The following is a 137,516-nucleotide window of genomic DNA, read 5'->3' as shown; positions in this document are numbered from 1 at the left end:
CACTGTCAATTAGGAATGAGACTGTAATAGATGGCAAGAAGCAAATTGTGCAGTGTAGCAGCAGCAGCAGCAGATGTCGCTAGTGAGCAATGAATGAATTATCAAGTAATGAACCTTCAGGCAAAGCAATGGCCTGGGAAGCCTTACTGCTTCACCAGGCTTCATTTGGTCATCACTAGCATGATGCATGTTGCTGTGGTGAGGGCTATCTCCTACACAAGTAAACAAAACATCAGTAAAAATGGAGAAAACAACTTAAAATGGGACCTTGCAGTTGAAACACAGGCAGCAGACAGACAGGGCAACGGAAGGATGCTTTGACCAACAATGAAAATCCAGCAGCCTTGATACTGTGATTTCTGAAAGGATGCAGGTGGTTAATTATAAATAAGGTGCAGCTGGGAGAGAAGACAAACAGGTAAACTCAGAGAAGATGAATAATAAAACAGAAGGAGCTGAAAAAAGACTGAAAGGATCTACAACAGGAGAGTCCAAGTTTAGTCCTCAAGAGCAACTTTTAGAAGGATTCCTTTTTTAACACTTGAATCAAATGGCACAATTCCCTCATTGGCATGTCATTCAGCTCTGCTGAAGCAACGTAATGAGTCATTCATTTATTTCAGGTGTGATGGAGCTGAATATACCATTTTAAAGGTATATTCAAAGACTGATTCAGAACCAATAGAGAAAATAACACTGATAATGAATACAAATTCACAAGAATAAACCAAGAAACTAATCATAAAGGCTTAAACATATATGGCAACATTTTTACACCAAGATCTTTTGCACATATTTAGGCTACAAGGAAAAGATGAAGGTACAAACACCCCAGAATCGTGACGACTTCATGTTGTCAGGCTGGTTCTGTTTAGGTGGTTTGCTGATTCTACGTGCGTGGCAGCTATCATGTGTGTTACAACCCTTAGATTAAGTCTCAGATGGAGCACAAATTGTAAATGAAACGTGAAGGCAAGAACTGAAAACATCTCAACTGAGTATCTCAATTATTTCCCCATCTGCTCTGGGCTTTACAAATAGAATGAAAGCAGAAAACAATCTTCAAGGTTTCCAAAGCCAAATAACAAAAATACACTCCTTCTGGCTGGAAAAGAAAGTCAACTCATATCTAAATAAAAACAAAAGTTACAGTTCCTGAGCTCCCTGGATGGCCAGAGAACAGTGTTAGTTAAAAGAACCCCAATCAAACTTCCCATCTAAACACGCTTTCTGACCAGGACGCCTGGAGGTCCGTAAGGTCAGGAAAACTGATCTCAGCTTTACAAAATATGTGTTTAATTAAGGTTACTGCATGACTCAACAACAGGGCAACTCTGTCTGACTCAGTACCAGTTGAATTTAAAGAGTATTTTCTTCTTGTTTTAAAAAAAAACAACTTTATTTTGTTTGCTGTTTGTTCCACGTTGAAAAATACATTCCAACAAGTCATTAAAACATATTATGGCAGACGTGCCCATTTGCAGTTGTCTAACCAGATATATGAATTATTGTGGGGATTCTACTAATGTTCTCTTTTTACAGTGTCTTATGCATTCACTGTAGAGGAGTCAGTGAAAACTTTAAAATAAAAACCAAAGATGCAAGGTTTTATTCCCTCTTGACATGAATCAAATGGATGAAAATCAAAAGAAGAAAAAAAAAATTTAATTTTCTTAAAGGAACCGCTATGGTAACAGACAGCAGAATGTGCATATGAGTGAGATTATCACACAGCTACTAACTTGTAGCCCGAGCACTTTAAATCTCCATCATAGCTTGCATGTCACATAGCTTCACATCTTAAATCAATATACGACCACAATGTATTTTGAATTGCAATTTCCCTGTGGCACAGTTATGTCAGGAGTAAATATGGAACATTGTTAACTATATATTACATGTAGAGCAGAAAATGTCATGTCAACATTGTCTCCATGGCTTTAATATAGGCCGCCAGACGCTCCTCTGGGAAATCTGTGTTCAACAGAAGTGAGCAACCATTTTTATTATATTTCAACATGCATTGGAAACAGAAGTGTCAGGCGAGTCTTGGTCCCATGTGAGAGAAAAATTTGTCCCCCTTTACCTCTGATGTCCTGAACTGTTTGAGCGGCCAAGCAACTTGATTTCGGTGGAGAGAAATTAAATTGAATGACATTAAAAGCAGCCTGGATATTGATAACAGGGTTAGGGGTTAATTTGGGGCTCAAAAAGTTGGTTTGATCCAGAACTGAGAAGGAGAATAGTCTGAATAAATCAGTAACTTTTAAAAGCTGTCAAATTGTCATGTTTGAAGTTTGCCATAAGGCATGCAGGGGGCAGCAAACCTGTAGATGCTCTGGTTGGAAGAAGCCATAATTCAAATTTTTGGTTTTCTTGTGAGAAACCAATGCAGAATAGTCACACCCTGAAAACAACAAACATGGTGATGGCAGAATCATGCTGCGGGGAGGGAAGATAAAGTGGCCATAATAATGACAGTAAACATACAGCCACAGCTACAGAGGAATGCTTTAGGGTAGGCTCAATGATACAAGGTAAATATGAAATTGCAATATTATTTTGACCCTAACCCTCATTTCCCTGCCAACAAAAGTTCCCCTCTGTGGTCAATTAGCTTCAGCGTCTTAGTCCCCAAATTCTGTGGAGGCTGTAAAAGACTTGATACTGGGGTGGAGGTTCACTTTCTAAAACAACAAACTTATAGTAGGTCTGCTCGATTATGAACAAAATTATCATCAAATTCACTTTGATCAACTTAGATTATTAATTTCTGTAAATGGTTAATAATGAGCTTTGTAGGTCATTACTATTTTTCCTGATATATTTTTGTTTAATCTTCCCTTGAAGTAACTGAAAAAACGTGAAAAATTTAATAAAAATAAGCACAATAATATCATCCATATGCTGTACTTTGGCAAATTGTATTCAGAAAATATTACACGAGCAAAATATAACTTGAATTACAGTATTTAACTCCGTTATTTATTAAAATGCTTAATTATGAACAAAATGAAACTGATTTGTAATAACTACATGGTGGCAGTTCTGACCAAAGGAGTGAGTCGGAACACCAGCAAGCAATTGTGAGAAACTTGTGCACAAAAAACAAAAAAAACTAAATTTGACTCATTACAAATTTTGAGTCAGTATCAGTATCAGTCCCCGATACTGATACTGCATGTAAGCTTCAAAATTCAAAAGTTATTGAAAAAACAATGTCTAAAACCTTTTCTGGCCTCTAGTAAATAGAAATCAATTTGTTGATTCTAACTTATCTAAAGCAAGAGAAGTTTAGTCTGATTTAACTTCAAACATTGAGAAGAAAATGTTTTTATTTTGTGCATGTAAACGTCTGGTTCCAGCTGTACTGTCAAAATGTGCTTTCTCCCCTCTGATTTATAAATTCTGTAACTTGGTCATGAAAAGTGAGTAAATGCTGCTTTAATGAGACATTTCAATCATATCCACCTATAAGTGTATTGTATATCTCCGTCTAAAGCTTTTTGTTTGTCTTTTGGCACTCAATAACTGAGTGTATATCCCTTTGTTAATTATTCTAAGAACAAGTTATGCTTATTGACAAATGCACCATTATGTCATTGTCGATAACTCATTATCTTTCCACACACATCCATTAGACATAGAAGAATCCGTCGACGTTGATGAATGGCAGTAGAATTTTTAATGTCTGTGTAATTGCTTGCAGCTACACCGCACCGAATTATAAATCATTCATGTCTCTTTATAAGCTGCTTATTATTGTTACAGATACAATACCGCTGTACGATGAAGCTGATTTTATGTTGTCGTCATGTTGTGATGTAAAAACTGGAACTCCTATTTATTTTAAAACTGATTGATGCTAAAAACGGTACTACTGAGTCCACCCAGGTGGAATTTACACTCAATATAAATCTAGCTGTTCTAAAGCAAGGAATATGTTAGAAAACAGTAAACCGTACTAGAAAATAGCTTTAAATTGCTGTGCATGGCAGAAAACAAACACATTGCAGAGAACAGTGAAACATGGAGGAAGCAGCTTCGTGGTTTATTCAGAAGGAAAATGGAAGCTCTTTAAAATCAGTGGGCTGATGGATAAAGGACAATCCTAGAAGAAAACCTGTTAATAAAATTGGGGTTGAATAATTGGAAAACATGAAATTGCTATGTTATTGTTAAAAACTGAGATATTTTTGCAATTAAGATAGACATTTATGTGGGCCATAAATGTCTATCTGTCTGGACAAACACGTTTTTGGCACGCAGAGTTTCATTCTGTGCTACCTGAAATGTTGTAACCTTCTACAACAACTGCACCTAAGCTGTATTTTGTGAGGAAGATATGAAAAACCTTGAAAGGTAATGACAACTGCAATTCAGTGCTTTCATTGAGATCAGTCAAAATGGCCCTGTCAAAGTTCAGACCTCGAAAAACTGTGGCAAGGCTCGAACATTGCTGTTCACGGTTGCTCCATGTCCGATTGGTTTTAGTTGGAGCTGTTTTGCAAACATGAATAGGGAAAGCTGTTTTTAAAATGTATTTACTCAGGTGAGCATACTAAATCTACATGACACACTCTTCTGAATTTTTTATATTGAAAACCTCACAGGGATGCACTGTGTTGTGTTGCTCAATCACGAAAATTCATCCTTTGAGGAGGCTGTAACTTGATACATTGTAAAAAAATAAAATAAAAATAAATCATCAACGCTCCATGAATACATTTGCAAAATACAATAACTTTGAGAATTTGTGTGGAAATCTTCGACTTGAGTTGCATGTACAATAGAAATCTCTGGCATCTGTTCTGAAAGTTGGGGCAAAAGTAAAACTGCAACTATTAATTGCAACTATTACTGTCTCTGTTAGAGAATTATCCTCATATTGCACATTAGAAGATGAAATGTAACTAACATTTTGCCATCTTAAAACCCTCTTGAGCAACATGAGCACAGAATCCTTTTACACCCCATCCTGCTGTTTGAAAGGCAGCAATGTAAGCATGTTCTGAGGCACGTCGCCCCCGCAGCCTTTTACCTGACCTCCTGCTGTTATTTTTATTGTTGGTGCTGCTATCTCTGATTGTTTATCTTGTTTTATTTACAACTGCAGCTGTTTTCTCATCTCTCACCTCCATCTTCTCTCCCTGTTGTGGCCAAAGTCAATTGTTCATTGAGGGGTTACCAGGAAGAAATGTAATGATTTAATAGATGTCATGAGTGATCTCAAGTGTTTGACCGGTGTTTTATAGGATAGGAAATGTGTTTGCGAAGGACACTGAGAAAACACTCAAGAGCATCATTAGAACAGTAAAGCATACAACAATATAACTTGAAACGCTGGCTGCAGGAAAATTTAGTTTCCGAACCATTACTGACCTCTAGTGGTTGGTTTGGAATGTGAAATGAATAAAATCAAGCAACGAAAGTTTTTTGTGAGAATAGGTAGAATTCAATGTCATATTATTACCCTCTAAATACAGATTTTTTAAAAAAACAAGCCTTTTCAATCAAACTGACATCATTTTAATTCTCAAAAATTAGTCTTGGAGAGATTTCAGAAGGTAAGGGCTAAGATTAAGCAATGGAGGTGATTGCTGATTAAAGGTTTTATTGTCAAAGCAAAGTGAAACATGGTTAGTCAGCAACAAAAAAATTGATCAAATACAAGATACAACCATCTTCTTCTTTAATCAAAATATTTGATAGACACAAAACAGAGAGGCAATCAAATTTAATGCAAGGTTGATAAAATGATATGATTGGGCAAAATATGCAACCAACAAATCACACCAAGCTTTCAGATTTAGACAATCAGGAATGATTGTGGTTTAGTAACTTAATTTAGACATGTAGAAAACGTACTTTTCTGTTGTCTCATTTTTCAGTCCATATGCAAATTCAGAGCAGCCAACCTTTAAAGATCTTCTCACTTTTTCTCAATTGGTGCGTCATCCCTCGTTGAGGGGAATATTTCAATTTCCTTGATGATCCGTTTGGCAATGACATCGTTGTTTGCTGAGACCATCCTTCGAGACATCAAGTCAAATGGCCCGCCTAAGTTTAAAACAAAGCTTTTGTTAAGAAGTGCAACGCTGATATTTACAGTGATGAATCCCCAGGATTAAAAACTAATGTTTTGTAGCACGATTTTAAAAGTGAATATACCATCAACATCCAGAAGGATTCCTCCAGCTTCTTGGACTATAACTGCTCCAGCGGCGATATCCCAGCAGTGGATCCCGATCTCAAAGAAGGCCTCCACCGCCCCGGTTGCCACTAGACACATGTTGGTAGCAGCTGTTCCTGACCCTCGGAGCCTTGAAAAAAACAGAAAATAGAAAACGTTAACTCAGGCGGGTAACAATCAACAATCAACAACAGGCAAAGATGTCCAGGAAAGAAACATATTCCATCTATGCTAAGAGGAATTGTTGAACCCAGAGGAATTAAATTTTTATTTCTGTGTTTTTTGTCAAATTTTTCGGTTTTTTATATAATTTTTTTCAGGTTAGTAGGTTTCATTTCAAGATGGAAGCACAAAGCAAAATTAAGACTAATGTAATATCTGGCTTTACCACAGCTAGAGGTAGCTATGTATGTAGCCTTAGCGCACCAGTTGCTCCAAGTAGTTTTTGTTAGTGTAACTTTAATACTTTTACTTATTCATGTGAATCTCTATTTTGAACCATATATTAAAAGATAAGCTTGCTTTGTATGACCTTTTAGACAGCTAAAAGAGAAAAGAAAAAATATTTAACACAGTTTGATGATCGCCCAATCAATTCACTAATTGATGTTTTTGCATTTTTATTGGCAAAGGAGATTTTTCAAACCGCAGTTAAAAATACTTAAGAGTAAAAGCAGAGTGACAAATGTCATTTTGTCAACAATTGTTGCATAAACAAATGATTATTACTGTCTGTGTGATTACTACTGACTTGCTAGCAAAAAACTTGATTTAGCAACGCTAGCAGTTGGGTGAAGTTTTTTTCACACTGATACAGTTTAATGCCTCTGATTGTGCTTTATTTCAGATGTAAAAATAATGTCATTAGTAACATATACTTATCCTTAAAAATAATACATCTGGATTTAAGGAGTTAATTTTATGTTCTTACTGTTGACTCTTCTAAAACGAAAAGTCAAATCTAAATGTGTTTTTAGATCCATTGTGAGAGGTTTTTATTGTTTACCTAATTTTAAAATGACAAAATTTGGTCTTTAACCCATCGGTGTTTCAGGATTAAATTGCAGACATGTCATTCAATTTACCCATGAACTGGGATGCACAGAATCTTTTGCATGGTGGAGAAGATTTTGGTCACTTTCTCTGGACTCCTATCAATTCCATGTTCAGAAATGATAATGGACTTGTGGATATCTACAACAACAGAAGGTCAGAGAGATTTAACACTTTCGCTTGATATATACATGGCAATTTTAATCTAAATATTAAAGTGTGAATTCTAGTTTTACCTGTTACATCAGAAACTTGAATGGGTTCGTCATTGCAGAATGCACCTTTCCCTTTTCTTGCTTTATACATCTTGTCCTCCAAGCAGCTGTACACCACACCAAACTCCAACTATAAGCAGAAATCATTTATTAAAGTGTCACATCAAGCGGTGAGAATGAAATGTGAATTTTTGTGTCTTTTCACCTACCTGTTTATTGACAGCAAAGGCAATAGAAACTGCCACGAATGGGAACCTGGAAATAAATAGTAGCATTTAGATACAAATAATGGGTCATTGCATTGCTGTACAAAGTTAATGAGACGCTGATTGGCTTTTTAGTTAAAAGATTTTACCTCAAGCACACACTGCACATGTTCATTATCTGCTTGTCTAAATATTGTTGGTCTTTTAATTTAATCTGTTTAGGGATAATTTTTTTTTTTAATTTGGGCTCATTTCTTGAGATTTTTCCTAGTAAATTTTTCTTCATGTTTGTTTTTTCCCTCAAAAAATACAATCAAACTGCAAGAAAACTGACTTCCTGGTTACTTGAGATTCTTGTACATCATGGATTTTTGCCAAATTTGTATATTACATAACATGGTTGCCAAACATCAGCATCTCTGTTGCACAAAATGTGTCACCATACCCATGCACAAAGTTTGTGGTGCCGTCTACTGGGTCAATGATCCACGTAGGTTGGTCGGTCAAGATGCACGGCTCACCGTTTGCAACAGACTCTTCCCCAATGAAACTACAGCACAGAGGAGGAAGAGGAACAAAATTAAATGAAGGATATCATAGTTAAGCCTTTGTGATTCTCACATACAGTATGTCTTTATGCATTGCTCACCAGTGTGTTCCTTCTCCAAATTCCTGCTTCAGAGACCCAATGATGATTTTCTCCACCCTCTCGTCAGTCTTGGTGACAAGATCCACAGTAGAGCTCTTGGTCATCACTCTTATTTCACTCTCGCCAGCTTTTCGAATTTCCTTATTGTTCAGATTGTAAGTAGAACAGAATTACTCTCAATGTCACCCACACTTCAGCTATTTGGTGATTTATTGTTGCTATGTCGAAAAAAGAAAAACAAAGTTACAAACTGTACCTCTCCAGCCTTTTTTGCAACAGCAACTGCAAAGTCATAAGCCTTTTGCCAAGGGTCCTCCATTTTATTTCTGCTACAAGGTTGTTTGGAAGAGTCTGTAAAATAAAACAAAGACTGTAAAATTGCAACAACATCCCATAAAACGTGGGTCATTATTCGGACAACATGCAAATACGGCTTAATGTATGGAAAAATATGCCTGTAAAAAGGATTATTAGCGACTGGAGCCTCAGTGACTCTGAGGTGAGCAAAAGAATACAACATCACCACCACAGACCTGCCTCACAATTAGTACACTTTCATTTCAGCAAGATAAAATCCTTACATACATTATGTAAGACTTCTTCTGCATTAAAGTCTGCCAGCATTGCTCCGAACCACCACCACAAACCAGGATTGCAACACACTGTGTTGGAATGTGTCCTTATATTGCTTGTTAATTAGAGATAGAGACAAAAAAAAGGCTTAGTTTGAGTTAGGACATGGTTTTTGTGACTGTATCCAACAATATCTGCAACAATATTATGGAAGAAAACTGGCTTAAGTGACAACTTTCATGTGAAGGAAACTCCTTAAGTTAGATTTTAATGCTACGTCTGCTATGAGGTAGATTGGTTTGTTTACATTATCTCAAAAGAACTGGATACGTATAGCATTAGATTTTAATAAATATTGAGTTGTTTTTAAGAAATATGCAGCTTCAGGGAAGGAATGTTGTTCTGTGACGCTCATATGAAGTCAGTTTCTGTGATTAATAATATCTCATGTCCGTCTATCAAGTACCATTTCCCATCCTCTCTTCTTTCATCTGAGATCTGACAACTGGTGAGTAAGATGACACTGATAATTCTATTAAAAATATTATAGGCAATAATTATTAATGAAAATTCCATGATGATTTCATTATAAAGATTAAGTCACCAACTAAAAGTTGAGGTAAATGGCAGCAAGACAGCATTTAAGACCGAGTGGAACCCTAACAGGAGAGCTCATCATTTTGTGTCCAGTTTGATAAGAAACAGTAGAAATAGTGAAAGAAAAACTCACCTTGAGGAGAAGATGTGCAGCCAGGTAAGCCTTCAGGTGCTACCGATGCTTGTTTGAAAGGCCCAAACCTTTAAATTGACTCACTGTGGAGGCGAGGCACCTTACAAAGTTGGCATGACGACATGGGGAAAAGTACTAGATGCCCCCAGGAGTTTCATTCTCATCAGCGCAAAGGAAAAAAACAGCTTCCTGTCTTTCAAAAAGGCAGACCTGAAACATCATGATGTCCCATTTGCTCTCAGCTGAGAGCAGCTAGGGTTGAGTAAAAAAGTGGAAAATTTTAAGGGAGCCTTCCTCTCACTCTGGTGGAGGTGAAACAGAAACACACACCCGCCCTCACATGATTCAACGCAACAACTGACATGAGAGGTTTTTAAATAATGGCTGAATTTCTGAAGGTTGATGTCACAACATGTTTCAGGGAAGCTGGTCAGAGTTGACACGTGAGGAAGAAAACCTGTTGCTCTAGATTATTCCATAACTTAAATTTCAACATATAAAGGGGGTTTAAAGGTCTAGTCAAAGATTTACTAATACAAAATTTAGGTACAAAGAATGTACAAGTTTCAAACAAAGTATTCGTTAGCAAAATTAAATCGGTAAACAATCTTTCTCTTTCCACTCCTATTCAGGTTTCTGTGCATCACCCTGAATACACCATCTTCACTTTGAAGCACGGTGATGGCAACATAATGCTGTGGCGATGCAAAGTATCCCAGAATACAATCATAGAAGGCAAACATGTTTAATACGACAGAAGATATGGAAGAAAAATAGATTAGTGGTCCAAACAAGTGAAGATCTAACCTCTTTCTATATCTCTGCCCCGATTCAGATTATTTTTATTATTACTTTTCGGATAGTTTCTTGACGCAGTAGATGTTATCATTTAAGATAGTGTATTAATACACAATGACAAAAAAAAAAAAGAAGATTATGTATGTATGTGTGTGGTTAATGCATCCGCTCCCCTGCGTGTGTGTGTGTGTGCGTGCGTGTGCGTGTGTGTGTGTGTGTGTGTCTGTTATCAGAGAAGCCACAGAGCCTCCTCAGCCTTGGGGGTGACCGATGAAGTGCCTCCGCATATCAGTTTTTTGTCAAATACCATCTCATACAATGCAGCTGGCCCCTGCTTTTTACCCTTGGGGTGGGGGATGAGGATCATTTCTACTTCCACTTCACAATTGTGCAGTATTTCTGTTGGATTGTCACATAAACTCTTGATACAGTACACCGAAGCTTATGTATAGATGCTAAAAAGGTTTAAAACAAAAGGGTTTGGGGGTTTTGAATACTGTTGCAAGGCGCTGTGTCATAGCAAACAAAGCTGCTTGACAGTTTTAGATTTCCTGACAGCTTTCCTGCTTCATTCTCTTTTATTGTTTTCCAGTGGTGGAAAGATCCCCTGGTGAGCCCATGTAGAACAAGTATCTGTTTCTCAGAGAGCCTGCCGGAAGCTGGATAAAGTCTTGACAACACATTCACAAACCATGCGAATTTCCACACAGATAGTGTGAATAGAGCCCATATCTGTGTCTTTAAGTCAGAGTCTGCATTTCTTAGTATCCCTGTTGCTTGAAAAAGAAAATCAGCCATCGCAATCATTCAACCCTCGAAGCTAAACAATAGATTGTGTTGACTCTTCGTCCAGGATGGTATTTACTTGAGGTTTTTTGCCCGCGGGTGACATAGTTTGCATTTTATTATTCAAATGCATGCAGCAGTTAAGTCCTAAGGGACCAGAGGATATTTTCTGGATCGTCAAGCTTCTCCTGAAACTGTTGACAGTTATATAAAGTCACACCTTGCTGCAGGAAAAGTCGTTCAATTGGTGCTAAATGTTGCATGACTCAAGAAAATGACGTTGCATCTTTCTTTTTGCTTCTATTACTGCAAGATATATTATTCTGTGCTTGTGCTCAGACACAGGAAAGATGGCATCACTGTCTAATATTCTGTGCCTGTGTCAGAAAAAGGAGAGACGAACACGTTCTGACATGAAGCTGAATGCGACCACACCTTGCATAGCTTCGCTTCATGTGTGTCGCAACATGTTAGACTCATGTTTGTTGTGTAGCCATAAATGTTGAGCTGGTAACGGCAGCGCGGGGCCGCATCAGAGCCCTCCCAGAGGAAGTTCTACGTCTGATCTCAAATTTCATTGGCGACAGCTTTGTTAAACAGCAGCAAAGCCGGCAGAAACCGCAGATCCATTCCAGTAAACAAGTTGCAGATCTACAGGAAATCCTAATGCACCGGCTGCAGCTGAAATAAACAAACTGGCGTTAGATTTAGACAGATCAGTGCGGGTTATCATGTTGAAAGTTTTGTTTGAGAGTGAAGGAGGAGAGCAGCAGGAGAGGCGTTGTCACCCTGTTGTCCCCGTTGTGCACCGAACATAAGAGTCTCTGAGATGTTGAGAGACAAGTGGAGAGGAAGTGATGGGACAAGCAAAACAAATGCATCAGTCCTGCCGTCTCTGTGGCAGCTCTGTTATGAATAATTTATCCGGGATGACGGATGTTTTGGATGTTTGGTTCCCCGGGATCACAGCTGCAAAATTGAGGCACTGATGTGGTGGTGGGAAACTGCTGAAGGTCAGCGGTTCACTCTGAATGATAGTCTTTGAAACCCTGATGAGTTATTTAACACAAAGTTCTAGTTCTGGTAGGACTTTCTAGAGGTTCTTCTAGGGCATAATGTGAACTTCAGTTTGCTGACGTGAAGAAAGCGAGGCCTTTTTTATCTGCAGCCAATTATGTGAGCTACAACAGGATAATGAAGCACTTCAAGGTGTCCTGAACACACCATTGTCGGGCAGTGGCTTCTTTAAGTTACATGATGAAGCAATGTTGCCAACCATATGTTTTGTACTGTGTCTGAGTTTTGTAGTGTTTTATCTAAATTACTCAACAGGATTCTTGAGTAAAACCACCTTTGTGCAACACTTTTGTGAAACTTACAGTTTTAGATTCCTAAACTTGGGGATGAAGTCAGAATCACTAAACTTATGATGTACCTGGTCTCACTGCTCTCACCATCGTAAATTTGTCGCTTGGAGATGCAGAGTTGTTTGATTTGTGAGAAGATCAGTAATAATGCGCTACTTGAAGGGTGCAGCAGCCCAGGCAGGCAGACAGTAGGCACCCCGACAGCAGTGACACACCCGATACCTCCCGGCACTTCTGCTAGACCCATTAGTGAAGGCCCAGCCTGGACCAGCCTGTCGCCATGGCTGAAACCCATAATAACAAAAGGACAGAATGCGCAGCATCATCCTGCCTAGGGGCGAACTAGAGAAAAAACATCCATCCATCCATTCCTGGTTACTTGCTAAGACTGGTTTTAGAGTTCTACTATGCTTAAAATTGATAGGAAGTATTGATAGCACTGGACACATGTATTTGTAAGAACCAATGGCAGATTGTGAAGGGTACTTTTGTTGTAACCTTTGTGAGGAGAACTCAAAACTTACATGCAAATTACATGACAGTCACCAACTATAAACGCACACTTCTTTCATACAAATATTTGGCCTTACTTTACCTCCAGCATCACTATTACTTCAATTTGGTAACCATGAAAAATTGTATTACCGTCTTCTTAACACTCCTCAGGCTCCTCAAAAGACCCTTTGGTCCCATCGGAGTGTGAGCCTGATAAGACTTTATTGGTATTTCCCGTTTTTCCTGAAATTCAGAATATATGGAATTTCACTAAAACCCCTAACAAGTATTTGCCTCCAAGTGCAGAATAATACATGAGGTTGAGAGTGAAGGAGGAGTTTACCTCCAGGAAATGACACGTTTCAGAAAACATTTGGGGACTCAGACAGGAAAGCTGAATTCTGGACACATGATGAAAACGTATGGATATTAAAAGCTATTAAAAAAGAAAAAAAAAATTGAGAGTGTATGTGTAGAATGAGTAAATAATTGACCTGATAAGATGTTTTCATCCACCTATATAACTATTATAACTAAGTGTTGAAAACCTTTCTGAATTAGACAGATAAAATTCAAAAGATAGAAATAAAATAGATTAATTGTTCTTGACTATGACTTGTCCAGTCACTACAGAAAAGAAACAGAATAGTATTTTGTTGTTCTCCTATACTTACAATACCCTTAAAAGCATTTTTATACACTTTGAAGTTTTTTTTCCCAATTTGCTTTGATGCATCCAGACACTTGAATGTATTTTATTAGGATTTTATGTGATAGAGCAACACAAAGTATTGTATAATTTTGAGATAGAAGGAGAAGGATGTTCTAGTTTTAACACACTTGCTTTTTCTCAAATTTCCTGCCAAGAAACCAAATTTCCTTGTGTGATTCTCAAAGCGGTCTTGTTTTTCTTTGGACGTTGGTTAAATTTTTCCGTTCAGTTTCAGTTTACCAAACCATAACAGTGGATTGTGTACCTTGTTCTTTAAAAAAGTACCAGTATCAATTTGTCATCTCTCCTTTTTTTAAGTGCTAGGCCTAAAAAAAAGCACACAAAAAAGTATCTGAAAATCATGTTTTTCCAGAATATAGTAAAGAAAAATCCAGCAAAGACCTGAAATAAGATGTGGAAGGTGAGTCATCCTCCAATCGATGATCTACTATCCCAGCAGCATTTACATATGGTACACCCTGTTTTAGCAAGCTAAGTGAGTATTCTTCTAAAAATAGTCATGGACATGACTGAAACTGAATGAATAAACATTCAGGTTGGAATCTAAAAATACTTTTTAAGGTTAAATTCATCTATCACGTGTTGTGTTTTAATCTGCAACAGATCTCAATTTAAACTGCTGTGTGAATTCAGAGACCGTTTCTTCTTTCTATCATGCCCCTAAAGTTTCTACCAAATACTATCCTCATCTTGATTGAGTCTTCCAAACCTGTGTGGCCTCGCAAAGCCTGAAGTTATAAATTTCTTGGGAAACTGCGTAGAATTCTGCATATCTCATTTTGCTCTCGGGGGGTTTTACTGGTGACATGGTTGACATTTTGATTTTCTGGTGAAGCAGGAAAAGCGAGCAGAGTTTGCTCAGGCTAACAGCCAGAGCAAGATGGGGATTTTTTTAGGGAAGAAGGGAAGAAGACAACAGCAATGCCACCTTTACAGTCTTAGCCTGGTCCCACACATAGCCTACCAAGCACTGTTATAAATTAGTAGATCAAAGTAAGAAACAAAACAGAAGCTTTTTCTGAAACGATTTTGCCTGGAAAATTTATCCTTGAAAAGAACAAAACATTTTTTAAAGTTTATGAAATTAAACAATCTTGTTATTTAATAAATTCTTGACTCATTTCTATTTCTTATTAATCTCATGTGCTAAGAGGTATTCATAGTGGATACAGCACCATGAAGAAGTTAAAGCTAAGGACAGAAAGATGTAGATAAACCTCAGAGTAAACACATACAACAAAGAACAACTAAAATGAGTTATTATGACTAAAAGTACAGAAGATGAAATGGGGATAAAAAGCACAAAAGAACTCCACTGGGCCAGTGTAGTGACATAAATAGGAACCAAACAGAGCGTGGTAAAAGCAAGTGGTACAGCACAAATCTTACTTGTCCAACTCTTTACAAAATAATAAATCTACAATCTATCCTACAATCTACAGCTGTAGAATCACCAAGAAGTAAATTTGTCTCCCTTATATAATAAAAATGTATCAAACATAATAGTTTTGACTCTGCAAATTGATACCTACATTTTAGCTTCTGTTTCTTTAAGAAGCTCCTGCTCTTTATGACACTGATCACAACAATGCTTCTCATTATGCCATTTACACACGTTCTCAGGAGTGTTGGACTGAGTAATAATTTGTAGGACAACCTCAGTGGACTTGAAGTTCCAGCAGGTGCTTGCTAATCGCTGCTGCCGCTAGTCTGGAGGAGTTGTTTGGGGGAGCGATGCTCTGTAAGGCAGAAGCTCACGACGAGTTTTGTGGAAAAGGCGACACTTTGTCAGAACTATTGATTAAGCACCCCTGAATGGTTGCCGTGGGAGATTCAAGGATTCCTCAAACATGCAAAAATAATCCAAACACCACTCTGGGTATGTTTTTTTTTAATTAATTAATTTTTTTTATGAGGGGGTAACATAACGTAATATAAAGCTCAAAAAACTTGATTTTACGTAATACCCCCTTTGAGAACTCACCTTGCTGTCACTATGGATTTGCTTGATCTTTTTGTCCAATTCTACTGCATATCATACTGTGACATTGAATTACAGTATTACAGTATTTATTTGAAAGCCTCATCTCAATGCCAAAAGATCACAAATTAATAGGCTCGTGCTGAATGTGTGTTAACATTGCATAACTATATTTAGTACACCACTCTCAAAAGCACTTGGGGTAAATTTGTTGGGATAAGCCAGGAAATCATAGCTTCGGCAGAGAACAATGCCTGCCACTTGTTGGAGGTTACCGGGTCATAAAGTTGGAGAATGAGGACGTGGTTGGTTGAGGTATTAATGACTCCGTAAACAATAAGAGAGCATGAAAATTTAAAGACGCAGGGATCTGGCAGGATTGCTGCAGAGCCGCTGGAGAAAAACCGGTGATAACGACTCCGCCAAACTCCCCGCCTGCATACGAGCATGCACCACTGGCTTCCAGAACACATAAAGTCTGGGTTTGCTCGAGTAAAGTGTTTTAAAACCATTTGTTAGTCATCAGCAAACACAAGCTGGAGGGGAGAAGAAAAAAAAAGAGCCCATGGAGGCTTATTTTATAGAGCATATCAGCCGAGGATGGGGGGTGAACCGTTTGCAGCTCTGACTGAAAGGGCAGGGGAAACGCAGCACACAACTTTACATGCTGTAATGGCTTTTATCTCTTTCCTAAATCACAACAGTAGCTGTGACTGTTTTTACTGCGTGTCCAGAGGCCTGTTTTCAGTTAGTCACCAGAGACATTTTTTTCTTGTTCGTGCCTTCACTTTATAGATTTATCCCTTTTCTAGGTCAAAGCCACACTTTGTGGATTCAAGTTACTGCGCCTGGGTGTTGGGAAGCTGGGATACAGAACAAATTTTTCACACAGACGCTTAACTCAACAGTTCTCTGCAAAACTGGTGATAAATCTTCCAACATTTCATTTTTGGGGATGTTACATTGCATTTTAATGGGTTAGTCTAGCATGTAATTGTAGTTAGATCCTCTGCAAAAGTACAAATAAAATGCTATGTGTGTTCAGGAAATTAACAGAAGACCCCCTTAATGCACCATCCCAGCTGGTAGTGGCAGCAGCATGCTGTGGGGAAGCTCTTTTTAAGCATAATGAAGCGAGTCAAACCTGGTAATATGGTTGGAGTGTACATGTTCAGCCACAATACAATTAAAACCATCTCTTACGGTAACTGCAGCAAGACAAAATATAAATTTTTAAGTCTTGAAGTAGATTCTGAATTTGATTTATAACGAGGCCGCGCATGCCAACGGATATGATTCGATCCAAACCATTTTGTCGTTGCTCTGGTTGGATCTCTGCAGCTCCTTCAGTTACCAAAGCTCTCTTGGCTGCTTATCCAATCAATGCTTTTCTTGCAAAGTCTGTCGGTTCATTTGGTTGCCCTGGATTTATGTAGGCATATCAAATGCACGCCACACTTTCAAGATTACATTTGTTAAAAAAAAAAAGTGAGTCGATTATACGTTCCCTTTCTTCTCACCATTTTGCATTATTTTGAGTTGGTTTTGCACAGAAAACCTGAGTAAAACATACCAAGGTTCCCAGCAATATGATGAAATTGAAGAGGTGTGAATAACTTTATTTACACAAAGGAAGCAAGAATTTAACGGGAATGTCTAAATGATGCAAAACAGAAATGAGAGGCATCTTGACAGATTTGATCTCTTTTTTTTTCCCCTTCCACTAACTGTTCATTTCTATTTTCCTGCAGGGATGAGTCATGACACTGAGCTCCCATATTTAGTCATGAAGCTTGCCATCTGCTCAGTCAGCATATTTCCTGTAGAAATGTTCATACACAGGCTCTTATTTCTGCTGCCAGTTGTCTATTACATCTGTGGATTACAACAATGGCGTGTCTGTGCAGGTCGACACCAGCCTCAGCTGCAGCTAAACGAGTCAATCTATGAAACTGAAATACAGAGGCAAGGATGCAGAAACTATATTTAAGGGGATTTTTTTAAAACTTTAAAAAAAACACATTAAAGATACACATGTCACTTTTTTTTTTATTCTAGACTTGATAAGGAGCCATACAGTACAGAAAAAATAGATATACAGTACAGGAGTTAGTCATGTGGTGAATTGTGGAAAGTGCAAACTAAATTCACTCTTAAAACAGGTACAGCGCTTTCTGGAGAAGATGTCTAAAAACCCTTAAATTACATAGAAATGAAATTATTGAGATCAAATAATCTCAGACTGAACAATTTCAATAAAACCCAAAATTATATTTCTTCCAAGGAGGGAAAAAATAGAATCCAACATTTAGAAATAATTGCGTCCTGTGAACCGTTTCTGTGTTGGTTTGGTCACGTTTAGAAATCCTGATCCTCTTGAGAGAATTTGACATACATTTTCGAGGCTTTTCAAAGACTTAACAATACCGACCACTCCAACAACGACTCAGAGGCATTGGAAAGGAAAACAGCCCCCAGAATCACACATCTTCCACCATACCCACCAATAGGTTTCAGTTGTCTTTCTACTTAATAATGCTTTATGTCACACCAATCCTACTCTCAGTGGTTGATACTGAAAAGCTAACGCTTTGTTTCATGTAGCCAAAGCACCACTTCCAGTTAAAGAATAATGAAATAATTTACATTTAGGAAGACTTTCTATGGTGCCACTGTCAAAATAAGGGTTTCTACAAGTTTCAGTAAGTTACATATAAGACTTTTTAGGAGCAGAAATAGTTTAATACAGGAGCGACATGAATTACAAAAAAGAAAAAGAGAGACTTAGCTTAATTGATTTATAACTTTACTTACCAAGCTAAATATGAATGCCAAATTAAGTTGATGAATTTTGGCTCTCAAATTCAGTAATTGATGATGAATTAAGCAGTAAATAAATAATCTAAGACATACCGTCTCCTACTAGATTTCAGACCTAGAACAAGAAATCACAAGACTTTTTAAGGCCATAAAATGGAGGTTATTACAAATAGGACATCTTTTTCAGGGACCTGCAAAAACTGGTTAGCATGTAGATAGCATGTGCTCGCTGCAAAGAAGACATACTGAGCCCAAGACGCCGCTCTTTTCTGCAGAGTGTTTGTAGATTTTGGGGGTTTTATGGCTCTGACTGCAGATATGGGCAAGTTTAGACTCAGCACATCTTCTCTTGTAGCCATTCCTAACCAACCAGTCAACCAATATGGATTGAATTCAGAGCTCTGCTGTCTTTCCCATTTTTAAATTGGGAAAGACAGACCAAGACAGACCAGAATGATGATAAATATCTTTTGAAGTTTAAAAAGATATTGTGAATTACTTGTATGAGTATATGTCTAAAAAAAAAATTGTTACATTTTTTTACATGTGACTTTTTTCCCCCAACTGATAAATATTCTTAGTTTAAACATCTTTAGAAATAAGCATGAACCTTGATGTTAATATTTCTATGCCTGTAATGATGCTGTTTTGAGTTACCTATTAATAAAAATTTATTTTTTGTGTTTGAATAATAAAAAAAAATGCCTGAGTGATTCAATAAAATACAACACAGTGCAAACAACTCAACAACACAAAAGTATGTGTGTATGACTAAGTACTGATATGCAGGAGAATAAAATGCTTAACGAATCCGCCTGCTGTTGTTCAGAGGTAACTATCGTTTTGGTTCTTAAGGCAAAAACAGGCTCAACACTTGTTACACAGAAAGCAGCTGTGTGTTTTTACTCGGCTTCAGCTGGCTGTGGAGGTTTAGAGGCCTTCTGCGTCGTCCCTGCCAACGGGGAACTCTGTTATCTCCTTGGTAATTCGTTCAGCTATCGTCCTGCTGCTGGCAACAATCAGCCTGCGAGACATCAGATCAAACGGCCCGCCTGGTTAAAGGAGAGACGTAAAAATAAGAACTTTTTTTTCTCAATATGATAAGAAAAGAAATGATTAACAGAGAAGTGTGTGTGTGAAAACAAATGAATGATTCAATAACATGTTGCCTTTAGAAGTCCACAGATCACATTTCTACAAAAGTATATTTTTTAAAGTTTTATGAATGATCAGGGGTACCTGAAGCACTTGAAAGCTGAATGAGTATAATAATCTATACCAAATAGTTGAAGAACCTAAAGGACATATTAGAAACAATAAATTTCTTTATTCAATAACAAAGGACTTTATATTTGGCTTAGCAGCAAAGTTTTTGAACAGAAAATATTGCTTGTTTTGCCAATATATAGTTTTGATTAAAATGAGAATAAAATGCAGACCTAGAAAAGGGAAAAATAAAAACTCCACACTTTTCCAGACTGCAAGAAAGACCAGATTATTTTTATTTTGTCCCTAGATGTAAAACTCTTGACCTGAAACCAGGTGCACTTTCGATTTACCTTGACTATCTTTTGCGGCTCATAGGAAATGTGGCCCAAACGAGAGACGAGAATAGAAGAAGACGGTGAAAAACTTTGACAGAAAAAGAAGATCAAGTACTCTAAGGTGACATTTTCTATTCTGCAGAAACCACGAACACAGCTGTGCTCAGCCAGGGGGGGGGCTTGTGAATATCTCGACACATGCTGCTGCCTCACATCTTGACATTTCTGTTTACATGGAAGGAAACCAAGGTGTTTACATAATGGGGTGACACTTGGATAATGTTCAGTAAAAATCATCAAAAACATCCCTAAAATTGTTTGGGAAGCATACAGTAACCATTATGTGTCTAATTTGTCTACGATGAATGTTTATTAAGTCCTATAGCAGATCTGTCAGACCAGAAATAACATTTTGCTGAGCTTGTTTCTTGATGCAACAGTGACCCCTACACTCCAAATCTGGAAAAGTGAAGCATAAGTTGCATTTTTTAAATAACTTAAGTTCTCGCTAGTAAGATGAACAGCAAGTAAAAAAAAAAGTGAAAAAGTCGTGAAGCTATGATTCACAGAGCTGGTGCTGGAGACAGAGCTCCGTTTCCACAGTGACCGGCTACTTTTGGCTTAGAGAAGAGCAGCGAGAGATTTCCTGCCTCTACGTGTCTCGCTGTACATCGCAGCATGCTCGGCACAGCGCAAAGGTTGCTTTCACTTTCCTAAGAGCAAACCCCTTGATGCACAGCACATGCAGCGTAGGTGAGGGTTCAGAGAGAAGAGGGGCCTTTACCTCAAAGAAACCACCTGCAGAATCTGCCCCTGTGGGCGGTGAGCTATCAGGGAATCAGCTCCATGTCCAAACACCTCCCTCACCTGATTGGACAAACTGGTTTCAGTTTTTAAGCAAGGATGTGTCGATTGTTCTCAGGCTGAGCCCCTTCTTGAGTTTGCCATGACGATCCCAAAAGCTGGGAGAAAAGGAGTGAAACCGGGGAGAGGGGAAGCAGTTTGTCTAGGAAGTGTGTAAGCTTCGATGAGGCCAGGCTCCCTTTGGAGATTTTCCAGAAGAGCAAACTGCAGCAGTCATCCAGCTCACTGGCCAGATTGCAAATATTGATCGCAAGGAGAAGTTTTGAGTATCTACCAGACAAATCAGTTAATGCATTGTTAAAGAAGTTGAAATGAATGACAGGGTTACGGGTGTTTTAGGGGATAAGCTTTGTAGGGAGCATCAATATGTCACTGGACTGGACAAGGCCTATTAGCCGCTGTAGCTAGTGACACACACCTGAGGCGCCATTACTGTGCACTGAATAATATCCACAGAGACTATAGTGGTCCAAAGTGGGATGAGTGTGAATCTGTCAAAAGAAATAGTTGACGCACTCTTATTTATTATCTGATTTCTTTAAAATATGGTTTAATTAAAACATGAGAAAATTGCATCTGTTTTAAGATGTAAAATAACTATTCTCCCTAAATATAAATCTATAAACAGTTTGGTTTCAGTCAGTTCTGTCAAGATGCAAGAGACGACTAATCAAATACAATAATTTAATTTTAGTAGCCATAGTCTGTTAAGGTAAAAAAAAAAAAAAACTGCGGCTACTATACTTTATAAAATATTTCATCCTTTTTGATGACTGTTATGTATAACAAACCCGTTGTCATGGCAACCGACTGACAGCAGCTCCGCAGACCGAAATGCATCAGGAAGTAACATCAAAAAACAGGCAAACATTCACCCCACAAAAAGAAAGATACATACAAACAAAAACTAACTTATTTTCTCTCAGGTTTTTCTCTCCATAGAAGCCACACCTGGCCTGGAAGAGGGCACCGCTTGAGATATCCTGCAGTCAACTCATCATTCTTCCTATCCTGCTATTAACGTTTCCCTTTCATTACTACAGAAAGATAAAATAATAAACTAAACTTAATGCACTGCTTGATAACTAGGCTCAATTGGCCAATCTCTTAAAGTGTCTCAAGATGACATTTGTTGTGAACTGACACTAAATTAGTAGAAAAGTCCCTAAAGTACACATTTAATTGGTCTCTTTGACAGATACTTCAGTACGTTTTCAGCAGAATCCCTGTTTGAAGACGTCCAGTTATCTCTGTGACTCACCTGAAATGTCCATGATGACTCCTCCAGCTTCAGTCACGATGGCCGCCCCTCCAGCCATATCCCAGCAATGGATCCCCATGTGATAGTAAGCGTCGGCCGAACCGGACGCCACTAGGCACATGTTGATGGCTGCGCTGCCTGGGGAGCGGATCCTGGAAACAGGACATTTAGTTTCAGTTTGCAGTGGGAATAAATGAGCAGCAATCATCCCCTGCTTAACAGTTCATTACGTTACTGTGCATATTGTTGCTTTTTCAACTTTTCCTTTTTTTCTGAAGAGAAAAAAGCACAACTTACTTTAATTTTGAGAAAACACTAACAAGAGGCGGCTTTTATTGTTAGAAAAGACAGATAAAAAAAGGTTGCTGTGTACACAACAACAAGGGAGAAGAAGGTGGAGGGCAGCAGCAGCTTCCATATGATTTATTAATAGACAACGTTTTGATCTAATTCAGGTCAAAAGATTAAAACTGAAGAGGGTAAGACCATTTATACAAACCTCCCACTGGGAGGGTTCAGGCACTTTGAGGTTATTTAAAAAATGCATCACAGAATACTAAAGAGGGATGGGTCTATGAAAAAAAGAGCTTTTAGGTAAATTCCTATTTTTGAGTCTTCACTCTAAACAAAACAAAAAATAAAAGCTAATCAGTGTTTGTTTTACAAGATGTACAATATCATACTGCTGAATGAGACCTTGAAGGGGTAAAGATATGGAGTGTGAAGGTGTAGAAGTTTCCATTTCAATGTTTTTTATTTTATTTTGAGAGGTATTTTGTGCTAAATGCAGAATAAAATAACTACTCAAAAGTAAATAAAAAATTTTAAACAGTTGGAGCACAATAACAAATTTTGCTGGACGATAAATTGTTCCAGAAGTTATTGCGATAAATGATAAAATTGTTGTTTTGAGACCATTTTCAAGTAACATAATGGAAATGCCTTGAAGTCGGCAAGTTTCCAGCTAAACCGTTACTGCAGCCACCTGTTCCTGACTCATGCCAGAAAAGAAAAACCTTTCCCGTTTTTCTATCACAAACCTAAACATGTGAAGTTTGCTAAGCTTGACTCAGCTGGAACCATTTTTTTAATAAAAAAGGTCAATAATTTTTGTCACTCATTGGAGAAACTGAACCTTAGACATTATATGGAATCATCTCACATACAGTGAAAAACAATATGCCATATTTTTTCTAATTTTGACAATTATGGCTTACAGACAATGAAAACAACAAAAGAAAGAGTTTAAGAAGATACAAAAATGACATTTTATACTGAAATGTCAGGCTTCTGAGAAGTATGTCGGTTTTGCCTTCTCCTACATTAATTGCTGCAACACTCCATAGGTTAATATTTACCCATGAACAGGTATGGTGAGGATAGTCTTGATGTTGGCCAACATAATGTTGAAGTGCTCAGCTTCCTCCTTAAAGCCCATTTCAGTCAGCACCAAAGACTTGCTAATGTCTTCAAAAAAGGAAACAAAAAGAAATCCATTCATTCCTGAAACAAACGGGATCAACAGCGGACGTCCAGCTCCACCTAGTGGATTGATTTGCAACTACAGTACCAATCATGTGTAGTACAGAATCACCTTTCTGCCCGGACACTTTGATGAGGTTTCCGTTGCAAAATGCCCCCTTGCCCTTCCGCGCCGTGTACATTTTGTCCTCAATGCAGCTGTAGACAATCCCAAACTCTATCTGAGAGCAAAAGGCAGTGCAGAAAACACGCTGATGATTGAAGCTGTGTGGGAGGAGGGCTAAAAACAGAGCAGCAGCTGCATAACAAGGAGGATTTTTCAGCATCACTATTCAGAGATTCACAAGGCGACAATGGAGTTAATGTCTATTATAATCAAGAAATCACAGCAGGGGAATAAACATGAGATTTGCATACATTAAGACCTACCTCTTTCTTCACTGTGAAGCCGATTGATACAGACACAAAGGGGAACCTACCCAACAGAAATGTACAATATAAAACATCCGTTTAATCAACTCCCAGTAGGAGTCAGGCTCTAAGAAGCGAGCTTCTATCATCAGTTCATTTTCATCTAATTATCCCTGAAGACAATCCAAGAGAGGACAATCCAAGAAAGGGAAGCTAATTAAAAGATAAAAATAGTTAAGGAGGGACTGAGATGAAACGGATTCAGAGCAGTTTCAGGCTTCCAGGGAGAGCCTTACATCCTGGTTAAGAGTACCTGTGCACAAAGTTGGTGGTGCCGTCAATGGGGTCGATGATCCAAGTGGGATCGTCGGTGAGGATGCTGGGAGCACCAGCGGCTACCGACTCCTCACCGATGAAGCTTAGAGATAAAAAACAAAAGAAAACAGATAAAACGGCAGCGGTTTTTAATTACTAAATTGATTTGATATGAAGATCTTTGACAAAAATTGTATTATGAAGCATGTCTAAGTAAAATAACAAAAACCTAACACACCTGCTTTAAGCTTTCGATTTTTGTAACACTTAAAGGGGCGGTGTTATGCATTTTCCAGGAAAACAGCTATTTTATGGCGCAATCAAGTAACTATGTTACCTTCAGTTGTTATTAAGATATATATATATGTATATATATATACATATATATCTTAATAACAACTGATATATATATGATATATATATATATATATATATATATATATATATATATATATATATATATATATATATATATATCAAACATGACACAAAATAAATGTGACTTTGTAATTTGACTACTTGAAATCGTCCCGTCTCTTTTAGGAGCATATGAATTATTATTCATATGTTTAACACACACATTAATAAATAGTTTACAGAGCTTGACAGGGTCTGAAATGACCAACACTTTATATGTGTAATTATATAAGCATGGTCTGCTGGCATTAGCCTTTAGCATAAAGCATATTTAGCGGGTACAGAGGTTCTCAACCTTGTTAAACAGAGAGCCGCCTGCTTGCATTGACACAAATTCTCCATTCTCGCTCTACTGTAGCATGGGAGCACAAAAAAACTTTTAAAAAATGTGTAAGTTCAGATTTTTTTCCTCCTTTAAATTTGTAACATAATGCTTAATCCTTGAAAATTACAAATTACCTGAGACTTTATGCTAGTGTGTTTTCAGAAAATAGAAAAAAAGAGAGTTACTCTTAGTGAGCGAAAAAGGTGACATGGTTAACTACAAAGGTTTAATCTGTTGTGCATGTACAAACAACAAACATAATTTTGGTCATAATTTGCTCCACGTGCAGACCGGCGATGTGTGTGCAAGTGATCTGGTTTACAAGCAGCCGGCACATCTAGAACAGGCGCCTAATGGCACAACAGCAGGCAACTCGAGTTGAGCAACACATTATTGGCAGCTGCCAAATCACTTGACAACGGCAAAACCAGCTGAAAATACCCAAAACACTGGGTGAAAAACTTTTGCATCAGGAAAAAGCTGTAAATAGACAAAATACTGCAATCACAGAAAACAGCGGCTACCGCAGACACAATGCTGCAACCACAGGAAATACTGTAGAAGCAAGAGGGAAAATGCCACGAATAGCAAAAGCAACTGCAGATTTGAAACCCTGCAAACTTGCAAAATAATTCATCGCTCCATTCCTCTTATGTCCTCTGGAAGCGGTTGTTCTTCAGATGGGTTAAAAAACAACTCATGCATCGCAGATTTTCCATAACAGCAGCGCACCTGTGTGTGGGATACTTCTTTTTTAAGGAAGATATAATGAGCTGCTCCACTTTTTGGTCCGTCTCGGTCACCAGGTCAACCGGAGAGCTCTTCTGCATGATGGTGATGTCCTTCTGCAGCGCCTCGCGGATCATCTGTCAGAAACATGGCAACGACTGAACACATCTGCTGCTCTAATTAGCCCCATGTGATGAGCGTCATGGTGACAGATTGTTGGCAAGGGTTGGCCACAGACGACAATGTGTCTGAGCTCTGTAGGTTCATAAATTTATTCCGCCTGGGGTTTCCTTTAGTGCAACATTATGTTCATTCTGTAACATGTTAGTACCGAGGAACGAATTCCATAATGAGCACTTTGGGAGCAGAAAAAATGCAAATGACAACTTGCATACAAAAAGCAGGACTATCTGCACCTTTTAAAGAGAAAGCCTTAAATAAATTGAATTTTATTGCAGAACTTCACTAAATTCTCTAGAAGAAAACCAGGCCCACAGCATCACAGATCCTTTACAATACAAAACATAGGGAATTGGGGCTGGAGGTGTGTTTGTTACTGAAAAATTTAATCTTAGTCTCAAGTAACTCCAGAGCTCTTCAGCAAACTACACATGTTTACATTTGAGATGATGAGACAGAAAAGCCTTTTTCCCGTCATGCTTCCCAAACAACTGGTTGCTATGGAGACTTAGTGACCCCAGGAAGCCACTCTTTACAACAGTTCTCCAACATCAACACTGCCTTCACTAAATCTAACTGATAATATTTCTCCAAAGAAGCACAGTTTTGTTTTTGCTTTGCTTTTCGATGTGCGATGAAACAATGAACTGGTTTAATATTATGTATTTCCAATCAGTGGTTTTATATTTAATTATCTTTTTCTTTTGTTTTTTACTTCTATGAAATAGACATGTAGAGACACATAACAAAGAGACATACTCTGTTTTTTCCTCCCTAGAATTAAACTAATCTAAACTTTTCACGCTTTATGTCAAATAGTATTGATCAGATAATTTCTATCAGCTGAATGTCAGAATTATAAGAGGTAATTTTATGTTATTTTCTTATAAATTTGAAAGGTTTGCACACATTAGTAAATGGAAGAACTGCCTTTTAAACTGTATTACTTGGGTTAAATGTTTGGGTTTTCCTTCACCAAGCTTATCACAATAATTTCATGGGGTTCTGACCCAATCCTCCTGACAGAACTGGTATGTTTGAGGCAGATTTGTCTTCTGATTTGCTCTTAAATACAAAAGTGTCTAAAATAAAGTAAAATACAAATAACAAGTTTCTGATGGCTACTCCAAAATATTGACTTTGCTGTCCTGAAGCCACTTTCTTAGTGAAAGAAACTGATTAGACCTTACTGCAGAGGCATTATGTTGGAAAGCTTTCTGGTAAAATCAATAAACCTGGTTATGTGTTAATTAAATTATTATCCTCATAAATACTTTGCTTACCTTTCCTGCCTGTTTGGTGACATCTAAACAGAAGTCCATACATTCCTGCCAAGGATCGCTCATGTTGATGAAGAGGAGCGAAGAATAAAGATTAAGATACCTGGAAGATAAAGGGAGGCTTTACTAAAACACAGCAACATCCAGTCCGTCTAGTTAACAGTCCTTTAAGACAGCAACCGTAATATAAAATATTTTAAATTGGTTAACAACATGTTTTGAATAAAAAAAGAGGGAAATATTAGTTTTAGCATAGGTTAGATTTCTAAGGTAGTTTGTAGCTTCACAGATTTAGTGCAGGACGATTAGATGTCATGTACCAAAACACCGTCAGATAATTTCTCAAACAATTGTGGATTTGATTTAATTTCCGCCTTTGAGTGCACACTTTGAGGGATCTCAAGCTAATTTAACCAACCTGCAGAATGAGACACCGCCACAACATTGACGTTTAGCCGTGGGAGACTGAAGCTTCCGCTTCGTTTTCTTCTTCCTGGCGGATTGAAAACAACTTCAGAGGTGCATACCGCCCCCTAGTGTACATGACTGTGACCTCATCATCTCCACTCACTGTATTCTTACTTTGTCTAATGTAAAAATAATGAATAATTCTTTATTCATCACTTATAATATTTCCTATTGTTATATTTCTTTTAGCTGCATATTTAATATGCTTCATCAAAACATGATCAGCACTTTCTTTCTCCCCGCAAACGTCACATTTGTTGTTTTTCTTTGTCCCTATTATAAATAATTATTCTCATTATTACATCTTCCCTTCTCTTTTCTTCTCAGCCAATTATTTTTTTTTCCAAATTCTGGTATTCTACACAATGTTTTTCCTTTCTTATTTTCCTTCCAATTTTTTACCATATTTCTATTTATTTTCCTTTACTAAAAGTGTTCAAATGCAGAAAACTCCTGATTTAAACCAACAGGTGGCAGCAGCATCACTGGTAAAAACAACAAACGTATGTCTAAAAGTTATGCTGGGCTTTGAAGATATGCAAACTGATGTTGAGAACTTTAATTGCATAGAACTGATTTTGTCAGCAGAGAAAAACTAGCAAAATTTAACTGATTGGATATTTTACTCAAAAACATTCTTGAGGACTTAATATATATTATCTCCCAGATTATGGTGCACATTTTCAGAGTACAGCAGACACTTTGTTTGGGACATTCCTACCAGCATCCTAATAGGAGTCATGTGGATCTTCTTTTGGAAAATGGGGGTGGAAAAAAAAACGTTTTTCAAGAATGCCTTGGTCATAGTAAGGAGACATGGTTGTTGACCAGTGAAAACAACCTCAACAACTCTTAGTCCCATAAGGAAATTGTTGGATGCATGGACCTATTGGACATACCAATAAGCTGGAAATCAAGAATCAACTGCTTCCCACTGCAACTGTGGGAGCATTTTGCAGGCCATTACTAGAAAATGGAAGGTGGTAAGCTTGACACTTTTCCAGAAATTTGTACACAATATTTTTAACTTCATGTACTTTAAGGAAGAAAAAAGTTTAAAAAAATGTATTTCTGTAACCGACTCTTACATTCATTTGAAGTCTTTTTATTGAGTGCTTGACACGCTGGTGACTTTGTTAGAGCTGCACTAACAAAACTTACTTTTTGCACTTATTGCATGAGTGCAAAAAGTAAAATAAAGCAGTTGAAAGCTGTTAGCTGTTCAAAAATAATAAATATATGTCAGCCAATGACAGACATCTTTTGAGTCTTCAGAATTAAATGTTGTACTTTGCAGCTACATTCTGTAATACCTTCCTTTTCAGGGAGCCTTATCATCACAATGGCAAGTTGAAACATGTCTCTTTTAAAGAACTACGGTGCGATCAAGGTTTCCACGATTATGCCTTCTGTTAAATCAGCTTGCTCCTTAATAGTCACAATATGTAAGTAATTCTCTCCTATGTTCTCGTGACATTCTTTCACAAAGTGAACCACTCCTAAATGTATCAAATACTGTCTTTTTTTTTTCTTTTTTTTTCTTTGACCTCTGTGCCTGACTCAAAGGGATTATTGTGCCTCAGCTCTGCCTCTGTCCCGTACAAGCCATGTTTGGGACAACTCCAAACATTAAGCACATTGTGATAGGAAGATGCTTCACTTACACCACACTGGTTCAGCCTGGCTTATGGTAATGTACCATTAACAAATAGCACAATGTGTTAATAGACACATTATGCACCTTGACTAAGAGTAAAACATCTTTCCTGACTTAATTATGTTCTGAAGCCTAGGGAGCAGTCACATCTGCTGTTTGGCATCAGCAGATGTGACTTATTAAATAAGTCAATGCACGTGAAGGTGGCTTTAAGATTTGATGGGTTAATATGTGAGCTTAGCTCCTGTATGAAGAATGAAAGAGCTTGAAAAGAAAGCAGTGATTAACGTTGATGGATTTGTAGTAAGTCATTTACATGTCAGAAATCAACCAGCTTGTGTTTACAGACTTTTTATGAGGTTGCTTTTATTGTTGCATTTAAATGTCTCAAATTGTAAATCATTTCATCACAAGATAATCTCTGGAATTGCAAAATACATGTCTCAATAAATGATTTTATTTAATATTGAAAAAAACAAACGAAAAAATAAAGAAATCAACCTGATTATATGTAAAATAATATATATTTTTTTAAAGTAACTGCTTCCTATGAGTTTAACAACTGTTTTTGCCACTCTTGGTAAAATGGCGATAAACTGCCATCTAGCATTTGCCATGACTATCAATGAGTCTTTCTTATTACTGTATTTGAATTTCAGTCCACTCTTTTTGCACAATTGTTTCAATGCAGCACCATTGACACAAACTGGCCATTTCATACCACAGCATCTCAATGGGATTATAGTCCAAACTTTGACTAAGCCACTCTAAAACCAGAAATATTGATTTTACTTAGATTAACTGCTGGAGTTATTTGGTTCATTCTCCCAAATGTTCTAGAGTGTAAAGTCACCTTCCACTTGCATCAAGAACCAAAAAATAAGTGATTGGTTCTCACACTCTGTGACCCAAAGATGACACAGTTTCCTGTATTTCTCTAACAGTAAGCTTTGGAAAAGCTATGTTATGCCTCCTTTGTCATCCTCTTAACTGTGACTTGTTTGTCATAACGCCAGTTGTTTTTAATTATTGCTCAGACACATTTAAGCGGGTAGTTATTATTTTTCTTGTATCCATGTCCTTACACGTAAAGATAAAGAAGTCAGTGCCCTGCCTAAATGACATGTTCCTTTGTTCAGCTGACAAGCCATCAGCCACCCACACTCACTTTAAGCCCAGGAAGGTACGGCTCTAAACCTCACTGCTGCCAAAGCTGGCTGCTCACAGAGAAATGGAAAGTTAGGTGGAAGGAAAAACTCAGAAAAATTTCCACAAGCAATGTGATATTTTAAGCTTCTTATAAACTGAATTTTGGGTATTTCTGAGGAACAAGTACATTAAACTTAATAGTTGCTAAAATTGCTCAAATAAATTACCCTTTTGGTCAATTTCTAACATTTTACTGAACAATTGCAAGTCTTTCATCAGCAGTTATTTTTGTGATCAATTGTTTTATATTCAGGTATGACTGTGAGGAAATCTGGAGGCAGTTTGAGAAGGCTGTTGTCCAGCATGCCTCTTGTAATGTGACAGAAGAGCATTATTGTGAGATGTTTAACATGATGCCACAGGTCTGGCCATGTGATAGGGTGAGTGTTGAAACTGGAGTTTTAATAAATGAGTTCTTAAATCATTTGGCAAACAGCGGTTTCCTTTTATCTGTTCAGTTTCTTTTTTGGAGCAAAACCAGGATGTTGGTGCACAGCTATGCGGCTGTTTTTCGGCATTTCTGGACACTGGAAGACACGTTGGTTGGTTTCCTGTTCAATGACCTGATCTGGTGTGGCCAGGAGGAAGACTCTGGTTGGTTGATCTTTATCTCCTATAAAGAAGAGCTTTTAAAAAGAATTATGAATACAGTGACTTATAATTTTGTTCAAACTCAATCACAGCCTAACCTTGAACATCAATGCATTTTATTATGATTTTATAGGGTAAGCTGACACAATAATGTGCATATTTGGGCCGTGAAAAGAAAAGAAAAGGATGCATGTTTTTCAGATATTTCAGAAATGAAAATCTGTAAACAATGGATTCATTTTTACCACATAGACATTTAAAAACCGCCATAAGTTTATGGTCATTTCCCTGCTAGAAGTTGAGTCATTTTCTCTGTTTTCTATAGTCAAAAACTGTTTTCCTATAGAAAACAGTTTTTGTTTTCTATAGGATTATGTATCTACTACCATTTATCATTTAACATGCTGTTACTGCTGTGCTTCACAACACTTTCTTTCACATGGTTTCAGTGTCTGCTACGTGACAAACTACAAACAGAACTTCTCATGGCTTTGCTAAGTCTCACTCCAGGATTTCAAAATATTTAAAGCATTAATTTCAGCATTAGGTCTGGTCAAACTGGACAATTTAGCTTGTTTGGTTTTTGTGTGGTATTTCTTCTACCACACTTTCCATAATCTACTGCTGAACTGTAAAAATACTGGTGTACACCTATTTAGACTAATATTCCAAAGTGATTCATGTGTACTTTGTTGAAAAGTAACATAAATATAATTTGTTTAATGCAGACTTTGATTTCAACTCTTGTCCAGCGTGGTCAACATGCAGAACCCATCCAGTTTACTCTTTATGGAAGCGAGCCTCACAAAACGTAAAGTTTCTTTGTTCTTCAGCATGCAACTTTTCCTTCAGAATCTCGCGTGTCAATTTGCTCTCACTGGGTTCTCATTTGTTAGTTTGCAGAGATGGCATGTGGGAACATTACCGTGTTGCTGAATGGGTCTATTACAAATGCATTCAACAGGAAGAGGTAAGATGACAGGAGTAAGTTACTGAAAACGTGTTCAAAACTAAACTGTTTGACTTTTTATTTCATAGCATGTTTGGAAGCATTGAACTGGACAGCCTGAATCCTCAGAGAGTGAACTATGTCAACATAAAGGTGGTGACAAATCCAGAAGGACCTCACATGTAAGCACAAACACTAACTTTTTTTCTTTTCTTTTTAAATATTGCCTCAAGCACATTGCTATGATAAAGAGCTTTTTTGGCTGCAACATGCATCAATTGACCACGTCCAGAGGTGATGATTTAGTGCAGAAGGTGTTGCAGCAGAAATAAAACAGAAGTTATTGGCAAACGCCTGTATTCCAGCAGTGATGTATGTTGTTTCAGTTTCTATGTGCTCTGTGGATCAGAAAGTAATCTTCAACAAACAGGATGTCCACCACAAAACCAGGAATCAGGCAGACTTTATCCGGCAGGTGATTTATTGTCATAATGGTCATGAAGCTGCTCAACGGGAGATCACTAGTTTCCTTTATTTCTATGAATTATTTAACATTTTGTCACGTGACAAGCATCAAATGGAAATTAATGTATTGGGATTGTACCTCTGGTTAGCTCAACACAAAGTGTAACTGAGAAAGGGAGAGCAAAAGTTACCTATTTAAAAAAATTATCTAATGAAAAATCAAAGAGAAGTGCCTTGGATTAGCTTCTAAAACAGGACCTCTAGCTGAATTGAACAAATTCACAACAAGCATTATTACAATTACTACAAAACAGAAGGAGGTAAAAGGAGTTAAACACAGGATAGTCCTGACAGAAAACCTGTTAGATGCTGAAAAAGACTCCAACATGGGACAGAGGATAACCTTCCAGACACCAGAGCTATTATGCAATGGTTTGGATCAAAACATGTTCATGTTTTCAAATGGTTCAGTCAAAGTCCAGTCAAATTGGTTGAGATAAGACTTAAAAATGTGCTGGTAGTAGATGGTATCTATTTTGTATGAAAACCAGAATAGATCATGCTCACTTTTCACCGACAAAAGTAAAAAGCAAAAAGACAAAGAAAGTAAATTGAGACAGTTTAGGTGACTCACTCTTTGTTTTTTAATGGTTTGCCAGAAGAGGTGAGTAAAGGGCAATGAAAGATGAATTTCTTCACGTCATGCTTCAGTTGCAGATTTCCATGAAGTTCATCTCCTTTGTAACACTCTGAGTTTCAGGGTCTGTTAATCTGATTTAATTGATGTGACTGTCTGATAAGATCACACATTATGATCACTTTTTGTTCAGACATGTCAGAAAGAGAAGTTCACTTTGTTTAAAAAAAATTCATAAAATAAAATGGGTTCATACTCACTATAGAGTTGTTGCTTTTGTTTCAGTGTTTTGTTGGGATTGTACTATGATATAAAAAATCATCCAGTCCAAGTGGATTTAAAATCTGGAGCATTAGAGCACTTTTATAGTACCAACATATTATAATCAGGTGCTGTAATGGAAAAAATTAATTCTGTTTTAGTTTGAATCATTAAAATTTAGATTTTCTTCCTATTTCATTTTTTAAAAATGTCACTGTCTAGTTCCAGCTGAACAGTTTAAAACTACCTAGAGTCATTTATTTCTTTTTTATAATTAGTTACTAAAATATTTCAAACTGTTATGTTATTTGACTTTCCTGCAGAGAATCATGCAGTCAAGGATCTATCGTAGAGCTCATCCAAATACTCTGGTCACGAGGTTTCCGATGGACCTGTACCGATAGTGACCTGTAAGTGACATTTGAAGACTTTTCATCCTTGCACAATTTTGGAAGATTGTTTGGGAGGAACTGATTAAAAAAAATCTTTATGGTGAATATTATGAAACATTCACTTTATTTATAGTGCATATGTGTTGCAATAAAGTCGTAGCTTCCTAAAAGGTGAGTTTAGGGATACGTTTTGCCTTTTCACTTTTTATGCCAATAATTTGGCATATAAGGTCTGTTCTTGGGACCATTTGGACTTGGTGGCTACATGGTGGAAATATCTTTTTCTAAGGATTTTGAGCCCAACTGTCAGCTGTGAGAAACCAACTTAACCAATTTTTTATTTTTTTTTCACAGGACCTTGGTGATTCTTCAGTGTATCCAGGACCTAAATCAGCCCAGTTGCCAGATGTTGGCAAGCAGCATGTTGCAGCAAAAGAACTAAACATCCACATGAATCATATTTTGAAACCATGTGTTAAGCTTTAAAATATGTCTGCCTGGCAGTGAAACTAATTTAATGGTTAACATTTTCTTTCCAAACCTTCTAGAGATGGAAAAGGGGCAGGATTAAAAAGGTTTAAACTTCTGCCTACCTCTTTTTCAAACAAATACTTATCAAAATATGTTTTGTTAGTATTATAGATTTTTGTATCAATGTTTGGTGTTTAACCTCTCTCTCTTTCTTAGCTAACACATGCACACAGCTGCAGCTTACAGACATAACTGCCGAACATCACAGAGGATTCAGGTTTTAGGTGCAACAATATTGTGGTAATTAAATTGTGAATGTGAATATGTTTGAAATAAATAAACTAAACTAAAACAAACAAAACATTTGATGAGCATTCATAACAATCAGTACATGATTTAGGGGGTAATCAGAGTCAGATGGCTAATTTAATTAGCCTGATTTCAAAATGGTTCGGCAGACCTACTAACATTTAATACTTATATATTTCCACAGTGCTTATCATTCTTATGTACACTTTTTAAAAATAAAGTCTTGAGCTTTAACACACCTACGCAAACACGATACTTGCATGGGTGTGTGAACAATGTACATCTGAGCTGTTCTCCTGGAGTTCTAGCTTGAATTGAAACCACAACTAGAAGTTCAATATTTAACTTGCAACCACCATTGTACTTGTGAACATGTTCTCCATTTTAAGCTTCCAATGAATTACGTAAGAAAACAGCAGTTTCGCCTTTCATCGTTAAGAGGCCTGTCTCCTACACAAGCTGTTGTTTTTAAGAAATTCCTGTTTATTTTGTCATATATTTTATCACATTGTGTCATTTTCAAAGCACAGCTTAAGAGGTTCACATCCTTCTGTTTGATTCTAACGTTTAAGAATAAACAAGTTTGGGCTTGAACATCTGGAGACATCATTCTTTTTTATGCAAAACTCCACAATTGTGAGGATACCAGATGTGCGTGCAATCATCCCCAGTGGAGCGACGGTGTTATCAGGTTGATGCTTTGTAGCCTTAAGCAGCATTATCTGTCAGGATCTTAGGGTTCATTCTTTTGATTATTTGTTATTCTGTATTCCTCAGTTTCTTTTTCTTTATTTATTTTCAGACAGCTCTTAGGTATTTTAGATTATGTTTATCATTCATTGTGTTACTCTTAGATTCATTTTCCTAGTTCCTCTGTTTGTTTGCTCACCCTGGCCTTCTTGTGTTCCTCAGTCTGCCATCTGTTCTCTCCCATCACACCTGTTACCTGTTAGCCAATCATTCTGGTTTATTCTTCCAGTTCACTCTCAGTATTTAACTACTTCTCTTTCACTCATTCCTTGCTGGTTCCTCCTGTTATATCGCCATTTTATTTCTTCCATATACCTAGTTAATTTTTGTTCCTGTCCTTTCTTTGTGTCCTTATGATAGTTTTGCAAGTTCTTGTTAATAAATCCTTCACTAAATATTCAAATTTCTGGATTTCCATGGCATTATCGACACTTGATGGATCATGAAATTGGGGCTTTTGAAAGGCTAGCAGTTGCAATTCCATATAACTTCTGGATATGCTGGGAATATGACGCAGGTTACTGTAGATACTTTCATCTATTGCTTTCTCATTCAATTGCACTATGCTGCACTACCACCCAGCTTTATTCCTTCCATGACGTGCAACCCAACCCAACCCTCTGTCTAAGTCGCCAAGCTGAATGTTTAACCTCCTGTGGCAAATTAAATCTTGTGCACATCCATTTTTGCATGAGTTTGTATTTACACCAGTATTGAATTATTTACTTTGTTAGTTATATATTTAGTATTTAAATTACATGACGACATAAAAACAAACGACTGTTCTGAAGTGCAAAATATTTGGATTTTTGTTCAACCTTTATGTATCTTGCAGTGCAGTTGTGAAGATATTCAGAAATGCTTAGTGAAAAACAGCTTAATTTGACACAACAATCAATAAATATAATTCCTGAGAGATGTATCGCATCATGAACAACAGCATCCTGCAAAAACTAAAATGCATTTGTTGTAGATATAAAATTTTGTGAAATGTTTGCTAAAAGTTATAACTAACTTTCACATGCTTCAGGACGACTTCCCATAATTAATGAACCAATGATTTCTTCAGCAAAAGAATTCTGAGGAATAAAGTTGTACTGTCAGTTCATAATCATATGATCAAGTACAAGGCTTAAGACTGGTCTAGTCAAAGTCCAGACTAAATTTTACTGACAGATTATACCCCTAGGTCAGGTTGCTGTTGCTCAAAAGTCTCACTACCCTTGGAGATAGTTTATGAGTCTTGGTGATGGGGGACAAAATGACTATCTGCATGTTGCTGCAAACGACATGCAGGAACAAGATGATTTTTTCTCCCTTTTATGAATGAAATCAAATTTTAAAGCTGTGTTATGTATTTAGTCACTTTATATTTGCCTTCCCTGATCTCTGTTGGTAATTTAGAACTTATTTCCCACAAATTTAACTCGGAGTGAATGAATTTGTACATGGATAAAGTAATTTCTAGAATACCATATGCTAGAACCAAGCCGGTGGCTTGGGGTCCCCCCTAGTGCACCTGCAAAGTCCTCATACTGCGAGAAGCTGCTCTGGTAAATCCCACAGTCCTAAAAATTCTCTTCACTCGCGTCACGTCACTGTTGTTCACGCGCGGCGCGCCTATAAAAAGACATCCTGACCGCGAGTCAAGTAGAAGTGAGAATACACAAGCTGAGAAGTGACCCCTGCGCTAATTTGTGACGCTCCCACGGGGTCAAAGATATGGAGAGCGGGGAGATCCGCGACTCGGAAAAGAAGCGCAGAAGACGCTGCTTCATTCTGGCTGTGACCGCGGTGGTCCTTCTTGTGATTATCCTCGCTGTTGTGTTAGGAGTGACCCTAAGTCGGGGAAGAGAAGAGTTTAAAGACACGTTCATGGAGAGATGTCAGAAGTTCAAAGGGTAAGTGTTGCTATTTTTAAGCGCTGGCGGACTTCAAGATGCTGATCTCAGTGGAAGAAATCAGCAACAACTTAAGACGCTGAAAAAACCTGCCAATATTGCTTCAAATCGTTCAACAGGGGACCAGCTGTTGAGCAATAAATAATCACTTTACATGAAATCGCTTAACATACTGTGTCAAAACAGTGATCAATAAATACTGATTAAACACTAAGTTGATGCACTGATCAGGCTTTTCCTGTTTGCTATTGATTTTGTGTTTTCTGATGTTCTGATTCCAGCTTTTACTGAAGGACAGTAAGACTTAAAGTAAAACAACGGATTGCCTGATAGGAAAAGTAGTTTGGATCCAAAAGAAAAATGCTAAAACTTGCAAGATTTTCAATAATTTTGTACCAAAATGTATGTGCAAAATAGATGACCTCAGTTCTTGCATTAATACACAGAAAATGTTGAGTGTTCCTAGTTTTGATGCAAAATCGCCTGTCTAAAACAAGTTGGTCCAGAAAGTTGTAGAGAGATTTAACGGATTAGGTTTTAAATGCTGAAGGGCGCGGAGGTGGGTAGACCGGCCTTGATGCAGCCGTTGACTTTGCCATTTGTCTTCCCCCTCTGTCACAACCCACTTTCCAATAGATCTACTACAAAATAAATGTCACTAGAAAATAAAGGCCACTATCAGAGTGAAATGAAATTTGTGATATTGGCATTGTTATTGCACCAGTGATGACTTTCACCTGTCGCTGTTATTCTCCGCTCCCCACATATTTGAGCCAATTAGACAAGTTCTATGCAACCACCTTCCTGTTAAAGTGAGAACAATAAGAAAGAAGTCCAGTTTGCAGTTGGCTACAAGCTAGAAAGTGGACTCAGTTGGCCAAGGTGTTCTGGTCAGTTGTGACAAAGTATCAACTTTTTCTGAAAACTAGCTGGTCCAGTTAGTTTTCAGAAAAAGGACTGGAGTTGAACAGTTTGGGAAAAGCTTTCCTGGAAATTTTTAGATCATAAAAATTAGAACACAAGTAGTATTCGCTTAATTTAGCCAACAGTTTAATGTTGTTTTAAGATAAAGTAGAGAAAAGTTCTGTAAATGTACATTGAACTTCAGCATTTTATTAACTGAAGGAAATTGGAGAGTGTCATCTAGTTCACTGTAGGAACACTGTACAAAAAAATAAAATCTTTTTCATATTTTTGTTTGGAAACACGGGAATTCTCATTAAGATGTAGGTTGACAAACTTCATCTCCACAACATTTGAAAGCCTAACTCTGACCTTTCCCTTTCAGGTATGACTGCAAACGTATATGGGAATTATTTCAGCAAGCCTACGTGAACCAAGATCCTTGTGAAGTTCCCCCAAACGCCTACGATCCCCTTATTGCTGCAGCTCCCTTGGAATCTTCATGCAACAGAGTAAAACTGATCAAAATCACATATCTTAATTCTCCTTTATGCCACATGTTGTGATTGCATCGTGTTGATTGTGTTTCGGCAAAGCTGTTGTTCTGGAGCAAAACAAATGACGTGGTCCAAGGCTTTGCTAGGAAGAACGACTGTTTTCAGACTGTGGAGGAAACCCTGCTAGGATCAGTCCTGAACAGCATGACCTGGTGTGGAAAGAAGGGCAGCAATGGTAAGAATAGTGGAGGGCAAGAGTCGGTTTTGTTTTTGTTTTTTGTTTTACCTTTTTGAGTGCTTGATTTACTTGTACAAAGATCCATTGAGCAGGTACTGACATCTTGTTTGTTTTGTCAGACAGGTTTTTGTATTTTTTGTTGTTTTAGATATTAATTTATTTTCATTTTCACATGGAACATTCAGAAAGCTGAAGTTGAGGGTTGGAACTGACTTGGCTTCCTAGAAACGTCACATGTTATACTAAGACAGCAGATACAGTGTTTTGCAGACGTATGGACGCTGCTTGTTCTTATTCGCACTTTGTCTCATTACAGACAAACTTTAATGTATTTTATAGGGACTTTTTTATGTTGTGACATCATGCTATGGAGATGCTTTTCTTCTGCTGGAACAAGGAAGCTTGTCACAGTTGATGGAGAGATGCATGAAGGATGAGGCAACTGTAAAGGAAAACCTGTTTGAGGCTAAAGGGCTTGGTACTGGGATGGAGGACAAAGACTCTAAACACACACCCAGAACCGCACTGGAAAAGTTTAAAACAAAGCTTATGTCTATGTGTTCGCATGGCCTAGTCAAAGTTCAAATCTAAGTTTAATTGAGAATCTGTGTGAAGGATTTAGATTTGATATTTGCAGACAATTTCTATCCAGTCAGTGAGTTGAAGTTATTTTTGCTTAGAGAGTTGTTCATAATTTCAATGTCTAGATGTGTAAAGCAGAAAGGAATATAAACCAAAATACTTTTAGCTGCAATCGCAGAAATATATGCCCTCTTCATTTTTTATGTGCTCACTTTCACTAGTTCTCCAGCTGCTCTTTCTGTGTCTTTAAATGTCCAAATGTTTGTTGTTATTCTGCTTGTGGAGTTTGGTGTCATTACTCTGTAACAAATATGGTTAAAATTGTACATATATATATACTCAGCATTTTACTGAGGAAAAAATTGGGTAATTTTTTTATATTTATGATAAATATGAAAAATCCTCTGGAGTACTTTGGGAGCCTGAAATTGTTTTTTAATTTTTTCTATTTTATTCTTCAAATATATATTATTACTACAGTGTTTGGACATCACATTCTGTAGTTTCAGTTCACTTTTTATGTGAGAGCCTAACTGTCTTGGTGGTGTTGTTATAGAAACGCTTACCACTGACTGCCCTGGATGGCTTGACTGTGAGAACAATCCTCCTCGCTCTTTCTGGAGAAGAGTCTCGACTGCGGTGAGTCAAGAAGAGCAAGTTACATGTTTTTTACTCCAGGAAATAACACAGCTGTGAGTTTGGGCCATTGAAGGGTAACAACTCCACGTGGCTTTGCAGTCCTCTGCTGATAACAATGTAGAGGAGAACAGAAAAAGGTCTTCATCAATAAGGCTTTGTCTGGGTCTCCATGGAGCCGCATTGCACTGCTCCCTCCTGAGAAAGCAGCAGCCCACACATTCAGAGGCCGCTTCTTGGTTTGGCTGCAAAGACGCTAAATAAATCAATGAACCTCAGAAAATGTGTATAAATTAACCCAAATTCACTTCTGCTTTTACACAGTAGTTTTGAAGAAAAAGTAATAGCTAGAATGATATTACATTTAGTTTGTGGAAGAATATTTCAGAACTATTTTAGAGAGACTAAAATGCAGCGACACAGAGATCAACTGTTAAACAATTGGGTTCCTTTCTAGAAAAGTCTAGTTCTTTGCAGTCTTTTGATGGTTTTTCTTCTTCATTTAAATATGTTACATGAATGTTGTCCTTTACAGGTTTGTTTGCATTTATTTATTTACTTATTTGATCATGTTTTTTATTTAAAAGTAAGCTCTTCAATTGGCCATGCAATGATCTTTCTGACAATGGCAATATTTTGACTACTAAACAGGATTTCATTTCAGTTTGGAGACGCTGCCTGTGGAAACGTCACCGCGATGCTAAACGGTTCCATCATAATGCCGTTCGATCCCAAAAGGTGGGTTTGACACTCTTAGAAGTCTCTTTTGATGCTTTTTATATATGTAAATAATTCCTCTTGAAAGGCACTTCAAACATATTACATTATATTTTGTGCTTCACCTGACCTGCATTGTATTCCAATTTTAAAGCCAGGAGCAAGTAATCAAACTGATCAGTTAAAGCTAACTATCGCAACCAATTTTGATAACTTTTTTGTGCATTAAGTGATGCAGTGCTATGAAAGTGAGGACAATGAGACAGTGTTTGTCCATGTTTGTCCACTGAGTTGACTTTAAACAACCTTGTGAATCCCCTTTCGTTATCCTTTTGATAATACAGCAGCATATAGTCTTCTTCTGTAAAATGTAATAATGTCAGAATATTCTCCAAAACAACCAGCTGGCATGCAGATTGCATCTAGTGGTTGTTATGGAGACTCTGTGACCTCAGGATGCCAGGCTTTGCTTCTGTTCTCCAACTGTGAGAATGGACTTTTCTTTTCTTTTTTTTTTTTTCTTGTACAATCCTGCACACATAATAATGAGATAAATTTGGTATCATGTCCAGTTTGGTTTGTAGTAGTATCTCAAGAAATCTCTGAGAACCAAACTAACTCTAAGGATCCACAGACTGAAACTTATCAATGTAGTTTTAAAAATTGAGGTTAGGGTTAGGGGTAGTTTTGGCTACCAGACAAGAAAGTACACAATAGAAAACCCAGAATACAGAGGGGGATTAAAAACTGTGCTTTCAGGCAGATTATTCCTCTCATTTGTCACAGTCCAAGCTGTGAAAGTGTTGCTCTGAATATAGACATTGGCAAATTTAGGTCAATTGCAATTTTTATTTTATTTATTTATTTATTTATTTATTTATTTATTTAATTTTTACTTTATTCACACTTATAAAGCCTGCCACAAATCAACGCAAAAACACAAAGCAACACAGAGTGGCAGCAAGTTTGCAATTGTTAGTGTTTATATTGTAGGTAACATAAAGAAATCAACTTTTCAAATGATCAATCCCAGATCTAAAACTTGCTAATTTTTTTGTCAAAAACACTTAAAAGCAAAAGATATGTTTTACATTTTCCAACTCTACATTCACTTTTAGTATATAAATGTAATCAGATGTTCAACCGGCTATTAAGGGTCGTTGTTTGCTGTTGGTTTCTGCTATAGATGCTGCTCAATGACTTAAATTAATTCTCTTTTATTTTTGTTTTCAGTATTTTTGGCAGCATTGAGGTGAAGAGGTTTAAGTCTCCCAGGGTGAAAAACCTGAATGTTGTTCTGGTCATCCAGAGGAACTCTGTGTAAGATTCATCAAACATAGCTGTCTGATTTAACACTATTAGCAGAAATGGAGGAAAAAACATATTTCTGTCTTTTACTTTCTCAGAACAAACTGCACAAATCCATCTTTACAAAACGTGGTGAAGGAGTTGGACAAAGGGATCAGTTACAGCTGCTTGGAAGTGCCCAGGTGAGTAAAATACTGTATGAGTAACATGAACGGATGAAACATCATTCAGCTTCTACGCACCACAAATTTGGAACAAACTTCCAGAAAACTGTAAAACAGCTGAAACACTGACTTCCTTTAAATATCAACTAAAAACCCACTTGTTTAGAGTTGTATTTGAAACGTAATCGATTACGAATCTATTGATGGAACTTGACTTAATGTTGTGTTTTGGTTGTTGATTCTATGTTGCATTGTGTTTTTGTGTTTGTTATGATGTAAAGCACTTTGAAATGCCTTGCTGCTGAAATGTGCTATACAAATAAAATTTGATTGATTGATCGTTATGTTTTCTCATAACAATCAATCAAATTTTACTGATTTTTCTGTTCAAGGTCTCAAATTGAGGAGTGTGGCTCTGACCTGGAGAAACCTTGTGGTACCTGTTGGTGATACTGAAAGAACCAACACATGGAACTATTTTAAACCAATCTTAACAATCTTTTAATATTTGTTGGTCAGTACAGCACGGATCATGTCTTTTTATTATCAAGGTTGTAAATAGGGAATTATTATTATTATTATTATTATTATTATTATTATTATTATTATTATTATTATTATTATTATTATTATTATGTGGAATCTATAAATTCTTTATAAATTGAAGAACATTACGGACGACCCACAGGATCAACTTCATGAACCTCCTATGAAACAATCTATCTTCAGTCAAGAGACTTTATCTCGGCCGCTGTTATACAGACTGCTACAGGAGATCCTTCCTGCCCAGAGTCATCTGCAACTCTTTGATGATACTTGGATAATGTGAATAAAATCAGAAATTGATTTCCCTTTGGGGTTTGAAGTATTTCTGGCTTGAATTGTTTTTGTTGTTCTATTTGTGAGATTTGTTCTTTATCCTTCCACAGCCACCAGAGGTCCTCGTTTCACTTGTTTTTGGTTAGCTCATGTCATTGCCTGAATGTGTTGGGTTTCCTTTTTCAAAGGTAGATTTAGTACTTTATTTTGGATTATTCCTTATGCTAAGCCTTTAATGTTTCAGGTGTTTAGTATATCTAAATTGCTCTAACGTCTGCATGTGTTATTTTAGTCCTTTCTGGTGACCTTCTGGTGTAACCTGCCTCTTGTCTGATGGAGATAAACTCTGGCCACTCAACAACCAAATGAGTTGCTGCATCAAAATAAAGTTGTAAAAACTACAAAAATTATATCAACATTTATGATAGATTATGTCAAAATGCAACCTGTTTTGTAAGCTTCAAAAAAACGTGCAATCCTTGCATTATCATCCTGTTGCAGAATTTCTAAGTGAACATTTTATAAGAAAATTATTATTTTGACAACTTTTTCAATTTTTAATGTCTCTTCTCTACCGGAAAACAAACCATTTAAAGGTGAAATAAAATAAAAAACCCATCAACAAACTGGTTACGTAAGTGTGAATACTTTCATGCTAATGCCCCCCACATTCTTTTAATAGCAATTATATTAGCAGGATTTTAAAAAAAAATAGTTATTTAAACTCCTTTGCTTACATTTAGTTATAAAAATACTAAGTTGATCTCCTTTCTCCTCGAACGTCCCGGTTCAGGGCAACATTCAGGCAGAAATATCAGGTTTTCCCAGAAACCAGCCAAAGGTAAAACCTCTCTTCAGTTTTTAAAAATGCATGCAAAGCAAAGTTGCAGTGTTGTTTGGTTCTGCTTTGATTTTCAGATGTGAACAGTTATTAAGTACATTTGAGGAAGCCTATGTCGGAAAAGATCCATGTAACTTTCCAGATGAAGCTAACCATCCGCTCTTTGTGGAGAACCCCTTCACACATTCATGTGACAAGGTCATTGATTCTGGTTATAAAGCTGTCAGTGTAGAACATCCAGGCATAATTTACAAGTTTTAACTTTCTTATCTCCTTCTTGCTTCAGACAATGTTCTGGGGCGACACAAAAGATCTGGTGCATCAGTTCTGTAAGGGAAGAAATCATTTCGTCTCCCTGGTGAACACTCCGTTAGGGAACATCATGGATGGGCTGACATGGTGTGACATGGTGTGTTAGTGGATCAGGGTAAATTGACCCACGAACATTTTTGCTGTACCTCATAAACAAACATAACAGGAGGGTTAATTACATGTAATATTTTTTATTACCATTCATAATTTGTATTTAGCTGGATACAGCTAAATACAGGTCAATCCTGCAGAGAACCTGTTAGAAGCTGGCAAAAGAACTGAAACTGGAGACGAGGGTCAGCTTCCAGCAGGACAAACATATAATGGGATAAATATTATTTATGTGTCAGAATAAACAGTTAATTTAAAAAGAATAAATAGATTTTATTGTCACTTCTATTATCATGGTAGTAACACAAAATATCAGAATACAACTTTAAATCCATCACCCAGGTCTAAATTACAGTTAATGGAGGTTCTAGAGAAAACATAAATATAGAAAACTAGGTTTTTATATCTACATGTATTTTCTGCACAATTTGTGGTGGTAACAGGAAAATGGTTTATTCATAGTTTTTTTTCAAGGGACTAAAATGTAATCAAATGAAAATATCTCCATACAAAACATTATTTTTATGGAGTGTTTCTATTCTTTAATTAAGGAATCACAGTTTCTGACCAAGTTTGCACTGGTGTAAATGAATAAGCCAGACCTGATAAGTTACCTATTGTTACAAGATATTGATTATTAAGAAACCACTTTGACATCCAGACACGATGAGTGTCTGCTTTCTTTCTTTGTTCTTGTGAAACTGCAGCTTGAAACCAAAAAGGGTTGCAGACTTGAGCGTATAAATATGCGTGAACCTGCTAAACCGCCAGAGAGACTAGAAAGTCTTCCAACAAACTCTCCGGTCCCACTCACTTCAGGGCTTCAACCGGAGGCGTTGTCTACAAAAGGTCTCGCTCCGTTTCATGTGTAAACAAAAGGGAGCGCCTGTTGTGCAGTTGACAAGATCAAAACGAGTGCGCAGAGAAATGTGTGTGAGTCCCTCGCAGTGGGAGTGTTGCGGCAGGAAGAAGGAGGCTCACTGACATGGGCTGAACCTCCTCTTTCCTTTCTGGTGACTTGCTGGTGTGTCACAAGTACCGTAAAAGGGGCCTGAGTCGGTGCTGGGAACAAACGTTCGGGGTTGTCGCCACCCAGGTGCCGCATTAAGAAGGCCCCTTCATAAAAACCACAACATGGCCCTCTGTGATGTATTGTAATGTCGGTAAACACGGTGGCAGTTTGAGTCACTCATAAAGCAACATTCATTTTAAATGTGTTTTTTTTTATGTTCTGCTTTTGAGACAATGGCAAAGTGCTGATGTGGCATTACTGAAAGCTATGATGTAATTTTTCGACATTCGTGAATATTTGTTCTCGCTGACATGAATCTGAACTTTATTTTTAAATCACTACCATCTTCCTTTCTACAGCCTCTTGTTTTACGAGCAAGAATTACTCATGTAGTTAATTGGAAAAGCTTTACGGCTTCTTTTAGGCACAGGGACTTTGACAAAAGCAGAAAATTTACTTCAGGTTAAGCCTGATCAGAATGACTGTGAAAGCGTCTCATACTTAAATCCAACACAACCCAAAGCAAAGAGACTTCCAGTGATCATTTTTATTTTGTCTCAAACCGAGAACCAGGAAGAGGTAATTCACCTAGTTACTCATGAGGTTACATTTCTTAGTGAATGTTGTGGATTTTCCAAAATGGTCATTGAACCACTGATCTGGACTGTTTGTAGCTTTCTCAGAAGAAAACAGAAAAACCTGTATGGTGGGGAGAGGGCGGCTCAAAGGAGGGTGAAAATACGACTTGCTTCACGTAGGAAGACATTTACACAAACACGAGCAGAAAGTCAGAAAATGAAAGAGAAACCCACAGCAGACGGGACGAGTTCATAGAGCAGAGCTGAAGTTAAGTGCTGCGATGAAAGGTTTTGGCACATTTTGAAGATTAGTTTTAGGAAGAATCAAAATCTTATTTGTTTGCCAAGATTATATGTAAAAAACAAGGAATATGACTTGCCCAGACATAAACTATAAATATATAAACTTTAAAGAAAATAAAAGAAGAATAACGGAACAATATATACAAGTGTTTTTAGCCAATTTGCTAAATAAAAAAACAATGGAAATTACAATATTACAGCTTCCACATACTTCTGCATGCCTCAGGTCACCTTGCTTGTGTTTGCAGCATATAAGAAGTAATAAGCATAAGGCTGTAATCATAACCTTACAACTCGTTTCTATTATTTTGTCAAATTTGCTAGTTTTCCTCTAATTTTTTTGTTTCTATCATTTTGCTTAGGCAAAAAATCTATATGATGGTGTTCAAAACCAGTTTTAAACAAGAATGCATAACATTATGTAGAGTTAAGCCCAAAATTATTCATATGACTTACAGGAGTTTGGATTTGAACCTGTGGAGGCAATAAAAGTTTAGGATGATGGCAGAAATTATAAATACCGGTAGTTATATATACCAGTGGAAGAAAGCAAAACAGCAAGTAAGTAATTATTAGAATGATGTGATGACTATAAATATTTTTTAAGTGATTATTTGTAATCATTCTTGATATGCCATTTCTTTATGCAGATTTGGTATTTTCTTTTCAAAACTGATGCCTGTTTTCCATTGTTTTGTTGTTTTCTTTGGTACAAATGTATTGGGGATTTACTGTTTTTACTTTGAATTAAAACTATTAATAATTTTAGCAAAATGTTCTTATAAGGGTGTTTCAAAATGCAACACATTATCCACACCAGACTAAAATCTTGCATTTGAATAGTGACCTTACTTCTGATCACAAACTGTGTTGCCACCTAGATTTTGGGAAGTTATCAGAAATGTAATTTCTGAAAACTATATATGTAGTTTTTAGGGTTAGTGGAAGTACACCAGTAACTGGTACTGCCTGCTTATGCAAGTATGTTTTATTTTTAAAATAGGATATGTTGCCACATTGGTGTGTCAGCGTGAATTAGATGGGGACATTAAGGAGAATCTGAGATTTTTAATATTTCGTAAACGAATCTGTGGGCCCGTTAGAGCATACTGGAAATATTAGCCAAAAGTGATTTGGTGAGAATATGCAAAACCACAAGGTTCCATGGGAAACTGTAAATTAAGAGTCAAAAAGGGCATCGGCTGACCTCATACAAGATAGGGATGTAAATTCACTGCATTAACTAATTACAGTTGTCTAACTAAGAAACAAAGTTGTACTATTGTAGTTTTAATGTACACATGACACCAGATATTTACTATAAAAACTCATAACACCATTTCTTCTAAGTTTCTGACTTTAAAACAAATTACACCTTTTCTGTTTTAGGCCAGTAATTTCTTTTTGCTCATAAAGTTTCAGCAATAAAAACAAATCCTTACCAAAACAAAATACAATGGTTATCTTCACAGCTATGGGATGCTACAGTTTTGTCTGCCCTTTTTTTCCAAGCTGAACATTAGTCTGTGTGATGTTAGCTCCAAAGAGTTAGCATCCAAAACCTTTGAACGTGCTTTTAAAAGAAAACACTATCCAAGCAAATCTGTGCCAATGAGAAAGAAATTATTGTTCCCTAAACATCCATCAGCAAACTTTCATCAGTCTTCGCAATAAATGCCAACCAGCCTTTTAGATCACTGTGAGAGAGTTTTGGCCTATTCTTCTTTGCCAAAATGTTTTAATTCAGCCTCAGCCAGACGTTTCATTTTTAGCCTGTTTAAGTTTGCACCCTTTTGCTCGTTTTGTTCCATCCAAAGGTGGACTTTATGGTCTGATTTGGATTATTCCCCTGTATCATAACCCTTTAGTCAACCTTAACATGAGGTCACACCTCTTAATTTTTAAGTTACAGATGCCAGTAACTTTGTTTCTCATCTTCATTTAGTTTATTTCGATCAGGAAATGATTTGCTGATTTTTGACAATGATTTATCCTACCTCATCTTATCAGAAAAGTACTGTTTTGGGAATTTTTCTTTTTTCATTCTGCAGATGTGACAATAAAATTAACTACTGATAGGGCCAAGTTACTCTGGATTGCTTTCATTTTTACCCTGATAAATAAAATAAATTAATTTAAATATATACTTTGTATTTACACAGGTTATCATTGTCTGAGTTTAAAATCTATCTGAAGATCTAAAATATTTAAGAGTGAGACAAACAGAAGCTGTGTTCAAAGGTGCCAATACTTTTTAACTTCCCTTTATTTATGTGGTTCTGCTAATTCACTTTTAAAAACACTGAATATTTCTGAACTGTTTTATATTTTTCTTTTGTTGTCCAATTTGGCACAACTGGAAAGGAGCATGTTTCTCTTATTTGCTGGAGTTTTTCTTGTTTCTCTCTCTCTTTTGTTTGACATTTTGAGAAATAATAAAACAAAAATTCCTAAATGTCTTTTGTCCACCCAGCCTGAGACGTTGGAATGTCTCAGGCTGGGTGGTTTGACACACACTCCAACAAAGCATAATGTGTGTTTCTGTGAGTTTTAATCCAGTATCCTTGGGAAAATACATGTTTGGTTGCTTGTTTCTGTGAAAAAAAAACTCCAACCAAAGGATGATGATCCAGATAATTGATCCTTTACTCTATCTGTCTGCACAAGATGAAAGGGGGACCATTTTTCTCTACGTAGGGCAATGAAAGGCCACGGATCCTCTGCTTATACATGTTTCCACAAGCAATGGTAAAGAGCATCTCTGGGTCCAGTCCCCAGCCACCGAGTTTACTGGAGGAGGAGCGGTGACGTATTTTCCCCTCTCCTTCTTCCCTGAAACAAGGCTGCTCTGACTCAGCAAATTTGAGAACAGGCTGTGAGTTTAGATTATGCAATAAGATTAGCCTGAGCGACGTGTGATTTTTCCCTTAACCCACCGCTCTGTAGTTTACTTTTTTTGGACAGTTTCATTTCAGTATTAGTGGCTCTGAAACGTTTTGTGTTGGCTGAGCAGCTGCAGTCAAACCACTCAGGAAGTCGAAAAGAAGTGGTGCTGACGCAGTTGACACTCAAGCTCTAACTACTGTGAAAAATAGAGATGTTTACATGCTAAAAGTGATTGTGAAAACTGATAAGCACTTGTGTTGTTTGTTTGTTTGTTTGTTTGTTTGTTTTTGAAAATTAGCTTCCTCGTTTTAATGTTGCTTTCAACCTTTTAAACATTGTACATTCATATTTCTGTTTGGCACGCTTTGTTTGTGCTCCCATATTAAGCAAAAATGTTGCTGCTGCTATTTGGAAATAAATGGTGATTACACATGGTTCCCATTTTTCTTTAAAAAGTGTTCAAGGTTGGATGGAGAGCATCTACAAACGGATTTTTTTTCTCTCTCTTATCTGATTATCACGTTTGACCCAGTCAAACTTAGGTGGAAGTTTTATAACCTCCATCTGAGTTTCAAGATTTTTGCAGCCTCTGACAATGTTTGTTGGTTTTGAAAGACTTCCCCATGTTTAGCTCAAGTAAAAATTAGCTAAAAAAGAAAAAGCTATTCCAACATCATGTTGCTGCCACCAATATGTTTTACTGAGGTACTCTGTTCTCCTACATTTATGTCTTGTGATCCTTTTGTTGTCGTTTCCTACAAAATGTGTGCGAACTATACATAAGTACTTAAATAAAAGTGTGAATACATTTTTTTTTTATTGCGTAAATTCAAAGCAAATGACAACCAAACAAAACCTCCTGAACAGCTGCTTTCAAACCTCCGTGTTTTATTTACGTAACTTTTTGCAGTGTGATTGCAGACTTTTCTCTTAGTCATCGATTAATACTGTAAACACTTGGCACATTACCGCACGCGCAGTTTGTACTTTCCTTTCCTTCTCAAACTGTGTCAGCGACCGCTCGTGAGGGAACCCCGGCGCTGCTGATTGGACGGCGTCGGTTTTAACACGTCACAGGGCTGCAGGATTAAATTTGAACGGCAGAGGCGAGGCGCAGTGGAAGCAGAGGCGCTAAAACAGATACCTGAACTGGTTGAAGACGCCTCGGAATTACAGCATGGTGAGTTAATGCACTGTACTTTTAATTCTGACTGATTAATGGTATCAGATGTAGAATTTATAGTAATCTGTATTGTTTTTAATTTAATTATTTTAGCGTAATAAATATTAAGAAAATCGCAACAATAATATGATTTGTTCTTATATTTTTTTTATATATTTTAGTATATTTTTTATTTATTTTTATATATTATCTTGAAGTTATCTAACATAAGTGTTATGTATAGTAAATTCTTAAGGCTAAAATGGCTAAAAAGTTTAAAATTACATCCAATTAAATTTAATTTCAAACATAAAATTTGAAAGAGGTTATTTGAGCGAGTTGCTCGATACAGTTTAAAACCTATCCTGAGTGAGACAGACTGCGAAATAAGGGATGACTCAAAGCCTTTCGTAATGTCTAAATGGAAATATCTGAACTGCCACGATGAAGCAAACATGTGGAGGTGAGATAATTTTCTGTGGGTTTGAACCGGATCTTACTCTGAATCACGTTCGAGTTGTTTTTGCACCAGCAGCACCCCTGCAGGTTCTGAGCTCATCTGTTGTAATGCTGAACTATGATTTGCTGGATATTGCTGAAACTAAACACAAATGCACAACGTTGAATTTTCTGTAAAACGTTTTATTATCTACAGCCAGTGGGAGAGTAAAGATGATGGCAAAAGTATTTAGTCTTTTTTTCTTTTTTATGTTCAGGTCTTTATGTAATATTTCATCAGTTTGGATTTGCCTTGTTTTGTATTCTTACAGTCTATGCATAAAAACACAGGAGACAGTTCGACTGTTAAGACGTCGGAGGCCACACAACACAAACAAACCCACATACTGTATCCAACACTGCCAAACATAAACAGGTGAGACTCTTTACATCACCTCCTGAATCTGAGATGACAGATTTATTGCTTTGAAACCAAAACATGTATTTTTTTTATTTCTCTAGATTTGAGGTTTGCTTGCCACTCGGCTCTACTGGGGAAAAACTTTGTGCAGCTGCTGAGAGTCACAATGAGCAGAAAGACACACAGGTTGGTGCAAGCGGGCAGTTTTTCAGTCTCATGATTCTCCCTTTGCTGCAACAGTACAGCAAAACTTCCCAAACTGTGTAAAAGGAAGTTTTATGTTGCACAAACGCCTCACTCTAGAATGCTGCATATTAATGTTTCCTCATTTTTCTCTCATCGGTGTGATTCAGTTGGAAGAGCCGGTCAGTGGTTATTACGCCATGAAAGAACAGATTCTCATCATGGAGCAGCAGAATAAAGAGGTGTGAACATTTCAGAATTGAGTTGGATCAACTCACGCATTAAGTTTTGTTGCTAACAGAGTTTTCGTTTTTTATTCAGCTTCTTGCTATTAACAATAAGTGGGCAAAAGAGTACAGAACAATGGTGCAGTATTACAAGAAGAAGGTAAGGACTGCAAAGAAATTTTCTCATACAATACATACACACCTTTTGAACTTTTTGGGATTCTGCCTTTTTTGGGGGGATTTTCCTTTGATTTTCAACATGTTATACACATGAAAAACTGACTGATGTGGTTTTAGAGCCATTGTTTTGCTGCAGTTACAGCGTTAAACCTTTTGTCTTTGTCACCTTTGATGGTCAGGAGTTTTACATTTTTGCCCATTCTCGTTGGCATAAGCAGCTGAAACTCAACCAGATTGAATGTGTCTGGAAACATCACTTTTCAAGTCGATTTGAACTTTGACTAGGCCATTCCTACTCATAAATAGTCTTTGACCTGATTTGGATCTGGATGTTTGGGGATTTTATTCAGCTGGGCGATGAACAAAGTTCTTTTTTTTTTTTTTTTTTTTTTTTTTTTTGTGCAAGCTCTGCAAATTTTCTTCTTCTATGTTGGTAAAAAGTATTCCCACGGTTTGATGTTTCATCCTGTGGTTGGTATGCTGAGTGGAATGTGAAAAGTTTGTTTTGGGCCACATCTTTGGCATCTTGCATGTCGGCCAAGTGTTGGTGTCATCTAACCAGAGAACCATGTTCACCATGTCTGCTGTGTTTCCCACATGGTTGTTGGAACTTCTTGTTAGTTTCTTTCAACAATAACTTTCTTCCATGAAGATTATATTTGAAGAGTAAATGAGTGATAGTTATCTTGTTGACAGATTAGCTTTAGATTTGGATCTCTGCAGCTCCTCCACAGGTCACCTGCTTGCTTCGTCCATCTTCTGTCCAGACATGTTCAAACCTTATGACCTATCTATAATATAACTTAACCCCAAATGCAACAACACACGCCCATGTTTAGATTCAAACCATGTATAATTTTCCTTCTACATAACAAACATGCACTACTTTGTGTTTTGCTATAAATTCCCAGCAAATGTCAAAGCAGTTTGGTGCTGCAATGTGATGAAAATTAGATAAGTACAAGGGGGTTGAATACTTTCCACACTGTACTTTTTATTTAATTTAAGGTTATTTCAGCTTCATGCTCTGTACTTTATTCACAGGTCCAGTTTTTAAAAGCATTAAAACAAGATGGTGTCTCTGAAGAGGAGAGAAGTGATGAAGAAGAGAGGCCTGTCACATTCTGTAAAACTGAAAAGGTCCATAAAGACACCCAGTTAAATGCACCAGACAAGTTTCCAACATTATAGGTTTTATTTTTTCATTTCTAAGCTCTATCAATTTTTTTTAATCCAGCCTGGAAAAGACAGAGTTCGAACCGAGTTACGGACTGCAGAGGAGGAAACCGAAGAGCTGCGAGCGCAGAACCACACTCTGACCCGTAGGTGGCAGCATCAGCAGGAGGAGATCAGGAGGCTCAACAAGGTCAGAACTCAGTTTCAAACACTTTACTCCTCGATTCAGCACAGAGGCGTGTTTACCGGCTGTAACATCAGCTTCAATGTGTCTCCCACAGGCCTTAGAGGAGACGATTCAGAGATCTGAGCCTCTGGAGAACAGCAGTGAAACACTACAAGACATCTGGAAACATCAGGTGAGAAATGATTACTGTCTGCTCCTCAAAGTACTCAGAGAATGCGCATCTTTTGGGATTTTTTGTGTTATTTTAGCATAACTTTGGCTGAGTTGATAATATTATGCAGAAATTCTTCTTTTTCTTTATTCAAATCTCAAAGGTGGGTGTCAGGTGTTTGGATTGCTGAAATTGGCACTTAAGAGGTTAAATATTAAGAAAAAATGTATTATTATTTGCTTTGTATTGTGAGGAGAGATCCATTCATAATCTCCTGTTTACTGGCGTCAGATCACAATCACTGTTCATGACAGGATTTATAAACACAGCATACATTTTGATTTACAAACTGTGAAAAAATATAAAGCTGTTTTTAAAATCTGTTTAAGACAATGTGGGTAACCCCTGTTTGTAATGTTGCTTCCAAAAATCTAATTAAGATCTTCATAGACACTCTAGGCCATAAAGTGTTTTTAAATAAAAATCTTCATATCAGGGAGGACAGAGTCAAAATAAAGTGCTGCTGGGGGTGCTGTGGTGGCACAGGGGCAAAGCACGACCCACATGTTGAGGCCTTAGTCCTTGTGGCGGAGGTCGCAGGTTCAATTCCCGGCCTGGTGATATTTGCTGCATGTCTTCTCCCTGTTTCCTGTCAAGCTACTTTCAAATAAAGGCCACTCAAGCCAACAAAACCTTTAAAAAAAAAAAATAAAGTGCTGCTACAACAGACTGAATCATCTCCACTCAATCCACTGATTTCCACTGATGTTAGGACATGTTGTCATTGTTATCTGTTTTAGGCTGAAGTCTACAAGGAAGACTTTCTGAAAGAGCGCAGGGACCGGGAGAAGCTGAAGGGGAAAAATCTGGAACTGGAGAAGCGATATAAAAAGGTTCATGACGAGCTGCGTGTCTTCAAATCCCAGGTACTTCAAACTGTAGCTGTTTTTTTCCACTTGTAATTCTCCAAGTCGAACCCAACGGATGCTGACGTGGCACTTTCGCTCTTCCAGGTGACTTTGGCGCAGCCGGTGCACTGCTGTTCCTGCACGAATCGACCCAAACAGCCGGACAGGGAGCACCAGCACGTCCAGCAGCAACAACGCTACACTTTCTGCAGCAAAGACTGAACGAAACGTTTAGAGTTTGAACGATGATGTTTCAGTGGATCTCAGTGGAGGAGGAGGTCCTGACAGAAGAGCCTTCAGTAGGACAAGCTGCAGCAGCTTCATGTTACTGAAGACGCAGAAAATGTTGTGCTGTCAAAACACTATGACGGATGTAAGACTTCTGGGGAATGTTTTAGGGCATATTAATATGTCTGCAAGAAAGGAAGGAATAAAACACAACCATAATTGTTTGCTTTATCACATAGTAAGGAAAAGGAGCTGAATCTATGCTGTAACTACAGCTTATAGCACTCCAGTCCTCAAACTCCAGTCCTCAAGGGCCGCTGTCCTTCAGTTTTTAGATGTGCCACAGGTACAAAACACTGGAATGAAATGGCTTAATTACCTCCTCCTTGTGTAGATAAATTCTCCAGAGCCTTGCTAATGACCTAATTATTCTATTTAGGTGTGGTGCAGCAGAGGCACATCTAAAAAGCTGTTTTTAAAATCTTTTTAAGACAATGTGGGTAACCCCTGTTTGTAGTGTTACTTCCAAAAATCAACACTGCCCTCAAGCGCCGGTGCAGGACGTCGGCCCTTGAGGACTGGAGTTTGACACCCCTGGCTTATAGCATCCGACTTCCTATACACTATTAACAATTAACCACTTTTAGGACCTCACATTTTGCTTTTAAAGATTGAAAAAAGACAAAAAAGAAACTCAATGAAGTACTTTGTGTAGTTTTTTTTTTTTTAAGAAAAGTTTTATTTTATACAGTATATTTATTTATTTAGGTTTGATGGATTTAATGGCACTTGTATTTTCCACAGTTGTTTATTTATGATGAAAATAAACTTTTTTCTTTACGTTTTGACTCTGCATATCATTCAAGAAATATTGCTGACTATGTATATAGATTTCTATATTTTACTTTAACCCTTTCATGCATAAATTATGATTCTTTGTGTCAGAATATTTTAGAATTTTTTTTATTTTCATTAGGCATAAAAAAAGGTAGGGAAAAAATTTGCAAAAAAGAAAAAAAAAATTTTTTATTTTTTTTAGGTGATCAATTGGAATTTTCTCCAAATACAAAGTTGTTATTTGAAAAATACATCAGTAGTATTGTAAATTAGGGGTTCTCTGATGTCACAATATTTTTTTTACCTGCAAGAGTCGTCGGCATGCGTTTTTGTCTGTCACCCATAATGGATTTAACAAAAAGAATTTCTTGCATTTGCAGCTGATGGCCAGTAGTTGATAATGTATTTTATGATGCATTAGTGTCCAATTCAGTGGTCTGCGTGCATTTATAACATACAAATCCACAAGACGCACAAGAAAATGGCTTTTAGATAGCGCTCCAATGTAGTGACCACTATGTATGAAAGGGTTAAATTAAAATTATTTATTCTGTGCATAGAACTAAAACACACGTTTGGTATCAGTTATTTTTTAACTCATTTACAGTTCAGTTGAATGACCAAATAACATGTTAATTTTTCTCCGTTCCTTAATCTGATTTCTTAAGAAAAGATACAAAAAGGAAACTGGACAACATACTTGGAAGCAGTGCCTTGCAAAAGCTTTTATACTTCTTGAACTATAAACATTCCATAAATGCTGTGGGGAAAAAAAGCCACAACATTTTTCCAAATAGATGTTCACTGATGCAGCCATTAAATCTGACTGCGCTTGAGTTGTTTTGCAAAAGAAAATGTCCAAAAAAATAGTGAAGCTTTCCAAAAGCTTTTAGAGCTTTTACTGAAGCCAAAAGTGCTGCTGCAAAGAGAGATGATGGCCAGTTCTGAAGATGAAATCAAAAAAGGAGTGAATACATGTACAATTTTCCTTCTTCTTCACTTAACTGTGAAAAGGTACCTGCAGGGTGGATGCACACTTAGCTGAAGGCTTTGGAATATCAGCTTTGTGACAAAAAGTGAAAAACCAATTCTGTCCAAGAAAAACATAAAGGAAAGAATTAAACTGTGATCCGGAAAAAAAAAGCTTTTGAGATTTATTAAAGATTTAACATTTTTTCAACACAGTACATAATAAGCTTTCGTTTGGAAAAACAAAATAAAATACTACTGAACAAACTTCTGCCCAATCTGACCCAGAAACCAGAACGTAACTTCATCGAAAAACACCACCGAGCCTCTAGTGACCTCTAGTGGTGAGTCTTAGGAAGAGACAGAAACATCCAGATTTAGTTTTTCCATTAAAAGATGCGCAGCGATAAAAATTTTGTTAAAACCGAAATATTTTGGTCAAGATGCTTTCTCAAGTTACATTTGATTTTTAACAAAAAGAAAGGTTAAAAAAGAAAAGAAAAACTTTGGGAAGAACCGTCATGGTCACAGTTCCACCAGGAGTCCACGCCCCTTAAACTTTTACTCATCTTCTCACTAAATATTCTCAGTTACGACTCACACAAAATAAATATTTTTGGAAGAAATTTATTGGCACAGTTCTAGCAGCAATGTGTCCCTGCTTATTTCTGACATTGGTCTCACCATAAAGACCCTTCTGGTGAGGGTCTCGCAATAACATTGCGGTGAAATTCCTCTCATGCAACAGTAACCTTTAACAAACACAAAAACTGTAAGTTTTGACACTTTGAGCTCAGTTGAAATGATTGTCAGCGCAACAGCGTAAAGTGCATCTGCACAAAACACACAGAAATCAATCCTTGTGATACTTTTTGGCTACATTCTCAATGACTTACTTTGACAAAGTGTGACTATGAATAGAATATTGCATGATATGGCCTTAAATTGAATTCAATTTAAAGTAGAAATATATATTAATAGGCTTTAAATGCAAATGCAGCTGTACTCAGTGCTCAGTGTTGTTACAATGCTAATTATGATGCTGGGGGAAGATGCCACCTAAGAGAAATACTGTACTTTTCTGCCTTTTTACAGATAAATATGTTAAATACATTCTGCTGAAGATTTACCGCCGCTGACTTAAAAAGACAAACGCCAGCCAGATCGACCCGCTCTCTGCGTCAGTAGAAAGCCGGGTTCGTGTGCTCGATGATGCAGCGGCGGCAGTGGCGCCGGACGAAGCGCAGAGCTTCTGGCGACACCTCGCAGTCCTGAACGTTGAGAAGCTGCAGCTCGCAGCAGTTGGCCGCCAGAGCTTTCAGCCCTCTGCCCGTCACGCTCTCGCAGGCCCGCAGGCTTACCCGCCTCAGGCCCTGGCAGTACATGGCCAGCTGCTCCAGCCCACTGTCCGACACCAGTGGGCATTTCCCCACGTCCAGAGATTTCAGTTTGGGGCAACTCCTGGCCAGGTGGCCCAGACCGTGATCCGTTAGCCCCTCGCAGCCCCTTGCGTTCAGGTAGCGCAGTCTGGGGCAGTAGCGGGCCACGTAGCGGACGCCCACATCTGTGATTCGGGTGCAGTGGGCTACGCTCAGGTAGCGCAGGCAGCCCTCCAGGCGGGCCACCTCACGCAGGCCAAAGTCCCCCACCAGGCGGCAGTCACTGAGACTCAGCTCCCGTATCGACGGGCAGTGGAGAGCGAGGTGGCGCAGGGCTTCGTCTGTCAGTCTGCTGCAGCGGCGCAGGTACAGGTGAGTGAGGCGAGGGCAGTGCGAGGCGATAGTTCGTAAACCCTCGTCCTCGAGCGAAAAGCAATCGGTCATGTCCAGGAAGTGGATGGAGATCTGCTGGCCATGCATGGGGGACAGCTGGAGTGAGGCCTCCTGGGTAAGGCTGATGCAGGTCACCTTGGAGCAACCTGGTCAAAAAAATAAATAAAAAAATAAATAAAAAAATAAATAAATAAATAAATAAATAAATAAATAAATAAATAAATAAATAAATAAATAAATAAATAAAATTAAGCGAGATAGACTGCTAGTTGTCATTTTCAGCTGATTCTTAATACAGAACATGCCTGGGCATGAACTATACACCAGGGAGTTCCACAGGGATCTAACACTAGCTTATTTTGTAATTTTAATAATGACTTCTAACTGGGACATATTTTAAATAAAAAGATAAAACTTGATGAAACAAAGATTTAGAGACTTGTAAAAATATTAAATGAATAAAAAATAATTGAATACAAAATTACAAAGTAAAACTAATCAAATGAATCTTTAAAAATGACTGCTGATGACAGTCAATTCTCCCTTAGAAAATGATTTGAGCGAATCATAGAAGTTTTTAAGTCTGCTTAGTGGCCAGCAGTGGGATTGCACAGTAAATGAATGTACATTGACACGTTTTCATTTCTGTAAAAATGAGTCTGAAAAACTCAAAATGCCCATAATGAGGAAACACCAAGGTGTGATTACTTTTTCCCTATGCAGTGTGTATTTGCTTTATGATTTTGATGTTGGCAAAATGTAATGTTTATTGTTTGTTTCATACCTAGTGACTATATGATGTTTTTATGAAGTAAATTGCTTTGAACTGCCTTGCTCCTGAAATGTGCTACACAAATAATCTTGACTTAACTCTTTTTTTGTAAACTGTGGTTTAATTAGTTAGATTTTAATTGCTATTTCTTTTTCAAACCAAACAGTTTTCTTAGTGCATGCTAGAGCTACTATGTGTGCATTTGCTTTCATTCTCTCTGGCTTTCAACTGCAGCTTTCCTCAAGCACACAGACTCAGTGGTCATACAGTAGAAGGAACCCAAACTATGATGCAGATTTTATTTCAAAGTCTCGTCTATAGCGCTATTCATCCAGAAAGCATGAGTGGGAAACTTGAAAAAGACTTAATTCTTTGAAGATGCCCACTTGATCCACCACGGAATAAATTAAACTGATGCTTGGCAGTTATTTTTGAACAGAATGGGTCTGTGGGTTTTGTCTTGAATCACTTAGCATTCAAACTCAGTCAGGAGGGAATCTCATAAAGGCTGCTGAGGATAGAAGGAATCATCACAGCAACCAAAATTGTGAGACGGGGCTTTATTTTACAGGTGTGCCACATGGGGGCGCCAGAGAGTTTGGTATGTTTTGTTACATTTCAACAGAGAAGTTTAATATTCAGTCAGAAGTGGAATACATCATCAGCTTGAGTATTTAAAATGATTCTGATTGTTTTTCTTCCAATCCAACTCACTCAGTGTGAAAGTGTTTGCTTGCATTGTACTGATTTAGTGGTGCAATGATGTTCCAAGTCGACGTTATTTGTGTCACTTCCTTAATGAAAGCAGCAGACTCATCGTTCAAGTTGCAGAAGCCTCTGCTTTCGGTTAAAGAAAGACTTTCTTCTCCCAGAGGGGGACTGAAGGTTGGCAGAGCTACTCCCGTAACTCTAATGCTTTTACCAGCTTTACAAGAAATAACTGAAAACCAGAGACTGGAGATAAATCCACACGTGTACAACATAAGGAAGCAGCCACTTCTTAATTTAACCTGAATGGAATGATTGGGGCTCCAGGCCAATTCGCTCGTTCACTAAATTGTGCTCCAATTTTGACCCACTTGTTGCCAGTTTGGCTCCTCTGACTTCCGTTTCAAACCAGTAAACAAATCAGTTCATACCTATGCCCTTAGCTGATGCATATCATTTGGTTTGTTTGTAGATGAGAATTTTTATGAATTATGGAGGAGGAAAGTCATAAAATTGTGCAAATACCATGAATAACTGAATTTTTCTTATGTTGAGTTTTGCAGACTTGGCACCGCACAACGTTTTCAGTCATTTTTAGCCAGTTGATAGTCTATAAACGTTTATAGAAGCCTATTTTAGTAGTTAAAAATATATCAAATATATCTTTATGTGCATTGATACATTAGAAACCGTTTTAGCACAACCAGAGAAGCTAACAGTCTTCCTTATCTCTGCTTCTTGGGGGTTCAGCCAATCAGTGCCACAGAAAATAAAAGCCACACCTGGATTTGTTCCTTTGCAAACACCACCCAATAGCATGTCCAGCAGCACTGCACATTGGTATTTCAGCTTATTTAGCTAATTAAATTTTTTTTTAATACTTTAGATATGCTCTACGTTAAAATCCATGAACAGGTGAATCCACAAATATTAATCCAGATGAAAGTCCAGTGTAATTGATGAATGAAGCAATGCCTGAAAAGTAGTTGAGAGTCAAGTCGAGCTGTGGTCTTACACTTGCGATCTTTCGTATATTCTGCAGAATATATCAAACATACCCTAAGAATTCGAGCAGCGCCATTAAGTTACAAACATCTGCTGTTTGGTTCTACTGTCTTTAGTGTTTGTCTTCTTACCTGAGAGGTCCAGGTGTTCCAGGTTGGGACAGCGGGACACTACCTCAAACACGGCATCATTTGAGATGTTATAACAGCCGGCGACCTCCAGGCGTCGCAGCTCCGGACAGCACTGGGCCAGGATGTGCAGGCCGCGGTCGGTGAGCCTCTTGCAGCCATTGACCACCACTGTTTCCAAAGTCAGGCACACATTGGGGGTGTCCTGGCACAGCCTGTGGGTCAAGACTCGGATGGCGCGGTCGGCATGCAGCAGCTCTCCCGTGAGCCGGATGGTGCTCCACAGCCGGGGATCCCATGCCAGGTTGTACCAGCGGCGGCATACGCGAGCGCATCGACAGAGCTGGTTGGTTGGGAGGTGGGAGAAGATCTGAAGGAGGGCGTGGTCGGGGAGCAGGTTGATAGGGGCATAGTGGTGGGATTTGGACTGTCTAGAGCGGGAGTGGACACCAGGCTGAGGGTGGATCACGGCCACCGTCTCAGTATGGGCGGAAGAAGAGGATGAAGAGTTTGTTTCATTGCCATTACTTGAAAGGGCGGGTGAGGAGAGAGACGAGGACTTGGACGGTAAGATCAGACCTGGGCTGGGGGTGCTTAGTGTTCTGGTGCCCGTCTCCAAACCTGAGAAGAAGAAAAACAGAAGAAGATGAACAATAGCAAATTTGTAAAGTTACTAGCTGCTGTACAAATCTTTAGATTTTATTTTTTCATTGGGATTTAGCTCTGGCTATGTTGATATCCCGGCCCCTAACACGCTTTTCTCTACAATTGTTCTGTGTTTGCTGTGCCGATCTTTTCCTGCAATTAACTGATGTAAATCTGTGATTCTCCTCAACAATGAACACTAAGCCCAATATGGCTGATTTTTATCTTTATATAAAAAGACTTTAAACATGATACGTCATAAGAATAATCACTACCGGAAAACCTATTTGATTCAACTTCCATCAGCACCAAAATGACTCTGAAGACTATTGATGAATTTCTGAAATCAGTGGCCATGTTGTCTGTTTTTGACGTGTTGATTTGCACACCTGACGCTTCACACCACCTGATGAAAGAGTCAATGAGTGGACAATGGCTGCTCTCATTGCCTCAGAGAAAACTGACAATTACTGAGTCATTGCGATCTTTGAAAACACTCTGACACATATTGGTATACAAAATGAACAACAGGGCTGAGAGTACACACCCTTAGGTTGAGTCAGTTCAATAAGATGCATTATCAATAAAACAGTACAAGGAAACATATTAACCTTAATACCCCAAGGTCTGCCTGGAAACCACACCCAAGTATTTTTGATTTGCTAATATATTTTTTTATCTTATTTAAGTACATGTCACACAGACTGAAAATGCAAAAGCAAATGTTTTGCATACCGTTGTATTATTATGAAGCATACTGTACCTTTTAATATTTTAAATATTCAAACAGATGAGTGAAACAGCATTTTATTTACTGTTGTTTTTCTTTCCTAAGTGAACACCTTAAATGGGGCGAGTTAACCCTGCAGTAGATTAGGTGTTGTTCTGTGGGTTCTCCTGTGGCCTCTTGGATGAGTCAGCGGTGTGTAATTTTGGTAGGCTGACCGCTCCTGATAAGGTCCACCACTGTTGAAGCAGGTCCTGTTTAAGTGATTTGTTGAAGGACTGAACAACATCCTTGAAGAATCTTTCCATTAGAGCCTCAGTTTCTTTTTACACCATCAGCACTGTTTTCTTTTTCTTTAAACCAACACAAGCTTAGTAATAAATACTGATCAATAGTCAAGAATTTTTATGGAATTAAAAGTAGAAAGAAATTAATATACCTCGGAAATACATTGAAAATATAACCACCAATAAGGAGTAGGCAAAGGATAAGAAGTTTTTAAAGAATAAATTATTTCTTCTATGTTTCTGTGTTTGAAGTGACAAACTTTCACAGTAATGGTTAGAAGAGCAAGTCACACCAGCATCACTTATCTTAAATGTAATACAGTTTCTGTGGATCTCATTATCACGTTTTGGGACGTTTGAAGGAAAAAACAAATCAAATTATACACCAGGCGTTTGCTGAAGCACTGGCAGGGCCTCTCCATCAGATAAGCTGAGAGGCTTCAAAGCATCAGAAGCGTTTGCTGCTGCAGCTGCCAAAGTGCAGCCAGACCTTTGTATAGGTCGAGGTCTTCCCAGTCTGAAATATTATGTGCCGATTGTGCGTAGATGCAGCAGTAATGAGCAATCGTTAGATCCTGTCACCGTGGCATGAGACGACAAAATCCTTCCTCTGCCAAAGCCTCCGACCTGATCGCTCAGATTCTTCTCTATTAATCCGAGACGCCATGTAAACTCCTCTCATGCATCCTGATATTCATCATTTGTACTTCAACTTTCACTCTATGGGCGTTTTGGCAAAAACAATGAGGTGATTAATCATCTTGTATGAGCTATTGAGGTTATGCTGGGATTTTTTTTTTTCCCTGGAACCCATCCTCAGGAAGGATTTACAGAGTGTTAGACCTGCTAAGGTTTTTATAACAACACTGAAAAAATGAAACTGTGGAGCAATATTATTGGAAAAATTACTCTGACGCAAGAGAAAAGCGAGCTACTTCCAAACAAATGTCAGAAAAACTTTCTGACTCATGAAGAAATCAACTCAGTTTTCAGCTCCTGGTATTCCAAAACCCAGATGTTATACATTTTCAGTCTGTTAACGTAACTATTACCTCCATATAGCTATTGGATAGAGTGCCTTTATGCTGCAAAACCACTAACCTGTTACATAATTCGAAATCTAGAAATTTCTTCAGAGAGAGCAATCAAAATGCTGCCATTCTTGGAAAACTCACAAAAAAGGTTTTTCCTGCAATTGTTTGCATCTGCAAGTCAATTATATTGCCACATACCCAGAGTCACAATGCCACAGTCCTCCCTTATGCACAGTCCTCTTTGACTGCATCTGGATGCAGCTTCGGAACAGAAAATTACACCTTACTAGAATGATGCTTCCACCAGAAACACAGAAGCTTGCATAAAGTATTCACAGCCTTTATGCAGGGCATGTACTTTTACTGCATGCAAAAGCTTTTTCTAACCATTAGGTCTTATTATATTGTCATTTCCTCATCAAAAATGTACTTGGAGTTTTGCTTTGATTCTTTCATTCATGATTGAGAAATCCTTTAATCTCCTGTGGCAACCATCCAGCTGTGCAAAACAGCTGGGTGGATCTAGATCCGCCCTCAAGGCGTGTCTGCAGTTTCCAAATGTTTGACCTTCTGCCTCACAGAGCAACCTCCCTCATCACTCCACCACTCAGCTCCTTCAGACTAGCCAGCAGCAATTAGCAAACACCTGGTGGAACTGCTGAACTCCACAGGAGCTACTTCTCAATGCAAGATGATAAAAATAATGTTAAACAGTTAAAACAGGAGCTATGTTGTTTTCACCTTCTGAAGACAGAGTTTCAAAAAGAGCAAGAATTCCTTAGAGAAAATGGTCCAATTTCAAGGCTTTGAATTATGGTTTAAGTCATATTTGATGTATGTAATATTTTTGTAACCACTGAAGGTAACATCATAGCTTGATTGTCCTATAAAATGGCACTATGGGCTTGGAAAACACAATACTGCACCTTTAATGAATGTTTTTGTATTCACCCAAGTGTTCTTGATCTGGTAATAACGTTTGATTTTCTGAAACTATTAACTGAGACAAAAAAGAAAAAAAAAAGGAAGACATCTATCATTGCTAGAACTAAGTTGATAAATGTTTTCCACTGGACCAACAGTCAGTTGTTTACACACCGGATGTCGACATAAATGACAAATGTGCGCCATCCCGTCCGTCACGTGGATGCGTGAGCCGGGTCTGACAGCTGGGCGGTGGCGCCGCCCTCGCAGATCTCTATTCCAGACCAGCGTCTCAGTTGGCCTCCTGGCTCTGGGCTCTGATGACATCCGCAGACTCAGGAGCATGTTGTCTGATTCACGACTATGCTAGAAAAAAAAAAAAACGCCATTCCTCTGCTGACTTGCAACCAAACAGGTGAAACAAAGATCGGAAGTTGGAAAATCGCAGCATTTTCATGCTTCACATTTCTGCAGGTGGTCTGTAAAAGATTAAGTTCAGTTTGCCTGAGGTCATCTGGCTTATTTTGGCAAATACATATTTTAAACAATAATAAATTTTTTCAGCTTCATGCAGAAGACTTTAATAGGCTGATGTCATTACAAACAAATCCTCCATTGTGAAGTTCACACAGCTGTTCAAATATATCCTGACAGTAATGGCACTGCAGTTTTTATATGCAGAATTTCAAAATTTTAATGGCTTCGTCTTTTATTACGTCATGTTTGTGAAGACATGAAAAAGAATCTCAGGCTGCAGAGAAATACTCCAGAAATTGGGGGAACGCTGTTAGTTTTTAAGGTTAACAGGCTAATTTTCAAGCAACAGTATTAAAAGTACATTAAAGCAAAACATCGGATCTAAACAACCTCTGAGTCATTAGTTCCTGATGGATGAGGCATGGCTCTTACTCAGTTCCAAGCTGAAGTAATGCTGTAGATTCTGTATGCAAACCATCTGCAGCTGCCTAAAGAGTAACTTCCAGTTGGTGTGATTACATGTGTGACTGATCAAAGGGCGGCTTCGGCTTTTTACATTTACATGAGTGGTTGGACACTAATCACACCAACCACTCATTCTGAGATACAAATGAGTAAAGTCGGCTTCACTTTTGTGTGGATGCTGTGGGATTCTTAATCTGACTCCAGTTGATGGGACTTTTTAGTGTTTTATGAAACTTTCCTTGACATTTTACTGACAACGGTCACTTTAATTGTCAGTTTAAGCTTACAGATCCATAAGTGCTATGATAACAAAAAGTAAAACAGCCTGGAAGACAAATTGTTCAAGAGGAGAATTGAATACTGAAACTAAATAAAAACAGGACAGAAAACCTACAATAAGATTAAAAAAGCATAAAACCAAGGTAAAAATTCACCTTTTAACTATAAACATACAGCCAAATGATCATTTTCCTTCCATTTTGTGTAGCATTACCTAATAAATAAAATACAATAACGTTGCAGTGTCATTATGAACAAATGTGGACTAGTTATACAAGACAATGTAACCAAAATCTGTACAAAACACTTATGGCTTACGTAGGTGTGGATACAAAATCCGAAAAACATTTTCTGATTTCTAATCTTAACAAAAATAAAAACTGATCACAAAGAAACAGCAGAAAACTAAACATTCACTCCAAATTCTCAGTATCAAAGGTTAAGTTTTCAGTTGCTGCAAAAAAGAAGTCTTTGAATGAGCTAACCAGGAGTGTCATGTTTTATATCTGTGTATCATTATCCCAACAAATACCACGCAGCTGTTGAACTCTTTTTTGAAGGCGCTGCAAGTGCAGCTGGTGGACGACTCAGCTTGGTTTCGGAAATCAGAGGAGAACAGTGGAACATCTGGTCTTTACCCTGGATGAAGAACAACTGAGCTCTGGTGAAGTGAAAGAAAATCTCATGCGTTCTGAATGCACACATAGCCACAGCAAGGCATACTTGGCTGAAACCGTTCGCCGCTAATGTGCGATCTGTGCTTATGCACGGCAGTGCTGCACCAGGATCTCATTAACATTAACTTAGCCTTGGTTCTGAGGCACATCTGGATGGTGCTTTCATACTAGAAGTTTAATGTAAATCAATCAGGGGAATCACTAAAGAGCCAAGAGGCCTCAGATGTACAGGGTGATGTGGTTTTAATGATAAAAACCTAAATGATTAAAAAAAAAAAAAAGAATAAAAGAGCAGGTTTAAGGCATGGGACTTTTAAAGAGAATACTGGGCAAAAGAGAAGATAAATTGGAAAAAAAAACCTGCAGACTTTACCAGAGATGGAGACAAGTGCAACGGAACGGTCAGTCCAGACTTTGGTCATAAACCAGGAGTCAGGGGGATTCTACTCAGAATCTTTCAGCGCGTCGAAGCCCTGCTAAAACCCTGTCTGGTGCTCCAAGGATTATTACTGCTGCATCTGGCAGAATGGACCTTTCTATTACTTCTGTGCCATTAGCTCTGAGACATGTTACTGCTCTGCAAGGTTCCTTAGGGCCCTTGAGGCCAGGAATGTAAAGGAATCAGGTGGATCCTCCAAATCGCAAACCCTAATTTTCAGAAAACAGAAAGCTACAGGCGTTGGATTTAACTAAACCAAACACAAATGATTTATCAGCAGTGGATGGTTACATGCTCCAGTTTTATTTCAAACCAAACATCTGAGGAAAAAGAACTGCTGGGATGAAAAACATCTGGGTCTGTCTCGGGTTTTATTGAATACATGGAAGTTGATATTAGAGTACAGTGTGGCGGCTTGGCTATCAGCACTACAGGAAGCACAGATGGCACTGCACGACCTGGAAAACAATGGGACCTGCTAGTTCCTTCACAATGTGCACACTTGGGCAGGAAACAGACCTCTTCTCACTGAGAAAGCCTCCCTGTTGTGCTTTTACTTAAAGGTAGCAGCGTTTCTCACAGTCTCAAGATACTGCGCTAAAGCAGATTTGCAGAAACCACAAAGTTTTCTTTTTTCCACAGTGCAACTTGTTTCCAACTTGAGCTCTTTAAAACTCTCCATACTCAGATTTCACCTCTTTTCATAAATCCATTTTTGTGTTGTCTGTCCACCCCACATTTCCAGCACACATATGGAAGAAGCAAGTAATTTGGCATCAATCAAAAAAGAAAAAAAAAAGGAGCAGGCTTTTTGGGAAATTATGTCATTCCTAAACGTTTATTCAAATGGAATGCCAAAGACGAAGGTTGATGAAGTCAGGAGGAGGAGTAAAGATCACAGTGTGCCTCTCTGTACAGTTCATTCATGTCGGTGGAGTTGCGTGACGAGGTTTAGCGCAAGGAGGAAAATCATGTTGAATGATGAAGGATGGAAATGTGGTTACACATGGCACCCAGAAGAACTCCTCACCAAGCAGAAATGGAAAAGGAAAACTGGGCCCAAATGCTTGATTTGGTGATGATGAGTAGCAAATGTTGTGATCTTATGTGGTTAAAGCAACAGAAAATGGGGGAAGGGTTCCAACATTTGGGGCTCTAAACTCCTGACAAAAAGGATTCAGTTTAAATGAGCGTTATTACAGTCATCTTTCTAGCTCTACATCTTATCCTGTGTCCTTTTCATTTTGAACAGCCCTTCATGAAACCGCATGATACTTATGAGCTACGTTACCTATAAATCTGTGGACAGGCTGATCCATTTTACAAGGCACAGTCAACTCATTGATCTTGAATGGATTAAAGGAGAGTCTGTCCATTGTGGAAAGCCTTCAGCAGAAAATCCCAAAGATTCTCAACTGGGTAAAGAAAAATAACGTCTCCTGATCCCTGAACTATTGTTTTACGATTTGAGCCCAATGAATCCAAGCATCTTGGAATATCACTGAGTCATCAGCAAAGAAAATATTCACTGATGGAATAATTTGGTCATTCAGTATATTCAGGTAGTCAGTTGACCTCATAGTGTTGCTGAACTTTGACATGAGCAACTGCAGCAACCCCAGATCCTTACACTTCCCCCACAGGCTGCTACAGCCGACAATAGGCATGTTGGGTGGATCATTTCATCTGTCTCCCCTCTTACCCTGATTTAAGAAGATAAATCTGGATTCATCAGGCCACATGACCTTTTTACATTACTCTAGTCCAATCTTTCATTTACAAATTGTAGCCTTTCTCTCTTAGCTTCACTCAAAGTGAGTAAGGACAGATCAAAGTTGAGGTGTGGACTTTAAAAAAGTGCAAGGAATATATAAAAAAAAAAAGATTTTGGAGTTAGAACAGGACAATTTCTTCTCAAAAATGTATGCTAGAATTTATGGAACAAAAACTTCCCAACACAACTGGGATGAATATGTCATCAGGCATTCTTGCATTTGTTTGGTGTGGAGTGCTTCAGATGGTAGGACTGAATAAACAGCAATAAAACCCATATCTATATTGTCTTCTAGACAATAGGGGTTACGTTTGTTTGACTGCACCGCCCTGGAGTTATATCTGCATTGTGATGGTTTGTATTCTAATAGTATTATGAGTGGTGTATCCAATCGGGTCCTTTCCTTGTGAAACACCAATCCTCTATTGTAATAATATTCATCTGTCTGTGTTTATTCTTTAATCTGTCACCATGCAAAACAGAAACCCATCCAAGGCTCCCTGTGGAATTATAAAAACTGCTTCTCATTTTTGTACCATTGCCGATTCAACCACAGCTGACACATCCAAGCTTACGTAATGACACACACCACAAAGTGAGAAGAAAAGAGTCTAATGTGTTGGCTCAGCTGGTCCATAGCTGTGGTCATGCTGCCACTTACACGTCCCAAAGACCCAGGTGGATTACATCAGAAACATAACAACCCGAGCCAGGATCTTACAGGAAGCAAAGCCAGGTGGTGTCACTGCCAAATCCTTTCAAATGTGCTTCTGTTGAGACCCGGGAAACGTAACTCAAAAATTCAAACACTCTCAAAACTACAGGGTCCGCATTCTCTGCCTGTCAAATATAGAGGATGGGAAGACTGAGCAGTAATCAGCGAAGAGTTATGAGACAGAGAGATCTCCTCTTTGCGCTGGTGTATCTTTCCTTCGCCTCCTCCTTTTTCTGGAAATCTGCTTGCAATTGTTTTGCATTTTTTTCCACTCTTGTTCTAAGCTTTTTTGCTTCGATTTCCTGGCTGTGGCAGGCCGAAAGAAAAAGGAGGAGGAGTGAGGACAGCTGATGGAGAAAACGTGAGGAAAGCAGCACTGAATGTTTTTCTCTTCTGTGTTCTTTACATGGACAAGTCCCAGAAGCAAAACCTTTACACTTTACACTTCCAATGAAATTTGCTATAAATTCACGAGACAGCTTCAGCTACTGGTTGATTCAAAATGCTCTGAAGTGGAAAAAAGAAGAAAAAAAACACATTTCTAAGCATAAAAAAATTCAAAGCAACTCAAGTTAGTATTTGCTCTGTAAGGTGAGAAGTTCAAACATCCAAAGAAACAGATGCATCCGCATTTAAACAAACTTCTCTGTTTGGATGCAAACATAACAGAGCTCCGGTGCAGCAACAGAGCAACTCCAACCCAAATCGTCTCTCTACAGTAAAAAAATGTCCCAGTGGCAATGACACACATGCAAACATCTCTCTGTAAGGAGTATTTTAGCCTTGGCGCAGCAAAAGTCAACAGTGAAACACTATATATCTGGCTGAGCAAACACGAGTAAACAGTTCGTCGGTACTCGAGGTTAGTTTATGGGTAAAGTGTGACGGATTCGTTGCCCCTGGAAGGTTGGAGAAATTGAACATGTTGTAAGAAGGGAGTTTTCATAGCAGAGCTGTTTAGACTTCACTTCTGACCTTTACACTGCCTTCAACACATCACTGTGGGGGTGTTAGGAGGCTTTATTTTCATACATATTTCACACTGAAGCATGAGTCTGTCACTTATAATTATTTATAGGATTCTACGTTATTTTAACAGAAGAGAAAAATTGCGCTGATGATGTGGAACTGTAATAGAAATGTCAAGGGATTCTGGTTTATTGCCATATTTGAAGATTTATAGTGCTTGACTGTGCATCTTGAATAATTAAAGATTATAATCTTTCTTGGAGTTATTTGGATCCCTCTCACCGAACCTGTATTTTCCTATCAGTGTGCTACTTCGATAATGTATGCTTAAGGAGGAAAGTTGGTGCCAAAATCAGAGCATATTGTTTACACTGAAAAAATGTACTTTTTTTTTAACCATTCACCGGTGTTTATGTTTTGGATTTCATTTGGGTTTGTGTTTTCATCATTTGTGGGTTTATAATTGTAATAAGGGTCTTGCCACATTTAATTGTTACTCTCATTAGGGGTTTTTGCCATTGGAGTTCATTGCTTGGTCTCTTCTTAGTTTATCCTTATTTTCTATTCTTGGTGCATTTAGACTTAGTTCTCATAGGTCAGTGTTGTACTTTTCCTCTAGTTTATAGTTTCAGTCTCAGTTCACCTCCCTTGCGTTAATTAGTCGCTCTTGCTCTGTTTCCCAGCTTTTTGGGGCATTAAAATTTATGTTTTATTTTAGTGAATGGTAAGAGTTTTTGAGCAGTTTTCACAATTAGTACTTTACTGGTGAGCTTGGAATAGTCTGGCGACCCGTTAATTGCTGGGGTAGGCCTTCCCTGAAGCCCAAAAAAGAATAAAACAGTTATAGAAACTGAATGCATGGTTGGACTTTATGGACACTGAGATGATTGAGGTAGCTGACTTCCCGTTGCTCCCAGACTCAAAAGGTGACAGAGAAAGTAACGCGACTCATGACAGACGAATACTGAGCATGACCTGTTGGCATAATGATAATATTTCAAAAAGTATATTTAATTATTTTAGAATGAGCTTTTATGGGACCAAATTAGAGACTTCAAAGCAAATGATGTTCGTATACATCTGACCTTGCTTACATCTTATTAAAAATTAAAAAAAATCCACAATAAATTTAAACCTGTGCATTCAAATACTGTTTAAAAATTTATTAAAGTTATTTGTTGTATTATTGATTCACCTGGACCAAAAAAACAAAGACAAAATAAGCTCAATGGACGAGCATATGTAAACATCTGACCTCTACTCCATGTAAATCTGTGCAGACTCGTATGGCTCGGTTGAGGCTGTAGGGAAGCTTTTCTGTGTCGCCGTTATCACAGCTTCTTTGGTCCTTGACTCCAGAGAGGAAGTCGGCCTGTTCATTGTTCCCTCTGCTTCCCACCTTCTTGGTGCCACTATAAACGGTTGAAGAAACTGACCTCAAACTTCTCCTCTGAGGTTCCCAACACCCACAGCGGGTCTGTGTTACATCAGTGTTTAAAATTTAAACAAAATCTCCAGCTGATACAAAACTGCCTACAAATGTCAAACCACACAACATCCTGTTGGGCTCCCACTTTGTCTGGGCCGCATTCCTCAGGTACCCTGACTTGGACAAATCCCGGAGGCCCAGATAGGGTCTAAATGTAACCCCTGCTGAGAAATACTCAATTTCATCCCAGAGGAAGGATTTACTGTCCAGGACTGTGCCTGTTGAGTCTACAGCTAATAGGAAGCTAAACTAGGTCAGGCTACCTCAGACTTGCCTAAATAATAACTGAAAGCAGAAATGCACACCTCCCTGCCCGACTGTTTATTTTCAACAGAAGAGCGAGTGCAACTTCCTCATGCGTATTTTCTGGGAATGCATGCAGGATTGACAAAAGACAACAGGCAGTGCCCTGGTTCTCATTAGCTGACTGATATTAATGCAGGCCAATAACTTAGTTTTTGTTGAGTCTTAAAGAAAATCTTTCCTTCAAATTATTGTCATGGAATAGATTATTTTTAACAGAAAAATGAAAACTGATGCTCTCTCTAACAGCATCTCTGGTTAGAATCCTAGACACAGTGGCTACTAAAACTATATCCTCTAAAAGCAAAGAAAATTACTAATATATTGAAGAAGGTCAAATTGAATTTGAACTTCTAGTATTACTTGTGGCTGCACGCTGTTAATACCAGACTCCTATTTCACTCAGTAATTAGATAAACTTCACAAAACAGACACTGCAAGTCCAAGTCTCTGTTTCCCCTCACCACACAGAATCATAATATGCTCAAAACGTTAGTGAATATCTGGTAGAGAATGAATATATTTCCAAAAGAGCTGCAATGCTGTTCCAAGGAATAAACTTGTGATTTAAAAAATGGCAGTTTGTTGGTGAACAGACACAAACTGGTGTAATATTTTGGTAGTGATAATTTTGAGCTTAGACAGCATGGTGTCAAAGTAAGGAAACAAAAACTAGAATTAAAATCTGAAAAAAGTATACCCAGGACAAATGCCAGTACAAAAACAAACTGATGATACCTCTGGTGTTGAAACTTATCATTGAAGATGTTTTCATTCTCAGTCAAAATACCACATGCTCCACTTTACAATTCTGATTGTGTGCCTCTTTCTTTCTTTTCCTTGTTAGCAACAAATATTTTATTTTTTACCGGAGTTTCTTCAGGAAAGTATATAGCTTCAACAAGGATTTAGTTATAAAAATCTTTTTTCATGTTTTGATAGCATCACCAAAAACATGCAAAGCTTTGTGACCGTTAGTAAAGATACACGTGACTAGACGTGCTATGCGCAAGCTAGCATGTTTGATATGACTTGTTGATCAGATGTGGGAAAAAAAAAACTAAAAAAAAATCAAAAAATTCTCCTTCATGAAATTGACACTTTGAATGTTGTAATATTTTTTAGCTGTCTGACAGCTTAGAGCAGCAGCTGGATGAAGGGAGATCTGCCTACTTATGAAATTTTCTGTATAACGTAGCTCTTAATTAAAAGCGGAAAATTCACAAATTCATTGATTTTTTTGTACAGCGAATCTAAAATATTCAAAACAAAATGCCTGGGCTCAACACAATTTGACACGCTATTAGCTGGTGTTTGCAAAGCAGCCACTCCAGAAGTAGCATTTAGTTTCTTGCCGTTCGCCCAAGAGCGGAGATACAGAAGACTGTAGATGTTAGCTTGTGTAATAGTGCTAAGAAGGTTTCCACTGTGTGTAATAACGCATATTTGGGAATATTTAGTGAGTGAACTATTAAAATAGACATGTTTTTAGAGGGGGGTCTCAAATATTTGTGGATGTTAACTGTTCAAGGACAGCTGTTACCCCCAACCCCCACAAATACCAGGGTGCCACTCTACACATACGCAGATGGCTGATGGCTTGCATACAATGGGTCAAGGAAGTTCTCTTCTATGTCTTGTTCGAGCAGAGAAAAATCTGCACACTCTGTGATGCCAATAAAACATTTTACACTGCAGAAAAAATTGCAAATGTTTAAAACAGTGTTGTTTATCATGAATCAGAAACCAGTCAATGCCTGCTGGCCGATAAACAAAAACCTGTGACTGTAGCAGCGCCAACTTGTGCTGGAGAAATTAGAAATGTTTCTCTTTATCCGATTACTGATTTGCTTACTTTAACAGAATACTTTAGAATCACTTGATGTTTTTGAACGCCTGACATGTGTAGTTCCAGTTCAGTTAAATACAGTGGCAGCAGAAAAAGTCTAATTAAATCGTGATGCTTGATGCTGAGATAAAAAGCAGCGGTGGCCGTAGTACAGCTCTGGGACGGTATGAATACTCCCAGTGTGCGGTGGGGAAACAGCCCAGACTGCTTCCTGATTAGTTTAGTGGACCACAGGACTGTGTGGGCCAGAGCTGCCTGATCTGCCACTGCAAGCAAGTATCTGTACAGGGGTCTGCAAGGCCTGTGTGCGCTTGTGCCTGTGCTCGCTTAGTGTGTGCGTGTCTTTCTAAGGAGGGGGGATTTGACTGTGGCTGTGGTGGTTGTAGACCATGTAATTACTCCCACTTAGCATGGAGAAAAAAATAACAATTTCAGTCAAAACACAGTTGAGAATTATGGTTTGGACGCAGTTGTCTACGGTCTGTTACTCACTCAGCCCGTATCTGCACAGGTTGTGCTCAGAGGAGACGTATTCAGGACAATTATACAACTGCCTGGGTTTATTTCCTCAAGCTCCTTTAGGTGGACAGATCCGAATGAGTCAGCGATTCCAGACCAGCTAAACGTGCGGAAATAATTGGATTCTGCTCACTCTGAATCGTAAAGGTTAAACGGGTGAATTGTGCAAAACTAAAACCAGCCAATGCATCGTGAGTTTGCCAGGGATTTTCTTCCTCTTTAGTCCTTAACTTCTGCTCCCTGAGAAACACCTAGTATCTTTCTGCCGAGCGATGGTTATAAACAGTCTCCAGCTGCTATTTGTTTTTGAGTGGGCAGCGCCAAACCACAGGAATATTGCGTTCACCATGCCAGAGCACATTTGAGATTGGTGATGACAATGGCTGACAGCAGCCGGGTGAGTGTGCTCTGTATATGCATGAGTGAGTAAAACAGGCAATGAGTCACGGCTCAGCCGGAAGAAACTGCATGAAGCTTCAATCAGAACTGATCAGTTACTTTGAGTTTTGAAACTTAATGCCTCCTAATGATATGTTTGTTACAAATAACCATAATTTTTTCACAGTTTGTCAAGTTGAAACCACAAATGTTTAAGGAAGCTATACAAACAAAGATTATGAGTTATGATCAAATTGTTTTACTAGCAAAAATCCCAAAAAATTTTATTCATTCTTGTTTACTTCAGTTCTCCGAATTAAAATTCATCAGTGTAACCTCAGGGATGTATTGGAAAACATTAACAAACAAAGAAACACAAAGGATCAAGGGATAAAGTCATAACTTTGAGCAGGTGTCATTTTGTCATATAATTGTTCAAAATGAAAATCAATAATATCTTTATGAATGAAAATTGAACGTAAGGAGCATTTACAGCAAACATTCTGTAATATTTGACACAGCACAGACGTATCTGTGGTGAAATCAGCCTTTTCAGTTGAGATATCACTGTTCACTAAATGTTTTTATACTCTTGGAATGAATCTGTGACTTTGCCCCTCAGCAGTGTGACTTTGACATCACTGCCTTCTTTGGGGCGTGGCTGCGTTGCTGAGGGCGTCGGTTTTACCCACAAAAAAGAAAGTATGAACACCAGAACCCAGCACGTATCAGCAGATACGGGCTGAGTGTCATGCCCAAGTATGGTTCCTTATTTTGGAACTATACTAGCAGCAGGGCATAACGTTTTACTGCGAGAGTAAAAATAGGGGATCAAATGTATGGTTAAAAAATTGTAAATCACCCTGAACACACCCTTCCTTTTGTAAAACACAGTGGTGGCAGTGCCATGCTTTGAGGAAGCTGTTGACAAATACGCACCACAACAGCAACAAAACAAACCCTGAATTTTGTGGTTGCAAGCCCTGCAAAAGATTAAGGGGTTTTAATACTTTTCCAAGGCAATCTGTGGTTTGTCATTTTGTTGGGGTAAGCAAACAGAAAATTATGAAGAGAGAAGAGGAAACCAGACCTAACCGAGTGAAGTTTAAGTTCCTCAACCTCATATTTACTCTTTGGACTGTCTTCATCTTTACAACAACAAAGAGAAAACCTCTCCTGCAGCCGTGCGTCTCCCTCCCTGCCGGGCAGCACTTTGAGCCTGATACAACCTCAGTTTGGATAAGCATTCTTTCACTATGAGGAGCCAGAACTCTGTGTATTTTTTCCTCCATCTTCTGAAATATTTTCTTGGTTCTGATGGGAGCTGGAACCAGGAAACACACAGGTTTCTGTCCCAAAAAGGGCAGCGCACGAGGAGGAGGAGAGAAGAAGAGGAGGAAAAAGGGAGGGCAGTTTGGTTAATGAGCACCAGATGCCTTACCTTCAGTGGTAGCCACATTCTTCAGAGCCTTAGTTGGTGTGTGATCTGTGCTCGAGCTTATGTCAGAGGAGATGCTTGAGCTCCCTTTACCTGCAGAAATGAAAAACAAATGGACTTTAGCTTGACAGCTGAGAAGACAAGTTGACTTTTTCAGATTGATGCATCACTAATCTTAGGAAATCTGTGCCCAACAGTTGCTGAAAATGATTGTTTCTCTGTAAGAAAACAAGAGATAATTCCACTTGTATGACAACCTTAATGCAATTCAAGTGTAAGGAAACGAGAAAAAGCCACCACTCTCTGCTTTTATGACGTTTATGTTGCTCAGTTGAGGATAAATATCTCCTCTTGGCACATGCAAAAAGTCTGGGCTGCTCTGTTTAACTGAGTATCTGTTTTTATTTTTCATTTTTTAGATATTCGGAGGAGGAACTAAGTCCACTGAAACCTTTCCCCAGTCTTCATTTTCACACACGACGATTGAGGAAACGCTCCAGAGGAAGACAAAAGCATTTAATAAATGACTACAGCTCTTCCGCAGCATATTTCTTAGGTCACGGTCTCTTCTCTAAACTGCCACATCAAAGCAGTTTCACTGAGTTTACATGAATTCCTAAGTCTTTCTGTATGAGTTATGTTTGTCTTTATAGATATTTGGTTTAAATTTCTTTGTAATGACTATAGACGTTATGGACAAAGGGATATCACTATGAAAGAGTGCCTCTGCTGCTAGAGTGGTGGCTGCAGGCTGCTTTTTGCATGCTTGGAAATGTTGCATTTGGCGTTTCGTTCCTTTGTCGGGATATAAAAGCAGCTTTGTGGTCTTCAGGCTGGAGAGGTGTTTGCAAGGAGTGATGCCCAAAGAACAGTCACTTTCATAAAATAAACTCCTCGTGAAAGAAGCAGTCATTTCAAGGGTGCAGAAAAAAATTTAAAAGCACATTATGACTAATACAGGTCACAAGAAATGAACACCAAAGACACAGCAAAATGTACAAGTAGAATGCAAACGCCTTCATATGAAACAAACGCCCCCAAAGAGAACTTCAGGTTGAAAAAAAAATTTAATTTAGTGTTTTGTCTAGCTGTCTTGTTTTTTTTTTGGGGGGGGTGGGGTTGGGGGAGGGGGTTTGGTTGGGGGCAAAAAAACAAGTTTTGGAAAAGGTTCTGCTTGTTTCCTTGTGGATGGTTTGCTGCATACTTGTTACCAGTGTGTAATTAATTGTGGAGATAGACTTGAAAACAGATGTGGACCGAAGCCCTGAAGAATTCTCTTCTTGTAAATAAGAAGCACAGCTCTTGTGGATTTCGAAGCAGAAATTATACTTCTGTAAAAAAATTAACACAGACGATTTTAAACTGTAAAAGTTTTATAATCAGACAAGACAAAGATGGAGCTGTTTGGCCACAGTGAGAAGAAGGATGAGGTTTTTCAACATGGTACTGTACTAATGCTCAAGTATTTTGGTGGCAGTATCATGGTGAGGGGGAGGCCATGCCAGGAATCCCATCCATCCATCCATCCATTTTCTATACACCTTTTGTTCTTAATGGGGTTGGGAGGGTTGCTGGTTCTTATCTCCAGATACGTTCTGGGCGAGAGGCGGGTTCACCCTGGACAGGTCGCCAGTCTGTCGCAGGGCAACAGAAAACAGACAGGACACACAACCATTCACACACACCTAGGGAGAATTTAGAGACACCAATTAACCTGACAGTCATGTTTTTGGACTGTGGGAGGAAGCCGGAGAACCCGGAGAGAACTCACACATGCACAGGGAGAACATGCAAACTCCATGCAGAAAGACCCCGGGCCTGGAATCGAACCCAGGACCTTCTTGCTGTAAAAAAATTAAAACTAAAAAAATTATAAAAGTTATGTATTGCAGCTTTAAAACATTTTGGGACTCACAGCAAAGACTTTTATCTGGAGAAAACTTGGAACACAGGTGGACCTTAACAGGAGTAGCTAGCCTACCAGGATTACTCCTGTACTGCAGACCTCCCTCAGGGTCACTTAAGGTCAGTGATCATAATTCCAAGAGGCTGGGCAAAAATGGTATGAATCCATATTTAAATTATTTCCAGGGTTAGAGTTAGAATCATGTGAACCCAATAGAACCAAGAAGAGGTAACAAAGTGACAGAGAAAACAAGTGGTTTGTAAACATGATGGAAAAAAAAGACATATATCCGTAAATAACAATACTGAATTGGTATTCAATTTACAGCTTCTTATTTGAAGTAGAAAATCTAAACTACTTACATTGTTTTAACCTGAAATTAATATTTTGCTCAGCTTACATATTCTTTCAAACATCCCCTAATCGTAAGGCTTAATGTTAAACATTACTCTAGTTTTAATAGACAAAACTACTCTTAATAGCCTGCAGAAGCTAAGCTAACGTTAGCGAGAGATTTGAAACACTTGCCCTACAGCAGTACGTAGAAAGGGTCAATGATAATAAAAACAGTAAATATTGCTATAGTTCTTGTACACCCACTACCATCTAAAGCCTCATTTCCTTCAGCTACATTTATTGTTACCCTCCTATGCTAAAGTGACGAAGAGTGAATCAGCATTAGCTGAGTCTAACAATCAGTCTGAGCGAGTCTGAAGGAAGTGGATTTTCCATCTTCTCAATGCGTTTCATCTTTCTTAGTAAGATAAATCTTCCCATCACACAACATCTGGATCTTTATCTAAACTGCTAGAGCTGAACTTCAATTATTGGAGCATTTAAAAAGATGTGTGTTGATTTTACAATCATGTAATGTTTAGGTTATATCCACTGCACCAGCCATTAATTGGCCAGTTTTTCCTTGATAGGTTCAGGCTGATCTATTCATTAAATGCATCGAACCAAAAAGAGCTTGTATTTTGATGTACCTCCGAGTTGTATTAATATCAGATAAATGTCTACTGAAGAGTGAACTAATGCTGTTTGCAATGTTAAATGGTGCCTATACAATTTTTCTGATGAAGCACTATTAGAATACAATTTCAAATTGTCTCCTCAGTTAAACAGGGATTTCAGTTTCATTGTAAATCTATTTATTTGATATTAAATACATACAATGGTTTGGTTTAATCACATTTTCAAGCAGAATCCCTTCTGCGGAGCTAAAAGAGCAACTTCAACTCAATTAGAAAAGCCACTGGTAAAGCTTAACATGATAAAATCAAAGGTGGAGAAGGACCACGTTTTGGTTTTTTTGGTTTTTAATCACGGGGTTCAGGCATTTCTCTGCACTTATTGACTTTGGAAGAGAGCTCATTGGAATGTTATTTATACAAACATCACTGCTCTGGGGCCAGAAATAATGCATTTGGCTGCTCTGGACAGCGACTTTAATATGCTATGCCCAAAATGCAAGTAAAATGTTATTTATGGTAATAAAGATGACACAGACTGTCCATCTGCGCTGATATTCCAGGATTATTAAAGCCACATGGAAGAGGTGTAATCATTTTATGGTATGAGAGTCAACAGATGACAGCAATTTGATAAAAAGGAAGTTGAGTCAAGTTCAGTTTGAGTTCTGTAGATTTAAAAAAAGTTGTATGAATTGGACAGTTTATATATTATTTTTTTCTATTTCCAAAGCTGTTATAATTTTTGGATTTACCTTCAAATATTTGATAATCACTTTTTTGTTCATATTTTCTATCCCAGCTCTAATCATTGATGCTCCACACATCACCACATTTATGGTAATAATCAGCTGCAGGAATCCTCTTATCACAAAACTAATAAACATAAAGATGGCTTTCCATCATTAGTTATTCTGCAAGAGATCGCATACTTTCAAAGTTTAAGTAAAACTAAAAAAAAAAAAAAAAAGAATGCTGAGGAAAGTCTTATTCTGCTTATTTTGTTTTTAAAAGGAATCCTCTGAAAGTGGATTAGTCCATTTGTTGTTAATCAAATTAACTAAACTGATAATCAGCAAATGTGTCAAAAGCAGAAGTATGTTTGTAGATCTGGAGGACACAGCTCTGTCTCACCGCAGTGACACAGATTGAAGACACCACACTGACCAAAGTGAAGATATCTGACCATAATTCAACGATTAGAGAAAACCTTTCACAGCTTATTTCACCAATTCCTAATACCAGATGTTACATAGGACTTAGATAGCATGTTATATAACCAATATTACTTGTTTAGAAGGGTTGAGAGTTCAGTTCCAAAGTGTAGGTGCTTGGGCATAGTGAACACCTCCATATTTGGAGGAAGCCACACAAAACACATCAGCACAGAGACTTAAACACAGTGTTGAAGGGGTGATGATTTGAGCTTATTCTGCCATCGCTGAAGCATGTGAGGAAAATACCTACCTGACAGTTGCAGTTTGCACGAATTTGAGTTGTGAAAACATTGAAGAAAAGTAAACAGTGGGGAAACTTTCCTCCACAACGATGGGAGAGGCTGATAAAGATACGCTAAAATGCAAAAACTTTGAAATAGCTGTTGCTAAAGGCGGATCTACAAGATTCAAGATCCACAGTTTTGTCTTCCCCAAGTTCGTTTTGCTGCATAGCAACAGTGCTACTAACTGCCCCACCATGCAGCCCGTAAACCAGGGCTGTCCAAACGTTTTGTCAAAATCATTGGACCAAAAGTAATTATGGGCCAAGACAAAAAATGAATTAAAAACTGAAATCAAGCAAAACAAAAGCACCCTGACATTCATTTCTATTAGAAAAGGGGTTATTCATTGCAGAGATCCAAAACTTAAAAATGATTTTTCCACATTTGGTGAGCCTAAAATACATTTGGTGTATTAAAGGCTCAGTTGAACAAAATTATTCTTAGGTTTAAAAACAGGATTTGTGTGTGGTTCTATTTGTTACGAGTTTGGTTGAAAAAGAAAACAAAGAAACGTTTTGTTGTTCTTAACATTTTCCATTGTAATAATAATTTTACCCTGAATAAAAATAAACTTTAACAATTTTGAATCATTCTCGCCAAACTAGATGCACACTGGGCAACAGATTTAATTTTAGAATAATTTTAGACCCTGCTCACGTTTTTCCTCTATAACATAAAACACCCCAGACCAAATGAGGTGAGTATTATCCATAAAATGGCTTCCAAGCCTTAAGATTGGGAAGAAAAATCTCAGAAGCTGTTTCTTGTCAAGATAAGGTGCCCAAACCACAATATTTTGTCTTCATATCTACCGTCAGTAAACCAGCAAGAGAAGGCTTTTTCCTTTTAAAACAAAAAAGGCCATACATTACAGCAGTTGTGTTGACAGATGACTATGTTGCCTTGCCAAGGCAGGTAATTATGTGAGGTGATACTGAATTTGAACTCAAGATATCACAGCCAGTGTCTGCAACAGTCAACTGTTTAGCTTCACTTCATAAAGAAGAATGCAAACTGATTATAATTGGGTTAGAAACAGAAATAAGATGAAGAGGAGTTAATTTATTTAGGTAAACTTGCGCTTATGTTCAACAAATTCTACATTTAAAAATGAGATGACCAGCAGATGTCACTCTGGTTTTTTGAAAAACTTTATAAAAAATGTTGCATCTAATAAAATAGCCGTTAAAGGTCGAAAAAGACCAAGAAAACTAAAGATGTGTGGAGAGAGAGAAGAAAGCTCCAACTCAACCAACCCTGCGTGGTCTTCTATTTTTAGTTTACTACGGGACAAAACGCGCACATAACGGGATTTTCATACCAACTACGCCGAGAATTACAGATGAAATCAACAGATTCAACCTAAAGCGTGTTTAGAAGTTATCATCGCTTCACTTACCCTCGCTTCCATACTGTTTTCCATTGTTCGCACCCATTTTAAAGAATACATAATCTACGAGCAGGCACTCGGGTTTATCAGGCTGAACTCCAGAGGAAAACACAAAGGAGGCAGGCTGCTTTAAAGTTGAAGTTTGCTGTTGCCGTTAGATCCGACTTCAAATAGTTAATCCAGATGTTGAACTGAGGACGGCGCAGCATTGCGCAAAAAAAAACCTCGAGAGTCCAGATTTGGTGCGTTTTGCAGCGTTGCAGACTCTAAATCCGAACATCCGCAGACAAAAGTCCCGATTCCAGAGGAGGTCCAAGGAAAACTTTTTTTCCCTTTTTTTCCTGAGAAGTTCCCCCTTAAATGGTAAGCAGCTGTTTATCAGGATGAGTGGAGAGTCCAGACAGGCTTTGTGAGGACGCGCAGATCCCGTCCACTGGTTTGGGATTTAAAGAGACCGCAGACCAAGAAAGGAGACCTTTTTCTCCCCCTTTTAGGATTTCCTTAAAATAGGCCAAGAATGCGACTTTAAAATAGTTACAGTTCTATATATTGTATATACAATTCTGGTCAATAATCTCCACCTACAGATGTGTTTGATAGGAGTGATGTGGCTCACCTCCCAGGGTGAAAAGAACGAGGGGATGGCACAAGTATAAGAAAATTGTAGACCTTTATGTTATTACAGTTTGTGTCCAGTTAAGAGACAGATGTATAAATCTATTGCACATATATCCTACTTTCATAAACAAAACAAAGCAAGATTAGACTAATGAATAATTAGAGCTACAGAAACGACCTTCAGGGCTTACCTTCTTTTACAAGTCTAGGTTCAGGAAAAAAGGGCAGATAAATATGCAGATCCCTCATATCCTGAAGACAAACTGTTTAGCTGTTTGCCTTCAGTTCAGTGTTACAAATGTATACATTCAGATTTACATTTTAAATATTGAGAGTAAAGTGTTATGGAGCACAAACGTAGCAAATAGAGCCAATTTTGATTGAAAGACCATAATCTTGCTTGGCAGGTGGTTAATAATACTTTAGTGTCTGATCAAAAATTATTTGAATAGTTTTGGACTAAAAACAGATCTTTAAACAGAAATTTCTTTGGAGTTATGAAACCTTTATTTGATTTGTACAAAAACAAACAAAAAACAACAGTAGTGGACTAATATTCAGTCTTTATTAGTATTAGAGGTAAGAAAGCATATCCTTTAGAATGGTCAAACTTTGAAGCTCAATATTTGATCTAATATTCTAATTTTTAGTTGTAATACATTATATAGTGAAAATATATTTTAAATTCGCTCCTGTTGCCCTCCTATTATTGTTTTACAAGAACATTGCCCCGTATCTTTGTTTCAATATTCTACATGGTAATTTGAAGTAAAGATTTGCAATGCCCAACATTATGATGCTGCCACCACCAGCTGGCCACGTGTGTGTTCAGTTTACTACCAAGACCCCTACAAACACACTTTCCGCTATTCTGTGTAAATGGCTACATTTCTTTCTCAGCTGACCACAAAAGATGTTCATACTTTTGCAACTTATATATATATATATATATATAAATGCACATACATCCTATGATCCTTCTACCCATGAAAGAACGATTCAAATTTTGTCAAGAGTATCAGAAGACATTTATGCTCATTAGACTAAGCATCCAACCAGGTTTACAAAAGCTTGGACAGTTATTTAAAATCCAGCATCACCATGCGCTCCTTTTGTGAACGTTCTCAAAACAAATATTTCATGTACACAGTTCCTCTGAAAGAAGAGAGCGTTTCTAAGCCCACATGTTTGGCTGCTTCTATGAATAGCAGTCACACAGGTCACTGGATATGCATACAGACAAAGCCAGTTGTCTACTGTCAACAGTTGGATCAAATATTCTAAATATGTGTAAAAAAAAAAAAAAAAAAAGGAAAAATCCTCCTCCATTTCAGTAAGTTTAGAAAATTGTATGGAAAGATCTATAATGCAGTTAAAATCACATTGTCTCCTCTGTAGTCATATAAACATTTCTTCTTCGATTGTACAGGCTGTAGGCATTTGTCCTATATTTGTACAAGTCCTGGCAGGAGTCTAGGAAAAGCAAGATGGTCCTCAACTGTAATCAAGAAATTTCTTCTAGCTTTCATTTCTCTATTCAAACCAAATTGTTTCTTTATTCAACAAAGTTTTCATTTTTTTCAAAGCTGACAAAAATTGGTTTCCACAAGCCAATATGGAGACATTTAATCCAGGACTTACTGGCTCACATGGTAACAAGCAACTGGTTTCCTGCCCTTTGGAGGCCCACTGCCAGACCTCTAAAACCTTTATAGCCAGCCATCCCTACCACACTGGAATGCATAGTGAGACAGATTCAACCATCAGCATCTCAAATTGTTACACAGCGGCCAGTTTCTTAATAAAGTCCAATAATCTGTGACGCAAGCAGCTGCTAAACCCTCTTTATGTTGGGATCAGCTCTGACAGTTTGCCATTGGAGCCACAGGAACGAATGGGTGAGGGTCGTCAGGCATGCTGGCGGTCATGTCAGGATGAAGCTCAGATTTAGAGGCAGATATGGCACCGCGAACTGAACCAGGAACACCGTCATGCTCTGCGCTTTGGGAGGCTGCAGGCGACTGGCCATCGGTGTCCATCACAGGACTCAGTCGGTCGTTTTCAGCTACTGCGGTGGTGGGGCAGCTGGTGGTTTTCTCGAGCCTGCTGTATAATGCCCTCATGGCCACAGGAATGGACATACATCTGAGATAAAAAAAAAAAATACACACATAAGTATTATGCAAGGAATCAAACTAAAAACAATGATTAAAATGAGTATTTTTGCAATAGTACAAAACAAACTTAGTCAGAAGTATGGAGATATATTCGTCCAGTATGGCAGAAGATAAATCATAAAATCCTCCTCCAAACAACTGGCAGGTGATCTGACGGGGATTAGGCATGTTGACCAGCACTGGTGACAGAAAAGCACATGAGTCCATATGTTTTCTAAGTAGTTCTGTAGAGGTTATAAGGTATATGTGTTTCAGTTGCAATAAAGAAACTATGTTAAGAAAGAAGTTTGCAGCCGACAGTTGGCCTGAGCGGGCAATCTCATCATCTTTAAGACTCATTTCACAGACACCAATTATACCACTCTGAAAAATTAGCCCACAAATTTTAAGGTGTACATAAATGAACTAAATATTTTGTAGTTACATATTTGTTTTACTTTCCTTACATTTTGAAGCAAAACGTTTACCAATAAACGCGGTTCATAGATATTTCTTGTTAAAGTTGCACACTCTCAGATTCACATTTACAGTTCAGTCATTTTTTATTTCATTTAAAAATCGGTAGTTTTAGCAGCAACAGGAGTAGTATAGTAATATACGCCACTTTTACACTACATATAATCTAATGATGTTAATAGCTAAGGCAGATTCAAAATGCTTAACAGAGTATTTCTAAACTAAACTCACCCACTACAGTTCTTTTGAATTTACAGAACACAATGTTCTCTATCAATTTATGACAGAAATTACTGCAAAGGACAGACCTTAAATACCAAACCTGCAGGAATCAAAAACCATATGAGATCAAGTCTGGAAATTCAAACATTTTCCACACCATTTTCCTCCTATACTTATCCAGACCTGAAAAATACTTAAATTAACTGGCTTTTTCCCCCCATAAAATTCTGTTAAAAAATGCTTACAGACAGCAAGACGGTCAATGTGGGGTTGACGGAAAGTCACAGAAATGCTGGTGGTGTACTCTGGGCGGACTTCGAAGTGCAGGTCACAAACTGAAGCTGGTAGGAATTCACAGAAATAAAGCAAAACAAAACATAAATATAATAAGAGCATTACAAGTCTTCTTGGCAGCATCCCTTCCTTCATATTGGATATAATTCTACCCCATGAACATCCTCGCACCTGGGCTGGCACTCTGAGTCAAGCAGCTCCTCAGCAGGGTGTTAAAGGCACACTGGTGACGCAGCAGCTCCAGCACGGCTGAGACGTGAGCCGGCTGGGTGAAAGGAACGCTGGCCAGCAAAGCTGCTCTTTGTGTGGGAACATCCCATGAAGAATTAGGGAGAACATACGTGTGCATTCCACCCTCAGGAAAAACCTGGACGAGACGTTTCAATTCTCCCTCAGCATGAATTCAAATTGACAAAGAAATAAATGAAGGTAAAAGTAGACTCGTACCACTGAAAAGATCTCCTGTCCATCTAATGGCTCTGAGGGGCTTTTTTCACTTGCAGAAGCTTTTATCAGAAGCTTGGGTAATGGTGCCCACTGGAGGTCACAATCTGGTATAGTCACGCCTGGAGAAACAATGAAATGAGTGTGGAGCTTTTGAAAACAAGCTTTTGATTTTTTTTTTTTCTAGGAAAAGTTCCCAACCTGTGATTTGTCCAACTCTCTCCACAATATGAGAAAGCACAGGTATTGGTGTCTTCAGTCTGAGCAGGAAACACGTGGGAAGCATCTCATTCGAAACCTCACTGAAAGCAGCAACCGCAGGACAACTGGCTCCAAGATGCAGATTTATTGTTAACCAGCAGCTGGGACTTTCACATTATTCGACTGAATGAGAGACTAAAATAAAATACAAACTTCTGAGTGTCCAGCTGAGGAGGCTCTGAGATTAGAGATGTCATCTGAAGCTTGCGAGTCAAGTCGCTGACTCCGATTGTAGCCTGGGCTGCCTGGACAGCTGGTTTGAACTCCAATAATTCCTCAAATGCTATGACATAAAAAAAATAAATAAAAGATGCAACTTTGAATCTGCTGCATGATCAGACATTGAATTGAGAAGAGAAATCAGACTCTTACACAACTCTGAGTTCTTCAGGCAATCATTTGGTGACATATAGAAGTAAAGAGATGGAGGATAATCTGAGAAAAATAAAAAAAATAAGAATCAGATCCTAAAAAGAAAACAAGTCCACATGTATGATTTACTGTAAAGGTTCCAATTTGTACCTTGTTTTTCAGCCATTAAAAAGCCAACCCTACCACTGTTTATTAAGCCCATTTGGGCTTCAAAGCACTTTGGTTCACTAAAAGAAAGAAAACATAATTAAGGCATAAACAGTTTAATTCAAGTTGTCCATAAGCAGTGTAAGCTGTTACTGCTATTTTTAATAGTAACTGCTAAAAATCCCAGGTTTATTGTTAACCTGTGATTTTTTTTGTTACTTACTTTGGCATATCTGATATTTGCTGAAGGTCTTTCCAGAGGCATTGTAGTGATTTCAACTTATTCGATTTTGTTTCACTGTGAAAGCAAGAGATGAGAGGCTAAATGGTAACTATTCCAGAATTTAAAAGTGAATTGTGAACGTCTTAGGAAAACCTACTTGTCTCCAGGAATGTTGTATTGAGCAAACAGTTCTCCCAGCCTCATGGCAAAATCTGAAAAGTTATTGGATCTTTAAATTATCCAGAAAAAAAGGAGAATTAGCATTTGCAGGTAAATCCCTCATCTAACGGCTGAAACTGTAGTTGTCATCCAAAGTTGTTGGCGATAAATTGCCTGTTTTGGCTGACAAGATGTCAGAAACGTAAATTGAACATACCGTCATTACTTACCTAAGAAGATGCAAAAGGGACCTGCTGGGCTGCAAAGCAATTTTAGTGCATTAGAGAACAAAATTCGAAAAAGAGGGATAGCTTCATATTGTCTGAAGGCCAGAATCTGCTTACAGTGGGGTGTTCTCCATGTAGAGCCACCTTTACCTCCTGCACCTCACCAGACGGCAGCAGCAACACTTCCAGGTAGAAAAAGTCAGCTGTCAGGTAGCAGGTGGCCTCAGTAAAGTGAAAACCCATCCTAAAAAATAATTATATATGAATAAAGGTTAGACACTACAATAAATGATGCATCGACTACAAGAGACCTAGATCTGAGATATAAACACTTTTATCCACCAGCTCACAAAGTTTTTTTTTTTTTTTTATTATTATTATTATTATTTTGTCATATTACAACCAAATGCATTTACCCTTGTTGTTTGGCGATCATTTCCAGTCTGGATTTCATGTTGTTCATAGTTGGTGCTGAAAATTAAAGAAAAAATAATGTTACCAATATTACTGTGCTAGAAAGCAGAAAAATGAATCACAGGAATATTTGTTTACCCTGAAGCTCTTCCTGGAGTCTGTCCAAAGATCTTACAAGCGGCTCACAAGGTTTGGATTCATCCCTGGATTTCTCCTATTGTGGGACAAAGTGAAAACCCAACAAAGGATGTGTTGTGCAACAGTGTGAGGCTTGTCTCACAGTCTAGTGCTGTCTGCCCTCAACGAACACGAGCTGCATGATACCACAGCAAGGAAAATATTGACACTGAGGATCCTTTACATAGAGTTTTAAACAGAGGGCAAATATACTGTGAACTCATCCTTTGGTTTGAGAATCTAATTTCTTCATAATCCTTGCTGGTCAGTATTGTATAACCAGCCCCAGCTGCAGTATCCCTTTGGGCCACACATCACTTTAGACCACCAAGTAATCAAGATTGCCTTACCATACTCTGGAGACTGACCCCTGCCAAACTCCACTTTAAATAAATCCACAAATATTCTCCTCTCTTAGGGCTCCACCCATGAAAATCTAAAGAAAACTCAACCGTCTTCTACTTCCAGACTCTCTGCACGCGGGTTAGCTTTGTCGTAGCCAGGTAAAAAAACTAAACAAAAAAAAAAAAAAAACAGCCCCCTTACACCACACTTTGCCTCGGACAGAAGGTCTATTGTGTCCTGGAGGCGTGGACTCTTCTTCTATGTTTTTTGGAAATTGACAAACAGCAAAGTCGGTGCATTAGCGCCTCTGACAGGCGCAGACACTGTTTAAGTTTTAAATTTTACCCAATCGTTCACGTCTTTCTGTGACGTATGTAATGTCCCAGTTTACTGAAGTTTACAGTGTTTATTGTCGACTATTCTCATAAAATGAACCATCAAAGGCGGGTGTATAAAAATGACAGTAGAAAGGCATCTGCCCTACTAGAGCACCTTCGTAATCGCACAGATTTTTTTTTTTTTCATGAATGGAGTGGGATCCGCGCCCAGATCCAAAAATCCAAAAGTGCATGACCAGATAGCGCGCGATGCCAATGCGTGTGAGCGGAGTTGGCGCGCGCCTCCTCACGCAACACATTAGCTATAAACATAGCTAACCTTAACCATCCTTCACTGCAAAAAGAGAAGTGCCTATCCGAACCAAATGGCTGTTCAACATGATGAAGCGTGGCCAACACCGAACGGCTTTGTACAATTACGCTGCTGCCATTAGTAAAAGTAGGCGAAACATACAATTGATACAAAAGACCTACAAAAGACTACAATTCTAAAGCAACACAGAAAATCGATTTCACAACTTCTTCTGTTCCCTGATTAGCCTGGTAGAAATTCTACAAGAGGGAATCCAAGTAAACGGGAGAAAACGCGGACTGAGCTGTAAAAGAGATTTGAATCAATTGAACAGCGCAGGAAGGCCAGACTAGCTTCAGTATATTTAAAAACAGCATTATTGGACTGCATAATAAACATTTGCACATTCAACCCTTTGTTCTTAAACTTTTATATCATATTGTTCACAACCACACTATACCTCTCAAGTTCTGAGTTCTGTTCCACCATTCTGCATTACACACAAAAAAAATGTTTTAAACATTTGAATATATTTCAATATGCGGGGACTGAGCTGGTCACAGAACAAGGTTAAATTTGTGTCCAATGAGCTATTTCTCTGTCGACTGGCCATGTAGATTGGATCATCACCATGTATAATTACTCGTTTTCAGGTTTCTAGTGGAATCAATCACATTTTTATTACTTTAGTTCAAAGACTTCCTAATATCATGTAGATTCCCACTTGGTCGAAAAGAAACAGTCCCACAGCATCACAGAACCTCAACTACACTTAGCTGTTGGCTCATTTTTATGACTGTGTTTATTGCCAACAATAACACACTAGCAAACGTCCTACATTTAAGTTAGTGATGGAAGTAAAAGTGCAGAACTGGCAACTTTTTTTACAAGAAATATTTCTCACTGAGGCTATAGTTATCACTGAATGCACTTAAATAGTTTGAGTGTGAGCTTCTGTAATAATACAAATTAATTCTAAGGCGTTTACATAACATTACATTCTAATGTAGATGGCAAGCGAGACTAAAAAAACATCAGAAGCACATCAGTGCCCATAGTAATGATCAAACAAAGGCTCAAGTATCCCACTATGGATGATCTAATAGGATTGTTAAAGGGCCCATCCCAAACTGACTCAACAAAACGGTAAGGTAGTTTTTTTTATTCTTTTAAATGAACATGCGCTTAAAAGGACAAAAGGTTTGCCTTAACCATAGATTGCCTTACCATGCATCTGCGGACAAGCTGAAATGTGTGATTCCAACGTTTCTCTGCAAACTTGCAGTGCAAGTTAGAAATTCCGGTATTTTTTTTCATTACTGAAAGAAAACCAAAGCAGAAAATGTCAACACTGGCACATGAGCTTATTTTACAGTACATTATTACTGTAGCAGCTAGGGCTGGCTTTTATAGCAGGAAAGTGTAATTAAATGTTCAGCACTTTTTAACAACACCTCTAGTAGCTATTTGGCCATCTTAGTGTCTCTCCAATGTTTCCCCACTTAGGTAAATTGGCCCATTTCATATCATAAGCTTCACGAAAATTATTAAAGTTAGTAGCATCAAAATAAAGTGATTTTTTTTTAGAGACAGAAGAATCAGTTTAAATTTAAAAGTAAAACGCAGAGCCGGGAGAGTGTCCCTGGCGGGCGGGCGTTGTCAGACAGAGCCAAGCCCACAGGACGTTCAGTCAGTCCGCTGCTAACAGCTACCACCAGAGTCCCTGGAGTTAGCCACCGAGCTAGCCATGAGCTAACAAGCACAGGAAGCAGAGTGTTTTTATTTTGCCTCCTCTCACTCACTTTCCGTCTATCATTCTGCCCCGAGGGAAAACCAGTTAATTTGCAGGTATGTTGTTCTATTACAGCGTCTTTTAACCGCGGCAACCGGTTTCTCCCCTTTTTTTTGTGTTAGTTGTGATTAGCTGCTGTGGTACCAACCGCTTGCTGCTAGCTCCTCTTTTTTTCCCTTCTGCTATCGACAGAGCTGTTCAACGGTGTAAGCATCTGTTGCTGGGTGTCAGGATAATATAGATTTGATTTTAGAGGCGTTTCAATCAGCCTGAGCTTCCCCAGCTGCTAATTAAACGTCAGGTGACATGTTTACCTGCTCCGTGCGGTTTAGGTAGCTGCTCGCTTAGCCACATCGCCCACTTTAATAGCCTCCAGGCTTGGATTTTTAGAGTATTTAGTTTGTGAATTCCTACTCTAATCATATGTTAACGGGTTTGTTCATGTTTTCCATATCCTCTTTTATTAGTTTGCTCAACTATAGATTGCTCAGTTACCAGAAACTGCTCTTGACTTGTTATTGTCGTCATTTCAGTGCTAATTTATTTCTTTTACTGGTTTATAAACATAAACCAGTAAGACAGTAAGTCAAAATAGCATAATTTAATCGTTTTATCAAGAGAATGAGACAAGTCGTTTATAGTTCACAATTTTAAATATTCGCCTTTTATTATTTGCACTTAAGTAAATAATAGGTGAGCATTACATTAAATGCTAAATCGTTGTATTGACTGACAGCTGACGCTGCAAATTAGCTTTTGTTAATTTGTCTAATGACGTATTGGCAGAATTCCCATGTTTAATCCTGCTTCCAAGTGGTTTGCCTTGGCCTGTGCTGGGAATGGGCCTTCACCCACTCATTTCTATACATCATGATTCCCTTATGGTCTCGATGCATTAGTTCTGACCACTAAATTGCTCTTGCAGATGTCAGATTTGGAAAAAAAACATCACCAGATGCTGCCTAGAAATATTAATCATAATAAAAAAAGTTTTATGATACAAATGTGTATCAATAATCCTTCATCAACTACAGGAACATGCGCTTAAAAGCATGTTCCTGCTACATTCTGTGAATTTCCAAACTGTTATACCTTTAATGTAAAAAAAAAAAAAAAGATGCAGTTAAAAATTAAATGTTGATGCACTTTAGTAATGTTTTAATTCCAGTGTGTGTTAATGCAGTGTTGAGATGTTTTGCCTCTTATTCCGAAAATCCTGAATTGTTTTACCTCAATCCATCATAAATTATTTAAATTCCCACAAGAATTGCACATACTGGTCAGTATACCTTTAACACATCTCCACTGGAAACCTTGTGAATCATAGTTGCCTTTCAGTCTTGTCCTTCTTTGCATAAAGAGACTATTTTGCATTCAGTGAATCTTATTTTTGCACACTTTGTCTGCTGCATGCATTGCTTTCACAAAGAGTCAGAGGAAACAGCACAGCAACTATTAATCACAAATAGTGTAAAACCTGGAACAATGGTAAGAAAAAAAGCCGGTGCTGAAAGAAAACCAGGTAAAGAAACAGCAAACGTGGGAGAAGGTGATTAAATAAACTGGACATCACACTGGAAACTATTGCCACTGTAAAACATGGTGGTGGCAGGGTCATACTCTGCAGCGGTCTTTCCTTCTGAGATTCACCTTCCAGCTAGACAACATTAAACACACAACCAAACTACATTGAAGCTTGACTGTGTTTTGTGTCAAAGTACAGAATCGGAGGCAAAACTTCAAGATGAATCTTCAGTCATTTTCCATCTGTTCTGACTGATAGAAAGCTATTTTAGAAAGGAAAGTTGGGAAACTTTTTAGTCCGTAGATGGTCAAAGATAGTGGAAACATACCCCTAAAAACCGCTCTTGTGAAATTACAGCAAAAGGTGGTTCTATGAAATACTTACTAGAAAGTAAAGTCCGAATTCAATTGCACAATATGCTTTAATTTATAAAGAAAAAAAATGCACGCTTTGTTTTCCTACCACCTTATCATGCCTTTGTGTTGGTGTATCGCATAAAATTCCAGCAAAATACAGAAAAGTTTGTAGCTGTAAAGTAGAAAAATGAGAAAATCATAAACGGAGCAGACACAATGTAATTTTCTTTCTTTTAAATTATTTTGTCTTAGTTTAATGATAAATGCTGCTAAATGAGTAATTTGTACCAGCAATCAAATATATTTATCTTCTTCGTTGGCATTAAAAAGATGAATAATTAAATTATTTCAGTGAAAAAAGGAAGAAAGCATATTCGAAGAGAGGGAATAAAATGGAGACAGTTTAATTTAACTGGTGCGGTCTGAAACAATTGCTCTCCGCAGCTTGTTTAAGTGTAACATCCGTCTCTCCTGACAAATCCATCAACCTGCAGACAGGGAACAAGGAGGCTGTGGAAATTATGATGCAATATTTTTATTATTTTTTCCTTCTCGCTGTACTTTTAACAGGAATTTTTACCCTGCACTTTGTCACACCCGGAATCCTTTTACAATCTTCTTTTTGCGATCCCATCCATTCACCCGCTGCCTTGACCTTTCACCCCCCCGCCCTTGACATCTACGCCGAGCCATGGCCGCTGCGAAGCCCAAAGGACAGAACTCTCTGGCCCTCCACAAAGTGATCATGGTGGGCAGCGGAGGGGTGGGGAAATCAGCCCTCACCCTCCAGTTCATGTATGATGAGGTCAGTGTCTCGCATTTCAGCAGGCATGTGAAGCAGACACGTTTCTTCCACCTGTAACAAGTCAAATCTACTTTTATTCCCCAGTTTGTTGAAGACTACGAGCCTACTAAAGCAGACAGCTACAGGAAGAAAGTAGTGCTGGACGGAGAGGAGGTGCAGATAGACATACTGGACACGGCCGGCCAGGAGGACTACGCCGCCATCCGGGACAACTACTTCCGCAGCGGCGAGGGGTTCCTCTGCGTATTTTCCATCACAGAGCTGGAGTCTTTTGCAGCAACAGTAGACTTCAGGTGCGAGAGAGCATATCTACATGAACACCCACACTTTTTCCTTCCACTTAACTTTTTTTGAGTATACTTGGAAAAAGCAGTCAATAAAAAAAGAAAACTACTGCCATGGTGAGAACGTTTAGAGGCTCAGGAATCTTTTGCAGGAGTTCATTAGCTGATTAGGGTGTGACACCAGGAGTTATCGATATTCGCCTTAAAACTAAGACAGTTTTAAAATGGAACTGTGGACTTAAGGAAGCATATCTTCAATACCTGCTTAGCGGTTGTTATTTCCAAAAAGGTACTTGTAATTAAGATGCACATTCCATTGTAGCTGTACAAGCTCCATGACTGTTTTTGCAGAGAGCAGATTCTGCGAGTGAAGGAGGACGAGAATGTGCCCTTCCTCTTGGTCGGCAATAAATCGGACTTGGACGACCGACGGCAGGTCAGTGCAGACGAAGCGAAGGCGCGTGCAGAGCAGTGGGGCGTGTGTTACGTGGAGACTTCTGCCAAAACCCGTGCCAACGTGGATAAGGTTTGTTGCCCCCTCCTGGTTGAACGAGCTCACTGTTTGAAATTTAAATTAAAAAAAATGTAAACTTTTTTTTTGTTTGTTTTCAGGTGTTTTTTGACCTGATGCGAGAGATCCGAGCAAGAAAAATGGAAGACAGCAAAGAGAAGAACGGGAAGAAGAAAAGTAAAAGCCTGGCTAAAAGAATTAGAGAGAGATGTTGCATTTTATAGTGATGAAGGAGAGCAGGCTAGCTGCTAGTGTACATGTACATTTCTCAGACTTTTGCATTTCTTTTGTGCCCAGACCTGACCATGACTTTCTGTTCCTGGCTAAAGCAGGACCTCTGACCGTGTGTTAGGAAGTAGTGAGGTGGCACTTCATACATCATTTTTAGCTCTTAACTTTTTATGTGCTGACACTCCAAATAATTTATGATTTATGTAATCTCTTTTTTCTTACTCTTACACATGACAGAGTTTTAATAGATGAGTGGTGTTTTAATTTTAGGCCTGAGCTTGCCAAGAAGCCCTAAAATGTCCAAGAAAAAAAACAACATTTTAGTTGTAAAGTGTATTCATATTATCTTCAGACAGCTGTACAGGTGTATGTTCAATAGAGAAAGACTGAGATGTTTTCAGAGCCAAGGCTTAAACGGGGAAGGTGTAGTCAGGAAAACCCCCAGACCATAAATAGAGTCCACCACCTTTGCTTGGAAATACTCAGCATTGCAGCGTGAACGTCTGGTTCAAATGCCACCAAGTAAATATAATTTCCACTGGTTAATCTGGAAAGGATTGTATTGAATTAACGCCTCCCTTTTCTAAGCAGGTGCCCACATTTGTTGCCATTCCTACTTGTTTTTTGTGTGATAACATGCTTTTAAACACTATTTTCTTTTTTTTTTATTTATTCTCCTCCACATGAAACACTGTAAAATAGGCACACAATTTTTTCATTTCCTTCACTTCTTCCTGTCAGTTTGTCTTCTAAAAATGCACAAACAACACTGATCACTACCCTGAATCCTCAAAGGAATTTATGCAACACTTGAACATTTTTCAGTCCTAATGTTTTAGAAGTGTTACCTCGCTCGGCTAAGGAATTTCATTGCCTTTTTGTGATTGAGGAATCCCTGGTGCTCTGATTTAAAAAAAAAAAAAAAAAAAAAAGAAGGTGATTCCATAACACTACATGCAGCTCAATACTTAAAAAAATTGCTTCCAGACAACTTAACTTTTTCTTGGCTCAGACTTTTAATTAGCAACTTTATATTACACTAGTCTTCATTTAAATGTATCTCTTATTTAGGAATTGCTTAACAGAAGGAGGAGTTAGAGGATGGAAACAAACAAAAGCAAAGATTGAATTACGATTTCCTCTTTCCAAAAATGTTGCCGTCAGCAACCAAAGAAAACTGCTAGGTAATACAAATAACAGGGTTCCTACACCGTCTTCAAAATTCTGAACCGGTATTGATGAAATCAACTTGTCTAGAAAAACATTTGTCTTCATAGACTCTTATTTGTTCCTTTATTCCAAAATCTTCATTCCAGACCTTTCTACAAATAACAGTTTGTTTAAATAAATTATCTTTAAACTGCTAACACAAAAACAATTCTTTTTCTCAGAAAACAATATAATAAAACTGTTAGAAAACAAAAAAAACTTTTTTGCACATTAAAATGAAAGAATCTTGTTTTTTGCAAAATAATAAGCTAATGAACAGAGAGAAACGTGTGTGGATCCATTTGCACTCGCAGTTTTATTCATCTGGATTTGTTTGTGTGAATGTTTGGGTTGGAAATCCTTGCAAGTCTTTGTTAGTGAAGTCCCTTTCGGTTGGAGCGCTACACCAGCCATGCAGTTTAACGTTGTTTAACAGAACCGCGCCCACGGTCTTGCAGCTTACCGTGGATCATGGGCAGCAGGTTTCTAGTGTTTTGTGTAAGGAAAATACTGATTATAAATGTTTCAAAAAAATACTTCTTAGCTTCTACCTACATGCCAAAAATGACCTAAAACACGATTGAGCAATTAAAAAATTTGGGTCTGGATTTTTCAAATGAAAAATGTGTAGGAACCCTGAAGTAAGTGCCCAGTTGTTAATTCCAGTGAATGAGAAATTTCCATGGTGAGCATTAACCGATCAGCACTACAGCATTGTGTAAAAACAACCTTAGCAGAGGATCGACAAGGGGGAAGAGAAACAGTTTAATTGGTGTGAGAAATGGAAGGTTCTGAGGGCTTTTGTAATTCTTGTGCAGTGCGTCACGGTTGCCTCTCTGTCCGTCGTGAATGTGAATGATCCCTTCTTACTCATCCTGTAATCCTAAACTGCCAGTGCTTTGCAGAGCATAGAAGTCATCGACGTTCTACTTTTTTTTTTGTTGTTCCATCAGCTGCATCCTGTGGCAAGGCCTCTCTGTAACATGTTGACAAAAACTTCATGCGCTCTAGTAACTGGATGGTTTGAGAGGAAAGTTGATGTTTGAATAGCACAGAAAGGAACTGGCTGCTTTTCAGCAAATTTAGCAATAGCTACATTTGACCAAGAAAAGAAGGAAAACCACCAACTAAACCCTTCTATTCTTAATTCTTAAGACTGAGGCTCTAATTCTTAAGACATTTATTTAAAATGTTTACACTTTTTTTTCCCCTCCAACAGCCACACAAAGGTTGTTGCTAACATCCAGTCTGATTATGTTTTAAACTATTGATGTGAGCGTAAATACAGTTCTGGTCAGACACTTCTCATGGGCATGGATATTATACTTATTTAGGGCTTTAAATTCTTTATTTAATCCTTTATCTTTGCAGAGTGGAATGATTATTAAACATACAACTTAAGTAAATTTAAAAATTGGATTTAGGTGCAGCGATTGAACTATTTTTCCACAAGTCAGTTTGGCACTTCCGAAGTTTTTATCAGGCTTGGTGAAAGCAGCATCATTCTGAGGGAAACGTTTAGCTGTCAGTCGTTACTGTGGGTTTTGAATTTCTTTATAGCCTGTATGTATAAATTTGATAAATTCAAACCTGTGCATTATATTGTAGTTTTTAAAATGCATTAAAGTAGTGTGCTTGATTAACCAAGTGACAGAAGAAAACCCACTTTAGGTCAATTATGAAGATCTAGTATTAGTGTCGCATCCATGCCCATGAAAAATTGATCTAAACTTCTGTCCAAAACTGTATGTGATGTCTATGCAAAAGGTTTTTTGGAACTGGAACGAGGGAATGTAAAAAAATTTCAAAATACCATCTCTGTCTTTTAAATTACCTTTCAAAAAGGCGAAGCACAGTGAAAGCACGTCAGCTCTAAAGCTCTCAGTAGGGATCCGATTTCAGCTCGGAAAACTCAGCATCATCTAAAAGTTATGCATCTTATTAGATTTAAAGTGACTCAGTGCAAGTTCATTGATTCCCCGAGCTAATGTATAGAAAATGCACAGTTGTGTTTCCTGATAGAAACGTGACGCATGTTGAGCATTAAGCACACAGAGGAAAAGAGTTGGACTCTGGAGAGAAGGAGGCTAGACCCAAAATGTTGGGAAGCCATTACATCAGAACACAAAGCGGTTACAGATGTTCTAAGGGCTAATCTTCGGCGCATCACACAGATTGGGCCCTTCCCAAAAAGTTAGTGAGACTTGGGATGAAACTAAGACAGACCCCATTTTGTTTTGAGCAGGCCTTCCCCTACACTGTTCCTGTTTTGTTTTGTTTTTTTGCTTCATTTTCATGTAACAAACTTCACAGGCCAACACCTCTGCAGGACTCTAAAGCAGATATTGTGTGAACAGCTGCAAGCAGAATGTCCTACTGGGGCTTTTAATTAACTTGCTTTACATTTTTCTATTAATGCCCTTGGAATGATGACAGATATTTACGTCTTGGATTGGATGGTTGTTGTACGTATGCCATCGGTTAAATGTCTCCTTCATGTTTACTTATTTTGAGCATAACCACTAATGTAGCCTGTTTGTGAATGCAAGAGGTGAAGCTTACATTTCAATTCATTTTTTGTGAGTAATTTGGAAATGGCAAATAAAGTGGATATTACTAATAACATTTGGAGATGTGTTTGTGAGATCTTGTGAAACAGCTGGTCTCTTACTGTGGTCATGTTTCGTTTACTCTGAAAAGATTGGCTGACCTTTAAAATGAAGAGCTCCCTTAGGAACACTTCGCCTTTCGGCTGTTTGTTTTTGTTTCTTTTTGCGAATATCCTGAATCTCTGCAACCTCCTGACCTTGATATTTCAAACAAAATTATATCACATGCTAGATTATTTCTTCTTTTTTTTTGTCATTGACATTAGGGAATGCGTCACAGCATGTCATCTGCTTCACTTCCCTAAATTTTTGGCTGCAGATAATTACAAAAACGTGGATTTCAGATGAATAATTTGTAATCATACTCAGTCACAACAAAACGTCACATCTAGCTATGTTTACTCTTTTTAGTCACCATTATTAATTATCTTCATGTTCAGTTTACTGGGAAATTCCTGCTGGCAAGTAAAATATTTATTTAAGGGAACCATGACATTAGATCAAAGCTTCTCCTTGATCCAGTGATCTACCTGCAGCAAGCATTGGGGGTGGGGTTTGAAAAAAATAGTTATAGTGGCTCTAAAAAGTGTCACACTCCTCTTTCAAATTAATTTTGATAATTAAAATGGAGAACATTGGAAATATCTCAGAAATGAAAGCTAAGACAAAGCCGGAATCAGACTTGGATGCTACCAAGAGGCCACATTTCCAACAAATGCTGGTTAAGCTTTGCATGGGATTAGAGATGAAGCGGTATAGCGTATTACCTTTTACAATTAAATCCATATTATTCCTGGAGTAATATGTTATATATATCACATATATTTCACTTTCCTTTTAACACTGAAAAAATGACCACAATGCTGACATTGCTCTGCTGCTTCAGATAAACACCCGACAATCTTCCACCATTCTCACTGTTATGTGAACATAAAAAAAACACCAAATGTTCTTTGGCTGAAAACGGATACAAAAAAACCCAACAAGATGGCAAATGTGTATCAGTGATAACGTTTTTTTTCTTATCTAGCCAATATTGATATGTTAAACATTAACTATCATCAACCAATATCAATGTTAATGATATATATACACTCCTACCTGGGGCAAATATCTTCTGTAATGTCCATATATTTGAATTATGTTGTAGGTATGGCTAAAATCGGCTAAAATCCTGGATCTATGTTAAAATCTGATGGAACTGAACATTACATTTTGGTCCATAATTGTAAAAGGTAAGTTTGACATGAAAACAGCACTGAACGACACATACAAACACAGTTATGCTCTGGGATTACTTTCTGTACATGCAGCAGGGTTTTGTCATGCTGGAGGAAATTTTTCAATTTCTAAAAGTCAGTTTGTTGCGACTCAAGATCTTCCAGAAAGTTAAGGACAGAAAGGAATTTCATTAGCATCATAGTGAGTTCAAACATACATCTAAATCCACAAATTAATTACTTTGTAAGAGGACGAACAAAGTTTTGGAATGGTTTAGGTGGAATCCAGAACTAAATCTGACAGAAAATGTTACGAACTGATATGCTGAAAATGTACGCAAGGTGAATTGGACAAATACTGCTAAGTGAAGATGTGACAGGGTGACAGTTGACTAAATGCTAAATGAGTAGCAGGGGTTTCAACAAAAAAAGAAAAAAATAGTTAACAAGTAAGTTATTTCACTTTCTCTGTGGATTTAATTTCCTTTTACCTGATGTGTTTGTCTTATTGTGTAAGATAAATACCACATTATTTGTGGAAAAAACAGGTATGGAATCTCCACAGGATTTTTCAAACTAGAAAGTGTTCTTGGGTTATTTTGTAACTGCTTTAACAATTGATTAAGCAATTTTCTGTAGTCTATTCATTCATCTACTGAAAATACACAGAATTATATGACCCCAGTCAACCAGCTGTGATGACTGTGGCTTACAGATAATGAAGGCCCAAAATTGAGTTACTCTGACAACTGGATTATTGCATGAAAACCACAAAACAGGAACAAACTCACCTTATTATTAAGACATTCTTAATAATTTAGACGTACTTGTAATCTTAGAGTGAACCTGGTCGAGTTTTAAAAATTATTAGTGTTATTCATATTTTAATCTGTTAGCAAAAACGTGATCTAATAATTTGTTATCATTTCTGAAAATCTTAGGTGTTTTATAATTGTTAACTTTGTTCTATTTTGAAGGCAAGGGTTTCCCTTCACGTTGACGTCAGCTCTTGTCTGGATTACGCACGCGGACTCGATTGGTTTACGTCGTCGCACGAGGCCTGTAGTTCGAACGCTGCACGGCCTCGACGATCTGAACCGTTAGCCACGTTACGCACAAACTTATTATATCTTGAGATGAACCCAAAGTGTTTACGAGAAGCTTTCTATGTCAGGGTGTCTGCTGTATTTGGATGATGTTTTGAGGAGACGCATCATCAGTCCGGTTGGATTTGTTTAAAGAACAGCGTGTTTTGAATGGCTTTGTTGTCCCGACTGATTTGCCTTGAACTCCATGCAAGGAGAAAGGAGAGCTAGCGGAGCTAAGCTGCTAGCAGGCTATCTACTTCCTTGTTGTACACTGGAGTGTGTTGGAAGACGAGAAGAAGTTTCTAAGGGGACGATTTTTAATTTTTACAATGTAACACTGTCTGGTGGATGGATTTAAAGCATCGCGTGGATTGTAGCGGTAAAGAAGAACACGCTTTTTAATAACTGGAGTAATTTTGGGCCTCTGTAGGTGATTCAATGGAATGCGATTGTGGACCAGAACAGTTAGCTAGCTTGAGCTAGCTGATTTAAGCGATTAGCATTGGCTATCCAATCTGGGAGACAGCCATTCTGGAGTACAATGGTTGAGTACCGTCTTATTTTATGACTCTGCAACACAATATTATTTGAGTGTGGCGGATTTTTATTTTTTTTTTGCCACCAATTGTCATCATTTGTAGGAACGCACTCGGTTTGGGCTCTTTGTTGTGCTGGTTTTACAATGGAAACGTTAAGCTTTTGATCCTGCTAGCCAACAGGCTGTCTAATTGAGAGACGTCAGCTAAGTAGCCTGTTACACCGCTAGCCCAATGTTTTGTTTAGCAGCATATAAGGGGACATAGTTTTGAAAGAACATTCTGTACTGTTATTCTGGACTTTGTGGTAGCTGTGATTTATTTGGAAGATAAATGCCCAATTCAGAGGTGCTTCGCGAGGGTCGCGGACGGAGCCCCTCTGAACAGCGACATGCTAACAGACAGGACAGGCGGAGTAAGCCGGGGAGCGGTGGGACACAGCGAGAGCGGCACCGGGAGAAGAGGCGCTCGTCGGCTGCCCGAAAGAAGAAACGCAGGCAGGGGAAGAACAGAAATCTGTGGCCCATTGGTGCGACAGAAAAAGCAGAAAATAATCGAAAGGGCGCTTTTGATAAGGAGCTCGAACTTCGGACGCTAGTGGAATATGATGACGTTAGCTCCCAGTCGGAGCGGTTCTCTGGAAGCCCCTCTCCTAAACTTTATCCTCACCCTGACGGGCTGGCAGTGGATCGACTTAGCGATGTTGACTTGGGGGAGTTTAACGGACCAGCATCCCCAGTTAGAAGTCAACTGGAGGGCCGGGAGGCGGTGTGCCTTAGTAAGGATAGCATAACAAGAGGACCATCCGTGAAGAACAAACAAGGGAAAGAGATAAGTAGAAAGAAAGTCCGTCGCAGCCGTGAGAGAGACCCCTCAAAAGTTAGGAGTGGGGGTAGCCTAGGTGGCTCTAAAAATCACAGGGACGCTGCAAAGAGCGGTGACAGGAATGGCAAAAAGACTTCCACATCTCTGACTTCCCAGTCCGCAGACAAAAAAGATTCAAAAAGGCACAAAAGTAAAACGAGGTCTGAAAAAGAGCCTCCGTCTGCATACAGAGAAGCTCCACAGGCTTACAGAGATGACCGCAATGACCTCAGGGCATACAGGAGAAGTCCTGGTTTTAAAGCAGACAGTCCCTATGGGCCATCTTACTCATACAACTACCAGTCTCCTGGTGGGTTCAACCAGGTAATATCTAGAAGAAGTCCAACTTTCATAAGTAAAAGACCCTCACCCAGTTCCACTTATTATAGTCGAGACTTGGACGTGTACGGAGCATATGGTGTTTCAAAGTCACCTAGTTCGTACTCCAGCAACAAGAGGAAGCGATCTCCATCCAGTCCAGTTAACTGGCGCAGGTCGCCCAGTTTCGGCAGGCATAGCCCATACGAACAAGGAGAGTTCGTCTCAAGTCCCAATGGAAATCGCAGAAGATCCCGAAGCCCCTACAGGAAGTCCATGAGTCCAAGTCCAGATGTCAGGTGAGCTCCTAAAATGTAGCTGATCTAGGATTAAAATTTGTTATTAGAATCCAGTTAGGCATTGACTTGGTTACTACATCTTGCTGTTCATCCCACACTTATTGCTGCAGACTGCCTGTCAGCTGGCTTTTAAGAATGATGCATTTAGTGGTTTGGAGTTTTTTGTGATATTGTGAAGCCTTTAATATTTTTACTTGGGTCAGTTTCAGAATACTGTCACTTTATAAATATTCTTAAATTGTTTTATGGGGATGGAAAAAAGAGATAGAAAGCATCAGGAAGAAAGCTCATGCTGACCTTATTAACAAGTCTATTTGTACTAGTGAAGAATATAAATGAAAGTTCCATTTATCTTTATGCTGTTTTGTTTGTCCAATTTTAACTGTTTTAGCATAGTCATTAAAATACTAACATTGCTTTTAATAATAATATTCATCATCACCTGTGTCTGTTGTTTTTGAATCACTTTTAGAATTTGAAAGAAAAAATTATTGTTAGATGCTGTTTGTTTTTACAGACATGGGAAAGATTAGAATAACTTACCTGAGCAGGTTTTGTGTGTGTTTATGTGACCATTTTCAGAATACAAGTCATTCAGGGTGGGTCAATCCAACCTTTCACCAGTTTGTTTTCAGACACATTAACATTATGTTCCAACAGACCTCCATTTTGTACCCATGCACTTAAACATAGTGCACCATCTTATTACTTTTGGTAATGGGGTACTTTGTAATCATAAAAAGACTCTAAATGCACATAATTATAAATTGTGTATAAATTCTTGTTTGGGTCCATTTTTGACTATCTTAAATCAAAACAAAGCTAAGCATCCTCCTACCATATTGCCTCACTGTAGACCTAGTGGGTAATGGAAAGTTACTTTAGGTTTTAAAAACAGGCGCCGTAATGTCCTCAAGTTGGGTACGGAGGTGTTTAACTGCCAGAGCTACGAACTGAATTCAGGAGCATGATCTCGTTGAAACCAAAAAAAAACTATTTTAAATGAGAACATTTTAAATTTTAACAACATAAAATACATTCTTCTGACAGAATATTCTGTCCTAAAACATTGGCTTCTCCAAACATCTCACAATGTTTTACTGTTACAACCTTTCTTGTTGAAATGAAAACCTATTTTTGTTCTATCTTTTTGGTTTAATAAGATATAAAACATGTCATAACTAGTTTTTTACTTTGCTTAAACAAGGATGTTTCTTGTTTTAATGAGATGCTACTACTGTATTTATTCCCTGGCTCTGGCACTTAAATGTTTATGAAGGGAAGCATGAGCAGTGCGAAATATTTTGTGGCATAGCTTCACGTGGGTGTGAAAGAACAATAAAGGCACAGTAAATGGGTGAAATGATAAACATCCAGTTTAGACAAACTGGATGCCTTTGCTATTGAATTCTTTTAGGTCTAAATATATTTTTGTTACTCTTCCAGACGACCTGCTAAGTCACGTAGCAGAAGTCCATATTCAACCTCAAGACATTCACGCTCTCACAGCCGCCACCGGCACTCTCGTTCCCGCAGTCGCCACTCCAGTCTCTCGCCGAGCACGCTCACGTTCAAAAGCAGCCTCGCCGCCGAGCTCAGCAAGCAGAAAAAAGTGAAAGCAGCAGAGGCTGCCGCCAAGGCCAAGAACTCGAGCAATACATCTACTCCGACCAAAGGTTCTTCCTCGGCTCCTCAGCCGAGCCCCAAGTCTAACCACACCTCCAGGAAGGGTCGTCCTCCCTCTCCACCTCCACCAGAGAAGGGACCCAGAACTCCGCAATCCAGCCAGCCGCAGTCCCCTGCAGACAAGTTGTCCAAGAAGACCACAGAACGCCAGACCAGCAAGGACAGAGACGGGAAGGGCAGAGATGATTCGATACACCAGGACAAAAGGAAAGTGGCAACATCTGGACCAAGCAAAGACAAGGAGCGATCCACTGCTCCGATTATTTCCACACTGCCAGCGCTACCTTTGCCCCCTGTCATTGAGAACTTTGATAAAGGAGAAAGGTTTGGGTTTACTTCATACTGTTTTGAGTACTTCTTTAGGTTTTTATGTCATCACTCAGATTTGCTCAAGCACTTTCTGATTTTATCTTCAGCTTAAAGGACGCCTCAACAAAGAAGAAATTAGAGAAGAAATCCCGTCAGCTCCTGACCGACTTACCTCTTCCCCCCGAGCTTCCTGGCGGCATGTCTTCGCCCCACAGCCCACTGGAGGACAAAAAGTCCCAAACGCTTCGTCGAAGACCAAGGTTTGCTCAAACAGTTCATTTTACTGTATTTCACAGTAAGTGTGCTTTTTTTTCTTAATCTTTTATAAATGTTTTTTGTGGTTCCCCAGAATTTGTGGCCCAAGACACGGTGAAATTAAAGAAACAGAGATGTATTGGGGAAAACGTTGTGTGGACAAGTTTGAGATCATTGGAATAACGGGAGAAGGGACCTATGGTCAAGTGTACAAGGCTAAAGACAAAGACACTGGTGAGATTTCACATCAACACACATGTTTTATTCTAGAAGGATCAACTTTCCAGCAGACTGAAAAAGTCTGGAATATTTTCTAGTCTGGACTTAAAAGTTCAGACTTAAAAGTTGTTTGCCATTCCAACCATTTGTCTATCCACCCGTCCAAACGCTTGTCCATTTGTCCGTCCAGATTTTAAAAATGATAGAAAACTCTTGAAAGTTGAAGTTTGTAATGAAAACAATGTTGGGGAACCAGGAAGTTTTTAGCCACCAGGTAACCCTGTCAAAGACAGTTTCTAGGACTTTTGTCAGCAGCTGCTCTTGACTTCCATCCTCCAGGTGAGATGGTGGCTTTGAAGAAAGTTCGACTAGACAATGAAAAAGAGGGCTTCCCAATCACAGCCATTAGAGAAATTAAAATTCTGCGACAGCTCAATCACAAGAGCATCATAAACATGAAGGAGATTGTCACTGACAAGGAGGATGCTCTGGACTTCAAGAATGATAAAGGTAACAATGTTTTTCCAGTCACTCATGTTACTGGCTGTTTACCGTCTCCGTGCTGACTGAAGCTTCGTTATCGTCCCAGGTGCTTTTTACCTCGTGTTCGAGTACATGGACCACGACCTGATGGGTCTTCTGGAGTCCGGTCTGGTCCATTTCAACGAGAACCACATAAAGTCCTTCATGCGACAGCTGCTGGAGGGCCTCGATTACTGCCACAAGAAGAACTTTCTTCACAGAGACATCAAGTGCTCCAACATACTCCTCAATAACAAGTGAGACAAAGAAAGAACCAGCCTCTGTTTAGTGAAGATTTTTCCCCCAACAGTCGTTAATCAATGTTTTTCTCATTTTAATCAGAGGTCAAATCAAGCTGGCAGACTTTGGACTTGCTCGACTCTACAATTCTGAAGAGAGGTGAGTCTTGTGTTCTTGGCACAATTGTTTTGATTTTGAGTCTAACTTTATTAGCCCAGCTTTTTAGCTAGAGTATGTCAGTAATGAACACACCTGCTTCTCCAGTCGACCATACACCAATAAAGTGATCACACTGTGGTACCGCCCCCCGGAGCTGCTGTTGGGGGAAGAGCGGTACACTCCGGCTATTGACGTGTGGAGCTGTGGGTAGGTGATCGTCCTTTTTTTACTTGTACTTAACACGTGTCTTATAACTTGTACGTTCATGTTTGAAGAGGTCTACTGTTTATTACAGATGCATTCTGGGTGAACTCTTCACAAAGAAACCAATATTTCAAGCTAACCAGGAGCTTGCACAGTTAGAACTCATCAGGTAAGTCAACTTGTATTCATGAAATAGTCATTTCACCAAATATATCTTAATATGCATTAACACACACAGTGGAAACTATCTTAGCGCCACAATGGAAGCTAATATCTACAGTCAGCTGTTTTCTCCAAACATGGTGCTCTTATTAACACTTCAGTAAATATTGCAGAAGTATAAAACACAAGTTGTGATTTTTCAGGCATTTCTGTTTACCTTCCTCATTGTTGAATGATGGACCTAAAATTACTTAGAAATGGCCCGATAAGTTTAGCACTTCTTAGATCGAACTACAGCAGCATTGCCCTGCGAGATTCAGGCTGGATTTACAGGAAACTCTTTTTTTAGTTTAACTAACAAGTGTAAACGCTGTTCTTAAACTTTTTAAAATCATTTTATGAAGTCTTAATTCCATGTTCTATTTTTGATAGTTTTTTATTTTGTATGTACTTAGGTGAATCTTATGTTTAAATTGTACCTTTTATTTGTGGTGTTGTATAACATACACCGGTGTACTCCCTCAAGATTCCATCTTGAGGGAGTTCCTGGAAATTAATAGTTAAATGAAAACTGTTCATACTACTGACTGACAAAATCAGACTTCTGTATGAACAGTTTAGACCTCCAAAGAGTCCTGTGTGAGCAGAAGAAGAATGTAGGCGTCACACAGCAGCGATCATGTTTGTTAGTTTTTCATGGAGACTCAAAATGTTCAGACAGAATATGATTAGTTTTTACCAGGACTTCATGAAGAGAATAAAATACATTTATAGTATGACTTATTTCAGTTAGATTCAGTGATTAGAGGTGGTGAGTTTTGTGGCTTCTTTTTGATTGAACTTAAAAGGAACACTGTTGTTTCTTCATGATGGGGAAAGGGAAAGGACAGAGTTTAGCTGTAGTTTATTGTCAATTACATTTTCATGTCACTGCATTTTTGCTACAATAAATAAATAAATGTTCTTGTAGCCGGATCTGCGGCAGCCCCTGTCCTGCTGTTTGGCCAGATGTCATAAAGCTTCCCTTTTTCAACACCATGAAGCCAAAGAAGCAGTACCGGAGACGCCTGAGGGAGGAGTTTGCTTTGTAAGTTAAACCTGAAGTGTTGTTGTATATTTCTGGGAGCTGCTCTCCAGCTGTTCTGTTTTGCCGCTCAGCATCCCTCCGTCCGCCCTGGATCTCTTCGACCACATGCTGAACCTGGACCCCAGCAAGCGCTGCACAGCTGAACAAGCTCTGGGCAGTGAGTTCCTCAAGGACGTGGATCCGGACAAGATGCCTCCTCCAGAGTACGGCTCTCCGTCCGCATAGTTCCCACGCACCGATTGTTTTTAGCATCATCAGATCGTTCATGTTTTTCTGTCTCTGCAGCCTTCCCCTTTGGCAGGACTGTCATGAGCTGTGGAGTAAGAAACGTCGCCGGCAGAAGCAGATGCCAGAGGAGCTGGTGGCCCCCAAAGCCCCCCGCAAGGAGCTGGGCCTCGATGACAGCCGCAGCAACACGCCGCAGGGCTTCACCGCTCCGGGAGGCATCAAGACGCAGAATGCAGCTGCTTCTGCACTTCTGGGTCAGTTTAACTATGTTTGCTGTTCTGTAATTTGCTTGAGGGTCACCCATAAAACCCTCCTGGGAGTTGACCCAGGCTCCAGAAAATTCTGCCTCATTTTTACATGTTCCAACTACAAGCTTCAGGGTCTTTTACTGGGATTTTATAGTCTAACAACACGCTGCATTATGTGATGGAGAAGAATAATCTTACATGGTTTTCAACAGCTTTACAAATGGAAATTTGGTCTTGACTCACTTTACTCTAATGTCCCCAAATAAATAAAATCCAGTTCAGCCAGATGACAGAAGTTTTACATTTTCTCGTAATTAATATTTTTTCTTAACCTGGCTGTAATACTCCATTGTAGTTGATTGATGGAAGTTAATAGTGGAATCAAAGTGATTTTAAAACAAAGATGTGTGAATACTTTTCGGTTTTTCCTGGACATCCTACTTTCCTAAATGTGTTTTCTATCAGAAAACCATTTGATGCTCTTTTGTGTCTTGTCACAGAACCAAAGGGTCCAAACTCCCAGTTCACCCAGGAGCAGCTGGCCGTCCTCTTGAACATATTTGGCCAGCCCAAGAGTGCAATCAACCCCGCCCAGTTTGTCCAGTCCATGAGCACAAAGGTTAACCAGGAGGCACTGCAGCAGCTCACTAAAGCCTTGGCTCCCTCTGACCCGTCAGAACCTGCGCCCCAACCCACTCCCGCCAAACCCCCCCAGCCTCCCGCCCCAGCCGGAGTCCCGCGTACTCCCCCCATGCCAAAGCCTCCTTCGCCCCCCATATCTGCCCCGCCGGTTATTCCTGAGGGCGAAGCCGCAGCCGCCACTCACACGGCCGTGACCATGCTGCTGGCCCAGCTGCTGCAGGCTCAGCAGGCTCAGAGGCAGGAAGCGGCCGACAGCGGGGAAGGAGCGGAGAGCAGCAGCGCCGCGGCCCCGCCTCCAGCGCTTCCACCTCCAGAGGTCAAGCCGCCTCCAGAACCCAGCCCTGTTTCTCCAGGTGAGAGAGCAGCACTCCATTAAAACCAGAACCGGAAAAAGTCCAGCAGCCAGAGATGGACTTAGTATTAAAGCTGCACTATGTAACTTGAATATAAAAATAGATTTTTTTATAAATTTGCTAAAACTGTCACTGTCCTGACATGACTTATTGAAGCAATTTTTTTTTGCTCTTTTTCCTAAAGAATAAATGTTTGTCATGGACAATACAGAAATGCCACTTCATCTATACTATTCAGTCATAACTCAGTAATTAGTCTGCATGTCTTGCATTATTCCTCCATCAGTCCTCTGAGCATGGAAGAAAATGATGCTCAGTGGAAGCGTTGAGGAAGTCCAGGTGGCTTTAATAGCGACCTTCTGAACTCTCTTGGTAGATGGCAGCTCAGTTTTTTCTTTCTCTCAACTTTCTAGTTCCTCACAGCTCTGTAAACAATCAACCAGTTTTAAATCAAAATAAATAAATCGGATGTTTCTGATCATAATTTTTTTTCTTCCTCAGTGTCTGAGGTTGGGGGTGTGTCCATTCTGCCCCCGGACCAGCGACCCCCTGAGCCCCCAGAGCCCCCCCCACACGCCGATTTGGACTACCGCCAGCCACCGCCTGAGCCTAAGGCGGGTCACGCCCCCCCTATCGCCTCTGCCAGCGGAGACGAAGGAGGTCGGCCCCCAGAGCCGGACTACCCTCCACTTCCTCCCTCTGCAGAGGGGTCTGCCTACAGCCACCCACCTCCCCCTCCTCCCCCCTTCACTCCCGCTGGCTTTGCTGACAGCTACATGGGCCACATGCTGGGCGGAGGCCTGCCGCCCCACGCTCTGAGGGAAGTGTTCAGTGGTCCAGGCGCTGGCTCCTCGAACAGCGCTGGGGTTCTTCCGCCGGCCCACCCGGAGCCTTTCCCCCCAGCGGCGGCGGCTCCTGGCCCCGGCAGCCTTCTGTTCAGTGGGGACAAGGACCACCGTTTCGAGTACAATCACAGTCCGTTAGCCGTGGAGGGGCAGCCCAACCCCGCCGCCATCCACATGTACAACCACGCCCTGGCCAGGAAGGACGTGGGTCCGCCTCCCATCCCGGCGCCGGGACAACCCTGGGGCTCCCCGTCCCAAGTCGGGGCGCCGCCTCTTCCCCTCGGATTTGTTCCACACGTGAATTCTACAGCAACAATCAGAGGACGAGGGCTGCCTTTCTGAAAGCCTGGAATCTGAAGGGAGTGGCGTTGTGGAGCCGTTTTTCTAGACCGTGTCAGATCTGGAGATGCACTCTCAGTTTTATTAACTTAAGTCTGTGTAAAGCATTGTATTTTTTCCTTAATCTGGAATATGTTGCAGAAGGACAAATGAATAACACCAGGAGCTTTTCTCGCTCGTACTGTTTTCATATTTTTTTGTAATCTATTCTGCTGTCTTTTAAATTAAACTTTTACCTTTATTTTTCTTTTTTTTTCTTTTGCTGTTTGTTTTGTTTTTGGGATGTACAGCGTCAGGCCGGGTAAAATTTTTAATCTCTACCCTTTAGCCTTTCTGTAATTTTTCCCAGGCAGAGTGGTATTAATGTTTTGCACTACTGACCAAAGTAGGCAGAAACTATTTTGGCTATGAAAGGAGATTGATGCACACTTGGAACATGACTGATGACGAGGTGTCGTCTTTTCCGTCTTGAAGTCGATGGCTGAAGAATGAGGCGCCGGAGCGGGGAGCATATTCAAGGACTGGGTCTGGGTAGCACTTGTTCGACCGCAGCACACCCGATTTTCCATCACGAAGTCTTGGAGTTCCATGGGAATCCTGGGCACTGTAGAAAAAATGAAACGTCGATGAGCGAAGCAAACTGATCCAGAATTTAAAAAGGAGAGTTTTCTTTTGTACTAAAATGATTTGTCCTCCTCCCTTGTCCTTTGACAAATGTTTATTAAAGAAATGCCAACAATGTGTCTTTGTTTTTCTTTCTTTTTTTTAATTTTATTTCTAAGTTTGTCTTGTGCTGAACCCCACCACATGGGGGCAGTATGGGGCCAAGCATCTCCACACAGACGTGCATTGTTTTGCTGAAGCAGTGACTCAGATTTACTGGCTTCTTGCTCTTATTTGACTCCCTTGATGTCTTGAAAATTGTAAACAGAGATTTTTAAGGATTTTGTAATTTAAAGTGAATTTAAATTAGAATCAGGAATATTTTCAAAAAATGCCATTGTACAGGTAGCATTTTTTTGACATAGAATGTTTACATTTTCCTTCCACTAAACATTCTAGCAATATTATGAGATCACAGCCAGCATCATAGGCAATAACGTTTTTTGGCTTGGCCTCCTTGTGATAAATCAGCAATGATTCACAAAATCTTGTATCAAATAATATTCCTGTACTGAAAATCCATTGTATTGGCTCTGCTCTTCAGAGGATTCTGCATTTTGGGTTTTAATTCTTTGTAAGCCATATTTATCAAAATGAACTGAAGCAGATTCTTGAAGTATATCACGCTTTGTCTGTCATTAAAATCAGGTTATTTTGTCCACAATATTCCGCTGCACATTAGATTTAGAACGATTGGTCTGTTCACTCAGAATCAGCTTAATTTCTGAAATAAAAGATATTTCAGATTTCTTGGGAATTCATTTGAAAAGAAGGAAAAATACTTTTACATGGGAAGCTAGCCATTAACTGTTTTAAAAGACTGACACTAGCTAAGAACACAACTTAAACTAAAGCTTCATGTTATTATAGGGAGTTTTCATGCATCTGTTTTGTTTTACTCAACCGCCCCCTCACGCCCCCACACATTTTATTGCTGGTGATAAAAAAGTCATTATCTCTTGATGGGATCTGTTCAGCAAAGCTGATTCAGAACATGGACAGCACAGAGTCTGTGATTAATACAGTGTGGATGATGGATTGCTGAAAGTTTACGATGCCTTCAGTGAGACCGGCATCATCGCTCTGTTTCCAGTAGAATTTAAAGAGCTTATGTGGATGGAGGAAATACAGTCAACTGTGGCAATTTTTATCTTTTTTTTTTTTTTTTTTTTTAATTAAATTATGACCCACAAACTGCTTGAACCTTGTGGGAAATCATTACAGAGTGTGAAGTTAACTTCATCTGGCATAATATTTCATTTACTGAAATATTTAGTCTTATTGCTTTTTACTGTAGTATTATTTTTTGCTTTTCTCAGCAGTCAGTGCTGGTTGCAGAGCTGAAATCAGCAAAGTAATATAAATATTTTTAATAAAATCCCTACAGGACATGAAACACCTACACAGTTTTAATGAACCGTGTAGTTCATTAAAACTACACGGTTCATTAAAACATTTTGTCCTGTTTGTAAAAGTGTTTAGAGGATGCTTTCAAATCCTCTAAACACTTTTACACCACCACTATACCTACCAGGTATAGTGGTGGCAGCATAATGCTGGGGGTCTGTTTTGCTGTGAGTGGCTGTGTGGATGAAATTCCTCAACTCCACCTCAAATTAGAAATTTGTAACGAACTGAGTTTTTTAGTGATGTTAAAGACAAAACTGGATGATGAGGAAAATTAACTTTGGTCACTTAAAACACTTTAGTAGAGCATTTTTTTTAATTTCATTTCAGAGAATGTACAAATAAAAAAGAAAACTGAAAACTGTTTTTACTAAATTGCCAATCCTATCATTTCATTCACTTTCCAATACTTCCAATGAGTGAATGTCTCAGGGTGCAGAAAAACTAGAAATTGTTGTTTTAGTTCAATGTAGAAATCAGAATCTTTTAATTGTTTCTAATGCAATTCGAAGTATGCAGAGTCAGACTCAAAAACAGGTCAACTGATGAAAGAACAACAAATTCAGAGCAGTAACGGGGCCACACATTTACAAAAATATATACATTTTGCATTTAAGATGAAGAAAAACCCTTTTCACTGGCATTGTTTTAGCTTCACCTGGTTTAAGTTCTGGAAATAAAAAGATATTTGGCTGTCCAATTAATCTACCGGTTCATCTAAAAATAATCAACAGATCAGCCCTACGATGTGCTGATGTTAAGTCAAGCAGAAAGGGCTGAACTTTTCACATGTTGATGCTAGAAGTATTTTTTTAGGCTGCAGATGCACTCTTTGCTACAAATGGTCAAGCATGCTTTAGATGAATGCTGTGTTTCAGGCACTAACATGTTTATTTTCTTATTTAAAAGGGGATGGAATTATTTATTTTGCACATTTTAGTATATATTGTGTAATATTGTGTAAAATAAGTAGTTAAAGTGGTTAAATGAAAAATCTTCAGAAAGTGCCATTTTAAAAATCTTTTTAATCGATTAATCATGAGAAAAATCAATAGAGTAATTGATAACTAAAATATTGTGTCTCACCTGACTGCAATATGTCAAGTGATGTTTGTTGCAGAGGGACTTGGACTCATATCTTACTTTCTTATAGATTTTGTGCTACTTTGTGTTTGTTTATTGCATAAAGTACTGTTTAAAATACACAGCATATTTTTGACTGTAACACTACAAATATACAAAAAACCCCCCCCCCCAAAATAAAACAACTGTCATGCCCAGTGAATCCACAGAGTGGTGCTGCAGGACAGGCGGCTAAATGGATACCAGAAGTCCCTCATCATCCCAACAAAATTTCATATATTTCATGGAAGTGTAAAGGATGAGTTGTACTTCTCATCCTTGAGCAATAACCCATGAATCTGAATGCTTCAGTTTCTGGAAACGGAGGCGCTGCATATTAATCCCCATCATTGTGGTTTAATCGTGGCGGAGTGGTTTTCTTTCTTCAAGACATCTGGTCGACCTTGTCAGGTTTATGTAGTTTGCTAACTCAGTACTATTTTGAGAAACCCAATGACAAGAAGAAGTACCACGTAGTGGGTTGGTTGGTGCTGAAATGTGGAAGGAAAATAATTAGGAGTCCAGGGTAATTTATTGAGAAATAAACATGCTGACCTTGAATAAACCTTTGAGATCCATAATATGAGAGTGCATCTTGGTGCCAGTGGCTCCTTGACGGGGTGAGTAAGCTGAAATAATGGGAGCTTCATGGCTCCGGGTCAAACCTTGTTTTCTTTTTGCGTGTCTGTGTGTGTTTAGAGAGAGGAACAGAGGAAATGCATTCTTGTTTTTCTTTCCAAGCAATTTCCCTCGCGGTGCTGCGTTCACTTCTGTCCTTATTTATTTATTTCATTTTAATTAAAATGCAGAATCTAAAAGTAGTGGAGAGGAAACAATGAAGGTGCAGTCTTCCACATGCATGCACACCCAAACCCTCTTATGGTGTCAGTAATTACAGTATGATGCATATTATTACAGCTGGCGTGCAACACCAGCCATTAACGGGACTGCATTACGGGGTGTTAATCTCCTCTAATGAGTGGCCGGGTTTTGAAGGAAGTGTGTTACAGACAGAGATCCTAGACTGGCTTGATGTTCTCTTTGCCGTCAGAGCCAATCAGGAATGATGGCGTGTCAAAGGGCTGCCTTTCGTCTCTTGGCGCTGTGCATCAGATCTGCGAGGTCAGGAGCAAGGTGACACTTCTTAAAAGGTTATCGAGCACCAACCTTTACCTCACATGGTGGCAGAGATAACCACCGGTTACTCAAGACATCACGTCGACGAAAAGGTCAGAGTCTCTCCAAATCTGTTTTGTAGAGGATGATCTGCTAAATTTGCTTCACAGAATGCGTTATTTCACATCAGGTCAAGCTCTAGCTTTTCACTGACATCTCCATTAACTCCATACAGGAAGACAAAGGGCTCGCAAATCACACACAGCAGATATTACCCAGAAATGTCATTCTCAACCTACTATTAGACTTTACCTTTGAAGTGTAAGGTCAATATAAGTCACTTTAAAAGTTAACCTGGCTCTCCAGGAGCTATGAAGACCTCACGCTCCTTAAATATCATGGAAAAGTCAACTGAAAATCAAACAAATCAGTTGGGGAGGGAAAAAAAGCTTCCACAAACTGCAAACCATTAAAAAACATTCTGGGTATCTAAACGCAAAGGTGTCAAACTCCAATCCTCAACAGCCGGCATCTTGAAACTTTGTCGAGACACCCAAATTACATAATTAGATCATTTGCAGAACCCTGGAGAACCTGAGTGTATGACGAGGTAAATCAGTCCCCAGATTCAGGTGTGTCGGTCTTGCAAAAGGTTGCAGGACATCAGCTCTGAAGGAGTAGAATTTGACATCCCTGATCCACAGAGGGACCTTTGGCTCATTCCTCTTGACATAACCAGTGTGTTCTTGCTCACACACACCTCTTGCAGTCATCACAAAATCATCTAAAAGACTGAGATGAGTGCCACTTTGAAATATTAACCTTATTGTCCTTAAGCTACTTTGTAGCTAATCTGGCTACAGGGTAATTGGACATCTTTGTGTCCATGTTGTGTGCTGGATGTCTTTAATATTTATACATAAAGTTTTGCGCTCATGATGTAATCTTTTTTTGAAGTGCACCAGTTCCTCCTGCACAACATGGTATCATATTTCCTAGTAGGGAGGAAGTTCATAGGCTTGCTCGTTTCAAAATTTTCCTCCAAATAAAGCAACAGTCATTATGGCCAAACATTTGAGACTCTGTCCAACATGACATACCTCCTTTGTTTCAGAGTGTTTCCAAATTTTAACCAGGCTTCTTTCTCTTTGGGTGGCCTTTCAGCCTGGGTACATTACAGAAATTGTTTTACTGTAGATGATATTCTCTCACCAGTCTTTTGCTTTTGTTCTGGTGTTGATACACACGTTTTACACCAAAACACATCTCTCTGGGACTCAAAACACCTTCCTGAACATTATGATAGTTAGACATTCTCACATTATTTATATTAGCATGCAATTGTTTCAACAGATGAAATTGTCACCGTCAGACATTTGCAAATTGCATCCATGGTTAACCCAGATGTGTAGAGATCTGAATTTCCTCTGCTGATATCTTGGATGATTTCTTTTGATTTTTCCATGAGAGAAAGCCTCTTTAAGTCAGATGTGTTTAAACATTTGACTACATAATTTGTCAGAACTAGTAAAATAATGTTAGACTTGAAAGAATCTGGTTACTTATGTTACTTTATGTCTTTAATTTCTATTAAGAGTGTGTAAAGTTGCTCCTCCTGGTACAATGCTACGTTTTTCAACAAATCCCTTTGCTCCAGGCCATGCAAAGTCTCACATCTCCAAAGCTATATGACCTGTGAAACAGAGTAAAGCTGGTTTATGAAGTGACTTCCTACACATTATGGCTGTCCAATCCACAGCAAAAACAATCTGCGGCGCTATTAATGGGAATAGCTCAAGCAAACACAAGTGTTCTTCAAGAAATATGAAGGGAAATGTGAAATCATGTGTGAAATGTGAGTTGCAATCCAGAGAATTATTGTGGCTCAAATTGAAATGTCACGGGGGAGTGTAGGAGTCGGGGTGACAACCACACCGACATGCATAAAGGCAAATAAGATATCTTGGTTATGAAGCACCCTCGGTAGTTTCAGCCTTGCCCGAAAGCGTTTTACTGTTTGAACTCAGCGGCTCTGATTTTATAACCTTAACCCTGCGCTGGAAGACGTACATGGAGCTGCAGTGACTTCAAATATCCTGTTCGGAGACTTGTTTCTCTGCCGACTCCTGCAGAAATGCAACGTTTCCATGTTGACTTTTCAGGCTTCTTATCCATCTGCCCGAGCTGCAAGTGAACCGCCGATATCCTCCTGAGTAACAGAACCTGTCAGAGGAAAACACACCTCCACTCACCTAGAAACTGATGATTACCTGGAGCAAAAATTCACCCCAGAGGCTCTTAAACTCATCATAACAGCAAAATAAGCAAAGATTGTTGCTGTTGTTTTTAGTAGAAAAATATTTAAATAGCCCAATCACTATGAATGACACTGTTTTATAAAATTATCTTTCATAATGATGACAGAATCAGATTGTATCAGAGCCAATTAGGAAGATAATTTACGTTTCTGTGATATGAAAATTTTTAAGATTATGATGAACTATTCACTTATGTTTAATGGTTTGCAACCAATTTATTTAAAGATGCTACAGATTAAAAAAGTTTTACTGACTTTTTTGAGACTTTGGAACAATTTCTGTTTCCTTAAAGACAATAATTTTTCTCTAGGTCTTTTTACAACAAGGCAAAAGAAGACGTTATTCTGGTTTAATTAAAACATGTTTGCCAAAGAAAGAATCTAGTCTATAGTCCATTTTGGACTACATATAGAAGACATTTTTTATTTTATTTTGAGGTTTTTTGATTTGATTAGTTTTATTTGTTATACCATCCACAAATTGCAATGCAACAGATTATAATATATCCTAATAGTTCATCAAAATTTAACTCGTTGATGTGGCTGAATTTTTACAGTGTGGTCCTCAGTTTAGTTAGGATGTCTCCAATACAATCTAAAATGATGCAAATGCATTTTTTACCACACCAGGGCCATCTGCAGCCATAAAACATCTATATTTTCCCCACATTTCTAATACTTTTAATGCATTCGACTGGCACACAAGCTAATGTCTCCCCTTTCCCTGATTCTTTTCTCCCCTTAAGAGTGATTGTCCAAGAGAGGTCCTTTAGAGGATAAATATATCTCACGAGATAAATCTGTGTTTGATGGGCCAGATGTGGATGTTTTTATTTAGATTTATCAGAGAACAGACATTGAGAACTCAACATCCCAGCACTGTTTTCTCCTCCTCAGCTGGTGGGTGACTCATCAAACATGTAATAGTCTAAAAAGAAATTAGTTTGTTTAGATTTATATTAATGTGGAAACCTCATTTGCTCTGACAGTGATTCATCCAGAGGTAATGGCTTATGTGGGCTTTAGCTGCAGGTAAGTGCCTGCCCCTGAGCTGGCATTTAAATGCAGACACCTATTAAAGTATGATAATTACAAAAAAGGCATATTATTATAAAAGGTCCTCATTAAAGTGTCCTTGGTTTTTAATCATTTCCACCAGTCGCAAGAGATTACACATCAGCTGGCATTCGGCTTTATGTAAAAAACATCTTCTCCCAGAAGACTTGATCTGATTTGGCAGTTGAGTGATTAAGTTCATCAGGCACATTGTCAATTTATTTGAATTTCATGTGAAGCTGACTGATGAATGCTCTCTTCTGAATCACAAGTATGCTTTTTTGTTGTTTAACTGTCATAAGCTGTTGGCACCACTGGAGCATGAGAGCGAAATGTCTGCTCTCATTACAGCAGGTGTATTTTCCTGTGAAACATCAGCGTCAATGTTTGCATCTTTTGCCACCTTTGTTTGCTCCAAGACTGATTAAATCCAAGTCTGACGTGACAGAGTTATGCTAGCTTAAATCGGATAGAGCGGGTTTGTCCTTGCAGTTAGCATAGTTCTGTCCCAGTAACTAAACAACTAGCGTAGAGGGCTAGCAAAAATAGTCTTATACAACTTCTGTAATATCATTTTATCAAACAAAGTTAGCTACTAATTTTAAAAGAGTACCTAAGCAATTAAAAAACCTGACAAGATTTGTATCTTAATTTTTACCAGCTTGTTTTTAGCACTTTAACAGTTGCAAGAAAACAACACATAAAAAAAAAATATGCCAAGTAAGAGTGGGATTAAATCTGAAGGCCAGTTTCACAGCTGCTGACTTTTGGTCTTTGCTGTTTGTATTTTTTAAAGATAATGTAGAATTATTATTTATTTTTCTACATTCCATTAAAAAAATTCATGGCAAATTCAATTGTCTGTGAAATAATAAATAAAAAACTTGATTGAGGCAATCAAACTCTACTTGTTGCTGACCAGTTGTTAGCATGCTACCACTGTTAATTTAATAATTTATCTTTAAGTGATGAGGTCATACTAATCTTTAACTTCCTGTAAAGATTATTTATTAGATTCAAGTTGGGTGTCCAGCTCTGAACCCCAGTATTACTTCCAGTCAGAAGAACCGTACTTTAAACTAAAATTTATCAAGGTTCTGAATACTTTTGGGCTTAACTTTATGTATAGTTTCTTTCAGAACAGCTTGAACCTGTGTAAACACCTTAACTCTGTTCAAATGGAGATGAATTTCCAATAAAATGTTTTGCTTCCCTCTCTTTTACTTTAGTACAAGAAAACATCTAATCTACCAGTTGCGATTTTCCACTATTATGAGCCTGACTATTTTTTCAGACTTAATTAGTCGCATCTCCTTTATTTGTGAAGAAATTTGACCTGAAACTGAAGCAGTGATAATCCCCCTCAGGGATCATAGGTATATCATGTTTCTGGTGACAAACTAAAGTGTGTTACTTCATCAAAATAGACTATAAGTGTTTTTCATCATGCGTGTGTTTATCCTTGCCCCTCCGACTGGCATCAGCCTGCACAGGAAAATCATAAATTACAAAATGGAAAATTCTGGATTCAATTAAATGAGTCTAAAGTGGTGTTAAAAATGTGCAAATGCAGAACCGTGCCAATGATACATAAAGTAGACTTGTACTTTAATCCTTTGAGCTTTCCAGAAGCCTCCGCTCTCCTTGTCAGACTGATTTGCATTTGAGAGATTGGAATATTGATAAGGATGCTGCAAGGATAAAAATTTAGTTCCCATTCTAATTTGTGCAGAATCCTTCTGTCATGAGAACACTGTTGTTTTCTTAGACAGAGGAAGTATTACATCTAGTGGGTCCACTCAAGATTTCGTCCACATTATTTCCCCCTGTTTTATCCAGATGTTAGCTCTCACTTCTGCACTGGCAGACTCCCAAACCCGCACTTCTGACCAGAAGGTTTCTGCTGCAGAAGCACTTTGTGTTGAGAGCCCAGATGAGGACAAACTGTATATTTAGTGTTGGACCCAGTCATTCGCAGTGTGATTAATGAGCAGGCAGACAGACAAGCAGAGTACATTCTAATCACCCACAAGGACAAAGAGTGATAGAGTGAAACTGGGGGTGTGAAGAAATGTCTGCCTGCTAATAGCTTCAGCTGTCTTAAATCTGAAAAAGACTTAAGTGGAACCAATAATGGAAACAACATACTGATTCTAGAAATTGCCATACTTGTACGCAGCACATTAGCAGCACTCAAAATCTAATAAATAAAATAAAATAAAAATACATGTTACCTTTCACAAATAGGAGTTATCTGTGAATAATTTGGAGTTACATAATTCATAAATACTGAACTGAATACTGAAAGTGCAAAGGGCCACTATCAGTGGAACATCGTATAATCTCTGTTTTTGGCTGTTATTCTATAACTAAATTTAGCTTCAGTTGGAGATAAAATAACATTTTCTGCTCTGTAATGTTTCCAGCTTTTGGTGTCAAAGCTTTTTTTTTTTTATCCAAATAAATCTGCCAAAAACCTCACACACTGTATATACTTTTAACAATATATTCATCAAACTGAACTGCCCCACATTAAGGTAACTAAAGCATTTGGAGCTTTAATTTCTTCTTGCATTAGCAAAATTGAAGAATTATAATAATGTTTATGCAATTAAGAAATAACTCAATGTTTTGTGTAAAAATCCAGGGAAGTAATTAAAAATGAAACAAATGCTCTCTCTGTTACCTGTTATCTAAAATTGGAGGCGGGGTCAAACTGGAGCCTTCTTACCTGTGTAATACAAAATACTTTTATGTGAGAACAATGGAATCACCAGTCATCACAATTTTTTATTTATAAGTGTTGTCACTTTGTGAATAAATTCTGAACTTTTCATTCAATTTTGCAAGAAATGAGGCCCAAACTGACAAGAAAGACTGATATCAAAAGGATGGAATACATCACAGAGTGAATTATAAAGCATTCACATTCTCCTTTGTTGTGAGACACAGACAAACTGCTCTTAAACGGCAGACTGTTTCATGTGGTTGAACAAAAATGGAAAATACTGGCCAGAAAGTTAAAAAATGAGTGAAAGGAAACATTAATAAACAGGCGAGAACAGGCGGGGGAACGATGGAGAGAGAGATGGTGTTCAGAGCAGTGGAGGAATCGACTTCTTTCTTCATTTGGCCTCTTTTGTTTGAGCTGTTCCACAATTGATCAGACCAGAATGTGAATTGATTACACTGTCAGTGCCACTGTCATCGCCTTTTGAATGAATTTAATATTTGATTTAGATTGTTATTCACGCCGCCGGGTCTTTGCGGCACCATTTTGCTCCATTGTCACTTTTGATTCATCTTGAACTGCCCTTCTATCAATAAATGAATGAATTAATGAAGAGAAAACCTTTTGCTTGAGACTGGTGTGCAGATTTACTATGTGATATAATTACCTGTTTTTGTATATATCTTTGTTTTCCTTTTGACTTATATATTACAAGATCATCATTCATGTCTTTCAGGAAGATTAAATCAAAGTTATTGCTTCTTAGCAAACAGCTGTCCACCAAGGGGACAAACTCAGTTGACATTGCAGGGTTTACCTAATAAATTTAATGTTTTTTTACATTGCAGGGTTTACCTGAAAAATTTAATGTTTTTTTACATTGCAGGGTTTACCTAATAAATTTAATGTTTTTTTACATTGCAGGGTTTACCTAATAAATTTAATGTTTTTTTTTACATTGCAGGGTTTACCTAATAAATTTAATGTTTTTTAGCAACTTTTACCAATTGATTACTTAATTTTTAGGGGGATTATTTTACATTGTTTAAAAATGTTAAATGTGATTTTGTACGCCATTAAAATAATTTTCAAATCTTTTTATTATTGTTGGTAAGATCTTACCTTACTCAGTTCATTTCAGTTGTTTATTTTTGTTGTTACGGTGTTTCCATATAGTTGAATTCCTTTGTGTTTAGTTTTTTTTTCCTGTCTTCTTTATCTGTGCATATTTTGAATTGGTGTTGAGTTGTTTTCATATTTTTTCTATTGATTTGTGGATCGATTTGTGGATCATTTTGTGTCTAAGTTCAACTCTCTGTGTTTGTTAGCCTCCTTCAACCGCCTCTCCTGCTCAGCTGTTCAGCATTATCCTAATTAGCCCCATCTGGTTTCCATGTCACTAATCACACCTCCTCTGTATTTAAGCTGCTTGGTTTTCATTGATCCTTGCTGGATTCTGCTCTTACCTTCTGTTCCCTTCCTGCTGTGCTGTAACTGTGAAATCCTGAACAGTTGAACATTGAATCCTTTTTCACTCCAATGCTGCTTCTGCTCTGCCTGCATATGGGTCAATTACAATACAAACCATGACAGCTTGCTCTTCCGCAATGAAATATAATGTAGTTTTTGTAGAGGAAGCTGTAACTTTAGATTGACTACTTTTTACAGATTTTATTTTCTTTCTGTAAAACTCAGTGAAGAGACATAAAACTGATGTAAACGTGCCTCAGGAGAAACATCACGCAGTTGCAAGCAACCAAATTGTTCTCCTGCGTCGTTCGTTACCAGATGAAGCCGTACGTGTTATTCTGCCTGCCATGATCTTGAAATATGTACTGGGCTATTCATCTTTTCTAGTGCATTACTCCCAGTGCCTGAAGCAGACAAAAGAGACACAGTAAAGATAAGCGTCAAGAGAAAACTATGAATGAAATGACATCATTAGGCATTGTTTTGCTCAGTTCACTTAGGAGATAAAGTATTAATGGAAAACCTATGCTCTATGTTTTGTGCTCATGGTGGGAAGAGTTCATCATAAGAAAGCAAACCTCTAAAATAATTTGATGTCATGAAAACAATTCTTTTGTTGGGTGAATCTTTGTACGATGCCCTGCAAAAGCCTGGCGCTTCAACATTTTAATATTGTGTTACAATCACAAGCTTCAATGTAATTAGTCGTGATTTTAAGTTACAGATAATTAACTTTGAAGTGGAAAATTAATGCATCCATTTATTGACAACACCTGCTTACAAGTAATGCCATTCAGAACGTTTCTGTAGAGCACATCTAAAATATCTGAGAAAAAAAGAATTGCAACTTGGGAATCCAAAATACCTTAGAGATACCTCCACTTAATGGTATTTTGATATGCTATTGGCAGGTGTCTGCAAAAACAGCCATTGCAAAAGCGGAATTTATTTTCCTTGGAGCTGATTGGCTGTAGTCCCAAGAGCAGAGATGAGGAAGGAAGTCTGTGGAAGATAACTTCTGCTGTAGTGCCGAGACTGTTTCCACTTTGCATATTAAGGTAAATGTAGTGTTTGAAGTATTACAATAAGCAGCTATAAGCATTTTTAGAAAGGTTATTATATATTTCACATAGACCAGGAAGCAAAATCACAGTTTCAAGTATCCCACTGATGCTTTCCACACATCACAGATCCAGAATCTCCTCTGTGTCGTGAATAATTAATGTGTTTTGATCATTTCATGCAGCGGGCCACTAACAGGGAGATGCAAACTTTTTTGCATCTACTTTGTTTTCCTCTTGGGTTTTTTTTTTTTTTTTTTTTGGGGGGAGTTTAAAGGACTTCTAGACCCACAAGGATTGGATTTAGAGAAGATACCAGCACAAGCCGCACCGGTCTCCTGGCACACGTGCGCTGGAATTGATGTCGGGCTTTGGCCCTCTTGAGATGTAAACCGCATCGCAGGATAGTTTGAAGGCTACAGGGAACCTGTCTCACGTACAGACAGAGGCCGAGCCAGAGGAAACGAAAGGTACACTTGCGACGTCTCCTCAGCTGACCTCCCTTTTTACCTCCCTGCAAAACATGGATGCCAGCTGTCGTCACTGTATCCGGCGGGAAACTTCCCAAGTCAGCTAACAGCCGGAGGGGAGGAACCGTTGAATAACAGGAGCTGCAACTAGAAGCAGAGGAGTCGGCGTGAACCGTCGACACACTCACACACACGCCTACACGCCAACACACTGCATCAGGCTGCTTAAACAAGATATGACACATGCCCCATTCCCTTACGCCAGCCAGTGACAAGTGATCAGGCGGTCTCATAACTCATGCAGCGCCGGGATAGTTGGAGCACACATTTAAATACATATCCACTCAAATACAGCAGTTCCTCTCTGTTATTTCATCATTTAACACCGTCATAGTTGTGTTTGCGTGAGCGTGAAAGGATACAAATTTGTATGCAAGCTCTGCCTTTTTGTGTGTTTGGCCCCTGAAACGTATACACATAAAAAGCAGCAACGATTACCAACAACATTTGGGAAAGCGTGAACTGTGAGTCGGAATTTTAAATGTGATCTTATAAACTGCAATTCATATTTGATGAGGGGTAGAGTATGATTTTTACTTACTCTTGGTGAAAGAAAAATGGAGTGAGTCAAGGAGCTGGGTGGTTACTTATTTATTTATTTTTGTTTCACTTTTCATTTTACATTCAAACAGCCCAGCTCCAAGGAGGTAAAAAGACAAAAAAAACCCACACACATTAGCTGTTGATGGTGAAAAGCTTGAATTCTTTTCCCCCAAATTTGAAATTTTCTGTTACATTGTGTTGACCTAAATATATTGAAGGCTGTGGTTAAAACGTGACAAAATAAGGATGTCTTCTTTTTCCACATTGTCTGATTAAATGTGAGACGTCTCAATGTGTTGAGTCACTAATACATCTAAAAGCTGCAGTTTGTGATTGTCAGTTGAAGACTCCTGAATTATTACGTTCTGCAACTTCACTCCCATGATCTACCAAACGCTTCTTTTAGTAAAACAATCATATACCCGACTCTTTTCCCAAAATACTCTGAAAGACATTCCACTATCTCTTTTGTGTGAAGATGGATTTTTTTAGGAAGTACGGGTTACCAAGGTCAAAGCATTTGTTTTCAGATACGAGTCCATGGAAGAAAAAAAAAAAAAAAGACCGAGATATTGTTGGGAACCTGTGGCGAAGTGATTGCGGTAAAAGAAAAATTTATACCCAGGCTGCTTATCAGCCGACGTTTGTTGAGAAGTATTAATATGTAACATCTTGCAGGGCTCTCCAGGACACTTGCTTTGGCTCCAAAGAGGGAGAGAGCCCGGCGTTATCGAGGCTTGGCAGTGTGACTTGGTGATTGTATCAGGCGTGCTGACTGGATTCCATTAGGCAATGCCCACATCTATGTCTGCTGAACATATTGGCTCACACTGCAGGAAACTAAGCAGGGGATAGGCCTGCAGCCGTGACACATGAGCTATCATCCACCATCCAGAAAGGCATATCGGCACATAAACATTTACTGCAGACGTGAGGCTACAATGCAGAGTCCGCAGAAAGTTTTAATGAAAAGGCTGTTAGCTTGGTGTGAATGTTGTCTTTCAGTTTTCATACTTTGCTTAAAGGTTGCTTCTTTTCTTTTTCTCTCTTATCAAAGTGCAGTTGCTGTTTCAAGCATCGGATTTGTGTTGGGAAAAACTAGCTTAAAGGTCAACCGGATTGAGGGCGGTTTCTGAAGGGTCTTGCTGGGATGCGTCAAGGCCTTGGTGCAGGAAATGTCTGAGGTGAGATTATCAAGGTTTATTATCATGGTGGTCACATTTTGTGATCCTGGCAACTGAATTGGGGAGCCTGGTTGGAGCACCTTGGCTTGAGAATGAGAATTTGAACAAAAACTTGCCAAGTTGGCCTCATGCAATGATTACAGTCTGAGCACAACCAGGCAAAGAGCAATTCTGGTTTTGTATTTAGTGATGACAATGGAGCAGCATGGAAAAACAAAGCTTTATAAAACAATTTTACACCAGTTGCTTTTTACAGAGGGTCTGGGCTCCTGGCTATTGAAACGGTTCCTTCCTGGAGGTGAGGACTGTGTTGAGGTTTTAAATTTTACCCTGACCCTGGTTTTGAGACCTTGTTGTTTAGGTCGATTCAAAGAGTTTACAGTGAGATAACTTTCTAAAGTAATCTATTACATTCTGTTTTCAAAGGTAGGGAGGAACAGCAGATGTTTGTCCCTCCTGGTGAATGTCAATGGCTGGTAGCTGTGTTGTAACGTAGAAAGTTTTATATCGTATTTTATCACTCTTACTGCAAATGAAAAAGATCATTTGCAGTAAGAGCTGATTGAAATGCTTCGTTTCCTCTTCATTACAAATTACATTACATCCAAACTAATTTTGTGCTGTGAGTTGGAGAAGTGTTGAACTTAGCACTAATTTCTCATAACTATTTTTAGTTTTGCTAATTTAAAAAACTACAATGACAAAAAGGACTTTGTGAATTTTATCATCTTCAGGGAGTGATGGAAAAAAAGCTGGCCAGCAGTTGCTCCACTGTCCAGGTGCCTGTGACCCCATTGATCTTGACTTTGATTTTGTCTTAATCCTCTGTTTTGAATATTTGCCTCTTGTCTTTCTCATTTGTGTTTAGTTGTAGATTTTATTATTTTGTGATTATCCCTTTGCTTGCATTCTCTTCACAGATCTGTGTCATTAGTCAATTTCCTTCAGCCCTGTGTTGTTGCTCTCCTCACAGCTGCTGATTTGTAATGGTTGAACCTGTTTCTACCAATTACCTGTGAAGCCTTTATTTTCCTGTTCTCAGCTTCGTTTCCCACCAGTGATCTTCCCCAACTCACTGCTGTCTTTGAAGTTTGGTTGTCTTTGGGTGTTTAGAAGTATTTAAATGTTAGAAAAATGAAAAAAATCTAAAACTAGCTCCGTTTTAGAACATAAATTGGCTTCAAATTCAAGTTTTGTGACACAAAACTTGCAGTACAGCAGTGTGTTCTGCCTCTCTTTAGCTCTTCCTGCTTACTTCTCTAACTGTGCGCTTTGTCTCAGATGTGGGTGTTCATTCATTTTCTTCACAGGCAGCTTCCAGGCCCAGGCCTGAGTTCACAGTTCCCTCATAGCTCAGACAAATGCATTGTGTTTTCCTGTAAGGATTATCTAGAGAGGCAAAAGACTTCAGAGACACTGCCAAACAAAACCCTGATTACTCACACCGCGCCGCGTTCCTCTGCTAGCAACAGCGGTGGCTCTGAAATGTTCCTACATGAGTTACTGGGCTGTGTAAGGTGTAACGACAACAGACATAAATCTTAGATCCTTAGCAGTTTCTTTAAAAGATTAAACTCCTAAAACCTTTTTTTTGTTGTTTTTAAATAAATCCTCTCCAGAAGCAGCAGTCGTTTGTTACACATATTTGTAACAAATATGTTTGTTACAAATATGGACCAGTGGACGTTTCTGCACCGTGTTCCAAATTATTATGCAAATTGGATTTAAGTGTCATAAAGATGAATTTTTTTGAAAATTTTAAAATTATACAATGTGAATTTAATTTTACATTATATCTCTTGCAGCTGAAGTGAGAATTAAAGACCTCTCCATTCTTTGTAAGTGGAGAAACTTGAAAAAGCACTACTATTATGAGCTAAAGAATATCTGGAATAATTTAAACTTATTTTTGAACTTAAATGAAGTTGTTTCTCTCAAAGGTGATGTACAAATGTGTCCTTTCTGTTTTTATTTACTGTGAAAACTAATAAAAAAAAAGACTCACTTTACAGCAGAGGCAAATACATGAAATGCGTTGCCTTTGCAATGTGGGGACAGACTTTCATTTGTACTCCAAGCCTCATAACATGCACTGATAGCTGTGAACAAGAACAAATAAACAAATAAACAAAAAAAAAATCAATAATACATAAACCTGAGTCACGTTGACTGACTGGCAAAGTTTTTTTTTCCCGCTTTCAGAAGTTGCTTGTTTCTTGAGCGTAGCCGAGGGGAGAAACTGCGCAGTCATCCAGCAAATAAGAGAGCAGCTCTGTGATTTAGAAAGAAGCTTCCCTGTCAGGTAGCCGGTCCACCTGAGACTCCGATCATTCTGGGCGTTCAGCCGCCCGCTGATGGATGGACACACTTCTTTTATTGCTTTTTCTGCCCTTTGATCATCCTATTGTGAGCACACTATTTCATGTTCTATCTGCGCAGCAACATTCTTTGATTTATTTTACGTTGTGCACCAGGAGACTTGTGGTTTTAAGAAGGTGGCTTCAAGGAGAGCGAAGTGTTTTCCCCTCTGGTTCATGTAGGAGTGTGTGCGTGGGTGTGGGTGTGTGTGTGTGTGTGAGAGAGACAAGGAAAGACTGAAAAATCATTCCTCTTGTTGATTAAGGTTCTGCAACACAAATCACCACAAGGCCTTGGTTTTTACTGGCAGATGCACAGAGAAACACCAAGACAGACCAAACTGATGCAGAGTTCTGGTTCCTAATGGGCATCTGGGAGTTATTTAAGGCCTCAACACTAACTCCTATTCAAATCAGGAGAACAGGCATGAAGACCAGCCATAAATTAAAGGAAAAGTGCTGATCTTGCTCTCTTGTTCAGTATCTGCTCTGTACAGTTCAAAAAGAAGCTCACACACACCTCTTAGGCATGAATTTCTTATTCATTTTTGGCTTTTAAAGATGCATTTGAACCTTTATTTCGCCAGTGGGAAATTGTGCTGAACATAACCTTGATGATTCCTAAAAACGCGCTGCACAAATTTTAATTTAAGGCCAAATTTATTGTCCAAATCCTACATAAATGCACAAATATATGCAAATATATATGACTTGTATTCTAAATAATCATTGACAAGTTGAAGAGAAAACATTTTACAACCACCCACCAACGTTTTGGATCATCTTGAGTAACTGAAGTCTTCCTCTCAAAAATAACTGGTTAGCTAGTTAGTTGAGTTAATCACAAACTTAAATTTTAATAATTTTTCCATTCATTTTCAATAGAGTTGATGTCTGAGTTATTCCAAAATTGTAATATTTATCTGCCTGATCCATTTAAAACCAGTTTTGATTTTTGTTTATGTTTTAAATTTGGAGATCTTTATTTAGTTTAGCAACAGTACCACTGACAGTCAAACAGACCCACGGCATGATGCTGCCATCACCATGCCTTACAGCTAGTGCAATGCTCTTACATTTGCCTCACATTGACTCATTCAAACATATTTTGTGTCACTGAAGCAAACAACTCACTAAATCTATCATAATCTTAAACGTTTTCATCAAAGAAACACTTGGTTTGTCCCGGAACTCTAAATCAAAAGAATATTTCATATTTTTTCTAAAGTTTAGACTGAGATTATCATCCTAAGATTCTTTAAAATTAATTTCCATTATTTTAAAATTTATTGCTTTACTGTTCAAACTCTTAAAAACAGTTTGACAATTTAGCAATGTCTGTTTTTGGAAATGATCCACTAGTTAAGCTAACAAACCAGCAAAGCCTTGTTTTACAGTGTATAAAAAAAATCAGAGTATAACTCTCGTAGCCTTGAAATAACTGACACAATTTGTCACGCGTCTCAGTTCTTGTGTTGCATTATGACACTAGATGCAGTCAAGCAATTTGCAGCCGGGTGTCCTTTTTTGTGACACACTGAACGTAAATTCTGTGCCTCATTACTGAGCCTGCTAGGAGAAAATGCTTCAACACTCAGCTTCTTTATTTCTTTGCAGGAGTTTTTGGCTTTACCTGAAGCAAAGCTCATTTCACTGGAAAATTGGCTCCCCCCTTCATCCCCATTCTCTCAGCCTGCCTCACTAAATTCAGTCGTTATTGTAGTGCCTGAAGCGCTAATCCAATTAGCTATAGGAAGCTAATGAAGCTATCTCTCATTTGAGCTTGTCACCTGCAAAGGGGGAGGCAATGGGCAGTATTTTAAAGTTTTAGGAGGAACAGAGGATGCAAATTTTTCAAGTATGCAGAGTTTTGAATATTAAACACATGAACTGCTTGGTGGTTGTATTAGAAAAGAATCAGAAACAGGCTTCAAAACCCTCACATGATCCACCAACTGCCTACTAATAAATTTTCTCCTGGAGTGAAAGTTCTGGTTGCCCTTCAGTGATTCACAACATCATAATTAAACCTGAACATTTTACTCTGCTGACCGTTCTGACCTCAACTTCTGGCTTCGTTTTAGATTCCTTGGACCTGCTCCGATCCATTAGGGGCCGTAAACATATCTTCAGCTACATAGTTCTCGCCCCGGGCTGCCCTCTGCAGCCAGGCTCGCACACAGCTGCCATATTTCTCTCAGTGCTTCATTTAATGCCATATGGTGTCAGCGCTCACCAAGCCTCCAAAAACAGTGTGGGAGGCGAATTTAGCACCTGCCTGCAGCGATATTTTAAAATGAGTTAACGATGGATTTCGTGGCACTTTGCATTCTCACCACGGCACAATGGAAAGCAAATGTTTTAGGGTATTAAAGTGTCTGAATTATAATTGTGGAAATATTTTAGCTGTTGAGCAGAGAAAGCAACTCTGGATCAGATTGTTAGTACAATGGTTTCAGTTAATCCTGTTGTCGTACTCCTTTGTTTAAAGTGTTGTTGGGAACAATGACAGGAGACAACCTGGTTAATGTATGTATTTTAGCATAAAATTCAACTCATGAGAACAAGGTGAGATTTTAAAGTATCGTCTCGATATTCGGATGGTAGAGTCAGAATTTGGTATCAACAACATAAAAGCTTGGATCCATCCTGCCTTGTATCCACAGTTCAGGCTATTTTATGCTCTAAAACGTTTTTGTATGAAGTGTCACTATGAAATAAAGCATAAGCAACACTGCGCTGAGGTACTTCGGTTTGGATTTTGCGCCTTTGTTCAGACAATGCAACAGGCAGGGCTGAAAATAGCCAGTGCCAGAGTTTGGTTGTTAGCGTCTACCTGAGCACTGTTCTACATAAAAGCAGCATGGAGGCATCACATCACATTTCTGTAGTTGCAGACAACATGCCTATTAAGCTTGAAAATGCCTATTTAAATTCAGAGTGGTAGAAGTCTTTGCACCCAAGTCTGGAGCGTTTCTCTTTTTTTTCCTGCAGCAGGGAAATTTCTCTGTGGTGTGAAAGTAGAGGACAAGTCATCCTGTGTGTCATATTTCAGCGTAAAAACCTCACCTGATTCAGGTGCTGTGTTACACATTCCAACTCTGTTCTCTTCTTTGTGTGTGTGAAGGGCTAGAAAGGCATTTGTTGATTTGGCTTGTTCTTCCTGGGGCCCATAGAGCAGTGTCAGACCTTGCCTGTGGTGCTGCCAGCCTTTTTGACGCCCTGTTTCGCTGTTGTGATGACAGCTCTGCCTTTTCACTTTTCCTGAGCTTTTACGGGTTATGTTGGAACATTGTGAAAAAGTAGCATAGGGACCATCAAACTGCTGCTGGTGGTTCATTTTATATATGATAATGCCAAAAGGAGGTCAGATTTTGTCACCTGTCAATACCTTTTAATTTACAAAATATGCAGTGTTTTTGCAAAAATATTCACAGTTGCTGAATTTGTTTGAATTTTACCTAAATATATTTTAACTGTAACATGGAAAAAAAAAAAAAAGCCAAAAAACATTGCTCTTAATTTTTTCTTATACAAAACTGAAACATGTGGTGTATATTTGCATTTAGCCTCTTTTACTCTAAATAAATTGCAACATAAATCTTAAACTTCACATCACTTTTAACACATCGTCTCTATGGTGAAGCTTGGTGTTGGTAACATTACTTTGAAGGGATGCAAGAAAAACACATCCACCATATTTATTATTTGTTATTTCTCACCTTTTTAAAGCTGCATGTTCAAGAAGGAATAAGGCAAAATTTAAGTTTACATTCATACCCAACCTTGCGACAAACTTTGCTCTTTTTTTAACTACATACACATGCACTGCTTAAAGTTACAAAACAGAATATTACTTCTCATTGCAGTGCTTTTATTATACTGGATTTAACAGCCACTCTTCATGTTGATATTTATTTAACATGTGCATTTTATAGAAAGACTTGAGTCCTGGGCCAGATGTTGAACTTCCTGCAGGAGTTCAATGAAATGCTTCAGTTATTTATATGTTGGTTTAGTCCAAGTTCAGATTTAAATCTAACTGAACAAGACTTTAAAATCGGTGTTCACAGATACTTTCAATGAGCTTGAACTTGGTGTCCAGGTGTGCAAAGTTGGGAAAGACATACAGTATTCGCAGATTCACCAATTTAAAAGTATTAATAATAAATAAATCATTAATAATTCTCTTATTTGTGGATTTTTTTCATAAAGCATGTATAAAATGTTTGAAAGTAAACACAGCAGGGAAGTTGTAATGCCTGGGAACCATACTACTGGAGAAGCTATAGGCTGATGTTTGAAAAGCAGCAAAGTTACAAATCTTGATAATTTTCATTGCCAGGAAAATTGGCTAAACCCCCAATACTGTAGATGTGAACTTTGGTAGTAGTGCTACGATGATTTTCATGTTGTATATTCATGCGTGTTAAAGTATATTTAGCATATGATGTATTTAAATAGGCAGTTATTAGTGTTTTTAGAGTCAATCTCAAGTATTTATGAATTTTATCAATTCACAGGCAGCTGTGGTTCATAACCCCTAACAATAATATGAGGGTCCAACATTTTTACCTGAGGAGTGTGAGTCTAAATGCAGTTTGCACCTTTCAGATTCCTATTTTCTAAAAAGTTTGAAAACCAGGTCTTCTCTTTCCACTTTACAATTCCACATAACTTTGTCGGTCGATTACAGAAAACTCCATAAAAATAAATGGAAGGATGGAAGAATGAATGAATACATTTGCAAGGTGCAGTACAAAAGCAGCTTTCTTTTCATTCATAAATCTTTAAACAGACAGAGAACATTTAAAACAAGCTGCAAAACAACAAGACTGTGGCACTCTTGGCGTTCCACAGACTGATTGTATCTGGGACCATTTGGAACAAAGGAGAAGTTGAAAGAGCTCCCCGCATTCAAAACTCTACTAGAGGCTGCGCACAGATTGCACCGCTGCACTTCTTCATCAGAGTGTCACGTCAAGACTTCAAAACGCAAGCTTTTACTTCAAAGGGAGCGTTTGAAAGCCGCCTGCTTCATTCTGCGGGATTTCTCTGTTGTGTCGAGGAGAGGCTGGCCTCTCTTGACGCAGGTGCATGGGACAAACACTCATCTCCACACTGGCAAGATGAAACAGATGATGCTAATTGAAGTAAAGTCCACCCTCTGTCTATGCTGAGGACATTGACTCCAGGTAATTATAGCTTTACAAGAGCCAGACTCTTTAAAAGCAGGTTTCTGACATACAAGACAATTTGTGCCATGTTTGTCTCTCTATAAAGCCTGTTTTTATAACTTCGACATTCCTGCTGCTGCCTTGTTGTACCTCATTTTCACCCTGCTGCTTGGTGTTAAAGCCTGGTAGAAAAAAGTTAAGCCCCCTCTAATCTAAAATTGTGCAGTTCAAAGAAAGTCACGGGAGTCAAATCTTCAGGCTGACCATCAGCTGCGTGCGTCATAATAATAATTATTATCATGTTGCAGCGACTGAATCTGAGTCTTGCTGCAGAAGTTATGCAAGTCCACATTACTAGGGCTCTAAATTATTCAGAGTAACCTGAATGGTTGCACGGCTAAATCAGGCAGAGATAATAAGTATCCTTGTCACGCACAGTCATTTTTGCAGTACTGGACCTTTAATTCTTTAAACTTTGTTTTCTGGAGAAGTTTTCAGCCAAATGTTTTCAGTATTCATGTTTTGCTAGAGAACAAGTTACTTTCTCGGGACTTTCAGCTCGTAGGTGCTTCGTATTTTTTGATTGGCTGAAACACCCTGAATAATCTTTGTCCCTATAAATAAAATATTCCAGTCTGATGATAGTAGCAACACATGACTTAATCTAAAATCTAATTCTTCTACTTTTACTCCATATCTCCTATTTCACTTTGTTGTTTGTTTACCTGCAACGCCTGTGTGATGTAATATATTTTTGTCAACTGTATCTTCTCACTGGGGTCTCTGCAGATGTCAGCATGCAGGCCATATTTTATATGCACTTGCAGCAGCGCACAAACACAATGAATAAAAAAACATTGGTTGTATTTAAGAAGAAGAAGAAAAAACAAAAAAATAAGATTATTTTGAAAGAAATACAGTGAGAGCTCCACTGCTTTCTCAGTGTGGATACTTTCTCTCAAAAGCTGCATTATGATTTTAATGAAAAATCTAGTTTTTGTTTCATCAATCAATAAAATCACTAATTAACACAAAATATTACATTGTAAAAAGCAGAATTAAAGGGGAAAAATGTATATAATAAGAGGTCTAGAAGAAAAAATATTATTTGTTTATATATTTTTATGTGAAAACAGGATGTTTTTATTGATTCATTAATTGATACATTTTTTAGTCATTAGATTTATTAGGAACTTATAAAATAGAAGTTCTCAAGAGTTTACTATAACAAAGAAAATGTTGAAAGTTTGAGGTCACCATCTTTCCCAGAGAGCTAATGAAATGTTTTAAATCACAATTGATCAAAGATTTTTAACAATTGCTTGCCCATAAAAATAATAAAAAATAAGTTAAGATAATTATCAGCAGCCTACGATGACTCAAGAATTGTATAAAAAATGTCTAAAGCTCAAAATGATAAGACAGTAATTGCAGGTAGAAGAGTGACATCACAGATGTTGTCAACTTACCACTCAGAGAAACATCTGGGTGATCATAAATTTAAATGGGGGCGTTTTGTTCACTCAACCAGGAAACAGACTTTAAATAAAACAAGACCTTTTTAAGAGCTGTTTTTTTTTTTTTTTATTCCAGGCAGATTGAGGAGATCACAGACTGCCAGGAGGATCATTTTCAGCAACTGATGCAGACTGTTATATGATGAAGCCTTGCTAGATTTACAGAGAAGTAAAGCAGGAGTGGCAGCAGAAGGTCTCCAGATTTTTAAACCCTTGTTTATGTTTATGTTTCAGAACCATGTGAGCTGAAGCGCAGATACCTCATGATCTAATGGTATCGGTAGTCTGTGTTTTTTTTTTGTAAGGAAGGCAACATATTCTTTTAGATTAACAGCAGGTTTTAGTTCATATTAAAAAGATTTTAATCAAAAAACAAAACAACTTCCAACTTTATATAAGCAGTGTAGAAATTCTGTTAACTCAACCTAAACTGTATTTTAAATAAAACCTCCAAAATGGAAACTTATTGTGCAAAAGATGACTTTGATAATAATTTCTAAGACATGCATTGGCAAACATCTTTGAGTTATATTGACCCTAAAATCAATGAAGAGCGTGGGCATCTGAGGATTGGTTTGGTGATTGGATTTCTCTCTTAGTGCATAAAATGAATAGAAATACAAAAGTGGTTCAGTTTAGTTTCAACATTTGAAATATAAATCTACAGTCTGTCAGAGTTGCTCCAGGTAAAACATATTTTGGATCATTTCTGGGATCAATTTTGATTAAAGTTTAAGATTAAAGTCTCCAATAAAAAATAGGAACTCTAAGTAACAAAAGTTGTGGGATGAAATAAAGTTTTTGTATTCATCATGAAAGGTATCAGATACTTTCCAAATTTCCAAACTTCTGTGCATCAGGACATCTCTTGGTTCTCGAGTTATTTAAATCAAAGCAGCAGATTCCACACAATCAGTGTTTTTGAAACAATAATACAGAAACAATGTGTGACCAACTTTCCTGCTTATATTTGACTATTAGGGTAAAGTAATTGGCCAGGTGTTGCTGAGCAAACACACCTGATTGTTCCCCACTTTAAAGCATTTCTCTTAGCATCTGCAATGCTAACAGAAACTGTAAAAATCCAGCTGCTCCTCAAACTGTACCAGCTTCAGTTAACATGCCAAAGTTCAGACACAACAAACAGAAAAAACCCAACAAGCAGAAACAGTTCTCTCTTAAAGATGCAATATGTAACTTTTATAATATATATATATAAATATATATTTACATATTCGCTAAAACTGTTTATGCTGTCACAGTTTATGAGACAGGTAATCTGTAAAAAAATATTTATATACTGCCGTTTTAGTGAATGAAAACCCGAGTTTCGAAATCCTTCCCCAACAAAGTCTGAAGATGACAGTGTTGTATAGAAAACAGCTACTGAGAATTAGTGCGACTGAAAGCTGTTATAGAAGCTCAGATCTGCATTTTAAATGTTGTTACATTTTAATATGCAAGATGCCTTGAGATGCCTTTTAAATAAATAAAGTCAACTGAATTAATCACATGTAGACATAGCCAGCAGCTTGAGACCCAGAGCATCTGTTTCAGATATTACAGGTCACCTACTGTGCTTCATTACTGCCCTGTATAAAGCCAGTCTGGTTGTCATGAGTTTGGAGCGAGAACAGGTTGTTATATCACATCAGTTTGGATTTAATGCTGGTATATTTGTTGTGGTACGACCAGATCAATTTTAAGAACCTACATGTGTACCCACAATGCCTGACTGCACAGCGACTGTTGGAAAATTTCCAAGCTTCCAGTCGTTAAAGCTATTAAATTAGGGGCAGCCCATCCCCCACTGTTATGAGTAAGAAAATAAAATGCCCACAAGCTATAGTCATGCCACGTTGTGGCAGCGCCTCGTGTCGGATGATCATTTTGCTTAACAAGAGTAATTATCACATTCAACATGACTAATTTAATTCTAGCTAAATTGGTGCGGTCCTCCTCAGGCGTCACTTTCCTTCCGTGTTATTTCACATTGTTGCTCTTCTAAAGAACTACACGGGAACATAAGCAACTTATAATCAGTATCAGAGGGAAATCAGAAATCGTTTTTCTATATTGGCTTTGATAATTAGGTATAATTTACAAGTGCTGATTTGAATCCATGATAATGGATAGCTTTCTGCATTAAATGGAATCTGGAAAAAGACAGTTTTAACAATTTACAACTGTAAATAAAAGTCAGATTTAAGTCAAACGTTTTTGTCTTGATTTGCAACATTTTGGATAAATGGGGTGTATTATGTAAATCAACTTTTTTCTTTTTAGCTTTATATCATGTTATAATGTAATTCTGTCATCAAAAACATACCTTCGTTGTTGCTTTGACTCTTTCATGAGAAATCATTACTGAGTCTCCCATGGCAACCATTCTGGGGTGCCTAAATGCTTGCTCATACAATTACCCAAATCTCCGCCTTGGAACTTCAGTCTACTTAGCCTTCCCCACTCTGCTCCATCAGACTAGCGGCAGCAGCAACTAGCAAACACCTGAAGGAACTACAACGCCGTCCATTGTAAACAGCATCAGTGGACGTCATTGTTGTGACAACGTACTGAAAGGGTAGGAGCTCCTTAAAGAGGCTATGATGCAAACTCAAATTTCCTTTATGTTGTTTTGGTACATGCAGTACATTCATAACAACTAAAGGCAACATAGTTACTTGATAGTACTATAAAATGTCACTACGCACCTGGAAAAATACATAATACGCCCCCGTAATAAGATTTAAGGTGTGTTTGAATTCAAGGGCAGTGTTCCTGGAAGAGGCCGGGTCCTTCGTCGTCAACCATGATGACCAAAAGTTAGCGGCTGTGAAATTGGACGGTCTAGCATTCAGATTTATTCCTGCCCTTACCTCGGCATACATCCTGTCGCCTGGCAACCGTGACGGCGCTCAACACAAGCTGGTAAAAATGGAGGTGGAAATATTGCAACACTTCTCTTTTAATTA

The 137,516-nt window shown here is 38.4% G+C and overlaps 9 protein-coding genes across 18 annotated transcripts; 5 read left to right on the top strand and 4 right to left on the bottom strand.

Moving 5' to 3' along the window:
- Positions 1 to 5,687: 5,687 nt before the first annotated feature.
- LOC122823994 (inositol monophosphatase 1-like) lies at positions 5,688 to 9,752 on the bottom strand. 2 transcript variants are annotated; one of them, XM_044104130.1, is made up of 9 exons: positions 9,620 to 9,752; positions 8,573 to 8,667; positions 8,317 to 8,456; positions 8,113 to 8,217; positions 7,671 to 7,716; positions 7,483 to 7,591; positions 7,279 to 7,387; positions 6,172 to 6,323; positions 5,691 to 6,060 (listed from the first exon to the last, which is right to left on the bottom strand). In XM_044104130.1, exons 2-9 carry the CDS (start codon positions 8,633 to 8,635, stop codon positions 5,933 to 5,935), a joined length of 852 nt encoding a protein of 283 aa, XP_043960065.1. In that variant the 5' UTR covers positions 8,636 to 8,667; positions 9,620 to 9,752; the 3' UTR covers positions 5,691 to 5,932. The 2 variants fall into 2 exon arrangements, with proteins under 2 accessions (XP_043960064.1, XP_043960065.1); XM_044104129.1 differs by lacking the exon at positions 9,620 to 9,752 and having other exon boundaries at positions 5,688 to 6,060; positions 8,573 to 8,725.
- Positions 9,753 to 17,810: 8,058 nt separating this feature from the next.
- impa2 (inositol monophosphatase 2) lies at positions 17,811 to 27,910 on the bottom strand. Of its 2 annotated transcripts, none has more exons than XM_044104126.1 (9): positions 27,826 to 27,910; positions 27,411 to 27,510; positions 25,951 to 26,084; positions 24,475 to 24,579; positions 24,180 to 24,225; positions 23,863 to 23,971; positions 23,627 to 23,735; positions 22,269 to 22,420; positions 17,811 to 19,651 (listed from the first exon to the last, which is right to left on the bottom strand). In XM_044104126.1, the coding sequence occupies exons 2-9, from the start codon at positions 27,471 to 27,473 to the stop codon at positions 19,530 to 19,532; spliced, it is 840 nt and encodes a 279-aa protein (XP_043960061.1). In that variant the 5' UTR covers positions 27,474 to 27,510; positions 27,826 to 27,910; the 3' UTR covers positions 17,811 to 19,529. The 2 variants fall into 2 exon arrangements, with proteins under 2 accessions (XP_043960061.1, XP_043960063.1); XM_044104128.1 differs by having other exon boundaries at positions 17,811 to 19,623; positions 27,826 to 27,899.
- A 786-nt stretch (positions 27,911 to 28,696) lies between these two features.
- LOC122823992 (ADP-ribosyl cyclase/cyclic ADP-ribose hydrolase 1-like) lies at positions 28,697 to 35,517 on the top strand. Of its 3 annotated transcripts, none has more exons than XM_044104123.1 (10): positions 28,697 to 28,855; positions 29,201 to 29,320; positions 29,442 to 29,565; positions 30,995 to 31,121; positions 31,200 to 31,335; positions 32,061 to 32,143; positions 32,229 to 32,302; positions 32,371 to 32,463; positions 33,968 to 34,054; positions 34,391 to 35,516. In XM_044104123.1, exons 2-10 carry the CDS (start codon positions 29,233 to 29,235, stop codon positions 34,476 to 34,478), a joined length of 900 nt encoding a protein of 299 aa, XP_043960058.1. In that variant the 5' UTR covers positions 28,697 to 28,855; positions 29,201 to 29,232; the 3' UTR covers positions 34,479 to 35,516. The 3 variants fall into 3 exon arrangements, with proteins under 3 accessions (XP_043960058.1, XP_043960059.1, XP_043960060.1); XM_044104124.1 differs by having other exon boundaries at positions 28,697 to 28,858; XM_044104125.1 differs by lacking the exons at positions 29,201 to 29,320; positions 29,442 to 29,565 and having other exon boundaries at positions 28,697 to 28,858; positions 34,391 to 35,517.
- Positions 35,518 to 37,160: 1,643 nt separating this feature from the next.
- Positions 37,161 to 43,957, top strand: LOC122823991 (ADP-ribosyl cyclase/cyclic ADP-ribose hydrolase 1-like). Of its 2 annotated transcripts, XR_006369434.1 has the most exons (9): positions 37,161 to 37,467; positions 38,756 to 38,882; positions 38,967 to 39,102; positions 40,244 to 40,326; positions 40,988 to 41,061; positions 42,274 to 42,360; positions 42,447 to 42,530; positions 42,905 to 43,026; positions 43,201 to 43,957. XR_006369434.1 is itself a non-coding variant. In XM_044104122.1 (8 exons), the coding sequence occupies exons 1-8, from the start codon at positions 37,289 to 37,291 to the stop codon at positions 42,960 to 42,962; spliced, it is 828 nt and encodes a 275-aa protein (XP_043960057.1). In that variant the 5' UTR covers positions 37,161 to 37,288; the 3' UTR covers positions 42,963 to 43,957. The 2 variants fall into 2 exon arrangements, 1 of the variants encoding a protein (XP_043960057.1); XM_044104122.1 differs by having other exon boundaries at positions 42,905 to 43,957.
- Positions 43,958 to 50,484: 6,527 nt separating this feature from the next.
- On the top strand, positions 50,485 to 55,475 carry LOC122823990 (TNFAIP3-interacting protein 3-like). Its single transcript, XM_044104121.1, has 10 exons — positions 50,485 to 50,554; positions 51,307 to 51,410; positions 51,497 to 51,581; positions 51,749 to 51,820; positions 51,900 to 51,965; positions 53,030 to 53,125; positions 53,223 to 53,351; positions 53,443 to 53,520; positions 54,300 to 54,425; positions 54,513 to 55,475. The coding sequence occupies exons 1-10, from the start codon at positions 50,552 to 50,554 to the stop codon at positions 54,627 to 54,629; spliced, it is 876 nt and encodes a 291-aa protein (XP_043960056.1). The 5' UTR covers positions 50,485 to 50,551; the 3' UTR covers positions 54,630 to 55,475.
- A 1,577-nt stretch (positions 55,476 to 57,052) lies between these two features.
- Positions 57,053 to 82,363, bottom strand: si:dkey-192l18.9 (F-box/LRR-repeat protein 7). The gene is made up of 4 exons (XM_044104120.1): positions 81,992 to 82,363; positions 76,218 to 76,307; positions 60,830 to 61,447; positions 57,053 to 58,359 (listed from the first exon to the last, which is right to left on the bottom strand). Exons 1-4 carry the CDS (start codon positions 82,026 to 82,028, stop codon positions 57,623 to 57,625), a joined length of 1,482 nt encoding a protein of 493 aa, XP_043960055.1. The 5' UTR covers positions 82,029 to 82,363; the 3' UTR covers positions 57,053 to 57,622.
- A 783-nt stretch (positions 82,364 to 83,146) lies between these two features.
- zgc:111976 (uncharacterized protein LOC553663 homolog) lies at positions 83,147 to 91,309 on the bottom strand. 5 transcript variants are annotated; one of them, XM_044104112.1, is made up of 17 exons: positions 91,255 to 91,309; positions 90,376 to 90,467; positions 88,135 to 88,210; positions 87,999 to 88,053; positions 87,700 to 87,826; positions 87,586 to 87,614; positions 87,354 to 87,425; positions 87,197 to 87,271; positions 86,977 to 87,053; positions 86,827 to 86,889; positions 86,608 to 86,737; positions 86,395 to 86,519; positions 86,197 to 86,315; positions 85,921 to 86,116; positions 85,701 to 85,796; positions 84,845 to 84,956; positions 83,147 to 84,745 (listed from the first exon to the last, which is right to left on the bottom strand). In XM_044104112.1, exons 1-17 carry the CDS (start codon positions 91,292 to 91,294, stop codon positions 84,457 to 84,459), a joined length of 1,773 nt encoding a protein of 590 aa, XP_043960047.1. In that variant the 5' UTR covers positions 91,295 to 91,309; the 3' UTR covers positions 83,147 to 84,456. The 5 variants fall into 5 exon arrangements, with proteins under 5 accessions (XP_043960047.1, XP_043960048.1, XP_043960049.1 ...); XM_044104113.1 differs by lacking the exon at positions 91,255 to 91,309 and adding an exon at positions 91,089 to 91,186; XM_044104114.1 differs by lacking the exon at positions 91,255 to 91,309 and adding an exon at positions 90,951 to 91,021.
- Positions 90,791 to 98,486, top strand: ralaa (v-ral simian leukemia viral oncogene homolog Aa (ras related)). Its single transcript, XM_044104117.1, has 5 exons — positions 90,791 to 90,996; positions 93,392 to 93,626; positions 93,711 to 93,919; positions 94,262 to 94,436; positions 94,523 to 98,486. Exons 2-5 carry the CDS (start codon positions 93,513 to 93,515, stop codon positions 94,643 to 94,645), a joined length of 621 nt encoding a protein of 206 aa, XP_043960052.1. The 5' UTR covers positions 90,791 to 90,996; positions 93,392 to 93,512; the 3' UTR covers positions 94,646 to 98,486.
- Positions 98,487 to 100,723: 2,237 nt separating this feature from the next.
- Positions 100,724 to 111,034, top strand: cdk13 (cyclin-dependent kinase 13). The gene is made up of 14 exons (XM_044104111.1): positions 100,724 to 102,795; positions 104,242 to 104,805; positions 104,898 to 105,050; positions 105,140 to 105,279; positions 105,604 to 105,774; positions 105,854 to 106,043; positions 106,129 to 106,185; positions 106,291 to 106,392; positions 106,481 to 106,558; positions 107,522 to 107,638; positions 107,710 to 107,841; positions 107,924 to 108,120; positions 108,615 to 109,109; positions 109,611 to 111,034. The coding sequence occupies exons 1-14, from the start codon at positions 101,648 to 101,650 to the stop codon at positions 110,294 to 110,296; spliced, it is 4,230 nt and encodes a 1,409-aa protein (XP_043960046.1). The 5' UTR covers positions 100,724 to 101,647; the 3' UTR covers positions 110,297 to 111,034.
- Positions 111,035 to 137,516: the final 26,482 nt, after the last annotated feature.

Source organism: Gambusia affinis, linkage group LG21 (genome assembly GCF_019740435.1).
Source record: "Gambusia affinis linkage group LG21, SWU_Gaff_1.0, whole genome shotgun sequence".
NCBI classification, from domain to species: Eukaryota; Metazoa; Chordata; class Actinopteri; order Cyprinodontiformes; family Poeciliidae; genus Gambusia; species Gambusia affinis.
The sequence above is the reverse complement of the archived record's forward strand: the minus strand, read 5'-3'. Positions and strand labels throughout refer to the sequence as shown.

What these genes read in the sequence shown, in the direction of transcription:
- LOC122823994 (XM_044104129.1), bottom strand. Translation starts at nt 8,725, where the DNA reads ATGACCCACGTTTTATGGGATGTTGTTGCAATTTTACAGTCTTTGTTT. An exon ending in TTTGGAGAAGGAACACACTG is followed by an intron (nt 8,218 to 8,316) that starts GTGAGCAATGCA and finishes TCTGTGCTGTAG; the next exon opens with TTTCATTGGGGAAGAGTCTG. An exon ending in CCTTTGCTGTCAATAAACAG is followed by an intron (nt 7,592 to 7,670) that starts GTAGGTGAAAAG and finishes TTCTGCTTATAG; the next exon opens with TTGGAGTTTGGTGTGGTGTA.
- impa2 (XM_044104126.1), bottom strand. Translation starts at nt 27,473, where the DNA reads ATGAGCGATCCTTGGCAGGAATGTATGGACTTCTGTTTAGATGTCACC. An exon ending in CTCACCATACCTGTTCATGG is followed by an intron (nt 22,421 to 23,626) that starts GTAAATATTAAC and finishes TCCTGTTTCCAG; the next exon opens with GATCCGCTCCCCAGGCAGCG. An exon ending in AGTCATCATGGACATTTCAG is followed by an intron (nt 19,652 to 22,268) that starts GTGAGTCACAGA and finishes TCCTTTAACCAG; the next exon opens with GCGGGCCGTTTGATCTGATG.
- LOC122823992 (XM_044104123.1), top strand. Translation starts at nt 29,233, where the DNA reads ATGTCTCTTTTAAAGAACTACGGTGCGATCAAGGTTTCCACGATTATG. An exon ending in CTGGTTCAGCCTGGCTTATG is followed by an intron (nt 29,566 to 30,994) that starts GTAATGTACCAT and finishes TTTTATATTCAG; the next exon opens with GTATGACTGTGAGGAAATCT. An exon ending in AGGTCTGGCCATGTGATAGG is followed by an intron (nt 31,122 to 31,199) that starts GTGAGTGTTGAA and finishes TTATCTGTTCAG; the next exon opens with TTTCTTTTTTGGAGCAAAAC.
- LOC122823991 (XM_044104122.1), top strand. Translation starts at nt 37,289, where the DNA reads ATGGAGAGCGGGGAGATCCGCGACTCGGAAAAGAAGCGCAGAAGACGC. An exon ending in GGAGAAGAGTCTCGACTGCG is followed by an intron (nt 40,327 to 40,987) that starts GTGAGTCAAGAA and finishes ATTTCATTTCAG; the next exon opens with TTTGGAGACGCTGCCTGTGG. An exon ending in ATGCCGTTCGATCCCAAAAG is followed by an intron (nt 41,062 to 42,273) that starts GTGGGTTTGACA and finishes TTTTGTTTTCAG; the next exon opens with TATTTTTGGCAGCATTGAGG.
- LOC122823990 (XM_044104121.1), top strand. An exon ending in CATTCTGTAAAACTGAAAAG is followed by an intron (nt 53,126 to 53,222) that starts GTCCATAAAGAC and finishes TTTTTAATCCAG; the next exon opens with CCTGGAAAAGACAGAGTTCG. An exon ending in AAGACATCTGGAAACATCAG is followed by an intron (nt 53,521 to 54,299) that starts GTGAGAAATGAT and finishes TATCTGTTTTAG; the next exon opens with GCTGAAGTCTACAAGGAAGA.
- si:dkey-192l18.9 (XM_044104120.1), bottom strand. Translation starts at nt 82,028, where the DNA reads ATGGGTGCGAACAATGGAAAACAGTATGGAAGCGAGG. An exon ending in AAAACAGTATGGAAGCGAGG is followed by an intron (nt 76,308 to 81,991) that starts GTAAGTGAAGCG and finishes TCATTTCTGCAG; the next exon opens with GTAAAGGGAGCTCAAGCATC. An exon ending in GAATGTGGCTACCACTGAAG is followed by an intron (nt 61,448 to 76,217) that starts GTAAGGCATCTG and finishes TCTTCTTCTCAG; the next exon opens with GTTTGGAGACGGGCACCAGA.
- zgc:111976 (XM_044104112.1), bottom strand. Translation starts at nt 91,294, where the DNA reads ATGTGGCTAAGCGAGCAGCTACCTAAACCGCACGGAGCAG. An exon ending in CCTGAAGAACTCAGAGTTGT is followed by an intron (nt 86,738 to 86,826) that starts GTAAGAGTCTGA and finishes TTTATGTCATAG; the next exon opens with CATTTGAGGAATTATTGGAG. An exon ending in GAGAGTTGGACAAATCACAG is followed by an intron (nt 86,316 to 86,394) that starts GTTGGGAACTTT and finishes TTGTTTCTCCAG; the next exon opens with GCGTGACTATACCAGATTGT.
- ralaa (XM_044104117.1), top strand. Translation starts at nt 93,513, where the DNA reads ATGGCCGCTGCGAAGCCCAAAGGACAGAACTCTCTGGCCCTCCACAAA. An exon ending in TCCAGTTCATGTATGATGAG is followed by an intron (nt 93,627 to 93,710) that starts GTCAGTGTCTCG and finishes TTTATTCCCCAG; the next exon opens with TTTGTTGAAGACTACGAGCC. An exon ending in CCCGTGCCAACGTGGATAAG is followed by an intron (nt 94,437 to 94,522) that starts GTTTGTTGCCCC and finishes GTTTGTTTTCAG; the next exon opens with GTGTTTTTTGACCTGATGCG.
- cdk13 (XM_044104111.1), top strand. Translation starts at nt 101,648, where the DNA reads ATGCCCAATTCAGAGGTGCTTCGCGAGGGTCGCGGACGGAGCCCCTCT. An exon ending in AACATACTCCTCAATAACAA is followed by an intron (nt 106,044 to 106,128) that starts GTGAGACAAAGA and finishes CATTTTAATCAG; the next exon opens with AGGTCAAATCAAGCTGGCAG. An exon ending in GCACAGTTAGAACTCATCAG is followed by an intron (nt 106,559 to 107,521) that starts GTAAGTCAACTT and finishes ATGTTCTTGTAG; the next exon opens with CCGGATCTGCGGCAGCCCCT.